This window comes from Ailuropoda melanoleuca, chromosome 14 (genome assembly GCF_002007445.2).
Source record: "Ailuropoda melanoleuca isolate Jingjing chromosome 14, ASM200744v2, whole genome shotgun sequence".
In the NCBI taxonomy this organism is placed as follows: domain Eukaryota; kingdom Metazoa; phylum Chordata; class Mammalia; order Carnivora; family Ursidae; genus Ailuropoda; species Ailuropoda melanoleuca.
The window spans coordinates 15622700-15738216 of record NC_048231.1 but is presented as its reverse complement, the minus strand read 5'-3'; the positions used below and the strand labels follow the sequence as shown (position 1 = coordinate 15738216).

General features: G+C 50.5%; 4 protein-coding genes across 16 annotated transcripts; 2 read left to right on the top strand and 2 right to left on the bottom strand.

Moving 5' to 3' along the window:
• Positions 1 to 5398: 5398 nt before the first annotated feature.
• Positions 5399 to 11784, bottom strand: EIF2B2 (eukaryotic translation initiation factor 2B subunit beta). The gene is made up of 8 exons (XM_002914700.4): positions 11622 to 11784; positions 11386 to 11506; positions 11110 to 11258; positions 10040 to 10203; positions 9299 to 9394; positions 8190 to 8327; positions 7346 to 7412; positions 5399 to 6086 (listed from the first exon to the last, which is right to left on the bottom strand). Exons 1-8 carry the CDS (start codon positions 11782 to 11784, stop codon positions 5929 to 5931), a joined length of 1056 nt encoding a protein of 351 aa, XP_002914746.1. The 3' UTR covers positions 5399 to 5928.
• Positions 11785 to 11970: 186 nt separating this feature from the next.
• On the top strand, positions 11971 to 59877 carry PGF (placental growth factor). Of its 8 annotated transcripts, none has more exons than XM_034642511.1 (12): positions 11971 to 12051; positions 13636 to 13658; positions 24575 to 24641; positions 41549 to 41700; positions 44245 to 44375; positions 44659 to 44772; positions 48926 to 48968; positions 53345 to 53541; positions 54284 to 54360; positions 56465 to 56494; positions 56602 to 56664; positions 59081 to 59877. In XM_034642511.1, the coding sequence occupies exons 6-12, from the start codon at positions 44770 to 44772 to the stop codon at positions 59106 to 59108; spliced, it is 441 nt and encodes a 146-aa protein (XP_034498402.1). In that variant the 5' UTR covers positions 11971 to 12051; positions 13636 to 13658; positions 24575 to 24641; positions 41549 to 41700; positions 44245 to 44375; positions 44659 to 44769; the 3' UTR covers positions 59109 to 59877. The 8 variants fall into 8 exon arrangements, 6 of the variants coding, with proteins under 6 accessions (XP_034498402.1, XP_034498403.1, XP_034498405.1 ...); XM_034642512.1 differs by having other exon boundaries at positions 11994 to 12592; XM_034642514.1 differs by lacking the exon at positions 13636 to 13658 and having other exon boundaries at positions 11994 to 12592.
• Positions 59878 to 75506: 15629 nt separating this feature from the next.
• On the top strand, positions 75507 to 91850 carry RPS6KL1 (ribosomal protein S6 kinase like 1). Of its 6 annotated transcripts, none has more exons than XM_034642163.1 (14): positions 77070 to 77195; positions 78166 to 78340; positions 78438 to 78562; positions 79394 to 79486; positions 84955 to 85002; positions 85391 to 85523; positions 86205 to 86813; positions 87227 to 87316; positions 87473 to 87555; positions 88595 to 88690; positions 88964 to 90069; positions 90210 to 90300; positions 90444 to 90524; positions 91728 to 91850. In XM_034642163.1, exons 1-11 carry the CDS (start codon positions 77085 to 77087, stop codon positions 89072 to 89074), a joined length of 1674 nt encoding a protein of 557 aa, XP_034498054.1. In that variant the 5' UTR covers positions 77070 to 77084; the 3' UTR covers positions 89075 to 90069; positions 90210 to 90300; positions 90444 to 90524; positions 91728 to 91850. The 6 variants fall into 6 exon arrangements, with proteins under 6 accessions (XP_034498055.1, XP_019650195.1, XP_034498054.1 ...); XM_034642162.1 differs by having other exon boundaries at positions 90439 to 90524; XM_034642164.1 differs by lacking the exon at positions 78166 to 78340 and adding an exon at positions 75507 to 75642 and having other exon boundaries at positions 76921 to 77195; positions 88964 to 90300; positions 90439 to 90524.
• On the bottom strand, positions 91670 to 110993 carry DLST (dihydrolipoamide S-succinyltransferase). The gene is made up of 15 exons (XM_002914699.4): positions 110931 to 110993; positions 110331 to 110364; positions 107653 to 107701; positions 104942 to 104997; positions 104740 to 104814; positions 104462 to 104517; positions 103832 to 103943; positions 101767 to 101919; positions 101217 to 101293; positions 100275 to 100372; positions 96676 to 96806; positions 95273 to 95346; positions 94909 to 94992; positions 94354 to 94521; positions 91670 to 93180 (listed from the first exon to the last, which is right to left on the bottom strand). Exons 1-15 carry the CDS (start codon positions 110991 to 110993, stop codon positions 93046 to 93048), a joined length of 1365 nt encoding a protein of 454 aa, XP_002914745.1. The 3' UTR covers positions 91670 to 93045.
• Positions 110994 to 115517: the final 4524 nt, after the last annotated feature.

Below are 115517 nucleotides of genomic sequence, written 5' to 3'. Positions count from 1 at the left end.
CTGGACCTCTGCCTCCACTCTCCAGAGCTGTACGGAGGCCAGCTGTCCTGGGAGTTTCAAATTTTTTTTAGGTTAGACCAATTTGTGGGATTAAAAAAAGTGTTATGATACCTCTTATATTAGGATGATGGGATGCAGTTTCAAAACGTTTTGCTATAATCCCAAAGCCCCATGGTTTTTTTTTTTAGAATAGCAGAGGATTAGAAAAATTTCTGCATAAATTATGTAACCAGTCTTCCTGGCTAGCCTGACTCAAGTAATGGAAGAGATAATTATCCTATTTTAATAATTTATAAATTCAGTTGCATACATCAGCATAAAACCAACCTATTAGCCAAAAATATATAACATTACTTTTGTTGCCTATTAGGATTTTGTTTTATTCTGTTTTGTTTTTAACTTACCTGCTATAGAGCAAAGATAGATTTAATTTTCTAACACATGATAGTAATCATTAACACCTTTATGGTGCTTTAGGGTTCATAAAATAATTTTTTGCATGTGTTATTTCAATTTTTTATCAACCTGTGAGATAAGATGGTGTTATGCTCCCCATTTTGCGAAGGCTGAAATACATTAAGTGATTTGTCTAAGATCACACAGGTACTAAGTGGTAAAGCCAAGAATGGTAAATAAGTTTTCTGGCTTCAATAGCAAGAATAAATGTTACCATTTATTAAGGCCTACTATATACCCAGTGCTTTGTGTACATTATTTCTAGTCCTTTGGACAGTTCTGATAGCAAGCTAGTGTCTGTAAAAACAGTGAGACTGCTGAGCCTCAGAGAAGAAAAGTTTCCCCTTTTGTTAAGAGAGCCAGAATTCAGACCCCAGTCTATGTGGCTTCATGGCACACTCCTTCCATTGTTAACCCATGCTGCCCATATATTTCTAATTTGTGAGGGACTTACCAGTTTGTCAACTTAGTTCAACTTTATTAGAGTCTGGCTGGTGGAGACTTCATTAACTCCAGAGTAAAACTTGACAGATGCGATGTGCAATGAAGCCACCCTCCAGGGTTCCTTTTTTGGGAACATTCATCACAATTTCATTGAGCAATAAGGGTGCATGCCTCCAAGAGGCTTAACTTTAGTCAGGGAGAGGACAAGGAAACTGATGATCGAATGCGGTAACTTCCTCTGGGTTTAGGGGTCACTGAGTTCCAGCTGTGTTGCTTTTACTGGGATAAAAGGAGATAACTTTTCGGTCAGAAATTAAGGCTATAGATGGTAATAGGAGCTAGTATCAGGAAAGCTTAAGGCAAAGCTTAAAGTGTAGGCTAGAAGGGAGGGGAGAGACTGGGGACAGGGCTAGGGAAAGATCCAGAACCTAGCTGGGGATCTGGAACTCCATGAGCAGTTGAGAATGGAGAGGTTCTAGCAATTACACATAAGAGCCAGGCAAAGAAAAGGTCAGACACAAATGACAACAGATGGGATCTGAACCTAACAATGGAAAAAAACAAGGCAGCCAAAACAGGGGCAGAGCAGGAGGGGGCCCAAGACCAAGTTCTAGAGATGTGAGGGGACTGAGGAAGCCATGCCCGGTGAGAAGAACAGATGCAGCCCAGCCCACCAGTTCCTAGAGAGCACCGACAACTGTGCTCGGCTGAAGCCTCAAGCGGGAGCCCGCAGCAGCGTATCCGTCAGCGTATCCGAACGAAGCAGGAAGAGCAGTTTCTGGCACAAGGAGCCAGACTCTTCCTTTTTTTTCTACCTGAAGTGCCACCCTGTTCCAGGAAAACCTTTACACAAGCAGGCTAGCGAAGTGACCGCTACGTTAGCACTATCTATCATGCCCTTCTTCCATCCTTTCTCAGCCGAAGCTGCTTATCAACAGGAAGGTAGCAACGAGGTGGACTCAAGAGAAGAAGCAAGTCTGGGAAACCGAAAATCTAGATCGTCTGTACCTTCTCTTCTCCACTTATTCATCATTCAGTAACTAAATGTATGAGTCCCTTCTGAATGTATCCAAATTTGTGGGGATGTAAAGAAAAAAAGAGGTTCTCCCCTGGCTTAGGATTTTTCAGACCCCTGGATCGTTTTCACCCCATCTCCGTTTGTCATAGAGCATTCTGTGCTCAGAAACATCTGATAAAGTGCAGGCAACCTGATCCCGGTCTGGGGGATCTGAGTGTCTGTGGAGCCCGAAAGCTAGCGTGACCCCAGCAGCAGTGTGAAGAAGCTAGATTTGGCTGACTTTACCCTTACAACTTGCCCGACTAAACAACTTAATCTTATTTACTGTAAAAGCAAGAAGTATGCAGTGGTGGTCGCCTACCCACCCCCGCAAAAGAAAAAAAAAAGGTGGTTTGGAGTCAGAGTTCGCTACTGCTGTTAGTGTATCATTTATTCAAGGTATTCTGTCGTGCCTCTTTTATAGTAATCTGCAGAATTTTACATATAAATTACGAATTTCAGGAATCTCGTCAAGTTTTCAAGTAGCTTCCTTCTTCTCAAGGCAGGTCTTAATTCTAAACGTAACATGCCTAAAAAAAACACTCCTGAAAGGCTGCTTCTCTTCAGCTCAGTATTTAATATAAATATCAGGCAATCATAGTTGTAAGTGTGGTTAGGCTCAAAGGCAGCCCTCCATTGTGTGAGTGTCATGCAGAAGACTGAAAGCTTAGACTATAAGCTCTTTATTAATAATAATTGCTTAGCCATTGCACAATAACCTGGAACAGCTGTTTGGTGAATGAAAGAATAATTCAAAGCAAAGTAGGCCAGATATAAAACACTTCCAAACCACATATCAGAACAGCTCCTTTGTGTCAACGAGGTGCATGTCTGTGGAAAGAGTTTTGCAAGGACAGGTGGATAGTATGGGGCCTTTACAATAATTACATCACCATCTGGTACTATCTTTATGGTGAAAGAGTTCTCATGTACCGAGTTCTACATATGTGGTGTTACAGAGTCACGTAGCTCAGTGATGGAACCGTGGGACTGGCAGCCTTCATTACCCCAAGGACTGATTCGACGGATTGCTTTGAGAAATGAACTTCGAAGCACATCTGTGAAACGTATGATCCTAAGGGTACCGGCATGTATTTCTTTGAGGTATCACTTTACACTGAAGTTTTCCTTGGTGGAGTATTTTTCAGAGCCTTCTCTTCTGAGGCTAAATTAGGAATTTCTGTTCCTTATTTGAGTTCCAAGAATTGTGCCTTTCCTGCCCTCCGCCCAAATTGGAAGATATAAACCGTGGGAAAAGTGTCTTTACAAACTATTGAGTAATTCTCTAACTTGGTTTATTTAGCATATTCAGGAGGCCTTTCACATTCATGGAATCCTCTTTCTATTAATTCTCTTCAAGTTAAAGCTACAAGTTTCTGTCCTTAGTTTCCGGTTTCTGCCTGCGAAAGCAGGGGCGGGAGGCAGGCACAAAGGCCAATAGGTAAGAAGTTAGCACAGTACCCCTGTCTCTCCCTATTCAGATCAGGGTCTCTGGTTCCAATATTTACTCTTCCTCAAACAGGAAAAGGGAGAGAGGGAAATAGAAAAATGAGGCCTATAAATAGCTTTGTGGGATTTGTTTAATTGAGGTCCTAAAGAGCCTACAGAATACGCATGGGTGCAGTTCTGTCCCAGGAACTTCAAGAGTTGACTACAACAGAGCCTCTACCCTTGTAACCTTCATCTGTGTCATTCCTGGGAAGAATGTGGGTGCTAATTTTAGACCCAGAGACTAAGATGCACAAAGGACAAGTATCATAAAGCATTTTTGGAGCCAGAAACAGATTTAAGTTCCTTGACTCACTGCTGCTTTTACTCCAGACCACACGGCTGTACCCAAGTGAATTGCTGTCAGAATTGGTGCCTTCAGAGGAGACAATTGCTCATAATTGGTAGCTCCAAGCCACTTCACTGAGAAAGCGTGGGGTCTTGGATGCTTTAGGAAATAATTGACAGACTGAGGCCTGAGTGAGTCAGGCTCTTCTGAGTCATAGAGCTTTTAGGTCGTCTTTCAGACTAACCCTCTTCAATCTTGTTTTTACCCTCTTCCAGGGAAGACCAGGGCCCTAAGGCAAAGATATACCTCAGGTTAATGTCAAAGAGTAGAGGCCTTTCCCCATAGCCTACCTCTGGCCATTGTTTATCAAAGTGTAGGTATCAAATCACCTGTTAAATCCCTTGGGGTGCTTGTTAACCATGCAGACTCCTGGTGCCCCCTCCCTCCACCCCACAGACAATGCCACAGGAGACAGGAAGCTGGCCTGTGACCAGCATCCCAGGGTTTCCCCAGCACACTCAAGTCAGCCTTGGGCTTCTGCTCTGGGCCGGCGGTTCCCAAGCATGGCAAATCATCTGGATTACCTGGGGAGACTTTTTTTTTTTTAAAGATTTTATTTTTTTACTTGAGAGAGAGGGAGAAGAGCGATGGGGAGGGACAGAGGGAGACAGCAGCAGACTCCCTGCCGAGCAGGACCCCCGCTGCTAGGCTCACCCTGGGCTCGATCCCAGGACCCAGAGATCACCACCTGAGCCTAAACCAAGAGTTGGACGCTCAACCGACTGAGCCACCCATGTGCCCCTTCTTCCAAACTTTTATCCTGTTGCATGTACATACTGTTTTGTTTTAATGAATAAAGGTCATATTATGCATACTGCTCTGCAGCTTGACTTTTTCCTAGCTTGTTTTTCATTAACAGTATTAAATGGACTTCCTTACAAATCCATCCCATTCTTTTTAACACAAGGCTCACAAAGCAAACCCCTATAGGGGTTAGGCGGGTAACCTTAATGAATTAAATGGGAGGGACTGCGGAAAAGGTTTTTCCATTTAATGGAGTCAGAAGCCGCCCAGCTACAGCCAGCTGCTGCCATTTGGGAAACTGGGCCCAGAATCGCCAAAGCTGCTGTTTTCAAGAGAAGCAAGAAATCTGAATTTGTTTAATGTGCAATCTCCACATTTTTCTTTTTTCTTTTTCTTGCATTTTTAAATATTGGCAACTAATTCAAATTAAATACTGAGTGAACCAGCCAAAACGTCTTTAATCCAAACACTGCACCTAAGCCACCCTTTTGAAACCTCTACTGCGGTGTATACAGAATGTTCCACAGGACGTCTTACGTGCTTTAAGCAGATCCCCAGGTTCCATCCTAAAGCTCAGATGAAGTAGGTCTGGGATAGAACCCAAGATGGTCCATTTTTTTAAGTTCCCAGATGATTCTGCTGATCAGAGAGGTTTTGGAACCACTGTCTTAGATTACGAACAAGTTGTTTGGGACCACTGCCAGTGAATTAGGAAGGAAACTGTAAATACTTTCATTTGCATTTCGGTTTTAGCCGGTTCCCTCTAATTACAGCCCTCTATGAAAGCACAAAATGGGCTCTGCCGCTGCTGTTTCAGGCAGTTCAATCAGAGCAGAACAATAAATAAACCAACTCAGGAATCTTCAAGAAGCTTTTATTGGCACAGCCCAGGAAAAGGTGTGGTGGCCATTTCTGAGCTAAAACCTGTATCCCAACAAGGTGTTCAGTGTTAAGTTTAACACCCCACTGAACCAGAAAGTTTAAGTTTCTGAAACTTAAGTTCCAGACTCCCCAGGTCATTAAGAGGTTAAGAGGTTCCCCCGCCAAAAAAAAGTTTTAAATAAACTCTATGCCTAACGTGCGACTCAAACTCATGATCCCAAGATCAAGAGTCACGTGCTCTTACCAACTGAGGCAGCCAGGCGCCCCAAGAGACTCCAAAATTTATAGGTCAAGCCCCACTGCTCCTGTTAAGATCAGAAAGGCAAGAGACCGTCCTGAATGTGCATCCTTGTTATGGGATGACTAAAAGGGCAGGAAACAGTATTAAGTTTTTTCAGATTGACTCCAGGTCACTCCCCATTACAAGGACGATGTTTTCAGCAGTCACACTGAAGTCCCTCTCCATTCTGTATTTGGCTAAGCAGCTTCTGCTTAGGACGGGTGGTGGTCATAGGACATGATCGTCAGGATGGTAGAGTTCACTCATCAGGCGGTAGATGTAGGAAGGTGCATTCCCACCAATGTTGGAGATAAAGAGTGTAATGAGCTCCGGGGGCACGTAGTCAAATACAGGGCAGTGAACGCTGACCTTCTCCAGAACGTCCCCTGAAAGGCAATCACATGAGCTAAAGATTAAACAGAGGATCCTGCTCTGATAACTAAGCACAGAGATTCTAGGCTCAATCGTGCAGACATGCTCGCCACCCCCAAGAAAGGGAAGCTGCAGTGAGGTACAAACCAGAAGAGAAGACTTCTATCATGACCCCCCTGCTCCAAGCTCTCCAATGCCTTTCCACAGCCCTCAGAATCGAATTCCATCTTGGGGTAGTAGCCCTCAAGAGCTGGCCCCTCCCCACTGCACTACACTAATTATAATTCATCCCACTCTCCCTTGTGCTCTTACTCTCCAGCCATATGGCCATCTTGTTCCAAGTGGCTAAGCATGGACCTAACTCAGGCCTTTTGCACCGACACCTGGGAGAGTCTCCCTGATCTTTACACGGTGGGCTCTATTCATTCTGGACTCAGCTGAAATGTCCTCTCATTTAGACCCTTCCCCCCCTAATGTAGGCTACCACTTTCCATCACATCATCCTTATTTGTTTTCTTCCCCAAACACCCCGTGACCTGACATATTCTTGTCTGTCTTCTGCAACAGAACGTAAGCTCTGTGGGAGCAGGGCCTAGCTGTGCTGTTCACTGTTACATCCTTAGTACCTAGGATAGTGCTGGATACATAGTGGGTACTCAAAAGATACAAATAATCCTTGAAAAAAAATGAATGTGTGAATAAATGGATGAAGTTATTCAACTTCTAAGAAGAATTAGCACCCCAAGTATGGTGCTTTGCTCCCAGAGGGCGTTTAAGGCCATCTTACGTTGACAAGGTGGCAGGCTCACTGAGCACAGCTGCTGCCTTCAGAAGTCAGAGAAAAGGACCCCAATGCACGAAGGTATCCAGGTGACAGGCAAGTTTTATAGTAGGAACATTTTAGAGCATGCTTCCTTTGGCAGCCATGTCACCAAAATGACTCTCTACAGCAAATGGGAATGAGTACATTTCCCAGTGGGTTGCTGCGCATGTGTCAAGCAATGTGCAAAGCCAAACCCCATCCACGCTGGACGATCCAACCCAGCACGGCCCCAGTACTCAATCAAATATATTAGCCTCAGAACAAAATGAAATGGACTAGATGAGGTCCCCACACACTCTTCAGATGCTAAAGAGAAGTTTCCATGAGAATTATGATAAAAAGCACAACCTGGCAGCATTCAATCCCCACTGACTACCAAAACAAAAGCAAAAAGACAAAAACACATACATGTGCACATGCATGCACACGCACACATACACCCTTCTGTACCTTCTGTGAAAGGCAGGACTTCTTCAGGAGCCACAAACTTGTGAAATGAATCTTCTTCATTGGGGAACTAGACAAGGAAAAATTCCACTTTTAAGTATACACCCAAGGGAAATAAAAAAGCATGTCCACACAGAAACTTGTACACCAATGCTTACAGCAGCATTATTCACAAAAGCCCAAAGGCTGAACAGCCCAACTGCCAACCAACAGGTGAATGGATAGATTGTGTAAGGTCCCTGCAACAGGGTATTATTCAGCCACAGAAACCAAGTGCTGTGCTACAGCTAGAAACCTTGAAACCATCATGCTAAGTTAAAGAAGCTGAAACAAAAGGCACGTATTGTATGATTTCTTTTATATGAAATATGTTTTGTGAATTTCACCTCAATTTAAAAAAGACCTGCAAATAGGTTGGTATTTCAAAGCAAACAGCCTCTCTCGCTAATGAAATGGCTCTTCACTTTGTAATACTGCTTGTATTCAGGCTGCAGAGGACAGTCCCTCCAACGATGACAAGTAAACCCGATTCGTGTTCCGAGTTTCAACTTGTTTGGCATTTTCAGAAATGATCAGTGCGATGGGCCATGAATGTCAACAAAGGGCCTTCCCCAACTATGTACTATCCTGACCTTACAATTTCCATTTCTCAAAGCTGACAAGTTATAACTATCAATTTTTTTTCCTGGTTCAAGACTTCCGTGGCTTTTTCCAGCCTCTGTAGAGTCTAATCCATTTAGCAAACGCAGACAAAGAGAAGCCCCAGAGTGAGTAGGCTGAAGGCCCAGAGTTCAAGCCTACACTCTGGCTTCCTTCTCTCTGTCTGGCCACAGACGGACAGACATACCTGTGGGGAAAGCTTGAACATGGGAGCGCAAACGATGAGCGGGGTGGAATGGTGTTTTGCTGCCAGCGCTAGAGTGTGCGTTCCTGTCACAGCTCTCAGGGCACCGTTGGCCAGGATGGTCTTTGTGCCAATGATCACCTTTGGAACAGGAAGCAAAATGTGAGTCATCCTAGGGATGGAGCCTTAAATGGGCCATTGGGCACAACAGGCTAAATGCTCAGGCCTCAGTTTCGACACCGTGAGGGTCCTTTCCTAGTAAAAGGAAAAGGGATTCTACGGTAAGGACCACGAGTTCTAGGTCAAGAGTGGCTTCCCAAAGAAAGAATGAATATTGTACGTGACAGAAAGCTGCACTATCGGGGCGCCTGGATGGCACAGCGGTTAAGCATCTGCCTTCCGCTCAGGGCGTGATCCCAGCGTTCTGGGATCGAGCCCCACATCAGGCTCCTCCGCTAGGAGCCTGTTTCTTCCTCTCCCACTCCCCCTGCTTGTGTTCCCTCTCTCGCTCTGTCTCTATCTCTGTCAAATAAATAAATAAAATCTTAAAAAAAAAAAAAAAAAAGAAAAAGAAAGCTGCACTATCTCCTGCTCTTAGCCCTGTCTTTTTCTGGAATCTGTATGTCACACCTCCTGAGAAGCTAAGAGCCTTTCTATTCGCCATCCACCGCTGTCAGGCTCTCTGAGCAGAAGGCAAGGACCCTCTACCCAATCCCTAGTAGCTGCCGCACTTAGCTTAGCCCTATTTCATTCTCATCAATGCTTTCACCAAAAAGAAGCTACTTGGGGGCACCTGGCGGCTCAGTCAGTACAGCACGCAACTCTTGATCTCAGGGTTGTGAGTCCAAGACCCATGCTGGGTGTAGAGATTGCTTAAAAAAATAAAATCTTTAAAACAAAAACAAAAAAAGAAGCTACACTAAGTGAGGAACAATGATACAGATAAAGAGAAAAGAAATTCAGTTAATATATTAAAAAGGGCCAAGTATGTACTTTCAAAAGGCACTAGAAGCTTTCTTCTCTTCTCATGGATATTACAGGAGAGAGAAAAAAAAATCAGTATTTTAGAAGTATAATCTTCATGAATTCAATATAACTCCAAATACACCCACCTTGTTGACTCTTGACATAACAGCAAAAATGGCAGCATCAGTCATGACAGTTGTCTCAATACCTGCTTTGGACAAATTGACTGCCATTTCATGACCCTGCAATAGGAGAGAAAGGCCTGACGTTAGGAGAGAGGGTGGGAGAGAGTGGAAAGACTCTCCAACGGAACTGGATCTGGAGAATTCTGTGATACTGGACACAGCAAACACGCAACTGCCAACAGGTAATTCCTTTTTCTACTCATGGTGGGTATTCTCTGGTATGCTTCAGAGAAGCCCAGGAGAAGCCAATAAATGTTGAATTTTCCACAGGAGCACTGGAACAGCCACGAAACTGGAAATACTGCTTGCTTGTGTAATTAGGGAGCACTGACAGGACAGCTCCTGGCTCATTATTTTACGGCCTCCTGCATCCTTACATATTTCCTTTCTAGAGACCTATTATTTATGTAGGGATTGAGTGAGGTCAGACCAAGAATCAGTCATCCCCAAGGTAATTTACCCTATTTTGATTCCTAAAAGAACCAATATATTTCTTTTCTTGGACCCAGCATTTCTCCTAATTTTCCTAAACCAATATTTAAGAATGTTGACAGGATGAACAATTTGAAAATTCCCTTCATGTTTTACTTTGTCTTCTCAATGTCTTACTTATCAATTCAAAGTTGGCATGGAGCCCATCTATCACTTCTTTATTCCCTCCTCATTTTTCATTTTTCTTGGCAGCTCCAGCAGTTTCCCTACCTGACAGAAAGGAGCACACTCTGCCACAATGACATGGAATTTCCTCTTTCGGGCAGCCTCTTTGAGGAAGGCCTCTACTGTTCGGGAGAAGCCAATGGTCATGATGACCTCATTGGAGTGGATGTGCTCCAGAGCCTGGGCCGCAATGTTCTCTGTAGTCCCTTCTGCAAGAACAGTCAGTTTGGCAAGGGAAATGTGAAACTGCCATGCCACAACATAAGACAAACATGATAGAACGTGGAAAGAGACAGGTGCCCTTCACACAGATGGCCCACCTAGTAGACCCTTGTAACACAGGGTGAAGGGACTTAATGTGAAGGTCACTTTTCCTTAAAAGCCCCACTCCCCTGGATCTTCTACGTCCCAAGTTCTCAGCCTAACTTCTTTCCTAGCAGAACCCCTACTCATCCACTTACCCCCCCAACCCTGCCCCCATGACACTAGTTCCTTATAATTCATTTTGAAGACAATGAATTCAGGCAAAAAACGGTCCAACTTGAGAAACTGTAAAGTACTGAGAGTGGGGTAGAGGTTCCCCCTAAAAGAACTCCTCTAAAAGGTGGCCGCAACACCCCCACCTGAAAAGGAGGCCACAGAAGAAAAACAGGGGAGGAATTTGGAAGCAGCAGCTCCAAACACACAGACCCAGCTTCTTCCTCCCTTGGGGAACTCTGATTGTAATGCATACATGCTGGTCTCCTGGGTCACAAAGACAAGGGGAATGGAGGTGGTACATCTGTGTGTATAAAAATTCAAGGGGAAGTTAGGGAAGAAGAGTCAATCATCCGTGGTTTTAGGGAGTTCATCTTTAAAATGAAAATAAAGCTCTGTCTCTGCAGCAATGGACCTGCAATCTATAAAGGGCTGGTCTGTAAGGAAAGGTAGAGAGGGCTCGCTTAGTCCTGCCACCTGTTCCAACCCTTTCTCTCAATCAGGATGGAGGACAAAGCTCGGAGAACCACAAGACCGATTATCTCCTATCTTTGCTGATGAACAACCTCCAGGGTCGTCTCTTCCCTTATCTGCCTGTCCTGTAACCTATCCTGTCCATCGGGGATCAGGACTCTTACCCAGTTCCACAAGCAGCTCATTAATTGCCTCAATGATGTTGGACTGGAGCTGGGCATATGGGGAGGTGAAATCCTCGCTCAGGCCTTCTGAAGTCAAGAGTTTGTGCAAGGACTCCTGCTGATCGCTCTCATCGCTGCGTCCGTGGAGTCTAGGGAGGCAACAAGACCCAAACGGAGGTGGGCGGAGGTGTAGTCATTTAAGTAAACAGGAGCTGCTCGGCTCTTCTAAAGGCTCCAAGCAGGGAGAGGCTTACGCAAAAAGGCTCACATCCTGACCTGCCATACTCTTCCCGGATGATTCTGAGCACTCTCCGCACCATGTTGCCCACCGTGGTCTCTGAGGGTTGCGCAGCCGTCATCCTCTGGCCCTCTCGGCGGATCAGTTTCATCAGCTCCCCTGCAGTCCGAGGGAGAGAGAGAGGGCACGAGCGCGATGAGGCCTGGGCGACTCTCCGCCTGAGGACCGGGGTCGGACAGCGGTGAGGGACGCGACAGAACTAGACCTGCCTTACCTGCGTTGATCCAGTGGTGGTCCGTGATGATCCGGCGCAGCAGCCCCAAGGTCTCCCGAGCCATGTCCTCAGAGCTGCGCCGCCCGCCGTCTCGCTTCAGGGCCTCCACGAAACTCTCGATGCTCTCGTACAACTCCGAACGCTTGGCCGCGGCTCCCGGCATCTCGAAAACAGGCGCCTCGCCGGCGGAGTCCACACCTGTACGACCTCGGTCCTTGCACTTCCGGGGCGGGTGAAGCCGGCTTCCGCTCCGCGAGGAAACTCCAGTTTGAGGGTCCGCAGGCCACGCCCCTCGGTGCTACATCCCGCCTCCTCCGTCTTCCTGAGCCAATCAGAGGCTAGGATCCGGAGTTACCCTAGAGCGACCGCGAGTCTCGGAGGCGGGAGGACCGGAAGTGGGCTTTCGTGGCTCTTCAGACGCTGAACAGAGGTGAGCTGTGAGGCCCAGTGAGGGTGGCTAGTCTCGTTGCTATGGAAACAGCCAGTCTCGGCGCCCACCTACCCCCCAAGACCCGACGCTGCGCTGCGCAAGTTGCCTCCCTGGTCCTGGTCCCCGAGCGAACACCCGCTCTCCTGACAGAGACGCTCAGAGTGCGGGTCTAGGACCCCCTGCACCTTGGGCAGACGCGCCGTTATAATGCTCTTACACTGCGTGGGACTGGTTCGTTTGCGCCTGTGTGTTTCTAATAGATTTCAGCTCCCTGAGGGCGAGGACCGTACCATTTTTGCCTTTGCATTCCTAACGCCTCTCACACCTAACCTAAGACAGGAATCAGGGATGAGGAGACCGAATACTCCCCAATAAGGAGATTGAAAGGGAGAGTTTACATGGAAGCAAAGATATGTTCTTCCATTTGGACAGACTACAGAGGCTGGGAAGCATAACATAATACCAAGAGCTACTATTTACTTAAAGTTCAGTAGGTGTTGAGCACTGTGTGTGAATTATTTCATCTACTGCAATTTGTGAGGTAAGTCCTCTTACCCTCATTTTACAGGTTAGAAAACAGCCACAAAATTTAAGCAGTTGGTAAGGGGATGCATGCGTATTTAAATCTCCGTCTGTCTGAATCCAAAGTCTGTTTGTAACGAGAATCCCATTTCTTTAAGTTCTTAATATCTTTGGACGCACACATTTTTAAGCCATTTGTTACAATTGACAAATTGCCCTCCAAAAAGATACATCAATACCAAAATCAGACAAAGCTAGTACAAGAAAAAACTGCAGATCAGTATTCCTCATGAACACAGACGCAAAATCTGTAACAAATTAGCAAATCAAATCCAGCAATATATAAAAAAGATTAAGACACCATTACCAAATAGAATTCAAACCCAGAATGCAAAGCTCTTTTAATATTGGAAAATTAATTTAACAAGCCATATTAACAATGTAAAAAGTGAAACCACATGGTCATATCAATTGATGCAAGAAGCATTTGACAAAATTCAACAGCCATTGGATTAAAAAAAAAACCTCAGAGAACTAGGAATAGAAGGGAACTTTTTTAACTTAAAGAGCATCTACAAGAGCATGCAGTTACATAATACTTTATGGTGAAAGACTGCCTTCTTTCTAAGATCAGGAACAAGACAAGGATGTCCACTCTCACCAGTCCTATTTAACATTATACTCAAAGTCCTAGCCAGTGCAGTAAGAAAAGGAAACTTTAAAAACGTAACAGACTAGGAAGAGAGAAAACTCCCTATTCACAGAAGACATTGTCCATACAGAAAATCTGAAGAATTGACAACAATGACAAAAAGCCTCCTAGAACTAATAAGTGAACATAACAAGGATACAAGGTCAACATACACAAATCAATCATATTTCTATATACTAGTAATGAATAATTGGAAACCAAAATTGAAAACACCATACCTCCCAAAAGCTATAATGTATTTGTCAATTTTATTTGTGTTAAGTTTAAATTGTCCTAAAAATTGTACCAATTTACATGCCTGCTAACACCATGTTCTGGCCAATTTTGGATATTGTTCTTTATTTTTCCAGGCATCAAGCCATTACAAAATAAGGTATGTACTGTTTTATGCGTACAAAAGAATACATGTTGTGGTTTATATAATATTTATGTGCAAGTTATGAAACATGACAACAAAATGAACATACATGAACCCATCTCTCTACTTAAAAACCAAGATTCTTAAATACATAGACATAGAAAGTAGAATGGTGGTTTTCAGGGACTGGAGGGAGGCATAAGTTATTTAATGGGTACAGAATTTTGGTTTCACAAAATAAAAAGAATTCTAGAGATGGATGGTGGGTGGTGGACATACATTAATGCCACTGAACTGCACACTTAAGGGTTAAAATGGTAAATTTTATGTCTTGTGTATTTTACCACAATTTTTAAAAATATGTGCTATATACAAAAAAAAAAAAAACCACAACCCTGAAATACTTCCAAAACCATCTCATTGATGTGTGTGTCTACCCCATTTCCTTGTCTTCTCGAATACCCAAGGATAACCACTGAATTTTGGTTGATTTTGCTTTGTTTTATAAAAAAAATGTATTATATATTTATAATCCCTAAACAACATATTGTTTAGTTCAAACTGGTTTTGAGGGTTTTTTTACAAATGGCATTATAACGTAATTTTCTACAACTTGCTTTTTTCACTTGATATGACGTTCATAAAATTCATTCATGTTGTTACATGTATCTGTGGTTCTCTCATTAGCACTGCTGCATAATATTCCATCATGTGACCCTACCACAGTTTATGTATTCATTTTCCTTCAACAGATATTTGGGTTGTTTCCATTCTTTCTGGGGGGTGGGAGAATATAAACTATAAATATTCTTATGTATATTTTGGCATACCTAAGTAGAATAGCTAGGGCATAGTCTATACGAATATTCAGCATTACAAATAGTGCTTGCCTTCCAAAGTGGTTAAATTAATTAATGCTCACTCCAGTAGGACATAGAGTTCCAACTGATGTACCTCATTACCAACATTTGGTATTATCAGTTTTTTTATTTGGAGGAAATCAAATAGATATAAAAGGATGTATCATTATGATCTTAATTTGTTTTCCTGATTACTAATGAGGCTGTTAATTTTTTTGTATGTTTATTGGCCATGGGTTTTTTTTCCTCGTTTGTGAAATAGCTGTGTTGTGTCTTGCCTACTTTCTTAAAAATCCTTTTTAAAATAGACTTGTAGGAATTCCTTATATATTCTGAACACTAATCTATTTCAGTTATTTGTTCTATAAATATCTTCTCTCAGTTGGTGGCTTGTGGTTTTACTCACTTTGAGATGTCTTTGACATCTCAACCTTGTCTTGTATAGTTAATGCTTTTCATGTTTTGTTTAAAAGATCCTTCCCTGATATAAAGGCTTAAAGATAATCTCTTATCTTTTTCATCTAAATAATTAAAAAACTTAAATTTACAAGTAATTTTGAGTTACTTTCTGTGTAGGGTGAAAGGTGGGAATCCGATTTTCTATTCTTTTTCCATTCTTTTTCCATTGATTTTCTTTTTTCTTTTTTCTTTTTTTTTAAGATTTTATTTATTTGAGAGAGAGAGTGAACGAGAGAGCTGGGGGAGGGGTAGAGGGGGAGGAAGGAGCAGACTCCCTGCTGAGCAGGGAGCCTGATATGGGATTTGATCCCAGGACCCTGGGATCATGACCTGAGCTGAAGCAGGCATTTAACTGACTGAGCCACCCAGGTACCCTTCATTGATTTTTAATGCTACCACTGTAATATGTCAAGTGTCTATAATGTGTGAGTCTGTTTGGGGACTATTTTGTTCCATTGCTAAATTTGCCTATCCCTTACCCAGTATCACATTATCTGTTTTACTGTTGTCTTATTTTATAAAAAGTCTTGCTATCTGGTGAAAACTACCTTGCCATATTTTTTTCCTAAAGAGGGTCTTAACTAGTTTTGGGCCTTTGCTCTTTCATATATATTTTAGAAATAATTTGTCTTTTCCTCAAAAAAAAAAAACAACCTAAAGATTTTGCTTGGAATTACTTTAAATCCCTAAATTAATTTAAGGAGAATTGACATCTTTAGGATACTGAGTCTTCCTATCCATGGAGATGGTATATATCTCCACTTATTTAGGTCTTCTTTAAGGTTGTTTGGTAAAATTTTATAATTTTCTCCACATAGGTCTTGCATGTCTTGTGTAAGATTTATTCCTAGGCACCCTGTATATTTATTGCTGTTGTAAATGATTATCATTCTTTTTCATCATTGCCAAATTGATAGGGAAAATACAAAAATTCCTTTTAGTTTGCATTTCTTTGCTTATTAATCAAGGTGAACATTTTTTTCATGTTTATTTGCCTTTGCATTTCTTCTCTTATGAATTGCTGGTTCACATGGTTTGCCCATTTTTTCTAATACGATACATGACAGACATTCTGGTTTTCTACCCGATATCCACTTCTTTCTTCTTGCCTGCTAAAAGAACTGATTTTGTTTGGTTTCTACCCGGAGGGAAAGTGGTTTTAGCTTATGGGTAAATCCTGATGGGTCTAAGCCAATCGTGGCAATTCCTTTCTCCTTAAAAATTTTTTTTAACATGTTGGTGTTGGGTAACCTATTTTCTAGCCAGTAGGATGTGAGGGAGATCTGTTTGGAAAAGTTTCTTTGTTCTTAAGTAACAGAGAATACTACTTTGTCTCTTCTATCTCTGATTGCCTGAGATATGATGCCTAGAATTACTGCAGCTATCTTGTGACCATGAGGTCTCAAGATTGAGGATAAAGTTAACATGCCAAGGATGGCAGAACAGAAAAATAGAATCTAGACTCTTGATGATATCAACACTTAATGGATATTTTACTTATATAAACTCTTTTCATTCTTACAGCAGTCCTATGAAATAGATACTACTAATATAACCGTTTTCAAAATAGGAACCTGAGGCATAAGTAGGATAAGTAATTTGCTTAATGATACACACCCAGTAAGTGAAAGAGTTGAGATGTTAATCTCAGTATAGCTTCAGTGCCTGCTCTGTTAGTCTGTGTACTGTGGTGCCTTTTATAAAAATTGTGTGAAATCAGCAAATCCAGAAATTGCCCTACTTAGACTTCTTAATATATAAAGTGATAGATTTCTCTATTGATAAAATTTTGGATTTTGAGTTTTCTGTCACTTGCAGCCCAAAGCATCTTGATATTGGGTATTTCATCTTCTTCTGGTTGATCTGTAAGGTCTATTTATATATTAAAGATACCAATCATTTGCAATTTGTGTTGCGATATTAGTAGTTTTAGAAACTTTGCCCAATTTTCATATATTGCTGTGGGATTTTAAATTGAAACACCTTTCAGTAGGACAATTTTAAAAAAATGCAGCGAAAGACTTTAAAATGTTCATTCATACTCTTTAAACCAGTTTGTCTGTCTAGAAATTTATCCTAAGGAAATAATCAGAAATAGGTACAAAGATTTATCCACAATCTCATTTTTCACTTTATTATTTATAACATAAAAATCAGAAGTATTTCTGTGTATTCAAAACTAGGAAATTGGTTTGGAAATTATGTACCACCATCCATGTTTTAGAAGAATATTTAATGACATAGGAAATAATGATAAAAATTGTTGACAACATATTGTTAAGTTTAAAAAGTAGGTTGCTTGCAGTCACTCTGGAGAAGAGTTTGGCAATCCTTTCAAAACTGAAAATGGATTTATAATACAATCCAGCAGTTGCACTCCTGGTCGTTCATCCCAGAGAAATGAGCGCTTGTGTCCAAACAGCATGAATGTACATAGCAGCTTTATTCATAATAGGCAGAAACTGGAAACTTTCCAAATATCCTTCAGTTGGTAGATGTTTAACAAACCGTGGCACGTCCATAGCATGGGATATGGCTCAGCAATAAAAAGGAACAAACTGTTGATATATACAACAACTTAAATGAACTTCAAGGAACTTATGCTGCATGAGACAAGCCGATCTCCAACATGTATTTTCACATAATTCCATTTATGTATCATTCATGGAGTAACATATATAGAGAGATAAAGAATGAATTAGTAATTGCCAGGGGTTAGGGATGGGTGGGGAGCATGAGACGGGTGTAGCTACGAAGGAGTGACACAAAGGATAGTGCAGTTGAGTCTCTGGATGTTGTGGGGGTGGTTATGCAAGGCTACACATAATAAAATGTCGTAGAGCTACACACACGAGTGCACGTGTAACTGGTGAAATCTAAAACTATGAATTATATTGATGTCAATATTTTGGTTTTGACATAGTACCATAGTTGTATAAGTTGTTACTATTAGAGGAGGCGGGGAAAGGGCGTGTGGGACTTCGGTGTACGTTCCTTTCAACCTCCTGTGAATCTATAATTATTTTGAAATAAATAGTTAAACAAAAACTTCATAAACCAGGATTTATAAAATAAAAGCATCTATTTAAAAGAAAATTATAGGGACGCCTGGCTGGCTTGGTTGGTGGAGCGTGCGACTCATGATCTCGGGGTTTTGAGTTTGAGCCCTATGTTGGGTGTAGAGATTGCTTAAAAATAAAATCTTTAAAAGAAAATGATAATGGATTACATTACATTACTCTAATTGTTAAATGACCTAGTGCTAAAATAGATAACAAAAGAGACTGTTTAGGGGCACCTGGGTGGCTCAGTCATTAAACGTCTGCCTTCAGCTCAGGTCATGATCCCAGAGTCTTGGGATCGAGTCCTGCGTCAGGCTCCCTGCTCAGCAGGAAGCCTGCTTCTCCCTCTCTCTCTCTGCTTATGTTCCCTCTCTTGCTTTGTCTCTCTCTGTCAAATAAATAAAATCTTTAAAAAAAAGAGAGAGATTGTTTAAAGTGCAATTTTCCAAGAAAGCAAGATGCAAAAATAGTATATTTGGTACGATCTCAATTTCACTTAAAAATAATTATACATTATTCATATGTATTATATATAAATATATATTTACACATATACACACCCACACCTATATATATGTTTGTGTATGTACATACACACATATACACATCATATGTGTGTATATATTATATATATATATATATATAAAATATATACACACATATATATATGGGTGTGTGTGGATACCTGTGTATATAAATGACATACCAAGATGTTAACAGTGGCTCTCTCTGGATAGTATGATTACAGGTTTATCAGAGACCCCTAATTGCCTCATAAGCCATTCTTCTATAGTAATAGAGTTTTGGCTTGGCTAATAGGCATCCAAAATAAAGACTACATTTCTTAGTCTCCCCAGCAGGTAGGTGTGGCCCCATGACTACGTTCTTACTATTGGGATAGTGTGGAAGTATTGTGTTGCCGCTTCTGAGAAACTTCCCTGGAAGATAACTGGCATGTGTCCTCTGGCCTCTTTATCCCTCTTTCTGGCTGCCTTTCTGCTCTGCCAGCCTGGATGATGAAAATTCAGGCCACACTGCAGGGATGGCAGAGTAGTGAGCTAGAAGGACCCTGGGCACCCTATGGCCTCTGTGGAGCAAAACTATCATATCAGCCTGGACTTTTCAACTTCATTTAGCTGCAAGCAAAATAAACCAGTCTTATTTGAGCCACTGTTACCTTGAGGTTTCCATCATCTGCAGTCACACCCAGTCCTACCAAATACAAGAGTGATATTTATGTTCATTTGTGTTCTGTGTTTCCCCAAATTTCAACAATAAACACATCCCATTTATAACCAGAAAAAAGTTATTTGTAAGAAAAATAAATTCTTCTGTCAGGCCCATTCTCTCACCAGGAATATGATTATGTTGACCAGATCTTCCAGATTTTCCCAGTGTCGCGATTTCAGACATTCTGGCTAATTGCCTGCAAAGTTATCAGATCACAGTTTCTGAACTTAATTTGGAAATAGGGTGATTACGATGATAATTCTCAACTGTGAGGAGGGAGGCTGACCAAATGTTTGCATCTTTCTCCTTCTGTTACAAAGAATCTCCTTTATGCCATCAGATCACTTCCTTTTCCTGAAAGGCTTTGACTCAACACTGCGGCATGTGAATGCACTACTGTTTTTATCCTTCTCTGATTGTTTTGGTGGGTAAGTCATGTCTCTATGCAACCTGAGAACAAGTGCTATTGTCACGGACACCTGTTGTTTTTGTCTGCCCTGCACCCCCTTTCCTCTGGGAATTGTCCCTCCTCGTGTCATTCAGGTGGAACTATCAATCTCAGGGCCTCCTAGCCACAGGGATGGCACACCACCCAGGTCTGGGCAGTGACCCCAATTCCACACTGTATAGTCATCAGTCCTTCCCTGTGATTTGCTATACAGACCCCAGAAGAAAGCAGGTTTCTTGCCTTTAGATCATCTGCTATAAGGAGGTTGGCTTGGGACTCTTGGTGGCTAGTTTTCCTGTTTCATGGAGGAAGCTTATCTGTAGGAGAAAGTCAGGCAACCACTCCAGAAGAAGTAGAAGTGAACAGAGGCAAGTCCTGGAGTGAGAGAGAAAAGGCAAATGAGCTGATGACTTGAAAGGAACTGATGTTGCTTTGTAGAACTAGCCAGGCTTGAAGGTAGAGCCATCCTTGGACTTCTCAACAAATCTCCCTTCAGCTTAACTTTTTGAGTTGCTAGAGGCTTCACTAAGCTTCTCTTTTGTGCTCCAGGGATCCCAACCCTCTTCTCAGCCATTATTTGATTGATTCTGCTAGACTAGAAGCTGATCTTGGTCTAAATGTAGATTTATATTTTAGTGACATCTGGCTCTGTTCTTGAGATTCCCTGCCACTTGACCTAGTCAGTTGCTAGGAATTTGGAGGAAAATTCTAATGACAAACACAGGTAATGGTACCAGGGCATGTGATTAGAAAAAAAAAATCCCACCCTATTGTTATTGGGACTGCCTGTTAACAGTTTGTCTTCATAGATCAACATATACGGTATATAACAAATATTCGTTGAGCATCTTTTCATACCACGCACCATATTGTATATTGGAAAAGAGCCCCTGTACTAGGGGAAACTCAATAATAAAACAGCATCATCATTTTAACTTAGAGGATTTTGCCTTTTAGTTAAAGATTTTCATACTCCTTATCTCTTTCAGTCTCTAAAGAGCACTAAGCAGTGAGCTGGTTCTGATCAAGAGATCAATTATACCACAATTGATAGGTCGTCCTAAGTGAGAGTAGTACCAAGTACGTAGGTAGACAAAAAAATAGTCTGTTATTCTGAAAAAAGAAAAATGTGGAGACTAAGGCCCACTAGCCAGTTATCCTTGCATGCTATGTTATACTGTTTAAATTTTGGGTTTGGAAGACAGATGAATCTCATTTCAGATCATAGGTCTGCCCCTCCCAAGCTGGGTGATCTTGTCTGTCAGTGGAAGTGATAGTGACATTTGATAAATGGTAGTGACCTCAGAGATTTGGAGACATTGTACTACTACTGATCCTAATTTTTTAAAAGATTTTATTTATTTGTTTGTCAGAAAGAGAGAGAGTACAAGTAGGAGGAATGGCAGGCAGAGGGAGAAAGCAGGCTCCCCCTGAGCATGGAGCCCGATGTAAGGCTCCATCCCAGAACTCTGGGATCATGATCTGAGCTGAAGGCAGACGCTTAACCAACTAAGCCACCCAGGTGTCCCTACTACTTCTGATCTTTGGAGTAGTGGGTCTGGGTACCCATTACCTAATCTGGAGAATTTTTGAAAAATCTCCATAGAAGGTGATTGTAATGTACTTAATAAAGGTCTGATTATATTTTTAGAAAAAAATTTTTTAAATTTAAATTCAATTTAGTTAACATATAGTGTATTATTAGTTTCAGGGGTAGAATTTAGTGATTCATCATTTGTATATAACACTTAGTGCTCATTACATCAAGTGCCCTCCTTAATGCCTGTCATCCAGTTACCTCATCCCTTCACTCATCTCCCCTCCAGCAACCCTTAGTTTCCTAGAGTTAAGAGTCTCTTATGGTTTGCTTCCCTCTCTGTTTTCATCTTATTTTATTTTTCCTTTCCTTCCCCTGTGTTTCTCTATTTTGTTTCTTAAATCCCACATATGAGTGAAATCATATGGTATTTGCCTTTCTTTGACTGACTTATTTCACTTAGCATAATACCCTCTAGTTCTATCCATGTTGTTGCAAATGGCAAGATTTCATTCTTTTTGATGGCTGAGTAATATTCCATTGTATACATACACCACATCTTCTTTATCCATTCATCTGTCAATGGACATCTGAGCTCTTTCCGTAGTTTGGCTATTATGGACACTGCTGCTATGAACTTTGGGGTGCAGGTGCCCTTTCGAATAAGCATTTTTGTATCCTTTGGATAAATACCTAGTAGTGCAATTGCTGGGTTATAGAATCATTCTATTTTTAGCTTTTTGAGGAACCTCCATACTGTTTTCCAGAGTGGCTACTCCAGTTTGGGAAGTTTGCATTCCCACCAGCAATGTAAGAGGGTTCCCCTTTTTCTGCATCCTCGCCAACCTCTGTTGTTTCCTCAGTTGTACATTTTAGCCATTCTGATTGGTGTGAGGTGATACCTCATTGTGGTTTTGATTTGTATTTCAGTCTGGTTGTATTTTAAAGACCAGATACACCAGCTTTTATTTCTAGAGCTCCCCTCTTTCAAGAATGAATGAGTTATTGCAACTACCTGAGAGCATTTTAGAACAGCAACAGACCTTGAATGAGGCTACGTCCCAGCCAAGAAGCCTGGGCTCTCCATCCGAGTAGCTTCCTGTCACCCTTTGTACATAGTGACACTCAGTGATTAACCTGCAGACAGAGGCTTCTGGTAGCTGCCAGAGGCCAGAGGCTGACCCTCTTCCGTCTGGCTCCCCTCCTTCCCTGAAATAGTTTCTATCCCTGGTTTGATGTCTGTGGCCCACAACATCTTTAAAAACACACAGTCATTGTCTAGCTTCAGAGGGTAGTTTGATTAACTGGTTCCTAACTGGAGTAGAAAAAGAAAAGGCACACTTCTCAAGTGTGCTGTCTACATTGTGCAGAATGCCATGGGTCGGAAGAACTTAGTTGACCACTGAGATCAGAAAGTGCTTTCCAATCTCAGCTAATTTCATTTCTTGGGGCTTGTGTATTAAGAATTACAGTGTCTTGGGGCGCCTGGGTGGCACAGCGGTTAAGCGTCTGCCTTCGGCTCAGGGCGTGATCCCGGCGTTATGGGATCGAGCCCCACATCAGGCTCCTCTGCTATGAGCCTGCTTCTTCCTCTCCCACTCCCCCTGCTTGTGTTCCCTCTCTCGCTGGCTGTCTCTATCTCTGTCAAATAAATAAATAAAATCTTTAAAAAAAAAAAAAGAATTACAGTGTCTTCTCCTTATTAAGCATTCACGTGTGCCAGAGACTATATACACTACATCTAAATCTTCCAGGATTCTCCAGTGGAGGAAGCCAAGGCTTGGAGGGGTTACGGACATTCCCAGTCATACTGCTAGTAGGGCAGACCCTAGGTTCTAGCCCAGGTTTGTCTGTCTCCAGAGACCTCCCTGTGCCTCCTAATGCCACACCATCCACACCCTTCCTGTTAGAATGGCAGGAGTGGCCTTTAGGGGTCAAACAGGGGCCAGGCTTCCAATAGTCCCTGAGGCCTCTGGGTTCTTAGGGAAATAAGCTCTGTGTCCCTACTCTGTCACGTGAGTGAGGAGCCGGTGGATGAATTGGAGTCGGTCCTGAGAAAGCTGAGTAGCAGGCCTCTGAGAGCTGTACCCCAGCTTTGCCGGGAGGCCCAGCACACACCTGCAGGTGCTGGGGGCTGGAGAGGGAAGAGCCCTGCTGGGTTCTGGATCTGCCTGCCAGCCCCTATGGCCTGACGGGAAGACTGCATGGAAAACTCCCAGGGTTTGCAGGCCCTAGCCTGGGGTGGATGACTCCGTAGAGCCCAGTGGCCAGTTGCACCCCGTGGGAAAGACTTGGCCCTGGCCTGCCTGGGAGCCACGGTGGTGCCGCCTCCTGCCCACGGCTTGGCTCAGCTTGGTTCAGCGGGTTCCCAAGTGGCTTGACTTCCTCCCCTATACCTCCCCCCACCCTGCAGTCTCCAGGGAGCTAGGGAGGCCACTGTCAGAGTTGGCTGTCAGTCCCCCAGTCCCCAGGCCTCTCCAAGCCCCTTCCCCACACACCTGGGAGCCAGGTTTCTCCGGGGAGCAGGAGGGGACCCTCCAAACTCCTGAGAGTACCCCTGCCCCTAGGTCTGTTTAGGGCTGGTAGGCCCCATCCCCACTCCTTCCGCTGCACTCTGAGGCTCCACTCTAGGCTGCAATAACAGGGCTTGGGGTATGGACTGTTGTTTTTGCAGCTGGGCTGGGGCGGAGCGGCAGCGGGAAGGCGGCATGGGTACTGACTGTCTGAGAAAGCCCCGAGCCCGCATTCCCACTAGAGCAGGGACAGCCCAGACAGCCCCTTCAGGCTAGTGACTGCTGTGCCTGCAGAGAGGCCTCTAGGCACGGCTGGAGCGTGGGGGGAAGGCAGAGAGAGAGGCCAGCCAGGAGGGGAACAACAACTTGGGGGACCCCAAGCCTTCTCTGAGCCATCCCTGCCCAGCAGGCTGTGTTTCTCCCCTCATTTCCAGCTGCAGCTGGACCGAACCTCTCCCCCACCCCACCCCTGCACATCTGGGAGTTGCTGAAGCAAGCTTCCTTAAAACAAACAACAAACAAAACAGAATATGTCATTTACCGGGGCACATGTTGGAAACTAAAAAGAATAAAGGTCATGCATAATCCCTTCACTCAAATATACCCATGAAGAACACTTGATGTATTTCCCTGTGACCTCTTTTTTTATTGTGATAAAGTGTACATAACATAAAATTTACCATGTTAATCATTTTTAAGTGTACAGTTCAGTGGCGTTAAGTACATTCACTTTCTTGGACAACCATCACCATCTCCAGAACTTTTTATCTTCCCAAACTGAAACTTTGTGCCCATTAAAAAGTAACTGTCCGTTCTCCCCAGGCGCTGTCCAGCAAGCACCCGTCTACCTCTTGTCTCTGTGACTTTGACTCTTTTCTAGGTACCTCAGGTAAGTGGAACCATACAATCTTTGTATTTTTCTGTCTGTTATATTTCACTTAGCATAATGTCTTCAGAATTCATCCGCATTGTAGCATGTGTCAGAATCAGAATTCATTTCTTTTTAAGGCAGACTGATATGCCATTATATATATATATATATGTATATATATATATACATATATACACACATATATCTATCACATTTTATTCATGTACTCGTAACGTTTTTTCACATGATTAAGATTACACTTTGTCAGCAGTTAGATATCCTGATTTTTTTTTACTCAGAAGTTGCTATGTCATTAAAAATTTTCCCTAAACCTAATCTTTAGTGCTTACTCTTTAATTCCTTATGTGCACAGATATAGCCTAATAGACTTAAGCAGTCTCTGCCATTGGCTACTGAAGTATCTTCTTTGTTTGTTTTATTATTTGTTTGTTCTTATAAACAAAACTGAGAAGAACATCTCTGCAGACATTTTTATGGGCCCTCCTTGCAGCCCTGTCTGCCTTCTGGCATTTCAGATTGGTTCCCAAGGGAAAGTACCAGAAATGGAATTGCCCATCAAGGTAATAAACACTCCTCAGTCTTCTTGATAACTGTCACCCCAAACTTGCCAGGAAAATTATGCCTATTGCTCTTTCCACAAACAATGCAGGAAATCCAGAGCCTTCTCCTTCCTTCACCACACATTTGGCAAATTTCTGAGCACTCATGCACCTGGCACTGAGGAGCCAGATGGCTTTGGGAAAGGTGAAGCCCTCTACAAACAGGGCTTCACCCACCTGGGGAAAGGTGAAGCCCTCTACAAACAGGGCTTCAAGGTACCCAGCCATCTTCAGATGCCTTCTGAGACTGCTCTGCCCTGGCAGGTTGGCCTGTCCAGTTGAGGTGGCAAGTTCTTGATGGCCATGAAGCAGAGTGGCCCAGAAGAGAGCCATGCTGGGCCTCTAGCCTCCTCAGGGAGATGGCAGTGCAGAACCCGCCTGGGAGCAAAGAAGCACGTAGTAGGCTAGGGCTGCAGAGTCTCTCTCCTAGGTGTGGCTTAGGCTTGGCCCAGGACAACTCTGCAGATTCTAGTGACTGCTCAGCCAACCCCGTGCAGATAGATGGCTATCTAAATGGTAGCCATTTATGGAGGGCTTACTATCAGATAGGCCCAAAGGCTCTAGTAAGGTTCTAGTAAGGCTAGGTTCCTCTCACAAACCCTGTGCTACTGGTTCCTCTGTTGTCACCATTTTACTGACAAGGCAGCTGTGTTCCACAGCCGTTTGGTACCTTGTTCAAGGCACACAGCTGTGTGTAGTCGAGCTGGGATTTGTACTCAGGCATCTCTAAGTCTAGGCTATTTGATTTCCTGTTTCTCCTCATAGGGACTATGCTGGCACCCCAAGGGTGGGGAGGAGAGAGGAAAGAGCTGTAGATCAGTGATGGATGGTCTATGGGGTGGGGTTTGGCTCTGCTGTCTCTGCTGGGCCTTGCCAAATCCTAGGCCAGAGACCCCTGGCCACTGGGAATTAGGAGTGCTTCATGCCCCAAGGGGACCTGGCTGGGGTGGGGATGGGGGCAACCGGGGAGGGGGTGGCTGGGGACTGCACAGCACACAAAGAGCCTGATTGTGTTACAGACTCTGCTCTTTGGGAAAATAAGTATCACGAAGTCATCTTGTTTTGGACAATCTGGTGTCCCAGAGATCCAAGCCAAAGAAAACATGGACTGAGGAACAGGAGCCAGCAATGCTGATCCTGCAGGTGAAGCCTACGCTTCCGGGGTTGAGGATGGGAGCTCCCGTGGGTTCCCAAGCTGGAACCAGGGTGCCGATGTCCAGAGCAACCTTCTTGCTCAAGGCTCCCTGGGGTCCGGGCGAAGGACAGGCCTTGGGCTGGGGAAATTTTTCCACAGACAGATGGAAAGAGGAGATCAGGGGAGACCAGAGCCCCCTGTGGAACCCCGGCCTTGGGGGCCTGCCTGCAGAGCGCCCTCACCACATCCAGGAAGCACTGGGAGGCTCAGAGATCTACAAATTCTGTGGGCTCCATGCCCAAGCTGGAGGAACACGCATTGAGATGAGCCAGGTTGGGGGCTGGCCAGGCCTCTGGTGTCAGAGCACCCTACAAGGCAAGGGAAGGCAGCTCAGTGGGAACCCAGGCCAGGAGGGGTGATCTTTTTTTCCGGAACAGGATTCCCTGTGGGGCACAGAACAGAAGTCTGTGGGCTGCAGAGTCTGGGACGTGCCTGTTGGACTGGGCTGGGGTCAAGAGGGCGGCCCACTGGCCTGGCCTCATCGGCCAAAGCCAACACAGGAAATGCCAAGCAGACCTCAACGTCCGGGCACCTAATTTGCTCTGGCTGGCAAAGAGCGCCGCCTCCCCAGCTCGGCCCGTGGGCAGCACTGGCGGTGGGGAGGGAACAGTGGCCTCCGTGCTCAGGGGATGCTCATTCCCCCGGGCCGTCCTTGCAGGCCCTCGGCGGCGGCCGCGCGTCTGGAGGAGCCGGGCAAACACTCAGGAGGCCAGCAGGCAGCGCGAGGAGCCAGGCGTTACCCTGGACGGCAGCCACCGGGTTGTTGCTGGGATCCAGTTTCCCGCTCACGCTCCTCAGAGAGGAGAGCTGCAAGGGGTCAGCCCCTCCGCCAAGCCCCAGGAAGGAGCCTGGTGGGCAGACAGTTGTTAACACTGCTGCCGCTGCGGGCCACCAGGGGTGATTAGGCTGCTGTGAACGGGCCTCGCAGGCGGGCGGGGTCGGGCGGGGTTGGTTGGCCAGCCGGGCGGGGTGCCCGGCGGGCCACCGGGCGTTGGAGGAGCCGGAACGGAACAGCTTGTGCTGCAGCAGCTCGCGCTGATCCAATTAGTTGGTGAATTGACACTCCTTAATGATTTCCTTTCTGTGGCTGGCCAGGGCCAGAACTGTGGGGGTGGCGTGGGTGGTGGGCAGAGAGGAGACTTCGGCCTTCCGGGGGTCTCCTTTTCAGCAGGACACTAGCTAGGGTGGGGGCAGAGGGTCTTCATTCTGGGTGCCACTTGAGCTCCGCTCAGAACCAGTCTGCAGCCCCTCAGTGACTGATCAGCCACCCCTGTGTGAAGGGATGGGCTCCTGTCTTGCCAGTTAGGGACCCTCTTTCCCATTTGACCCGTGGAGCCTTGCAGGTGCCGTCTGTTCTCCCAGGCTCAGCTGGGGCCTGGCATAGAGTGGGTTTGCCAAGGATACTGGCAACATGAGTGGATCAGCAAGTAGATCCGTTTTCCCCAATTGGCCTGACTGCCTTGTGAGAGAATCTCTGTGATCCCCTCCAAGGTCTGGGTGGTCCTTGTGGGAACATCTTTCCAGACAGTCTTGGGAATGAAGAGCTCTCCCAAGGCCATCTGGTCCATTCCCCTGCCTCTAAGGGCAGCATCCCTTAAACCACCTCTGATGGACAGCTATGCCACATTTTGGCCAAGTTCCCCCTTCCGGCATGAGTGTGTGCACACGCACATGAGGGTCCATGCGTGTGCCTGGGTGTGAGTACCTGTGTCTGCCCAGAAGGAACACTGGATGTTTTCTTCCTTGCCCATCTTCTCTCAGCTTCCCGGGTTCCCTCCTTTGGAGGTCCCAGGCAGGAAGGAGGAAGGCTAGGGGTCTGATGGGGAGGCTTTCTGGGTCATGACCTTTTCAGAGCTGATCTTGTTTATATTTCAGGCTGAGGGACAGGCTGGGCTGGCCTCCCACCTGCCTGTCCCCTCAGTCACCTTCCGAGGGGGTGCCCTAAGCCCTCTGTGAGTAGGGGATGGTCCTAGCTACTCAGGGTCAGGGCTGGGGTAAGGGGTGCCTCCCTCCCCTCACTGGTGGGCATGCTGGAGGCCAGGTGGCTGGTGGCCACAGGAGAATATAGGATGGTAGTCCTGGTGGGAGAACGGGCCCACCTAGTCAGCATTAGCAGCGTGGGCAGTGGCCTGCACCCACCAACAGTGTTAGGCAGGAAGTGCCCCTTGAGGCCAGGGGAGGAATGTATGCATCTGCGGTACATTAGGGGTGGAAATCCAGTCCTTCCTTCCCTCTTGATAGGTTTGGTTTGAAAACCCCTCCACTACAGCTAACCGGCCCTGCCCAGCCCAGGCCTCTAGGGCCCTAGAGCCACAGAGGACACTAACCCGTGTGACACTGGAGGAGGGGTGCCACTGCATCCAAGCAGACCCAGCCCCCACTCCTAGTGCACTGCTTCCTTCTCACTTGCAGTCCCTTCTCCCATCCCAGCCTCCCTCCAGGGGCTTCCAGCCTCTCTCCTCTGTCATTTCCTTCCTCTGCAGAGAAGAGGCTGGGAGCTCTGGCAGAGTGAGAACAAGGCCAGGCTGTGCAGTCTGGGGCCGCCACTAAACCTTTCTGAACCTCACTTTTCCTCATCTTTAAAATGGGAGTGAGGAATATCCACACTCTACTTACGGCCTTGGAAGGATATTAATGACACGTTGTTGAATCAAAACGGCAGGATATAGTCCAGAATGCACTGAAGATGGTCTGGAAGGAGATCCAGTAAACTGTAGACAGAAGGTGCTCCTGGAGTCTGGGAGTAGTGAGGGAAGGACCAAGTAGTGGTGTAGGGGTGGAGGATTTTCACTTTTACTTAATATACCTTGATACCACTTGAATCTTATTTTGGCAAGTGTGTGCCTCTTTTGCAATTAAAAAAAAATGTAAGGGCTATATCTTAAAGGGTTGTTGCCAGTTTTAAATGTTAATGTAGTTTTGTGGAGTGGATGAATGAATGAATGAATGAACGAACGAACGAAGGCCTAGTACTTACCTAGCTTAGAACATGCTTCTCTTTTCCCCTCTGAGCTGGGACTCAGGTTCTCCCTCTCCGCTTATCCATTTTCTTACCCTGAAGGAGTTAAAAGAGCAGCACTTCCAAAGCAGTGTAAAGGGAATCCAGAAGCCCCAGTGAGGCCACAGTGGGATGTGTGGAGTGGCATGGAGGCAGCATTCACTTGCCTCTCCTCAGTCCCCAGCCCCGCAGGCCACTAGAGCCAGCCCACTCTGCCCAGCTCAGGACCTGCTTCCAATTACCCATGAAATCTGAGCTGGAAGAGACCTATTAAAGCCCCATTTAGTTTGATCCCTCTAGGGGCCAGGGATCTTTTCCGGCGACATTCCCCTCCTTGTCTGACTGGGACTGCAAGCCCTTTGGATGTTATCTCCTCCTGGGTCAATATGTTGACAACTCCAGCTGTGACCCAGGCCACCCTGGAGCCAGAGCTGATCTAGGCCTGTTGTGGTTCAGGGGGCCCCAAACTCAGCTCCCTTCCTACCTTAGGGCTCCCTGAGATACCAGGGCAGCACAGCAGGGCTGACTTACCTCCAGCCAAAGCCTGGTCCAGCCTGCACCCCTCCTTCCAGACTGGTCTGCAGGTGGCCTTGTGGTTCCTGAGCCTACCTGGTCATCCCACAGGAAGCTCTTACTAGTAGGGGCCATCTTTCACATATTCCCGGTTGTGCCTGGTACAAGGTCCCGTTTCATAACACCAGTTACATAAGAAATAATAAATAATGGTGATTAATGACCTTCTCCCCTCATCCCTGGGCTCGCCTGGGTCAGACCTCCCAGGGAAGGCATAGGAGCTGCAGAAGAAGGAGGAGGAGGGGAGCCCAGGGTGTGTGGGGCATTCACCCTCCCTCCCCATCCTCCCCAAGCACCTCTGAATGTCCTCTCCCATGACCACTCCTTGGGGAGCCAGAGGAAGCCACCAGGAAAGGCAAGGTGGGGAACCCAAAGCCCCTCAAGAAGAGGGACTTCCAGCACCAAAGTCTTCTCTGACCCCACGCCAGGGTGCACTCTCCCATCCAGTTGGCCTTAGTTCCCTGACGACCACCCAGGTGAGGGATCTTGCCCACTAGGCCTGCTGTCTCCCTGCCCCCACCCCAGCGCTGGGTCTGCTGGGAGAATTCTGGAGCAGCAGGGAGGGAGTGAGGAAGCCACTTTGGGGCCAGGCTGGGGCAGCCACTTGGAGGTGAGAGGAGAGAAGCAGGAAATGAGGGATAAGAAGGTTCCGGAGGAGGGAAGGATCTTGGGAGCAGTGCACGGAAGTGCGTCTGACTAGTTCTCTCCCCAGACGCCCCTCTGGGCCTCCTCAGAGCTGCAGAGGACAGAGCAGTACAGTGGGAGGGGGCACTTCTAAAGGTTACCCAGGCCAGTCTCCTGTCTCTGACCCCCTCCACCAGCCCTGTGGGTGGATATGGATCTCGTTGTTGGGATCTTTGAAGGCATAGATTTTGTGGCCTTTGTCAATGAAGGACACTCCTTCCTTAGGTCTAGCCTAAGCTTCCTTGCTGCCCTTTAAACCATATATCCTTGTTCCATCTAAAATGAGTTCACATAATAATGGACTCTCCCTCAGCATTAACTGGGTGCTTTTTTTTTTTCCCTGAAGTTCAGTCCCTAGAGTAAGGAGGACCAGAGACCAGGCATTTTCTGGGTACTCTGGCCCTGTCACTGTCCCCACTGCCATGGCCCAGCATAGGCAGCTCCTCACAGGCTTAGGGTGGGGTCTTGTTGCCTGAGGACCAGGACAGAGCCAGTACGTCTTGCTGGACCCCTCCTGAGCCCTCCTAGTCTTGGTTACCAGCTCAGTGGGGGACAAGGGATACTGAGGGCTGGAGGCCAGGGGCCAGGTCCCCACCAGGCCAGAACCCTGACACTCACAGCTGCTCATCACCACAGCCCAGCAGCCTCACAGGAATTCTGCATTGATCTCTGTCGAAAGTTAGGATGCAATGTACAGCCCCTCCTCATGCCCCTGGAGGTTGGGAGGTTTGCGGAAGGCAGACTGACTGGACTTGGCCTTCCCCAGGACCCTGGGCTGGGCAGAAGAAGGTGTAGCAGGCCACATACACCCACGCGCACATATGGATTTGCTTGCATATGCAAGCATACGCCTTCAGCATACACAAGCACCCATGTAGGTTTCCACGTGCACATCCATGTTCACGAAGGCATGACACACCTGCTGTCGCTCACGGAGAGAGGCACATTCATTCCTACACATTTCTGAACACACCCTGTGTGCCTGCTTGCTCATATCTTCCCATGAACATATGTGTGTTCATTCACACACCCTCATTTGCACTTACACGGGACATTAATGGGAGGTGGTCAGCTGCAACTTGGTTCAAATTATGGAATACATGATGCAGGTTGATCAAAAGCCATTGGCTCTAGAGATCAGGGAGGGGGTGGAAGAAGAACCTTGGGCCCCCCAGGGCAGTTTTTCTTATGTACTTTCGAGAGCCACCAGCCTCCCAAGGCCTCAAAATGCAAGAGTAGGTAGGATTTCAGTAGGGGAGTACGATGGTGCATGTTGTAGGAGAGGGGATGGCCTGAGCAGGGGAGTTGAGAGGGGAAGGTTCAGACCAAGTTTGAGGAAGGCTAAGGGACCACCTGACTGGAATGGAGGGTTCTCTGGCACAGGCTAGGGGATTGAGGAAGCCCAAAAGGGCAAAAGGCTTTTTCACAGTGGGGAGCCATGGAAAGTGTTTGAGCAGGAGACTGTCAAGACCAGAAGCTTTACTTCTCTTTGGGAAGCTTCATTCACTCAGCGCTCTGTGCTAATGAAGCCCAGGGCAGGAAATGAGTGATTCTGCCTGAACAGACGGGGAGGAGTGCAAGCTTCCCGTCCGACATGGACCTCAAAGGATGGACAGGAATTGTCTAGACAAGGAAGGACAGAAAAAAGGACCAAAGCTGAACCTGGCAGCTAGGGACTGGGGGAAGGACTATGTTATTATTCACGTATGCCCTGTAGACCCAAACAGAGGTCCTCTTGAGGAGCTGAACACAGTGTCTACACCAGAATCAGGAGTGCAGGCAGCTGTGACCAGGTCTACCAGGATGTTCAAAAAGAGGCAAGTGAACAGTGTCAGATGTTACCCTGGGGCAGGCTGACCTAACCCCAGGGAGGCGGGAAACTATTTTGAAAAAGTGAGAGCCGTGGGGTGAGGACAGAGAGGGGAGTTTCAGAGCCAGCTGGCTGGCCCTCCAGAGGGACCCACTCAGGTCCCAGAGGCACCCAGATAAAGAAGGGGTGGAGGTATGGGGACCACCTGGTCCTAATCCTTTGACATACCCCCGTGCTGGGAAACCTCACTAAGGACAGTCCATCCAGCCTCCACCCACCCATGACCCCACCATCCTACTGAGATCCGTTGCTGAGGGGCCCAGCACTCCAGACTCCAGCCCCACCACGGCCCCATCTCCAGCCTCTGTCTCTTCAGAGCGGGAAACACCACATCCCAGCTGTCTGTCCCAAATCCACCTGGAGGCCAGCCAGCTTGGCTGAAGCCCAACTTAGTTAGGCCAGACCCTGGAGACACTGCCGGGAAGAGGCCAGGACTAGAAGGAAGCGGCTGGGCCAAAGTCAGACCCCTTTCTGGGCCCAACCCTATAGGGGTCCCCCTGGCACACCCACAGGCTTGCCCATTGCCACGTAATAATGAGCCTCTGGTCCCCTGGACTGCAGACTCTAGGCCTTTCTGTGCAGTTCTAGAGATATAGGTTACCATGACAGCTGGTGGTTGGATTCCACCCTGATTGCCAAAGGCCCAGAGGCCTGGCTTTGAGCCCCACTCAGGATAGAAGTGAATCTGTTAAGAACCCAGAATCCCATCTTGCAGACTTGAAAGCTTGTCAACAGGCTTACGAAGAGACCCTAACTCTGAGAACAACTCCCTTCTTCTTCCTGCCCTCCCATCCTTGGCAGCCCAAGGCTTGCAACAGCAACAGCAGCCCTCAGTGAGGCCTGGGGCTGCTGCCACCACTGCCAGAGGCAAAAGGCGCGGGGGGGCCCAGGGCTGCTGCCCTCTCCCCAGTTCACCCCTCATCCTGGAGTTACCAGCTCCACTGTCCTCCAGCCCCTGAACTGGCTCCTCTCTCCCTTCCCCTCTGCTTTATTCTCTACCCATTCATCTCCCAGCCAGGAGACACTCTTCTGCTGCCCATGGCAACTGGGTGCCACAATTTGTTTGCCACATTCCATGCGAATTCCCTCTTTGTCCCCTTTGCCGACCAGAGAGAAGAGCCAGAGAAACCCAGAGTCAGGGCAAGATAGAGACAGCCAGAGGACACAGCATCTGAGAGCCTGTCTCCAAGGACACCTGGGGCAAGGCAGGGGCGGGGGGATGGAGACACAGAAGGGGATGGTGAGATAGAGACCTAGGGGCGGGGGACTCCTCTGAGCAGTGCCACATGAGGAATAGCTTGGGCACTCCTGTGGGGACTGGTTGTCAGCTGTGTGTGGGGGGGTTAAGGGTGTGATTCTGCAGTCAGACATGGAGGTCTGCCACACAGTCTGTGTGGTCTAGAGCAGGTGCCTTCACCTCGCTGAGTTTGGATTTCAGCAGGGCAAATGGGCCTATTGTTATACCCACTATTCTTGTGAGACATCAATAAGTTAAAACATCGGCAACGTGTGCGGCACATCTCCTGGCACATAGTAAGCAAACGCTAGGTTAGGCTATTATGACTCTTATTTTCTGAGCTTTGATTTCCTTTTCTGTCAGAGGAAGATAATAGTTCATACACCCCAGTGTCGGTGGGGACTGTGTGGTGCATTCAGTAGATGTCAGCTCAGGGTCCCATTCCTGGCCTGCCCCAGGCCAGGACCCACCCCGGGTCCCAGCCCCACGCCTTGCTCTGCTGCCGAGCCTCCCGGGCAGGCCCCATGCCCAGCCAGGCAGCAGGTGGCAGGGCCAGGGGAGCACAGGTGCAGCCTTGCAGGGGATGTGGGGGGTGGTCCTGCCTGTTTCCTCCACGCACTGCTTCCCCCAGCTGCTGGCGGGGCAGACTATGCCTGGGAGGAAGGCTGGGTGGAGGGAGGTAGCAAACACAGCCACGTGCAGCCCTGCAGCCAGGGGTGAGTAAGCTCGGCTTCCTGCAGCCACCGTCAGCAGCTTTAGCGACCATGGCCAGTGGGCGGCTCACAATGCCTGCTGGGGCAGGAGCTCTGCTCCCGGGCAGGGTCACTTCCCTGAATTGTCCTCACCACCGGCTCTCTCCAGCACATCTGGCCGGCCAGCCTGCCTGGGGAACCGTGGAGTGCCCGGCTGGAACCTGACTCCACCATCCTGGGTGGCAGCCAGCACCCAGGCCTCACCAGGCCAGGAGGCGGGGACTTGGCTGGCACTTGCTCTGGGGTCTGGATGCAACACGAGGCTGGGGCACGCAAGAGAGCCAGGCTGGGTCTGAATTGGGCCCAAACTGACCGTATTCTCAGGCAGGCAACAGCATGTTGTGTCTACTCTGTGCAGGGCTCTACACCAGGACGGGGCTTAGGCCACCCTCTCTGCAGTCCTCAGTGGCAACATCTCTCCCTGTCCCAGTGGGGGTAACCTGCTGGATGACCTTATGTAGGCCCTGCGACCTCTCCCTGAGCTTTCTCAGCCCAGCAGACACACAGCCAGCAGAAGTGCAGATGGCCAATGCTCATATGGAAAAATGTTCAACTTGACAGCCCAGTAACAGGGAAACCTATCCAGAGTCAACCGTCAAATGCTACTTTCACAGAACTGATGGCAAAGATGTCAAAGAATGGTAATATCCATGTTGCCAGGGTGTAGGGACCTCACCGCGCTTGGACATTGCAGGGTGGAGTGTAAGCTGGAACTTGATGGTAATCATCAAAAGTCCTTGACCCAGAAATTCTACTCCTAGGAATTTAAAGGACATGAGCAGCAAATAGGTATAAAGATGCTTATTATAATGTTAATATAATGTTAATATATTGTTAATATAATGTTAATAACAGAGCTATAACCTAAATACCCAGTGATAGATTTGAAAAGAAAAATTTAGCCACATAGTTGCAAGTATCCCTTGGGAGTATGATCATTAAAATGACACCGGGGCACATGGGTGGCTCAGTTGGTTAAGCTGCCGACTCTCGGTTTCGGTTCAGGGTCTTGGGATCCTGCTGTGCATGGGGCTTCACACTCAGCAGTGTGTCTGCTTGAGATTCTCTCTCTCCCTCTGCCCCTCCCCCCACTCAACGTGTTCTCTCTCTCTCTCTCTAAAATAAATAAATCTTAAAAAAAAAAACCTCACCAACTAGCACTCATTACCTGGGTGTCTTGTTAAAATGAAGTTTTTGATTTAACAAGTCTAATATCATACCTAAAATCCTGCATTTCTAGCAAGCTCCCAGGCAATGCTAGTGTTGCTGGTCCTGTAGAATTTTCACTACTGATATTACCAAAATATGATAAAAATGGAGAAGGGCATGCTATAAAACAACAAGATGCCATTTTTATAAGAAAAAAAGATATGTGTGCATAGAAAAAGCTTAAAAGGATACACAGCAAAATATTAATAGGGGTTTTCTCTGGCTGATGAGATTGGGTGATTTTTATTTTATTCTTTATGCTGCTAATTCATATTTTCTACAATGGATTTATATTGTTTAATTAAAGCAAAGTGTGTATATACTGCTAGGTCACACCCCAAATATGAGAAGTGGGTCTCACTGGAAGGGGAAGCATCGGTGAGATCAATTATGAAGAGTGTGTCCCTTGGTGCAAGAACCAGCCCTGAACTGGAAAGGCCTGGCCAGGCAGCCTGGGAGTGGGGTTCTTTGGACCTGGACCATGAAGAGGGGACAAAATTAGGGGTACCCCAGGTGGTGGGCTGGCAGATGAGCTATCCATGTGGAGGCAGGCGCAGGCTGGGAACAGAAGCCACCAGGACTTTGACACTGGGACACAGACATCTCGGGCTCTCACAGTGACCCATTCCTATTCCCTGTGTGTGTGTATCCCCTTTGTCCTTCCTTTGTCTGAGTACCCACTGGACCCGACAGGGTGGGAGCAGTGGGAGTCAGGAAGAGAGACACCCCTAAGGGAAGGTGCACCCCGTTTCAAGGGTTGCAATCAGACTCCCAAGATGGCTCCTGCAGAAGCTCTTCTTTTTTTTTTTTTTTTTTTTAAAGATTTTATTTATTTATTTGACAGAGACAGCCAGCGAGAGAGGGAACACAAGCAGGGGGAGTGGGGGAGGAAGAAGCAGGCTCATAGCGGAGGAGCCTGATGTGGGGCTCGATCCCATAATGCTGGGATCACGCCCTGAGCCGAAGGCAGATGCTTAACCGCTGTGCCACCCAGGCGCCCCTGCAGAAGCTCTTCTGCCAGGACCAACCTCCAAGGGCCTGGGTTTTCTTCAGTGGGGAACAGGTTTTCTGCACAAAGTGGATGCTGCATTCACCTACTTTAGAATGGGGGTGCTCTAGAGAGGACCATTAAGGATTTGCTCAGTATTTTGTGGAGTCACCTGCTGGATGACCTTGGGTAGGCCCAGTGACCTCTACCAGAGCTTTCTCAGCCACAATAGAGAGGAAAGTTATGTGGAGGGGTCTTTTGGGCCTCCCAAGTCTGTGAGCTTCAAATACCTAAAAAAAAAAAAATTCTTTTTGCAAGTTGTAAGATATACCTTCGCTGAGAAGCCCAGCTATCCTTTTGTTCTTTTTGTGAGAAGGTACATGACCCTTCCATATTGCCCTGCGAGGTGCACTCTGCAGACATCAGACCAGCCCTGACCACGGGCACTAGAATGTTTGTTTTCCTATACCACTGGTTCTTAACGTATGGACATATGAGATGATTTGGGGCGTGTTTGGGATAATTTTGGCTAGTCTTTAATAACATTGAAATTTGTCCCCCTTCCAATCCTCTTTCCATCCTTCTAATGAGTCTAGAAGAAAGCCCCAGTTAGGGGCCAGTGTGTCTCTAATACCTCATAAACACTTGCTGTGTTTCCTTTTAACAAAAAGATTGCAGGCCTCAGGCTCAAAGTCTTCACCAGCAACATCCACCTAAAATTTAGTTGATTTTTACAGTTACCTTTCTAAGGTAGGGGCATGAAGTTTCCTTTAGAACTAGTTTTTTTAAAGTTAAAATGAATCCATATACACAACTAAATATAGCGTAGGTGACATTTGGACACGGCAAGCGTCATGGATGTGGCATAATGTTATAGAAGATTTGTGGTTCCTGGATAGAGGTGGGAAGTGGTCCCTCTGATGGACTCTTCTGAGGACTCCCCCCCTCCCCCACTGCTACTTACATCAGCTCTGGGTCTTAGGGGTGATGCCTTAGCTTTTCTTCCTAGTACTGCTGGTTTTGAGTGTCTCAGTGGCCAAGAGTGGGTCTTAGGCCCCTGTACCCAGCACAAGGCCTGGGACAGTGTAGGTGTCATTCAAAAAGTGCCGAAGGGGCTGAGGTGAGAGGTCAGGGCCGGGAAACTGAGTTTGGTCTAGGTCCCTCACCAGCTGTGTGTCCGCAGACAACTCACTTCCATCTCCTCACTGGACTGCCTCACAGGGGTGTTTTCATCACACTAAGTATATATAAGGGGTTTGGAATCATCAGATCTCTATAGAGGATTATTAATATTGGTCAAATTACAAATCCAGTGTCACTGAAAACCCGAGTGAAGAAGACGCGGCAAGAGGAAAAGAGCAGGTGGTGAGATGGGGTGGGATGCAGGAGAGCTGGGAAGATCCGGATGCCCAGGACCGTGCCCCTCCTTCAATCTAGGTTTGGGACAACCAGGGCAGTTTCCAGGTTGTGACTTCAGGCAGAAGCAGCCCCCCTCCCTACCCCACCCCACGCCAGCACCCGGGACTCTCCAGCAACGTCCAGCACAGAAAGCTGGTCTTTGGAGTCACGTGACTAGTGTTCACGGTCCAGCTCAGCCACTCATGGCTGGGTGACCTGAGACAAGTTACTTAATCTGTTTGTGGCTTATCATTCTCATCTGCTAAAATGGGGCCAATGCCAGCTCCCAGGGCTGTTGGGAGGATGGGATGAGGTCAGACTTGTGCACGTGAGACCTGCCACATAATAAGTGCTCAGTAAGTGTGGGTTCCCGGGAACTCCCGCAGGTTCCTGGCAGAAAGAGAGGGAAGTGATTCAAGGTATTTGAGGTCATCTGGAGCATTTGATTAGTACTTGGGGAGAAATCAACTCCCCAGAGCTTTCCTGATCTAAAGCTAGAGCTGGAAAGTCGGAGAGTGCAGCTGCAGATGTCCCTTGCAGCCCAACTGCCCCCCTGCTCCCACTCCTTCCATTTTACCCAAGGCAGGAGCCAGTGCTGCCCTGTAGGGCCTCCAGGGCTATAGACTCAAGGTCCCCGTTCTTCTCCAAGATGAGGGGAGCTGGAGGCAGAGGAGGATCTTTGGAGATGCAGCCAAGTGTTCTTTGACTCAGAGAAGAGCCTGGGGCCTGGAGGGCCAGCCGGAGGTCCACTGTCTGTCTGCTGAAGACTCCGCTAGACATTCTGTCTCCTCCACCCCTGGGAATCCAACCATAAGAGGAACTAATCTGGCTCCCCTCTGCACCCCTTGCCCCCAACACAGTTTCCTTCCTGTGCTCTCTGGGGGAAGATGAGCGCTGGGAAGGGAGGGATGTGGCTGCGGAGGCAGGACCAGCTCAGCTGGGCCACAACATCTGTATCCTTAACAGTGGCCTCCCCGTTCCTGCTTTGAACTGTGAGGGAATGGGACAGCCCCGATTCTCCCCAGGAAGCAGTGATAGGATTCATTCCCCTCGATAAGCCACGGAAGAATGCAGACTTTTTTCTATAAAACCCATGTAGAACTGTGGAACTCATTTTTTCACCTTTATAAGGCAAAATGGGAATAGCACATATGTTAACAGAAAACTCTGAAATAACTGTGACTTGAGTGATAGAGAAGTTTATTTACCTTTCATGTAAAATCATTCTGAATATAAGCAAGCCAGGGCTTGTATGGTGACCCTGAACATTTCTAGGGATCCAGTGTCCTTCCAACTCATCTTCCAAGATGACTGCGCAAGCTCCTACCATCATATTTGAGTTCCAGGCAAAAACTTGGCAGGTAGAAATCTGCTCTCTTTAAAAAGACTTCCCAGATATCAAACCCAATATTTCCATTTATACCCAGTGCTCTAAGAAGCCCTTAGGGGCAAAACTTGGCCAGAACTTAGTCATCAGGCCATAGCCAGCCCTAAAGAAGGCTGGAAAATGAACTTCTATCTGGGGCATTGCCTCCCACAGCCACTGCCTGATTCAGGCCACTCTCCGTTCTGTGATAATGACAGATCTGGTCTTCTTGCCTCCAGGCTGAACCCTCCACCTGCCCTGAGTTCTTCTACAAAATACACATCTGGCCGTTTCTCTTTCCTGCTCAAGAACTTGCAGTGGCTCCCTGGAGCCCTTGGAATAAACTATGAACTCTCAACACTGCCTTCAAAGCGCTTCACAATCTGACCTCAGCCTTCCCTTCCACATCTTGCTCAGCTCCAGACACAGTCCCTCCCCTCCCTGCACACAGTCAAGCCCCACCAGATTCCTTGATGTCCCTCAAATAATCCATACTTCACCAAGCTACTCCCCTTGACTGCAATGATCCTTTGGCCCTTTGATTCCTGATAAACTTCCATTCATCCTGTAAGACATGGCATAAGCATTACCTTTTCTATGCAAAGCCTTTCTTGCCCCTCTGTAGACCTGGGAATTCTCTGGAACGTTCTCTTTCACATGCCTGAAAGTCCTCAAGAGGAAAGGCCATCTGAGATTTAGAGCTGCTCACTTGCCTATGACCATAAGTCTGTGGCAGAAGACTTGTAGGGTTTTGTTTGCACAAATTTGGTATTAAGACAACATTAAGCCTTTCCTGCTGGACCAGATGCTCCTCAAAAGGCCACCATCTTGGTGTCCCCAGCGCTGAGCCCAGGGGCTGACACTGCCTAGGGCTGAGTCCACAAAGAGCCCACAGAAGGTGCAGCCCCTCCTCTCCACCATCATTAGCTCGAGTCCTGCTGATTCACTGGCCGGGCCCCCTCCCTCTGAAGTACAGAAATAGAATGACAACTTGACCAGTGGCTAACACTCCCAGAGATGACATTAAAATGGAACAGATATAAGCCCTCATAGGGATCCTCACCCACATCCACGCTGTTCCAATTATGAGATGTTTAGTCTGTACTGTCTGCCCTGGCCTTTCGACCCACAACAGAGACAGCATCATTCCTGACAGAAACAGAAACCCCCTCTCCACCCCCCAGGTTTCTCTGCTTTGGGGTGAGCACCAAGCAAAGACTCCAAGCCCTTTGCCCCTCTGCCAGTTCTGGGATGCTGAGCGACTGGTTGCCTCCCTAAACTGTGCGGTCTCTGGACACAGTGTCGTGAGGTCAAGGGGTGGGGACAGGTCTTTTGGTTGCTGTTTTCCTCGACCTCCCCACAAGTGCTCAGAGAAATCCTTCAGTGACTACCTGGAAAGCAGGTGTTATGTTTTTGTTGTTTTCTTCCCTTTGGGGGAGTCCCTGCAGAAGATTTTTGTCACATTGCCACCTTGAAGACATGGCTGGGGCATGAAGACCTTCTTCCCCAACAAGCCCCAGGCCCTGTTTCTAGGGCCCGTCTCCCTTCCCCTTTCACAGAATCTTCCAGTTTCTGGGCTGAGTGCCTTTCCTGGGGAAAAGGATGACCAGGATTCCCAGGCCAGGGAGATCCAATATTGATTTTGGTACTCCACCCCCATCCATACATGCCAGCATCATGCCCCACTCTTTATGCTCCCAGAGCGCTTTGCACCTTGATTCTGTTTTTTCAGATGAGAATTCATAATTATCTGTGCTTATCTATGAATGACGAGCATCTCTGTCTTCTTACATGAGGGACACAGAGAAGGAGACCCATGGTTGTAGAGGCCCTCTTCTCTCCCACCCTCTCCCTGGATTCCCACTCTGTGGAGAAGGAGATCCCTGAGGTTAGTTCCACCCCTTGGAGGGCAGAAGAATAATCTAGAAGCCTTGCCTCCTCCGGGATGGCTTTCCTGCTATCCGTGGTGATCCTCGTGAGATCTGCTTGCAATTTGGTGGGGGTAACCTGGCCCATCTCTTACCCCTTTCTGCAGGGAGTGAACATAGTAGCTGCAGTCACGAAGCGCATACGGTGTACCGGGCACTGTGCTACATGACCGACTTCCACTTTCTCATTGAAACCACACAATCAGCCTCTGAGTCGGGGTTGGAAAGCTGAAAAGACTTGCCTAAGGTCACGTAGCTGGTAAGAAGCGGACTTCAGCCCTGCACAACAATGTCTCCTTGGACGGCCTCAGCTGGTCCCTCTCCCTCCTGCTGCTCGCTCCCTGAGGGAATTCACCTCTCTGAGCCTGTGCTTCCTCATCTGAAACATGGGAAAAACAACACTTCCCTCAAAGGTGGTTGCGAGATTCCATGGCCTCAGTGGGTCACACGCAGGGCCTGTTGCGCAGGCGGTGTTCCCACTCACCGTCATCCCTCAGGCCTCCCCGGCTGGGTGGGGGAGGAGAAGGGTGACCTGCCATCCCCAACCACCCAGCTGTCGCAGAGGCGGGACAGCCCCGAGCTGTCGGCTCCCTGAGCTCCGTTCCACATCACAGCCGATTAGTTACAAATAGCTTCCTCTCCTCGTGTATCACTTACACAACAGAGAGAAAGGGGCGATTGTTCCCGAGGAGGAAGGTCTCCCAGGCCCCCTCACCAGGGCAGCTGAGAGACGCAATGGGGAAAAGAGGAGGGGCAGGAGGAGAAGCAGGGCATAAGTCACAGGAGATAAGGATGCAGAGGCGTCCCCGCAGTTGGGAAGGGACCAGCCAAGCGCCCATCCCGGTGGGCAGCGTGCTGGCAGGGGACCAAGGCTTAGCAGGGCTCCTGAGCTGGGAGGGCAGGCAAGGGAGGCAGCTCTGGCACCCGCTAGAGAGCCTGATTCCTCGACATCAGCTCGCCAAGTGGCCCCAGCTGGGGAGGGACTCCCCCCCCCTTGGGTAGCTGGAGCACAGCAGGTGCCTGGCCTCCGGATTTCTCGAGAGCTTTGGACACCACCAGGATCTGAACAGATGCCCTCCCTCAGAGCAGCCGTGGCTGGCCAGCCCTCAGCCCCTCTGGTTCCAATAAAGCCCAGTCTGGGACCAGGAAGGAGGCTCAGCGTCAGACAGGCTGCTGAACACGAGGTGCTGGCTGTGGCCCCAGAGCCTCCCTTTGCCCTTGGTGGTCCTTGACTTTACTGTCACCACTAAGCGAGGTCCCTTCATTAAAGTGGAGGGCCAAGCACGCACAGAGGACCCCTTTGTCATCCTCTTAGCACAGCTGAGACCAGCTGGCATTTTCACAAAGGGCTTTACTAAATACTAAGGGAGAACAAAAGGGAAATAATTACAGAAAACACGAAAAACCCAGCCCCGGCTGCCAAGTTCCCAAAGTACGGGTTTCCAATCCTTTGGTGACGATGCGTCGCCCCAAAGGCCTGGGACAAGGCGGTGGGCACCTTGCCTGGCTTCCCTTGTTCACAGCCCTCGTGGCAGGTGCCATCTTGTTTCCCGCCCCTGGGAACCACTTGGTCACCCGTGGGCTCTACTTTTGTCTCCTTTCCAACCTGACCCCACCTCAGGCCCCCCACTGGGTTCTGGTCTCTGGCCAGAAGCATGAACCTTGTCCCCTGGGGGCTGGCGGGGCTGTGGTGACCAACCCAGGGTGTGATTACATAGTAATGGGAGGTTGTCCTCCCACACTTACCCCTACCAGAGAGGCCCACCCAAGTTGTCTTGAGCATGGGGTCTAGGAGGGCTACCTCTGAAGACTAAAGGACAATTGGGTAAGGAATGGGCAGACCTGGGGCATTTTCCCTGTGGGGAGAGGAGAGAGTGCTTGGAGGATTGATCCAACTCAACAAACATTAAGCCCTTACTGTGTGCCAGACACTGGACAAGGTGCTGGCAATCCAATGGTGAACACGTGTCTGCCTTCTCAGACCTACAGTCTCAGGGAAGACAGATTAGTAGCTGGGCAGTGATGAGACTGACAGCCAGGTGCTATGATGGAGAAGCAATTCAAGGTGCTGGGGAACCCTGGATGAGGGGCGTCTCACCCAGTGGCAGTGGCCAGCAAGGCTATCGCAGCCTGCCTGGAAGAAGTGCATGGAGAGAAGGAAAGGGGCTCGGTGTTAAGGCTGGGGTGGGCCCTCCCTGGGGGGAGGAGGAGAAGGCAGAGAAGGCCAACCAAGCAGCTTCTTGCTGGTGACCTTGGCTAGCTGGCAGCTGCAGCTCATGCAGCCTATAAAGTAGAAAGGCCCTCGGCCCCAGCTGCCCACTGCTGCTGTCCCTGCCAGCCAGGAAAGGAGAGATTCTAGTCCTTGGATACTCTACTTCTCACCCACGTCTGGCCATACCCAGGTCTGGGGCTCAGGGACAGGGCGTGGGCCACCCGAGACACTGCTCCAGAGGCAGATGCTGAATTGTCATCAAGGGAATAGGAAAAGGTCACAGTTGGGAAACAGTTCAGAGGGTCAAGACAATGAAGAGGCTAGGCCAAAATGGAAAAATGAGTCAGGAAGCTGAAAGGCAAGAAATTGGGATGGGTTGAGGCAGGTGTTTCAGGCTAAAACCATGACTAATGCAAGGTGTGGGAAGCTGGGTGTTTTGGGGCAGCCTTGGGAGGAAGGGGCTGGCCTGGCATCTTGGAATGCAGGACTAGACCCCACAGCTGCTCGGGGTGACTATTGTCATGGCCCGAAGAGTGTTTCCATGGCGTAGACCCTTCTGTTTACCTATATTTGCCCGACTCCCTGTGACAGGGTCAGCTCCAGGCCTGGGATGACGGCTTCTCCCTCTCACACATCAACCTGTCAGAGTCTGTCAAGCACCCACTCTGCTCCAGCAAGGGGAAGACTCAGAAAAGGTTCAGGACATGGACCCTACCTTCAAGGTATTTGCAGTCTCGTTGGCAGAGTGAGCTTATGCTCACTGGAAAGAGCTTGGAGAAAGACCTGGGTTGACCCTCATCTCGTCGCTTCCTTAATAGTTAAATGACTATGGGCAAATTACTTAAACTCCCTGCACCTCCATCTTCCTATCTTCAAAATGAGAATAACTAAAACTACCTCCCAGGGTTGTGGTGCAATTTAGCCAATTGAAGTGACTCAAGCGCCTGGCACAGTGCTTGGCCCATAAGTGCTCACTAAACGTCATTTCTCTCCTTGCAACACCAGCGGAAGATCGTGAAGATAAATGGTTCAATGTGGAGTTTCGAGCGTTGACCCTGCTAGTGGATCTACTCAGAAGGCCTTGATGACAGCTGGGGCCTGGTCGCCTGGAGGGTGATGGTGAGAATACGGGGGCATGGAAGGGGAGGAGGGTGTGTGCACACGCAAACCCCTCCATCGTTTTGCTCCTTGCAATTAGCAGAAGCATAAAGTTCTTTATTTTCTATCTGTCTCATGTCCACGATGGCAAGGACTGTGCTCTGTAACTGGAACAAAGTTTTTGTACCTCTAGTAAGAATCGAAAGTTGAATCAGAAGGCCGGCTATCAGGGAGAGGAGTGTTATCATCCCCACTTTGGATGGAGGAAGTGGGGGCTCTGAGAAGTAGAGGAATTCCTTTGGGTTATACGGAGGGTAAGGATTGGGGTCGCAGCTCAGGAGAACAGAGCCACCAGCACGCCTTCCCTGGACTGGATGTGAGCAAAAGTAGGCTTCTATCTAACCCATGGAAATGTCGGGTCTCACTGGTTTCGGCCCCCAGCCTACCCTAGCTAATTCATCTCATGACCCAAGAAGCCAGGTTTAGAAGCATATGGTCCCCAGGTTAGTGACAGAACAGGCCCAGTTGTGGGAACCACAGACATCGTCCGGGTATTGAGCTCGCTCAAGAGTGTAGAAAGAGAGGAGACGCCTCAGCGGTCTATACCAGCCCCCCACGAGGGGAAACTGAGGGAACCTCTGCACCCCATGTCCAGCCCCCCACCCCCGCAGCAGTGCCTCAAGCACAGTAGGGCTGAAGCAGTTTGTGTCAAATGAAAGAACGAATGAATACAAACACACGCATGTAAACAATATATGCACGCCTCTGCATACACAGTCACAAGCAGATGTGCCCAGTGCGTAAGTGCACCAAACCTTCAGTCCGGGACAAGCAGATACAATACAGATATTTAAATACACATACTCATGAACAACGCACACCTGGGCCCACATACACAAGTCCAAATCCAAAATACAGACACACATCAACACATGTACTACGCATACACAGATGTTACGGGCAAACATACGTGATCCAGGTATGCACAAACACACATCCACTCACCCCCATACACATACACAGCAATGCTCAGACAACCCTCCACCATGACCCTGGGCCCAGGAAGGAGTCTGTCTGTTCCACGAGCCCTAGCGTGTTAGAGCTCATCGGAAGGTTCTTTGCAGCCCCCACTTAGCTGGCCGATGACCGACCCCTGGCTCTTGGACCTCCGGGCTTGGCCAGGCGGGGAGGCAGCATCTCTGGCAGGCCCGCGTGGGTGGGCAGGCAGGCAATGGACACAGAGGTCACTGGGGTGAGAGCTGGGGCTGCCCTGGCCTCTCTACTCTTGGCTGGAATGTGAGCGGTAGGGGCTGCCTCCCAGGCCTCTCCCTCTCCCACAGTGCCCACCAGCCCCAGGCCCAGGCTGATCCGAGACTCCTGCCAGGTTCTTGTAGCCAGGGGGCTGTGCATGGAGGGCAGTCGGGGTGACGAATGCTCCAGGACTGTGGGAGGGCACACACAAATGCCCTGAGGTGCACAGTCTTACACGGAAGCCAGTCCAGATATTCACCCACACAAAGACACAGGCAGGCATACAAATTCACAATCCCACTCAAACGCACATTCAGACACACTTGCAAACATACCTAGCGACACAGTGGACTTATATGCACACATAATCACACAAGCCTACAGAGATACTGAGAGGCCAGACCCACACACAAGCCAAGCTTCAACATACAGCAGACACATGCAGACAGACAGACCACATAGACTCATGGCACACGTGGACCTCCACAGTCACACACGAATGCCCATACACATGCACACACGCACACACACACACAGACCCCCTGAGGCAGACCCGTGCTGACTTAAGAGTATTTCCTCCCTCTCCTGGGACGGGGAGGAAATGCTGCACTAGGCTACTCTCCAAACCACATGTGGCAGCCTGAGAAAACTGCTTTCCACAGGAGGAAATAGTGCGGGACCCTCAGCCAGGTGCCCACAGCTGGGTGCTCTACTGTCTGAGTACTTAGCCAGAAGTATAGTGCCTGGGGTGGAGAGGCAGCTCTGGAGTCCCACGCTTGTGTGTTGTCTCGTCAGTTCCTCAAAAACACGTGCACACTTTTCAAGAGTGCATATGTACGTACAACATATACAGGCAGGGGCACTCTGGGAACCTCGGTTTCTTCATCTATCAAACGGGCTTAATAATCCTTTCACCCCTGAGGATTGTGGGGATGGCATAGGTGGCATCGTAAAGGGCCAGACCACACTGCTGCTCTCCTAGGGATCTGGAGCTGCAGTTTCTGCAGGGGCTGCTAAAGTCAGGAGCCGTGTGCCAAACACTGGGCTCCACCACCTGGCTGCCCGCACCCACGCCGGCCTAGAGGAGCGGGAGCGCAGGCGCCCGCCCCTCTGCGGGTCAGCACTGGGTGCCGCCTAGGTCCCGGGCGTCCCGCGGGGCACCAGGCTCCGAGCGGCCCCGGGGGCAACGGCGCGCTGGGCGGCGGAGGCGCTCGGCCGCTCCCAGGCCTCGTCGACGGTGGGCGGGGCGGGCCTGCAGCCCCGCCCCACTCACGGCCCTTGAAACCCAGTCGCCAACAGGCTGCGGTCCCAGAAGGGAGCTGCAGTCTGAAGAGAAGGCTGCGTCTCCACTGGCCAGCCAAGAGAGGCCCTGGGGTCGCGCTGGGCGCCCGACGGGCCCTCCCCGGGGACACGCCTGCCCCACAGCGCCCCGCCCCGCTGGGCGCTCCGCATCAGGTGCCCCGACCCCAGCCCTACCTGCGGTGTCCAGGCTCCTGGGGCTTCCAGAGGATGCTCGGGCCACCTGCGGGGACCTCGGGGCAGCAGTGAGGTCCTCTCCTCCTGTGCCAGGGGCTCCCCCAGGGGGCCGAGCATGGTGGTTTTCCCTTGGAACCTCCTGGCTTGGGACGTCTGAGAAGATGCCTGCCATGAGGCTGTTCACTTGCTTCCTGCAGCTCCTGGCTGGGCTGGCACTGCCCGCTGTGCCCCCCCAGGTAAGACCTATCCCAACCCCAGGCTGGACCCCCTAATCTTCCCAGCCCCCAGCACTCGAGGCAGGGGTTCTGAAATCATAGACCCACTCAGGGGAGCGGCACCTCCACGGATGTCCACACACTTCCCAGGAGCCAGCCTGGACCATGTCTTCTGGGAGGAGACCTCAGGCGGGGCTGTCCCAGACTCAAGCTCCGGGGTCTGTCTTGGCGGGGGCAGGGAAGCCACAGGGAAGGGAGGGAGGTTTCCTGTCCGGCCCCTGGAGCCCTGGTGGCTTTGCTAAAAGCATGTCTCCACTAATCCCAGGCGGGTCCCTGGCCTTGTGGTCAGGGTCGAGGCCCCATGACCAGGCAGGCGCCCCCAGGACCTCTGACCTGGCCTGGTGGAGGGGAAGCCAGCTGAAGAGGCCATTGGTGGGGAGGCTGGGCCCGCCCCCACTGGGGCTCTGGGTGATCCCAGGGCTCCTGGGTGGGCTGGGGGTGAGACAAGAGGTCCTGCTATGCCCTCTTTCCTGGGTGGGCAGTCAGGAGTTCCTGCATGCAGGGCCTGGGGAAGTGAGCAGGGCCCTTTTCCCAGCAGCCGAGTGAGTCTGGCTGGGAGCCAGCTTGGGCAGTGAAATCCTGACAAAGCCAATGAGATCCCTTCCCACTGCACTGTCCTGCTGCCCCAGGAGTCTCCAGCTCCAACCGAGGAGCGGGTGGGCTGGGCAGCCCTGCGGGATGGAAGAGCCCCACTACCTGTCACTGTGTGTCCGCTGCGGGGCTGGCCAGAGGTGTGACCTTACCGGCAGCACCAGCTCATGGCGCCACCCACTCCAGCCCCTCAGCTCCCACCAGCTGATCACCTCCCCCGGGCTCTGGCGCCCAGCCAAGGCATGCTGCACAGGGCCCAGCAGGGCTGGCCTGGGGCTGGGGAGAAGGGAGACCCCTAAGGATTGCAAGATCTTTGAGACACAGAAGGCGAAGGGTCTCCCAAATCCTCTAGCCTCCCGCCCTTTCCAAATGAGGAAACTGAGGCCAGAGAGAGGGGTGGGATCCATCCAGGGTCTAGTGAGGTTTTAGTTGCACTCGGGAAGAGGCAGCTCTGAGACAGGGCAGAGTGTGTGCAGCGGGTGACAAGGAGCTCGGAGGGGCCTCTACGTTCTTGCCAAGCTGGCCACAGAGTGCAGAGGCCCGAGGTGGACCCCCTCATCTCTGCCCCTTTCTGTCCGCAGCGGTGGGCCTTGTCTGCTGGGAATGGCTCATCAGAGATGGAAGGTAAGCGCACTGGGCTGGGGATGCACATGCTTACCAAACCCGCTCCTCCCTGTCCTCTGCAGAGGATAAGAAGGGATTGGCATCGAGGATGGGCACAGGCTGATAGGAAGTTCAGGAGAGTCGGCAAGCTGGCTGACATCCTGGCTGACAAAGTTGGCAGGACCTGAGAAATCCTTCTATTAGCAGCTAGAGGCCTAGTGAGGTGTATTCCTGGGCCAGGGTCACCCAGCACACAGTGAGGCTGGGGCCAGTATACCCAGGGTTCGTCCAGTTGGCTCAGAGCCCCTTCCCAATATGATGTAAGGAGGCAGATGGGGTCTCGGAGGGCAATGCAGGCAGTGAGAGACAGGGGCCGCACTAGGGGTCCGGGAGCTGGTTGTAGTAGGCAAGCAGTCAAGAGGATTAGGGAGGGGTGAGGGGACCTTCCCAGAAGCCCAGCCCTGGCGGAGCTGCGGGGATCTGACCAGGCCTTTCCATTGATTACAAACAGACAGAACGTGAGTCTTGCCCTCCCAGGCCCCTCCACTCCCCACCCTGGGTTGCATCAAGAGGGAATCTTCAAAGGGTGTGTCGTTTGCCAAAGAGACATACGTGCAGAAGGCAGGAGTCCCATGCCAGGCCCCCTGCCTCGCTCCTCCCTCCCTGACTCTCTGGGACGTGCAGGGAAGCCACACACCGCTACTGAGGCTTCCTATCATGCCGTGGGATAGGGAGCGTGTAGGGGCGTGCACACGCACACTTGTGATAGCCTCTGAAAGCCGGGAACACCTTCCCTCTGCTGCCCTGCCCACCTGGTGGCCAGCCTCTCCTGGGCCTGGCTATGCTTCTGGGCCCCTTGGGCACTGAGTCCCGGGCCCCTCGGGCACTGAGAAGGTGAGGGAGGTAGCAGCCCTTAACTTTACTGACTCCCTCCCCCTCTCCCTGCTGTGCTATCTGGGACTGGCACAATATTATGCTGTTGGGATTTGGGGAGGGGCCCATCAGCCATCTCCACCCCGTGGCCTCTTTGATGCTTTTAGTGTATTTCAGGCAACAGCTACCAAAGAAGTCTGAGCCTCCATTTCCTCATCTGTAAAATGGGAACATTAGATTACATGCTATTCAAGGTTCTTTTTCTAAGATTGTGGGCTTCTCTGACTCCGTGGAGGAGACACAGGCATATATATCTCCCAGAGACAGGGGTGAGGAGGCTTAGACATGTCAGTTCGTTAGGACAGCTCACCTGTTATCCCAGGCAGTCAGGGAGCTGTATTGTGGCCAGGGGAAGTACCATGAGTTTTGGACCCCAGCCACTACAATCTGAAAATGCCATCCTCTCTTGCTAACACCAGACAAGAGACAGCATGCTCTGTACTTTGTAACCACGGACATTGATTTTTACTATTACTGTTCATGGTGCTAGTATTGGGCATTTACTGTAATTCTGTGCTGACCACAGGCTATGAACTGGGAAGGCATTCGTATTCTCCACATTTTATAGAAGGAGAACCTGAGGCTCAGAAAGGCCCCTGGGGTCTCCTAAAGCCTCAGATGCACCTCAGTATATGTGGCAAAGTCACTCTGCATAGCACCAGGCCTTCCCGTAGCTCAGGACTGAGCAGGCATGAGCAGGATGCCCCTTTCGGCAAGCTGGCTGTGTGCCCTGCCAGGGCCGTGGAAGGGACAACTGCCGAAGCCAGGCTGGTGGCCAGTGGCTCTGCCCAGCTCTGTGGCCCCTCCCTAGGAGTTTTGCTCTCAGGATGAAACACTTCCCTTCCTGGGGCTCCTCTGTCCTTGGTGGTAGGCAGCTGGAGCAAGATGGGAGGCTTGCCCCTGGAGCTGGCAAGAGATTGCTGAGAGCCCATTTGAAGCCCCAGCAGCAGCCCCGTGGGACTGTCCAGCCCCGGCCATGTGCCTGATGGAGCCACGGCCTCCAGTTCCTCTTACCCCCACCCTCCTCTGGAGCAGGTCTGGGGCCAGTGGAAGTGCTCTCGGGAGCAGCTGAGCAGGGTTCTCTGCTGAGGGGCTCAGCCCCAATCTGGGAGCAGTCCCCACACTCCTGGAGCCAGCCCCTCACACAGCCCCCTCACCCAGCCCCTCACACGGCCCTCCTCTCTTTCTCCCACATGACTAGACAATGGCCTCCAGGGCTGAATTGCCCTCTTTCCTAGTGGCTGCCAGGTAAACCGGGCCAGCCTGCCTTCTTCTTAGCCCTCTCCCCCTCCACCTCCCCACATGGTTAGGCCATGTGGCTCAGAAAGTGGCAGATTTCAGGGCCCTGGAGCATGGCGGGGTGTGGGGCGAGGAAAGGAGATCCCTTCAGCCGCCAAACCCAGGCAGCTCTGCTTAACCTCGCCGTGGCCCTGCGACCCAGCTGGGTGGGGGTCTGTGTGGAGAGTGGGAGGGCGTTGAGGTGCCCCTTCTCTGCTGCTGTCCCCCCCCCCCCCAACGGCTGGTCCCAGAGCAGGAGCCTGAGCTTTCTATGGCTCTTTGGCAGAGGGCTGTTCCTCTGCTGTTATGTGTGTCGTCTATGGCAGAGATGAACAACTCAGAGTTACGCAGTGCCCGTGGATTTCAGACTAAACACACGCTCGTGGGGTTACAATACGGAGGTGCTCCTCTGGCCTCACGCCGCCCAGGTCCGCTTCCCCAGGGCGCTGTGGCTGCTTACGGGGAGAGGGGCTTGTTTCCCACTTGCGTCCAGGAAAAGTATCCCCGTGGCCTGGGGAGGTGGGATCAGGGGAGGCATCTGGTCCCCCGCCTATCCCGAGGCCCAGCCCCTAGTGTCCCCTAAGCAGACAGGGTGGAATAGAGCAGCAGACACCCAGATAAGCACAGTTTGTTGCCTCTGTGGCCGCCTTGGTCAGCTCCACGGGGACACACCGACTCTTGGGTATTTTCCACCAGCTCGCAACCCTTTCCAGAGGGCCTCTGCTAGGGCTGAAGTTTATTTTTCCTCGGAGATTACCCTGAGACTAGGCCTTGCAGGCTCAGTGGAGTGGACTTCGGCCCCTTCTGCCTCCTAGAAAGGCCATGGGAAGAAGTGAGGGGCTGTCGGAAGAGGCCACGGCTCTAGGGCAGAGGCTGTGGGGTCGCCAGGTGATCCAGCCGCCCTATCCTCCCCCATCAGCTGAGGACAGCCGTCAGGTATAGGGCAGGATGACCCAGAGTGGGAGAGGTCTCTCTGTCCACGGTCTCAAGGCTGGGCTGGTTGCACGCACAGAACCCCAAACCTCTGTCAGAGCCAAGAGGGACCTTAGCAACCATCTAGTCCCAACCTTTTTGTTTTCTCCTAGCTGAGGAAACTGATATACCCAGAAAGGTTAAGTGACCTCTCCAAGGTCACATGGCCCAGATAGGGCCAGGACTAGAAGCCAGATCTCCTAGCTCTAGCTACTCACTTCTTATGAGCCTCTGTTTGGGACCAGGCCCCAGGCCTTCCCCTGAAGGGGCATCTTTTGAGAGATACCACATCAACCCACACCAGATCCTGGTCATGACCACACCAGGACCTAGAAGAGGTCAGAGATGTCCCTGATAATTCTTAGTGAACTATCGTCTAACCAATCAGTAATTACTTAGCCTATGTTTCCCAGGTTCTTGGGCTCCTGTCCTCGTGGAGCCTCGACTTGGTGGTAAAGGAGATAAGCTCTACTGGTGGCCCAGACAAGGCAAAACCCTAGGGGCCAAATTCTGCTCCAAGGAGAAACACCTGTTCAGGCTGGAGAAGCTGGAGAAGGCTTCAGAGAGGAGGGGGGGTGGTGGGCTTTATTTGGTTAGAAACGGGAAGGGGACGCGGAGCATATCTCAAAGGTGGGAGTTACAGTGATGCAGCCAGATGTGGTGTGAGGGCATGTCTGATGGCTACAGAGAGTGGGTTCGGGGCACATTGCTGGCTGTGGCCTTGGCTGCCAGGTAGAGGAGCTGGGTCAGAGCGGGGCAGAAAATAAGGACTAAGGGGGAAGGCTAACCCTCCCTGTGGGACTCTACAAGCCAGTCATGCAGAACTGACTGCTTTCTGCAAATTCCCCACCATCGAGAAAGCACTCTATCAGGCCTGAGAAAGACCCAGAGGGCCTGAGGAGCTGCCAAGACACGCTCCTCCAAACTCCAAGGGCACCCAAGCCGATGTGGGTGCCTGTGCTGAGAACAGAGCAGAGAAACTCTGTCGCACTGGGATTTCTGGCCACAGATGAGCTGCGGCCAGGTCCAGCAGTCACCCCAGAGGCCTTGTGTCAGGAGTTCAGAGCACAGGGAGCTCACGGAGGCTCGGGGCTTCCTGGAGGAGGGAGCATGGGCTGAACCTGGAAGGCCCTGCAGGGCCTGGGGAGCAGGGACTGGGGCTTGGAGGAGCAGGCGCCTCCCGGCCTGACCCGGCCGTGTGTGCCTCCCCGCAGTGGTGCCCTTCCAGGAAGTGTGGGGCCACAGCTACTGCCGGGCCCTGGAGAAGCTGGTGGACATTGTGGCGGAGTACCCCAGCAAGATGCGGCACATGTTCAGCCCGTCATGCGTCTCCCTGCTGCGCTGCACGGGCTGCTGCGGCGACGAAAACCTGCACTGTGTGCCGGTGGAGACCGCCAACGTCACCATGCAGGTAGGCGCCCGGGGGTGGGGGGGGGGGAGGCGAGCAGGCCGCGGCCACGGCCACGGGGACTGCAACAGACACCCAGGCCCGAGCTCTCTCCGCTCCGGCGGTGCAGTGCTCCCCCTTCACTGGCCCCCATGCCACCTTGGAGCCCACTCGCTTCCTCGGTTACCAGCTTTCTCGGGCTCTCACTGGGTCCTACCCCAGGACTCAGGGATATCTGGCTGAGCTTGGAAAAGAAGTCTGTTCAGATTCAGGAAGTCCCCGTGCACACTGGGGGCATTTGGCACCCTGAGCTTTGCGCTCACGTGCACACACACTGGTTTATCGAGCACTTGCTCATGAGGCCAAGCCCTGTGCAAGGCACCTCTTAAGTGTGACTTCTGTTACCTCAGCATTCAGTCTCTCAAGGCACGTGTCCTGTGCACAGAGGAAGAACTCGCCGTTCAGAGCTGCTCTCTGCTGGCTCAGCAGATGGAAGAGCCGAGATCGCGCACAGGTCTCCCTGACTCTAGAGCAGGGCCCTGCTTCCTGCGCTAGTGCTGTGCTGGTGGCTCTGGGTAAGGAGGGACAGGGGCCTCCCCCAGACCCACACACAGGCGCGAGGGCTGTTTGCCCCCCACTCAGAGCACAATCCAAAGGCTGGTGGGAAACAAGGAGTCTGGCCCCCCTCTCGAGGAGAGGGTGGAGAGAATATTGGAAACCCAGGGCCGTCCCCCAATCCAGGCATCCAACCCTTCTCTCCCTGAAGCTCCTGAAGATCCGCTCCCAGGACCCGCCCTCCTACGTGGAGCTGACGTTCTCTCAGCACATCCGCTGCGAGTGCAGGTAGGCCCTCAGGGGGTGGCAGGGACAGGCCCTTTGTACTCAGCCACCTCAGCCAAGTGGCTGCCCAGCCCTCCTGCACTTCCTTCCTGGCTGAGGGAGACCAAGGAAGTCAGGGACCAGTGGCAGCTGCCGTGTATCCCCCACGTCGGCTGGGTTGGCCTGGGGAAGGGGTCCCATCAGCTGGAGCACAGCTGCCCGAGAAGCCGTAGGGGTAGAGGAAGCCTGGGCCCTTCCTAGCTGTGCAGGGGTGGAGGGCACGCTGTCCCTCTCCCTAGGATGGGGGGAGCTGCCACAGCTCTGGAAGACGAGTGTGGGCCAAAGGCATTGCCAGCCTGGACTTCATTCTGGGCCCGGCTGGTGCCCCCGGGGAAAGGGACACTGGACTGAGGGGCACAGAGAGGGATGAGCTTGGCGGGAGAAAAGTGGCAGAAAGAAGGAGCCAGTGGGCTTTCTTTAAAGTCATGCCTCTACCTGGTAGAGACTCTGCCCAGCACCAGTCTTGCCGCCTTTGCCCAAGGCACCCTGAACATTCATGACCAGCAGCAGCAGGCCTGGCACTTTAACCAGCCTCAGGGAGGAGAGAGATGGGCTGGAACCTGGTACTCTCCGGGTGCCCCGAGCCATGGATAGAGACACCGGACTAGAGGTCCTGGGACCAGAAGACAGGGGGGTGACTGCCATTTATCGTGTGCACCTCTTCCTGTGCCTAGCCTGCACTAGGCCCTTCTGTGTTTTCTCCGTTATTCAGTAAACATTTACTGACTGCCTACTGTATGCCAGGCACTGTCCTAGATGCTTGGGATGCAGTAGTGCGCAAGACAGACAAGGTCCCTCCTCTCATAACAACTCTAGGAGGTAGTAGGTACTATTGTTGTCCTCATTTGACAGATGAGGAAACTGAGGCTTGGAACAGTTAATTGTTGGCCACAGTGAGTGAGTGAGCCCCACCCTATCTAACGCCGGAGCCTGCCCTTTCTTGTGATGCATCTCCTGGCCATAACCGCATTCTTCAGGAGCCCCAGCACTGCCCTGGGCTTGCCCGGCCTACTGTCCAGGGCTCTGGCCACCCCTTTTGGACCTGAGCCCAGGCTCTAGGCCCTCTTCACTGTCCCTCTGCCGGAGGCCCTGCTTCAATCCATTTCCTCCCTTCCGTCCTGGCCAGGCCTTAGCCATGTAACAATGGTTCAGTAGCGAGCCCTCCGGGCACAGTGCTGCTCAGTGACCTTTCATCGTCTATGTCGCCTTTGCCTTCGCAGCCACTCTTTTGGGGCAGGCAGACTGGGGAGACTGAGGCTCCAAGAGTGTCTTTTAAGGGTCCAAGATGGCAGAGACATGACCGGGCAGTCCAAGAGGCCCGTACCGGCCCGGGCAGTGCCTGGTGCTGGCTCCCGGGGGAGATAGCTGGCCTAGGGCAGCATTCCCTGGCGCCAAAGCGGACTGTTACCACACTGCCCACGTCCCCATCCCTGTTCCCAGGGGAGACTGAGGTCCTGTCCCCTTCCAATGGGCTGGGCAACAGGGACACCTTTCTTCTCACTTCTGGGCCACCAGCCACAGCCCCGCAGGCTGAGCCAGGACTTGCCTGGTGACTGTGGAGCTGGCGCTCACCTCCCTTCATTCCACCCCCTGCAGTGGCATACATCCCCAGGGTGGCGGTGGCAGTTGTGCCCTGACAGGCAGAGCCTCAGCTGGTGGCAACCACCCTCCAGGGCCTTGCCCCTTATTCACTGTCCTTGCAGAATCTCCCACAATGCACTCTGGGAGGAAGGTCAGGTACAAGGGAAGGAAGTGAACAGAGAAAGTCAGCAGAGAACAAACTCAGAAGTCCACACACTTGATGCCAAGAGGCTGAGGAGTGCAGAAGGGTGTGGAAAGGGGCCCCAAGAGGAGATTCCTATCTCTTTTGGTGGGGTCACAAGAGCCTAGAGCGGAAGCTGAAGCCCAGAAGCCTCTGGCCATCCCTCCCTCGCCGGCTCCATCCTGCCCCCTAGTGGTGCCAGCCCAAACTGCAGGACCAAGGCTCGGGAGGCCTGAGAGATGTCTGGGTGGCAGGGAGCCCCACTTACTGGTTTCCTGACTCTCCCTCGTCTCTCTGTTTTCCCAGGCGTCTGTGGAAGAAGATTAAGCCAGAAAGGTAAGTGGCCTGGCTGGGGCTCCAGGCTATTCTTGGGCCTGCCAGCCCCTGTCCTAGCATGGGGGCCCCCCCAGCCACTTTGTCTTGACGCTTTTGGCTTATTGCAGGAGGAGACACAAGGGCAGGAGGAAGAGGAAGAGAGAGAAGCAGAGACCCACAGACTGCCACCTGTAAGTGTGCGGAGGCGGGGACAAGGGATGGCAAGGAGGCCAGTCTAGAAGTGAGCCCCAGCCCTGCCATAGGGATCAGTGGTCGGGAAGGGGAAAAGCAAGGCCCAGGGCAGTCTTGGGGCAGAACAGGGAGCAAGGACCTCTCAGAGAATCTAGGGCCCAGGAAGCATCAGGGGACCCTGGTTCTTGATCAGGCTTAGCCTCGAGTCTCTTCATGGCCCTGAGCAAGTCATGTCACCTCTCTGAGCCCTATGTGTAGAAGGAGGGGAGCACTCAGTCATTCTACAGACACCTGCGAAGCACTTACTGTGCGCCAGGCACCTCAGTGAACAAACCAACACCATACTTGCTCTTACAGTGCTTACATTCGAGTGATGAAAAGTCCGACAGCTACAGACGTACCCAGGGCTACGTCCTAGTGGCCCCACGAAGGGGCAAACACCCCCCCCATTGGCTCCCAGGCCTGTATTTTTGCCACCCCTCTGTTTCCCACCCATGCAGGGGACCTTGGGGGTCCACTAACTTTCTCTTTCCCTCTCAATGTTCCCTGCCCATCTTGGCTTCACACCTGGAGGCCCAGGCTGGAGCCCAGGCCTGCGTGTGGCTGGGAGAGGTTTCAAGAAGGGGAAAACCCACATCTGTGAGAGTAAATAGTAACAGGCACAGTAATTCAGTCACACGGTGGTTCTCCTTAGAGCCTGCCTCTTCCCGATGCCAGACCCCGGAAATCATTTCATACCATGTGACTGGAGCGGACCCATGTCCTACCCCATGAGCCCTCCCCTCCACAAATGGAGACTTCCACCCCATTCCATGAAGACAGGGATTCTGGGGATGTTGGTCCCCTGAATGTGTGTGGCCCTCATCTCTCCCTTGGGCCCAGGCATGGACTGGAAGGAGAAGCTGGCAGTGTGGTCATTGCGGGGCTCCCCCAGCCTGAGCCACCCAGGCGCCCCACCGTCATTCACTTTAAAAAAGAAATGTGAACACTCTGCTTTAGTTGTCGCGTGTTCACATTGCTTCTTTTTCCCTTGACCTCGTGTTTCCCTTCCACTCCTCCCCTAGTAGCCTAACTTAATATGTTTTAATGTTCAGAAGTCCCTGACGTGTCACCTTGTCGTATTTATCTGCCCTGACAATGGTATATATACATTTGAATGATTTTCATTTTCCTGTGAACAGAAAACTCTAAATTCAGTTCTCCCCTGGAATAAATCATCACCGTGATTTTTAGTAGTACCGATCGATCAAAACAGTGCAAATACATCCTATTTTAATACATGGGAAACACGAAACTCTAATCAATCTTACCGGGAGTGTGTCTCAGTGAGATGGGGTGCCTACCTCTTTTTAATTAGTTAATGAATCCATTAATGAATGTTACCTCTTGCCAGACTGAGACAGGATTCAGCATTAATTCCATTCTCATTTTTTAATAGATGGAAAGGTTGAGAAATCATGCTCACATAAATAAATAAATGGGACTAGATGTCACACAGTCCTTTGAACTCCTTCCAAGTTATTTGCCAAAAGCCTCAAGGTGATCTGCTAACAAAAATCGCTTCTCTTGACATATTAGCTGACAATTTGGTTAAATTGTTCTTCAATTTTGTTGAAAGCGGAAGACTTGGAAGCCACTTCACTTGCAAAAGCCTGTGGGCCTTATCTCCTTTCCTAACACCTCAGTATCTCAAGTTGTCCTTTCATTGTCCTTTAGTTCACTGTCCCCACCCCAGTATTTTTACCCTGGGGCAAAGCACTGACCCAGTTTAGGAAGGGACAAGATGCTTCTTACCTTCCCAGGGGGAGCAGGGCAGTTGTGGGGGGGCTGTGGGAAAGCAGACCTCAGGCACTCTCACACAGATGGTCCTCAGGCAGGGGATTCTGTGCAGGCTGAAGACCCGTTCTCTGAACAACATCAGTACTCACAGGCCCTTCGGACAATCTCCATCCTCATTTGGGTTGCTTATACCCCCCCTTTAGGAGACTGCTGTCCTAGACTAACCAGAGACATTATTGCATGGAGACAGACTGGGTTTAAAGTTGGCTCTGTCACTGACTAGCTGTGTGACCTCAGACAAATTTCTTAACCTCTCTGAGCCTTAAGTCGGTTTTAGGGTGTTTTTGTTTTGTTTTGTGTTTTGTTTTGTCTTAGAAAGGGAAGTGATAACAGGGCCTTTCTCATAGGAAGTTGTTAAAGGGTAATGAAACTGTGCTTAGCACAGGGCTGGGCACCGGGGTAAGGGCTTGGTGAAGGGTAATTTCTACCTTCTTGGCCTTGGTGTAAGCAGGAATGCTGCAATCTCCCTGTGCTCCCTGTCCAAGCTTTCCCTCCAGGTTTGCCTCTCCTCCCATAGGAGGGACCCCCATCTTCACAGGGTGCTGATACCCCCTTTCTGTGTTTGGTCTCTGGCAGGTGCGGCCATACTGTTCCCCGGAGGTAACCGGCCCCTCAGAGGAGAGACGCCTCACCCCCGGCTCCTGTATTTATTACGGCCACACTCAGTTACCTCCCTGCTGACACCTGCCCTCTATTTATTAGCCAATTGTATCCCTGCTGAATGACTTGCTCCCTCCAAAATGAGGGGCAGGGAGGGACAGGACCCTCAGGAATTCAGTGCCTTAAACAGAACGTGAGAGAAAGAAGGCAGCCCCAGACCCATGTGTGCTTCGGCTGGAGAAGAAGCAAGACCTGTGGCTTCGTGAGGGACAGCCAGGCCCCAGTGGGCTCCCCTGGAGTGGGAAAGAGCGGGACGGCCGCCTGGGCCCAGGCCTGGGGCTCCGCGTGGACAAGTGACCCTGGCCTGGGGACGTAGGGGTGGAGGGGCCTGCTGTGGAGCCCTGGCCCAGGCTGCGCGGGAAGGCAGGCAGCGGATGGACCAGTCCTGCTGCTGCTTTGTCCGGCCAGTTCGTCCACCTGGCAGCCACTCGGCACCCTGCAGACCCGACAGCTCAGCTCTGGAAGCCGGGGGTAGCCTGGGGGGGCCTCTGCCACGGCTTGTCCCGTAGGTCCCTCCTCACATCTTGTCACTGCTCGTGCTGGGACATTGTTCTTTATGGTCAAGACATCACCCCCTGCCCCTCTCAGGGACACAGGAAAGGAGGGGGCCCCAGGCTGGACATGGAGCCAGCAGCCCCTGAGTGGCTGTCTGACTGCCAAGCCAGATTCTCTTGAATAAAGTATCCTAGTCTGGAAACAGCTTTTCGGGAGTGTGTCTGCGGAGCGGCAGCCCACAGCCGCAGAACGAGGAAATGGGACAGAAGAAGGGCCCAGGCGCTCAGGGCCACCCCCACAGCACCCTGTGGTACCTTCCCTGCCACTTCAGGCAAAAGCCCGGGGTCCACTCCTCCTGTCCTGAGGGGTTCCCAAGATGTAATCTTGGCCTCAAAGTGGGGGCCCCTGGCCCCAGCCACCCCTGAACAGGCTCAAATTCAAGAGCACACGCCTCTTCCCTTCCCCCAAGCCCCGCCCCCCACTCCACTCCATGGCCTGGCCCCCTGGCCCCTGAGTGAAGGGGGCTCCCGGGCTCCTCCCAGCCCTCCCTCGGAGGAGACGCCCCAGCTGCAACACCCCCGCCCGCTCGCGCTGCTGAGCACAGGGGTCTGCAGATGCCCGGTTTCTTCTGTTTACCTCCCATCTTCCTCTGCCTTCCTCCTGAACACCGTGGCATGGAATGAGAAAAAGTTCTCTTTTTTTCTTTTTTCAGTCCAAACCACATACTGTCAGGTTCCCACCTGCCTGTGACCTGCCAGGCGTGCATATGTTTGTGTTGTATGTGTTGCGGGGGGGAGGGGACCCCATTTCTGTCATCCGAGGCTGCTCAGGACAAACCCGCAGGGACCTGGGGGGCAGGGGCTGGCCTCAGGCTCTGGAAGGAAGCCAGAGCTCTGGTTGGGTGCGTGGGGTGGGGTGGGGTAGGGTTAGGGTGCGGTGGGGTGCGTGGGGTGGGGTGGGGTGGAGCAGCGCTGCTGAGGCAGCTGCCCTTGGCAGTGTCTTCACTGAGGCCGGGACCCTCGTGGAGGATGCTCTGGTCAGAATGTGCTTCTGGCATGGTCACACAGGAGGTGTGGGCCAGCCTCGGGGGACACGCTGTGCAGGAGACATGCCCTTCTCTCCCGCTGGGCCGCCGCCATCCCGAGCCACTGCCTTTGACAGACTGAAAGCTGAGAAGAGTGCCCCTCCCCCTTGGTCAGGCCTCTGGTTCAGCTCCGGGGACCCCAGCCCAGCCCCTGTAGTGTGTCCAAGGGCCTCAGCCTCACAGGGTTGCTCACTTGGAGGTCAGCCTCCCCTCCCAGGCCAACGACCCTGTAGAGAGCGGAGCAGAGACCAGAGAAGCTCCTGGAGGCCAGAAGGGAAAATCCGCATCAGTGGCTGGGAGGCTCCCGGCAGGAAGGAGCAGGAAGGGAACCCACTGGTCCATCTGACCATACTGGGTGCCCTTTCCGTCTCAGAGGGCGCTCTTCATTTGCTCACGATATGTTCGTGGAGCGCTGGCTGTGTACCCAGACACTGTCCTGGCACCTAGGACTCAGCGGGGAGTCCTTGCTCGCAGGGGTCTGAGATTGGAGTTGAGAGACAGACAGACCGTGACCATGTGTTACCGGATATTGGGTGGACTTTTCCGTTGCTCGGATGGATGACTGGACTCAGGGCTGAGGAAAAGGGTCTTGAGTGTCTCACACTCTAAAACAGAGGGAAATAATTTGGGGCTGGACACATCTGCTTAACAGGACTTATCATGAGATGGCTGGTGTTTGCCAGCCCCAGACGCCACCCAGCACCTCCTTCCCCGTCTTCATAAGCAGAGGCTGGGGAAGAGGAGTGGGGAGGCGAGGTCAGCGGAGACCTGGGTTGCTGGCCCCCTCCCCTCCTCTCCCTGGACCTGGATTCACTGTGCAGGTTGTTAGCCCATGTGCTAGCTGGAGAGCGGCTGGGGGGAGTGAAGAACTGAAGCACGAGTCGGGACAGAGAGGAAGGCAGCCAGCAGGGGTTTCCCACGGGTCAGGGGGACAGGGTGGAAGGCAAACGGCCCTAGGCTGCCCTCCATCCTTCGGAGAAGAAAACCCGCAGGTGAGGAGGCTGTGGGCTGTGGGTGGAGGGTTGGGGCGATCGCTGAGTGGGGGCTGTCAGATATAGAGCTGGAAGGGGAGCACATCAGGGAACAGTGCTGTGGGGTGCCCGGCGATGTGCCCCACAAGAAAGTTGGCCTCCAGATGCCCAACCTGCCAGCTACCTTCACAGCCAGAGAAGCCATGGCCGCAGCTAAGTAGTCCTTTCCCCCAGTCACTCCTTCCTGACCCGGTATGAAAGAGCAGAAGGGAGCCGTAGAGAGGGCAAGGCAGGGGACAAGGGCAGGGCTTTCCAAGACAGGGTGAGGAGCTGGAATTCGGTTATAATGTGGAGGGAAACCATTGGAGGGTTGCAAGCTGGGGAGTGAAGTGATATTAGGTACATTTTTGAAAGATCTAGGGACTCTAGGGACACCAGACTAGAGGCACAATAACCACGTTGAAGACTGTAGCAAATCTAGGCAACCGATTACAGTGGCTTGGTCTAGGAAATACTGGGAAGCAGAGAAGTAGCATCTGGTCTTAATTCTGCATGTGAGCTGGTTATCCTGATCAGCCATTCACTCATGAGCATTCTTTGAGGCTCCCAGGAGCAGGCACGTTGTAGTAGATACACGTGTGAGGGGCAAACTATATTACCACGTGAAAGTCTTCCCTGTTTCCCACTTAACAAAGAAAATCCAATTCTGCGAGACAGAAGGAGGGGAAGGAGAGAGGTCTTAGCTGGAGAGCCTAAGTTGATCTACCTAAGAACTAAGAGAGAGAACTAAGGGAAGCTGGAGAAGGAAATAAAAGATCTCAGGGCTTTATCTAGAGAAAAAGCTTAGGGTTTTGTGGTAGAGCCAATTGATGGCTTCAGGTCACTTGGGAAGTGAAGGAAGGGTTTGCGGGAATGTTCCTCATGGTGAAGACCCTAATGTTCTTTGAGAGACGCTCACTCAGAGAGACACCAGGCAGAGACCGAGCCCCGTGCAATACCGGATCCACTAGGGTTACGCAGAGAGAGGTAAGACCTTGTTTCTGATCTTAAAAAGTTGGTCAAAGGAATCAGATATGTGCAGGTGGTTTTCATAGAAGGAAAGAAGGGCACGTAGCTTAAGCAAACACAGGTGAAGTGCTACTAAAGAAAGCTGAGATATCAGGGATGATTAGTACACGGGAAAAACAAGGGCCAGCTTTGCAAAGCCCGTGGCGCTCGAGCTGTGACTTGAGGAAAGGCTGACTGAGTGTGGGGAGATGACCGGGCAAGGCGTCTACTGGGAGGCGGCGTGTTAACAAAGAACCCAGAGGTGGGGAACCCATCGTGCTTTGGGATTTTTGAGTGGTGCGGTTTGGCTGATGTTTAAGGTACGTGGAACCGAAGAGTGGTGGATAAGGCCAGAAGGTAGCCCGGGCCTCGGATGCTATCCTAGGGAATTACAGTTTTGCTAGGCAGTGGGAAGCACTGAGATTTTTTAAGCAGGAGAGTGACACAATTTTGGAATTCAAGGCTGAAAGAAAATTTACAAATAATCTATTTCCACCCCCTCTTTTTGCACATGAAGAACCTGAGGCCCAGGCTTGTCTGAAAGTTAAGTGAGCCAGAATTCAAACATTTATCAGTGAGTGAGATGAAGGAGAGGAAAAGGGGAGGAGGACTGTGTCTACTCCAAGCCTGAGAAGTGGGCCAGACATCTGTGAGGTGGGTCGGGTGGGTCGACAGAAGAGGCCCCTCCACAAACTCTGGAGGGAAATCAAGGCTCCAGACCGGGCAGTGACAGGACAGAGCCTTGGTGGGGAAAGATGGCTGCCTGTCAGCACCAGAGCCCAGCAGCTGTTTTCCCAGAGAAGGCCGACCCTTCCCTTTCCTGAGGGAAGCCTGGAGCGCTCCCCCTCCCCCTGACATTGGCTGCGACTGAGGCAGATGAGGGCCTGGCCCCCGCTAGCCGTCTGTGGGCCCCACCTCAGAGGCCATGGGGCTCCAGGCCAAAAAGATGGTGTGTTTCAAGTCCCTGAGGTAACTTCGTTACCACGGAGACCACCAGGCAGGAAGGCTAGCGCAGGGAGGAGGTTGAGGGCTTCCTCACAGCATTGGGCCCCCTCCCTGTTTCTCCCACTGACAGGGGGTTACCTGGGTGATGGAGACGGGGTCCTGCCACCCTACTGACCTCTCTCGGAGGCACTCTGGAGAGTCAGCCCTGGTCTCGCCGGGACTCCCCGACCCCATGCTGCAAGTCCGTCCCCTCTCCTGTCTCCTCTACGGCCCCCCGCCCCATCACCCCACCGTCAGCCGGGCCACCCATGCAGGCAACACGGTAACGGGAGCCTCTGTGCTCACACAGCGCGGGCTGTTTACAGACATGTGACCGCCGGCCGCCCAGCTGGGGTCTGAGGTTTCAGCTGTAATGGTGATACCCTCCCCTCGTTGAGCTCTTCATCCCTTTCAAAGCAGTCCCCGCCACAGTCCTCTTCTGAAGCCTGTGAAGTCTTCTCACTTGCCAGACAAGCTGGAAGGAAGTACTGAGAGGGTGAGAAATCTGCCCCAAGAATTTCAACCCTGGTGTCTCTGGAAGGTCAGGGGAGCTGACAGCTGGCCATGGCTCCCTCGTGGCCAGGCTGGAAAGGCAGAAGCTGAGGCCTTGCAGGCTCTGATTCACTTGTGGACCCGGGGCGTGGACCCAGGGCCAGCCGTGTGGGGTCATGGAAGCCCTCACCCAGAGGGAGGGTCCAGTCAGAACCTGGGGGTGCATTCTGGAGCTGTCCCCAGATCCACTGGAAATACAACTGCTCAGCAGCCGTGGGGAGGCTGCGGGGCCGGGGGGACTGTTCTCCCACAGCCAAGTTCCAAGCCCAAATCCAGGAGACTCCGGGTGCCTTTGGGACCCTTTAGAAACCAGTCCGAGCCAATCAGTTTAGTTCCAGCAACAAAGGCTCTACGTGGGCTGTTTCACTGAGATCCTGCATCTTTGTGTATGTGTGGACTTCCCTGCCACCCCCGCCCCCTTCCCCCGAGAATAAAATGTTCCCATCATCTTGGGGAAAAGACTAATTGTTCTGCGGCTATAACTAGCAACTCTTAGAACCAGTGATAAACCCGGGTTATTCGACCCCTTGTTCCAGTAACCATGTTCCTAAACCTGTGTGCTTAACCAGTAACAGCACACCGTGAAAATAGCCAGTCAGCAACAGCTGCATCCCGTGGACTGCGCTTCTGGGGGCCAAAGGTCAACCAATTCCTGACCACTCTGAAAGCTGACCCACCCCTGAACCCCGTGCTGCCCGAAGCCTATCTGAGGCTAGCCCCGTGTGCTCCGAGTACGGCTCTCCCTGGCTGCAGCAAGAGGTAAACTCAGCCTCTCGTGTCAGCCCCTGAGTGGTTACATCTTCCTTCCACACTCACCCCGGCCAAAGCCTTTCTTCTGATCTAGCACAGATTGAAATGAAGAATTTTGTAATGAAGAATGTCAATGACATGAAATTCTTCCAAATCCAGAGAATGAGCAATACATTTTTTTTTTCAACTTTGATAGAAAGTTGGACTAACTTGGGGCCAGAAGCCCCTTCCTTCTTATCCCTCTGCCCTCCTCCAACAACCCAGCTCCATCCTGGGCCCACGCGGAGCACCCACAAGACAAATAAACCTCTCTTGTGACAAAGGGGATCACTTCCTTTGGCACAATTTGTATTATGCTGCATGAAGCCGAAAGACCCCCTTTTTTTCTTTTTTTTAAAGACTTTATTTATTTACTTGACACACACAGAGGGAGCACAAGCAGGGGAACAGCAGGGAGAGGGAGAAACAGACTCCCCGCTGAGCAAGAAGTCTGATGCAGGGCTCGATCCCAATACCCTGGGATCATGACCTGAGCCGAAGGCAGCGGCTTAACTGAGCCACCCAGGCGTCCCAAGACCCCTTTTTCTACCATCAGACATGAAGGCAGGGAGAAAGGAAGTGATAAAGGAATCATCCTGCTACATATACTCAATTTTTGATATCAAAATGAGATTGTGGGACACCTGGGTGGCTCAGTCGGTTAAGCGCCTGCCTTCAGCTCAGGTCATGATCCCGGAGTCCCAGGATCCAGCACCAAGTCAGGCTCCACGTTCAACGGGGAATCTGTTCCTCCTCCTCCGTTTGCTCTCCCTCTGTTCCTTCTCTCTCTCTCTCAAATAAATAAATGAGATTGTAATATACTCATTATTTTATAACTTTTTAAACCTAACATAGCATAGACATTTCCCATGACATTAGATACTCTTCAACGATTAGATTTTTTAGGGGCTGAATTGTACTGCATCATTTGGATATCTCATAATTTGATTAATAGATCTATTACTGGATTTTCAGGTTCTCACATTTGTTGTCATAAGAAACAGGACTACGGTGAACATCCTTGTGGGTTTGTCTTTGTGTGTAGAAGTCGTTCTCATCATAAAAATAAAAACAGCAAAAATCAAACCCACATTCTCCTTGCAGGTGCCTCCCTATGCCCGTCTTATGCTTCAGAGCCACATGCTTCGATAGTGGTCTACACTTTCGGTTTCTGTCTTGGCATTTCCACTCACTTCCACAGCTCAGCCCTGAGAAAGGGACTCCAGGGATTTCCAGGGTGTCCATCAGCATTTCCGGTTTGTATTTTACTCAACAGCATACGCTGTTCTTAGAATTAAGCTCCCAGTCCTCTCCCTCAGCCTGGAAGCCTCCATGAGATCTGAGCTCTGCCCACCTCTAGCTTCATCCCATGTTAGACCTGTCTCTAAGGTGCAACTCACTTGCCTTTTACTAGTTCCTGGAATCTGTGGTGCCCCTCAGGGCCTTTGCTCATGCTATTTCCTCTGCCAGGAAATCCCTGCCCCCCTCCCACACCCAACGTTGCTGACTAATAAACATGTCAGCCATAGCTCAGCTCAAAGGCACTTCCTCAGGAAAGTCTCCCAAACACGCAGGCCCATCAAACTGGGTCCTACTCCACCATTAGAGGTTATGGACATGGTCTACTTCCATGTAGCACTGATCACTATATTCTGAAAAATAATTCTATAATTTCATGTTATATATTTAATATATAATTTTTTAAATCTTAATCTTAATGTCACAAATAATACACCAATTACCTTTGTTCCTTAAAAGCAGAACATTAAGGGGCGCCTGGGTGGCACAGCGGTTAAGCGTCTGCCTTCGGCTCAGGGCGTGATCCCGGCGTTATGGGATCGAGCCCCACATCAGGCTCCTCTGCTATGAGCCTGCTTCTTCCTCTCCCACTCCCCCTGCTTGTGTTCCCTCTCTCGCTGGCTGTCTCTATCTCTGTCAAATAAATAAATAAAATCTTTAAAAAAAAAAAAAAAAAAGCAGAACATTAAAGGTATTGTAACGCCCCCCTGCTCCCTCGCCCAGTCAGTGCCTTGCCTCCACTCCCTGCTGACAGCGCCAAGGGGAGCCAAGCTGCCAAGGTTTGCTTCCTAGGGCTCCTACTTCCTGCCTGTGTAAGCTTCAGCAAAGTACTTAACCGCTTATGGAACTATTGAATTACTTAACTAAAACGGCCTCAGTCTTATCATCTGTAAAGTAAGCATTAATAAAAGTCACTAATAATTTTTTTTTTTTAGTAGTGTTGTTTTAAGATTCATGTAAGACGTTCTATGTTAGGTGATTAGGATGAGTGCCAGGCTCATGGTAAATGCCGAATAGATGTTAGCTATTAATATGTGTAATCGTTAATTTTATGTGTCAGCTTCACTGGGTCATGGGGTGCCCAGATATTTGGTTAAACATTATTTCTGGAGAATCATGTCGGGGCACTTGGGTGGTGCAATTGGTTGGGCATCCGACTCTTGGTTTCAGCCCGGGTCATGATCTCAGGGTCGTGGGATGGAGCCCATCGGGCTCTGCGCTCAGCAGAGAGTCTGCTTGAGACTCTTTCTCCCTCTGTCCCTCCTCTCTGCGCTCTCTATCTGAAATAAATAAATAGATAAATCTTTAAAAAGGAGAGAAAGAAAGAAAGGGAGAAAGAAAGAGGGTCTTTCCCGATGAGATTAGCACCTGAACTGGCCGACTGAGTAAAGCAGATGGCCTTCCCCAGTGTGAGTGGGCATCATCCAACCCACCGGACGCCTGAATAGAACAAATGGGTGGAGGAAGGGAGAATTCACTCTCTGCCTGATTGAGCTGGGACACTGATCTTCTGCCCCTGGCCTGGGACTTAAACCATTGGTGTTCCTGGTTCTCAAGGTTTGGACTTGGACTGGAACTTATCCTATCAGATTCCCTCATTCTCAGGCCTTTAGATTCAGACTAGAACTATGCCCCAGACTTTTCTAGGTCTCTAGCTTGCAGATGGCAGCTTGTGGGTCTTCTCAGCTTCCATAATTGCATGAATCAATTTCTTATAATAAGAAATCTATCTGCCTACCTATCTATCTATCCTATTGGTTTTGTTTCTCTGGAGAATCCTAATACACTATAATATAGTGATGATGCGTGGTATTGTTTTGTGTGTGTATTTAACAAATGTAAAAGACATCACACTGTAGGTAGCATTTAGGAACTGTTTTTACTCAACAATATGTTTTGAGATCTTGCATGTTCATACACATAGACTTAATTCTGGTTCATTCTTCTAAAATGCTGAATAATAGGGACACCTTGGGGGGCTCAGTCAGTTAAGCATCCAGCTCTCGGTTTCAGCTCAGGTCATGGTTTCAGGGTTTCGAGGTCGAGCCCTGTGTTGGGTTCCACGCTCAGCAGGGAGTCTGAGATTCTGTTCTTCTCCCTCTGCTCCTCCCCCAACTCGTGCACGCTCTCTCTCTCTCTCTGAAATGAATAAATAGGGGAGCCTGGGGGTCTCAGCCGTTAAGCGTCTGTCTGCCTTTGGCTCAGGTCATGATCCCAGGGTCCTGGGATCGTGAGCCCCACATGGGGCTCCCTGCTCATCAGGAAGCCTGCTTCTCCCTCTCCCACTCCCCCTGCTTGTGTTCCCTTTCTCGTTGTCTCTCTGTCAAATAAATAAAATATTTTTATTTTAAAAAAAAGTATCTAGAAGTAGAACTTGATAGGTCATAGATTATGTGTATTTCTACTTCAAATGGTCAAAACCAAACTCCAAAATGTATAATTACATATCCCTCCCCACCAGGAATATTTAAAAGGCACTTTCTACCCAAAGATCGTGCTGACATTCTTTGATGCTTTCTTCTAAGAACGTGAGGTGGTTCTGGTTCTTTTTCATCCGGAATTTTAAGCTGGGATTTATTTTTTATTTGAGTAAGAATTAATTTTTTCCCACAGGCTAATTTAATTGTGTCAATAACTCTCATGAAGAATCCATCCTCTCGCACTGGTTTGAAATGGCTTCTTTATCCTAAGTCGAATCCCTCTAGATGCATGAGTTTGGTTTTGGGCTCTATTCTATTCTTATCATCTATTGACGTGTACCCATCACCTGTTTTTAAAATTGCAGCTTTATGTGTATCTTTTGGTCTGGTAAGGCGAGCTCCTAACCCTCACCATTTGTTCTTTTTCAAGCAGCTACTGTTGCACATTTATAGACACGGTGTATAATCACCATGAGATCTTACGTAGCTGTATGTCCATGTTTTATTATTGGTTTTCTCCCTTAGGAATGAGAGCTCCAAGGAGGGTTTTTTTGTTTGTTTTGTTCACCACTGTCTCCTCAGTACATAGAATAGAGTCTAACCCTCCATAAGTTTTTGTGAAGTGAATGAATAAACATAGAAATTTTAGAAGCATCCTCTCAAGTTCTATGAAGAGACCTTTTGGGATTTTGACTGGGATGACATTGGAGTTTTAAATTAATTGTGGGGGGGGATCGGTGTCTTTACAATGGTACCCATTCTATTACAAAACACAACACATCTCTCCGTTTATTTGGTCTTTTTTGTGTCTTTCAACATAATTTTATTGTTTTCTCCGTGAAAGTCTTATAGATTTCTGATTAGTTTATTCATAAGCATTTCATAGTTTTTGTTACTATGGTGAATGGGATTTAAAAAATTATTATTACATTTTCAAACTGTTATTGCTGATCAACGGGAAAGCTCCTGACTTATAAATATCGATCCGGTGTCCAGCCACTTTGCTGAACTCCTCAATTGTTGCTTTGGGTTTTCCAGGTAGATAGTCACATTATCACAAACAATGGCAACTTGGCCTCTTTCCCCATCTTTAAACCTCTTGTTTTTGATTTCTTATTGCATCAGTTGTAATGTCCAGTATATTTTGGAAGAGCAGAGGCACTGGTTCACTTCTGACTGCTTGGGGTGTATCATTCCAGATGGGTCAGGGTAGGCTGCAATAATAACAAAAAATTCCAAATCTTTGGCTTTACGCAATAATTTTGTTTCTTGTTTAAATTCTCATTTACACCTCTCGTCCAACACAAGTCATGGGGCAGGGAGGAGTTCCTTGTTGTTTCTCAGAGACTCAGGCTGATGGAGGCCTTGTGCCTCCGTGGACACTGCTTTCATGATTGCTGTGGTAGGAGGGAAGGGCCAGCGTGAATTAAGCACTGGCTTTTGAAGCTTCCATCCTGACAGTCACTCTTGTTCTGTCCATTAGCCTTTCAGAGCAAGTCCCCCGGCCAAACCCCTTCCAAAGGTGCAGAGAAGGTGATCCTACCATATGCCAAAAGGACATCTGGACCGCGGGAAACCTTCTACGGAGCTGCCATTACATGTGCTGTTTGCCCTTTGCTTCTGGCAGAGAACCCTTTCTCAAGTGAAGAAGTAGGTTCGGAAGTTTGTGTAGATTGTTAAGCAAAGAGTCTGTTCTTATGAATGAGAATTAAATTTTATCAAATGGTTTTATGCCATGCCATTTGTTTGATGTGCAAATGTTGTTTTTCTCCCTTAATTTGTTGAGGCATTTGTGCACACCATTTCTCCACCCAGAACATTCTCCTGCACTTTTCCTGATTAATTTTTTCTCATCCTTTGGAGCTCATTCGTTCATTCCGCAAATGTTTATGGAGCAATATTATGTACCAGATGCAGGTCGAGCCGCTTGGGGTCAGTCAGTGAACACAGCAGATAAATGTTCTTGCCCATGTGGTTCTTCCCTGGAGGCAAGGAAAGAAAATAAACATAGAGAAATAAGTAAGTAAATGATACTGCATGCCACTGGGGTTGAGTACAACGGAAAAGAAGCAGGGCAGGGTAAGGGAGATGGGGTGTTGGGAGGGTGTAGTCAGAGTGGGTGTCTCAAGAAAGTGACAGCAGGGCAATGACTTGAAGCAAGGCTGGGGTTTACCAGGCAGAGGGCCAAAGGCAGACTATTCCAGGCAGAGGGTAGCCACAAGGCAAAGCCTCTGGTAGTGGGAGCTGCAAGATTTGTTCTAGAAGTAGCGAGAAAGCTCGAGTGCTTGGTGTTGAGTGAATGAGGTTGGAAGGAGATGAAGCTGCAGAAATAATGGAGAAGGGTGACCATGAGAGCCTTGGAGGTCATAGTAGAGGCTTTGAGTTTTTCTCAGTGGAAGGATGGGAGCCCTTGCAGACTTTGGAGCAGAAGAGGGACAGGACCTGACTTGTGCGTTGGAAGGATCAGCAGGAAGCCAGGAGGACTCTCCTACAGTAAATCAGGGATGTGATGGAGACGCCCCTACAAAAGTCATACCAGCGGAGGTGGAGGTGAGAAGTGGCGGGGGTGAGAAGTGCTCAGAGTTTGGATATATTTTGTGGGAAATATGACATTCTAATTGATTGGATAAAGAGTGTGAGAAAATAGGAGAAGCCAGGATGGTTCCAGAGTTTTTGGCCTGAGCAACTGGAAGGATGGAGTTGGAAGAGGCTTTAGATAGGGGCTTCAGGTCAGGGAAGATCAAGAATTTAGTGTTTTTCTTTTTCATTATGATAATTTTTAAATTGAGATATAATTCACATAGCATTCACTTCTTTAAAATGTGAATTTGGGGGATGCCTGCATGGCTCAGTTGGTTAAGTGTCTGCCTTTGGCTTGAGTCCTGATCCTAGGGTCCTGGGCTCAAGCCCCACAGGGGGCTCCTTGTTCAGTGGGGAGCTTGCTTCTCCCTCTGCCTCTGCTCCCCCTGCTTGAGCACTTGTGTTCTGTCTCTCTCTGACAAATAAAATTTTTTTAAAAATGTGAATTTGGTTCTTAGTATACTTACAAGTGTTGCAACCATCTCACTATTTCCAGAACATTTGTTGAACCAGAAAAGGAATCCATATTCTTTAGCCACTCCCCCATTCCCCTCTCCTGAAATCTATTTTCTGTCCCTATGGACTTGCCTGTTCTAGAAATTTTATATAAATGGACTCATACAATATGGGGTCTTTTGTGTCTGCTTTCTTTTACTCAGCATATGTTTTCAAGGTTTCCCCCACCCATCGTGCTTCATTATTTTTATGGCCAGATAATATTCCGTTACATGGATATGCCATATTTTATTTATCTATTCATCGGTTGATGGATGTTTGGATTATTTCCACTTTTTGATGATTAAGAATGACGCCACTATAAACATTCATGTGTAAGTTTTCATGTGAACATATGTATTTAGTTTTCTTGAGTATAGGGAGACCCATGAGTGGATTGCTCAGCCATATGGTAACTCTTTCTGAAGAACTTTCAAATTGCTTTCCAAAGCAGCCGCACCATTTTACCCTCTGACCAGCAATGTGTCATAGTTCCAACTTCCCCAGATCCTTGTCAACACTTGCTATTGTCTATCTTTTTTATCACAGCCATCTTAGTGGATGGGAAGTGGCATCTCACTGTGATTTTAATTTGTATTCCCCTAATAACTAAGTGCATAATGGCCATTTGTATATCTTCTCTGAAGAACTGTTTACTCAAATCCTTTGCCTATTTTATTTTTTTTTTAAGATTTTATTTATTTATTCGACAGAGATAGAGACAGCCAGCGAGAGAGGGAACACAAGCAGGGGGAGTGGGAGAGGAAGAAGCAGGCTCACAGCAGAGGAGCCTGATGTGGGGCTCGATCCCATAATGCTGGGATCATGCCCTGAGCCGAAGGCAGACGCTTAACCGCTGTGCCACCCAGGCGCCCCTCCTTTGCCTATTTTAAATTGGATTGTCATTTTATTGTTGAATAGTATGAGTTTGTTATATTCTGGACACTAGGCCCTTATCAGATTAATGATTTACAGATGTTTTCTCCAATTCTGTAGTCTGTTTTAAGACCTTACTTCTGGACTTGTTGAATTTGAGATGTTTTATTAGACTATTAAATACTTAAGTCTGGTAGAGAGGCGAAGGCTAAGAGATACAGAAGATAGAAGATATCTGTAAATAGACAAATAGATATACAGAACCAACGGCATATAGAAGAATACTGTTTAAAATGATAAGACTACGTGCAATCCTCATCAAGACAGTAAGGAGGGGGGCGCCTGGGTGGCTCAGTCGGTTGAGTGTCTGCCTTTGGCTCAGCTCATGATTCCAGGGTCCTGGAATCGAGCCCCCGTGTTGGGGTCCCTGCTTAGTGGGGAGCCTGCTTCTCCCTCTTCCTCTGCCCCTCTCCCTGCTCATGCTCTCTTGTTCTGTCAAATAAACAAAACCTTAAAAAAAAAAAAAAGTAAGGATGGAGAGAAAGGAAAACATCAAGGACTGAACCCCAGGCCACTGTAACATTCAGAAGCTGAAGAGGAGGAGAAGAGCCATCAAAGGAGACTGAGAAGGGGCTGCCAGTGAGTCAGGAGGCAACCAGGAGGGTGTGGTTCCAGAAGCCTAGAGAGAAAGGCATGATCACCTGGGTTGGATGCTTCTGAGAGGTCAAGGAACGTGAGGACCAAGAAATGACCATTGGGTTTAGCAACCAGAGAGTCACTGGTAACTTGACCAAGAGCAATTTCATTGTTGTAAAGATTTTATTTATTTATTAGAGAGCAGGGGGAGGGGCAGAGGGAGAGGGAGAGAATCTCGAGTCACCTCCCCAGTGAGCGTGGAGCCTGATGTGGGGCTTGATCCCACAACCCATGAGATCATGACCTGATCTGAAACCAAGAGTCTGATGCTCAACCGATGAACCGNTGCCCCCCCCTTTTTTTTTTTTTTTTTTTGTGAGAGAGAGTGAGTGAGCGGTGGGAGGAGGGGCAGAGGGAAAGAATCTTAAGCAGACTCCATGCCCAGCATGGAGCCCCACTTGGGGCCACGCAGAGCTCAATCTCATGACCCTGAGATCATGGCCTGAGCCCAAATCAAGAGTCAGTCACTTAACCAACTGAGCCACCCCAGTTCCCTGACCAAGAGCAATTTCAGAGGAATGTTGAAGAAGAAAGCCTCATCAGGACAGGTTCAAGAAAGAGTAGGAGAAGAGAAACTGGAGACTGAGCATAGACTTCTCTTTCAAGGAACTTTGCTACAAACCGAGGGTGGTAGATAGAGGGTAGGTAGAGGGAGAAGTGAGGCCAAGAGTGGTCTTTGTTTTCTTGTTTTGCTTTAAAAACGGGAGAATCAGCATTATGATTGTATCAGATGAGAATGGTCCAGTGGGAGCCAAAAATTAATGATGCAGGACAGAGAGGGAAGAATAGGTGATGGGATGGGGCTGATCCCAAGTGCAAGGCTGACCTTTGAGGGGCACAGACAGGTCGTCTGTGAAGAGGTGGGGAGGCAGTATGTGGGTGCAGAGCTGGCCGGTGGGCAGATGGCAAACAGAAGAGAGCCCCTGTGTTTTCAAGAGAAGGAGGGGGGCGCCTAGGTGGCACAGTCGTTGGGCGTCTGCCTTTGGCTCAGGGCGTGATCCTGGCGTTATGGGATTGAGCCCCATATCAGGCTCCTCCGCTATGAGCCTGCTTCTTCCTCTCCCACTCCCCCTGCTTGTGTTCCCTCTCTCGCTGGCTGGCTATCTCTGTCAAATAAATAAAATCTTAAAAAAAAAGAAAAGAGAGAAGGAGGAAGCATGTCTCTGGCCGGGAGTGAGTGAGGACAGAGGAGGAGGCGTTGGGATTCAGGAAAGGGGACCTGTATGATGAGGTATCTAGGGGAGAGACAGTGCATTAAGGACAGTATGAATGCAGCATTGGGCTGCGGGTGAGGTCTGTATGCCCAGTTCAGCTATCACTTCCTTCAGAAAGCCTTCTGACCGCCAGACCAGGTCATTCCCTTGTTATAAGTCTCATAGGCCCTGTGGTGCTTCTCTGATACAGCCCTGATGACAACTGGAATGAAATACCAACTGTATTCTTTAGTTCTTTAACCCCAGGCTCCCTCCCTAGACTGTAAACCCCTAAAGACGTGAGCGGAGGCTGTCTGCTCCATCGCTGTGTCTCAGCATCTCGTTCCTCCTGCATGGTAGTGTCTCAGTACAAAAGTATTAAATAGTTGAATGAACTAATGAAATAATGAATGAGAAAAGTCCCAGAAGTGGCATGCATGTTTTCTAGTCGGCCTAGATGTTTTTTTTTTTAAATTTATTTCGAGAGAGAGAGAGCGCCCCAATGCGAGCAGAGAGAGGGGCAGAGGGAGAGCGAGAGAGAATCTCAAGCCGACTCCTTGCTGAGCCTGGAGCCTTCCCAGAGCTCCATAGAACCCTGAGAGCATGACTGGAGCTGAAACCAAGAGTCCCAGCTCAACCGACTGAGCCACCCCTGCGCCCCTAGTTGGCTTAGATTTCTTAAGCCGGCTGTCCGGCAACCCGGGGTGTTTATGGACCCCCGCCCCGCCCCCTTCACTGCCTCTCCCGGGGCACGGCTTTGCGGGTGCTGGGGCTTTAAGAGCCGGCAGAAACGGAGCCGGGTGCTGATTGGCGGTTTATTCTAACGCCGGAGGATGAGCTCATCCGCAGCCAATGGCCAGGCGGCAGCCGGCCGGACCCCGCACCTGGCTGGAGGGCGCAAGGCGGCACCGGCGGTGCACGGTCTCCCGCACGAGTGAAGGGACGGTGGCGGCCGGAGTAGGTCAGGCCGCGCGGACAGAGCTCCCGGCTCGGGCAGGTACGGGGTTTGCCCGGCTCCTCCTCCGGGCCCCGGTCCTCCAGGCGAGGGCGTCCCCTCGTCTCACCCGCAGCACGCTGCCCTCGGTCCCGCCGCGCGGGGTGGCCCACCTTGCGTGCCCGGACTCGCGGGGTAGCCCGGGGCCTGACTCGAGCAGCCCAGCCCCTCGGCCTTGGCACCCCCTCCTCCCGCCCCCAACACAGGCCTCAGAGCTGCCGGTACCGGGTGGCTGGGCGGAGCAAGGAGGGTGCGGCTTGCCTCCCCTCTTCCCTCCACCCTCGCCGCTTGCTGGCCGGGGTTCAGCTCCCGGCTGGCTTGGGGACGTGGGTTTCCCTCCCCGCCCCACTCCCCATCCTGTTCTGTCTATTCCCTCTCTCCACAGAGGCAGAGGTGGCCTAGTCTTGGAAGTTCAGGCCCTGCCCTTTTCAATGGGGCCTGAGAGAACACAGGTGCCACTGAGCCGGGGCGGAGGCAGCTCTGCTGGCCTCCCTCAGAGCCCTTTCCTTTCCTGAAGCCACTGCTCTTATCCCCTCGGCCACTTGTGTCACACACTGCTCAGGGAGCAGCTCCTATCAGGTTCCTGGAGGCCATGTGGCCTCCTGGCCTACTCAGGGCCAGGGTAGTGCCGCTCCCTCCCTGGGGCCGCGAGGCCCTCCTTGCTTTACCTCTACCTAGAATCCGTCACTCGGGAATTTCACTTGCCCACAGGTTTAAGGCCAGGCCTTGTGCCTAACTCTCTGCCAGGCTCTCCAGGCGGTCCTCACGTGCTGACCTCGAGCTCCAAAGGAAATGAAATAAAGCAGGGGCAATCTCCCGTTCAGGGAGGTGCCATCGAGCTGAACCCTGAAGGATAAATGAAATTCCTGTAGGAGGAGTAGGACCAGGAGAACAGGCAGGATGGAGGGAACAGTGTGAGGAACAGCCTTGGCTTGTGGCCAACATATGTTTACCATGTGCTAGATACCCGTTTGTCTGTGAGACCTCAGGAAGGCAGTTCTGGATCACAGATATCCCCAGCTCTCTCCAGTGCTCAAGACATACCTGTTGATCTGAATTTGGACTGAAAGGAAGAGCCCCGAGCATGTTATTATCCTGTTATCACCATTTAGAAAAGGTCTGGCCTGGTAGAGGGATGTTACCCACACTAGCTCTCATCCCTCCAGCCGTTGGAGGTATTAGTCTCCCAGTTTTCAGGGGAGGAAACCAGGGTACGGATGGGGTGTTGTTCCCAGCCGGGGCCTCCCTAGGGCATCTGTTTATTTCAGGTCACCTCCACAGGGCAGCAGCCATGAGCCTGGTGGCCTGCGAGTGCCCTCCGGGCCCCGGCCTGGAGCCTGAGCCTTGCTCCCGAGCACGGTCCCAGGCCCGTGTGTACCTGGAGCAGATTCGCAATCTGGTGGCCCCCGGGGCCCCCGACATGACCAAGCGTGACTACCTGGTGGATGCAGCCACGCAGATCCGGCTGGCCCTGGAGCGTGATGTCAGTGAGGACTATGAGGCAGCCTTCAACCACTACCAGAATGGTGTGGACGTGCTGCTGCGCGGCGTGCACGGTGAGCATCGGCTAGCCGGGGGCGGGGGGAGCTGCTGGGGAAGGGCCAGCTTGGGGCTCGCCCAGTCCTCTGTCCATCTGCGCCGGGTGAGCAGGGCTCCAGGCTGGCCCCGCAGGGCCTCTGGGACAGTCATAATAGGGGGCCTGTGTGAGCGGTTCCTATATGCCAGACACTGGTCTCAGGGTCTGCTTCACAGTAATGGAGATGACCATGTGCGTTGTTGATGTCGTATGTAGGAACCATTTTTATGCCCATTTTCCAGATACAAAACTGAGGTGCCAGGCAATTAAATTACTTAAGGTTCCGTAGCTCTCAGCGGCAGAGCTGAGAGGTTTGAACAGTTGGGGCTCGACAGGCTGGGCACTGACCCCCGTACACTTGCCTGTCCGTGGAGCGGAGCGGGGCTCCTGCCCACTGGGGGCTTGCATTACAAGGGGGGAGACTGATGAGATTAATGGTGGATAATTACCTCTCAGGTGGGAAGAGCAATGAGGAGGAAATGAGGGGAGAGAAGAGAGAAAGGGAAGCCAGGCTGGGCCGGCATAGGGTGTTTTCTAGAAGTCAGAAGTTTAATCTGAGCGCTGAAGGACAGTGTGTTGTCCAGCCAAAGGGCCAAGTGGTGGGGGGGGGGGCAGAGGGAGAGGGGGAGAGATAGAGAGAGAGAGAGCGCATCCCGTTCAGGGCAGAGTGGGGCATTGCCTCTCCAGGGGAGAGGCCAGCCCTGAGGCCAGGTGGAGATTCCTGAGGCGGTGGGGGATAGGAGTCGGGCCCTGCTTCCTACCCCGCTGCCAAAGAGCCCCCCAAGGCCGGGGCTTCCGACTGCCCAGTGAATTCGTTCCTTTTCCCATCCCGGTCCCCCCTCCGGCCTTTTCATGCTGGGCATCCGAGAGGGCACAGAGGCATTCTCTGGGAGCTTCTGTCTCCTCCTCCGAAAACAGACCAGGAAATCCCCACTCTGTTCCTTCCCGAGGTGCGAAGCAGCCCGCGGGCCGGTGGGTGCAGCTGTGAAGAGCAGGAGGCTGGGGGCGACCACGGTTCCCAGCCTGTCCCTCCATCTTCTTCCTTCGTCCCCACCTGCCGGTCTCCCCCCCAGAGGAGGGCTGGGGAACCGGTGTGGGGGCCCCGTCTGCAGACCAGCCTCAGAAGTAGGCTCTCTCTCTCCTGTGGAGGGCAGAGGGTGGGGAGCCGGAACCCCAGCCCTCCGGGGCCAGGCTGGGTCCTGGTAACCCTCTTACCCCACAGTCGACCCCAACAAGGAGCGATGCGAGGCTGTGAAGCTGAAAATTACCAAGTACCTGCGGCGGGCTGAGGAGATCTTCACCTGTCACCTGCAGAGGACCCTGGGCGGTGGCACGAGCCCCGGCACGGTGAGGAGACCGTGCCCCAAAGGCCTGAGGGCTCTGGGGGGAGAGAGCTGAGGCCCCCACCCCACGGGTCGGAGGGCTGTCACCTCCTGTCCTGGGCTGTGGGGCAGGGCAGGTGGGGGTGTGTGCCAGGGACAGGGCTGTCCCCCCACCGTTCTGCTGGCTCCCAACGTCTCCCGCACCCAGCTAGTGCCTTGTCTTCACACACTTAGTGAGTCATCTCCAGGCCAGTCTCACCCCTGCGCAGGGTAAACGCACACACCTCCAGCCTCACGCGCGGCTCCTGCACAAGCTTCACGTGCAAACACTCGAAGTTTCCCACATCTGCGGAAGGTTGAATGGGTCTCAGCGAGCACAGCTGACCCTTGGACGAGACGGGTTTGAACCGCGTGGGTCCACTTCTAGTCGGATTTTTTCGATAAATACGCCACAGTGTTGGAAATGTATTTTCTCTCCTGCATCTTGTGAGGCTGCTTTTCCCCAAAGCAGGTGCCTGGGCCACATGCCTGGGGCTTCCAGGCATGTTCCCTGAGACCTCCATGTGCCCAGGTTAGCTCCCCACCTCTGGGAGCACCTGCCTCATGTGGGTTGGGCTTTCAAGACTGGGGAAGGGGGTCTGACTCCCTGCGCCTGGGAGGAGGGTGGACGGGGCGGGGGGGGGCGGAGTGTAGAGGGTGGTGTGGTGACCCGGGTGCCAGTCAGGGCCAGCTTCTCTGCTCCCTGTGAGGTGCGGGCCCCGTGGACCCCAGTTCTGCCCCTGGTGCCCCCTGCTGTCCTGGCAGCTGGAGGACCGCCGGGCCCTGAGTCTGTGGGGTCTGTCTCCCACCTCTGCAGGGCTGCAGCAGCCTGAGGCTCCGGCCTGTCCGCACGCTGAGCTCTGCCCTGGAGCAGCTGAGGGGCTGCAGGGTGGTTGGGGTCATCGAGAAGGTGAGTGAGCTGACGGCCACGGTTTTCCTGCCAAAGGAGATGGTGCAGGCAGATGGGGGTGGTGGGTGGGGAGAAGGGGCTGGAAAGGGGTCAGCGGGTCCCAGGGGAGGAGAGCAGCTGTGTCCGGTGGCTCCCCACCCTTCTCTCACCCCAGCACACATCAGTCAGCTCCTGGAGAGGAAAAGGGGAACAGAAGAGGCAAATAGTCCCTTTTCCACAGCCCGCAGCTCAGGCAGACAGCCCCTCCCTCCGAGATTCAAGACAGAAGCCGGAGAAGCAGTGCCCAGGGCACCGGGCCAGCACACAGCCCTGCTCTCTCCCCCTTCCGCTTCCCACAGGCCCCAATCCACACTCCCTCTGCGCCCCAGGGCTGCGGCCAGAGTCTCCCCACCGAGTATTGCCGAGGAGTCCCTGTGGTGGAAATGTGCACTGCTCTCCAGAAGCCTGTCCTGCAGAGGGTCCCAGCCCCCAGAGGGGGCCTTGGCATCCTGACCCCGTCTGAGCCCCTTTCCCTTCATGTGGGGCAGGCGGGGAGCTAGGAGCAGCCATGGCAACCTGCACGTGAGACGCTCATCAGAGTGGGGGAGATGGAAGGACAGACAGTTGGGTCAAATGAGATGTGAGCCAGCATTCGGCTGCCCTCTGCCCCAACCCAGGCCCCACCTGAGTAGTTCCCAACGCGGTTCTTTCTCAAACTGGCTGTTCATCGGAATCACCTGGGGAGCTTCCTAAAAAGAGAGGCCTGGGCCCCACCCCAGGCCTGTTGAGTCAGAGTTTCCAGGGTTGAGCCCAGGCATCTGTAATTTAAACACTCCTGGGGGGATTTTGCCGGTCCTGGGAGCCCGCAGAGGACGCATGCTGCAGGCACCGTGCGGCCACAGCAAACCCCTTTACCTCCCCGTCGGTTTCCTCATCTGTAAGCGGGGTAAGAATCCTCCCCCACAAGGGGGCATGTGGGAACTAAAATGAAATTTTTGGGAAAGGCCTGGCACATGCTGAAACATTTGATACGTGTTTGATGGCTCTAAATGCTGCTGACAAGGGCGGGCGGGAGGCGTGCAGGCTTCCCGTCCCCCAGCCGTGCTCCAGCTGCTTCCCCAGGTCCCTGGAACAGGCCCCAGTCTGTCAGCCAAGGCCCGGCCGGCTTCCATCTGCCTTCCCTCCAACTGCACTCGTCTGTGTGGCCCCAGCCAAGCACAGCGGCTCCCACAGACCGGCCGGGCGGTGACTGCCACCACCTTTTCCTCGAGTGGGATCCCGCTGAAGGATAGGTGGTGTGGAGAGAGGGGTTCCAGGTCCAACAGTGTGGGTTACAGGGAGTTAAAGTGATGCGACTTTGTTTTTTTGATTATAGGCATTTGCAGAGCTTTGGGGATGCAATGTATACCCTGAATTTCCGAGAAGGAGGTCTGGGATAGAATTTCCCGAATTTGTTTGACCCCAGGACACGCGTATGCAAAGCATTTTCTGCATCCAGTATTCTAAGGCCTGTGCATGTGGAAAGCACAAATTAAGGCCAAGCCCAACCCTTCTGTTTTGAGATTGTCTCTCTTTCCTTTTTTTACCCTTTCTTGGGCACCCAGCTTACCTACTCCACCTTCCTCCTGAGATCCTGCTTCCCTTTCCTATGTAATTTCCAAGTCGGGAACACCATCTTCCCCAAATTAGGAGAGATGTTAGGGCCCCTGGGCCCAGGTCCCTGCAGCCAGGCCTGAATATGCTGTCCAGGAGCCCCATTCCACAGCCCTGCCCAGGCAGATCCTGGCGGGAGGGTAGCTCGGGCCAGCAGCCCTCAGGGCTGGGCCAGGGCCAAGGGCCTGCTCTGGAAGCCTGGAGTGCCCCAGGAGATGCCCAGCTGGGAGGTGAACTAGGCTGGGAGAGGGATGCCTAGGGGTTAAGGAGGTGCTGGCGGGGGTGGGGGGGTTGCCGGGAGCTGCGAGGTAGGGGGCTCAGGGACTAGATGGGTCTCTGGCTAGAATACCCAGGGCTTTGTTCTCAGGGAGCATGGGGGGCCTGAGAGCTATCACCACATGTTTGCTGAGTGGCATGTAGGAGCCAGGGATGGGGAAGAAAAAGGTCATCCAAGTCACTTCTTGTTTTTTTGGCCCAGACACAGGGGTGTTTTTTAAAATTATCATTACTTACCAACATTTGAAAATTGGCAGGTTTGATACAGAAGTCCAGATTTCCTGCTTCTGCAAAATTAGAAGATGTGGGAATGCTGGCTCCCATTCTCGCGTGGCAGCAAGGAGTCGGGGCGGGGGGGGGGCGTTGCCGGTTTTAATGGGACACCAGTCCTCTGGTTTGCTCCTGTCCCTGCCCTGCCCCTTTGGTTCCCATCCCAGGCCCCTGTGGGCCTTGGAGTTGGAGAATCTGTTCAGAAATTTTGGACTTGTTTGCTCCATGAGAGAGTCCTCCTGGAATTTTGATACTTCGGGCATTTTTAAAGAAAGGGTTAATGTGTTTCACTGAAGCTTTCACTGTTCTGTATCCCAGGATCTCGGGGTATCTTTAAAAAAAAATCCCTTTATAAAAAGGCAAAAAAGGGGGCACCCAGAACTGCCTCCCACCTTCCAAATGGCAACACTCACCTGACATAAGGCACATTCTCATTTGCAAAACTGTTGCATTAAACCCTCTCAGTTGCCCTGGGGGAAAAAAAGCACTAGACTGGGCAGCCCGTCCGCTGGTCATTAGCCACCTAAGACTACTGGAGTTACAATTAGTTAAATATTCTGCTTCTCGTTCACACCAACCACGTTTCAAGGGCTTGATAGCTTTTCATATAGTCAATGGCTTCTGTGTTGGACAGTGCGGACATATTTTTCATGTTCTATTGGACGGCGCTGCATTTTATTAAGGTATTTATTTGAGAGCGAGCGAGCGAGCGTGCATGCAGGGGTGGGGCGAGGGACCCAAGCAGACTCCAAGCTGAGCACAGAGCCTGATGCAGGGCTCCATCTCCCGACCCTGAGCTCATGACCTGAGCTGAAATCAAGAGTCAGACGGTCAAGCGACTGACCCACCCTGGCGCCCTGGACGGTGCTGCATTTTAATAATGGTCTTACAGAAAATGAAACGGAGGTTCCTGAGGTCCAATGACTAGCTAGTGCTCTGTCCCCCGTAGCACTGAGCAAAAGAGGAAGGGGATTGTTTTGCTTGCTTACTTTGAGGAGAAAATGCCCCCCTTTGTGCTTGAGATATAAAAGAGAAAGGAATTTGAAACTATATATACATTCCCCACCATCCTACCTAGTTCCAAGATAATTGCTGTTAATGTTTTGGTCTCATTCTTTCTCGATAGATAGGGGTGTGTGTGCGCATGTGCGTGCATTAAATATGTATGTCGTGTGTGTATATATATTTAAACACACTTGTTCCAGTGTACTGATCAAGTTTTGTATCTGGCTTCCCCAGCCTTCCCTGCTGGTTTTTTGAACTGTCTCTGAGAGGACCTTAGCCAGGACAAGGTGGTAGGGAATCCCACTTGGCAAGGGACAGTGGGGAATTATCCAGGGCGTCAGTATTTGTGGGAAACTCGATTCTCCTAAATGACCCCAGAGTTTTCTTTCTTGCTTTTTCAAGCATTGCACAAATTTGGTCAAGTTGCTGGGGCCGGGCTGGGTTCCGTCTCTGGCTTTCGGAGGAGAGCCCTCTGGCGGTCAGAAGGCATGCGTCACTGCTGCCTCGGGAAGGGCACTGACGGGGGAGGTGAGGCTCAGAGGGGAGGGCAGGTGCCATGGTCACCTGGCTGTGCCCCCCTTGCATGTCTCCAGGACTCTGGGATCAGCCCTGCCTGGATTCAAATCCTGCCTCTACCGCTTTTTAGCAGTGACTATAGGTAACCTACCTCTCTGAATCTCAAGTTCTTCATCAATAAAATGGGTCACTAATCATACTCACCTGGTAGGGCTCTGGGGCTAAAATTAAATAATCTATATAAAGCATGTAGCGCAGGGTAAGTGCTCTGTAGCCAGCATGGGGCTTCCCTACGACAGTGTTAGGAACAGTCACTACAGATTATCGAGGGAGGGCATGTGATGTAGCAGGTGCAGGCCACCGTTAGACTTGTCTGCTGGAAGAGAGTCCTGCTGACCTAAAGGCAGTACTGCTGTGACCCCATTTTGCAGCTGAGCAAGGTTCAGAGAGGCAGTGCGATGTGGCAAATGGGGTAACTGGCGTTCTCCTGGCCTTTATAGAAATAAAGGGCCTTTTTTTTTTTTTTAAAGATTTTACTTATTTCTTTGACACAGAGCACAAACCGGGGGGGGGGGGCAGGCAGAGGGAGAGGGAGAAGCCGGCTCCCTGCTGAGCCAGGAGCCCGATGTGGGGCTCGATCCCAGGACCCTGAGATCACAACCTGAGCCACCGAGGTGCCCACAAAGGGCCTATTTATGGCGTCAACAAACCAGTGATGAGGGAAGGTGGGCATTTGTAATTCCTGTTTGGTAGATGAGAAAATCTATTCACTTGGCCAAGATTTAAACCCAGTGCCCCTTTCTCACCCCAATCTTAGGATGCAGCCTTTGTGACTGCCCAGTGGCCTGGCCTCAGCGGGAGGTGCCCACCTACCACCAAGGGGAGTGTCTGCAGGGTGGGCAGACAGCCGAGTCACCTCAGGGTGCTGGTCTTGCCCACATAGGCCCCTCACTTGGCCAAATCTTCTGCCTTCCCGCCCCAACACGCTCTGCTCTTGCCTGTGGCTGGGGTCCACCCCTGCCCGCCACAGAGATGAGTCAAGGGCCCAACTCCAAACAAGGCCCGGACCCAGCCAGCGATTGGCATGTTGCTGCCTCAAACCAAAAGCAACGGGAGAAGGGGGCTGCTCTCCACAGACGCCTCCCGAAAGAAAAACTATTTAAAAGGGGGAGGGGCAGGCAAGGGAAGGGACCCAAAGGAGCATGCCAATCCTGTGTGTTCCTGGGCACGGTCGGCCCACGGCTGACCTTGGGCCACACTCCCAGACCCTCAGCCACTTCACCTGTAAAATAAGAGATCAGAGAGGCGACTGGCTCTGAGGTCCCGCCCAGCCACGATGCCCTCAAACCCTGCGGCCGGACCACGCACGTATGAAGGGACTCCGTCATCCCTGCTCTGTGTGGGACTCTGGGATTACGGAGCTGGCAGGGTGGTCACTCCCTCCCATTGCTCACAGCCCGGTGGGGAGACAGGAAACTAGATGCTGTGATAGGGCCCCCTCAGGGTGAGCCCAGAGAGCACAGGAGACAGAGCAGGGGTCCCAGGCTGACCTGAGGGCTGGCATCTGAGCTAATCCTTCAGGTCACACGGAAGTGGGTGAGCAGGACAGGACTGATGTCAGCTCGGTGCGGGCCCAGCGACACACTCTGCACCACTCCAGCCTGCCCTCCTCCTTGACCTGGAGTGAGGGAACTGGGGGCCTGGGGCTTGGGCTGTGGAGCCCCAGAAACTAGCCTGTGCCTTGACTGGTGTCTCTTGGTCCTTGGCAGGTGCAGCTGGTCCAGGACCCGGCGACCGGAAGGACCTTCGTGGTAAAGGCAGGTGCCACTTAGTTCCCTGCTATTCGGCATTCCCCCTGGGCCTTTCTCACCGCTCTTGGAAACCCCTGCCCTTTGGGACCCTCCCACCCAGAGCCCATATCTGAAGCCAGGCTCCCTCCAAATCCAAAGGCTGCTTGTTCTGTCCCCGAGCACGTCCCCCGCCTCCCAGACACACATACTGCCTTATCCTTGTTTGCAGGGTGGAGGGCCTGGGTTCCACGGCGGGAGTAGGGGTGAGGGCCAGGTCAGGAACTGGGGGGAGGCAGTTGTTCCTCGGGGTGGCTTCTGTCCCCTAGCATCTGTTTCCCCTAACGCCAGGCTAGGCCGTCCCCCCGCAGGGCACCGTCTGCTCTGAGCCCCGCTGACCTGCCTGCCCTCTCCCCAGAGCCTGTCCAGGTGTCACACAGCGAACCGGGAGCGGCTGACCATCATCCCACGTGGTGTCCCCTACATGACCAAGCTTCTTCGCTACTTTGTGAGCGAGGACTCCATCTTCCTGCAGCTGGAGCACGTGCAAGGTGGGGACCTCGGGGACCCCGTCAGCTCCTCAGGTCCTTGGGATGTCCTCTTATGCCAAGCACGAGGAGGGGGTAACTTGCATTAGACGTGCAGCGCTGAGCGGGGGACCTAGGTTTTCTGGTGTGGGGGAGAAATGGCAGGATCAGGCTGGGGTGGGCCTCTGGGTGGTGCTCGGGGTGGGGGGGCAGGGGACGTCTTGAGAAGAAGGTTCGCGTCTTGGGCCGTGAGAGGGCATTGAGGCACATGTCCCCTTTGTCACCATTTCCTCCAGCTTGGGCTCTTTTCATTTTTCTAGTCTGTGGCCACATAGGATGGTGGCACCTGAGGCTGTGAGGACAGCAGTGGGGCGGTGGAGCAGATATTTATCGATCACCCTATTATAGTGATTTTTTTTTTAATGAGGGACGCATCCTTGGGTAATGACATTGAGTCACTGCAGGTCCAGGTCCGGCTGCCTTTTATTTTACTTGCTTAAATTTCATAATACTGTTCTCCCTAAAGAGTAAAAAAATTACAATATATTGAGCAGGGGAGAACCTACCGCCCAGAGGGCATTCCGGGCTGAGGAGGGAGGGGCACGGGGAACATGTGGAAGACAGGGGCTGTGCTGCGGGGAGGGGAGGCAGGAGTAGGGGACCTGGTGTCCACGCTCTTCTCCCCTGCCCCTCTGCACGGCCCAGGAGGCACGCTCTGGTCCCACCTGCTCTCCCAGGAGCAGCCCCAACAGTGTGGGATCAGGTCCGGCTCCAGCCCAGAGAGGATGAAGGCTCCGCTCAACTCGCCCCTCGGCCTCCAGACCCCAGCACTCTTCTCTCTGGGACCCACCCGCCTGCAGGACAGAATCGTTCAGGAGCCTCCACGGACTTCCCGGAGACTTCCCCCAGCCGGGGAGGCCCCACCCATCACTTCCCAGAGAGAGGCTGAAGGTGACCCCTCTGCCAGGACCCATACTTCCCCCACCTCGGACCGACCGAAGGCCCCGGGTGGCCGCCTGCACCTCCAAGCCAGGCGGCGGCCTGGCCAGAGCTCAGATGGGAGGCCGTCTTGGGGGCTCCCTTGGGTTCATCAGGGGGCGGTCCGGGTGTTGGGGGCCTGTGGCCGAGGCAAGAGTCCCAGCCTCCCCTTAGCCGAGAGGGTGCGCCCGAGCTCTGGCCGCGGCGCCTGGACGGTGGAGGAAGAGCAGGTGAAGCAGTGGGCAGCCGAGACCCTGCTGGCCCTGGAGGCGCTGCACCAGCAGGGGGTGCTGTGCCGAGACCTCAATCCCCGGAACCTGCTCTTGGACCAGGCAGGTAGGCGCCCAGGCTGGGGCGGGGAGGGGATTAGGCTGCCCTCACTTCACCTCACCTCTCACATGGGGCCCCCAAAGCCTCCAGACAGAGAAGGAGAGGTCCCCAACGTCCAGGGGCCCTCTGAGGTCATCTGCTTCCCCTGCCTCCCCCTGGCCTCTTCACACGGGGCTCTGCCGAGTCTGGTTGGCCGAAGTTGAGCCTGAGTCCAGGGCGGCAGCTCCTAGAATGCCTGGTTGTCTCTGGGCCTTCGGGGACCAGGCCCCAGGGAGGCTCTGCCCACTGTGGCCACTGGCTCCTGCTTCGTGCCTGCTGGGGGATGCCCCGGAGTCCCCTCTCCCGAGCCACCTGCTCTATGACCACTAACCACAATTTTTGTCCACCCTTTTTCCTCCCTACACCCACTGGCTGAGAAGGTCACGTCCGGCTCACGTATTTTGGCCAGTGGTCCGAGGTGGAGCCCCACTACTGCAGGGAGGCCTTGGACAATCTCTACAGTGCCCCAGGCAAGAAGGGGGGGGGCTGAGATCTTGGGTGCCTCTGTGGGTTGAGCCGCGGGGCTGCGGATGACGGAGGGAGGGGGCGGTGTCCGGGAGGAGGGGCAGAGTGGAGACCAGCCCTCTTGGGTGAGTCCCGGGACGTGTATGTTCTTATTCCTACAGAGGTGGGGGGCATTTCTGAGCTGACGGAAGCCTGTGACTGGTGGAGCTTTGGGTCGCTGCTGTACGAATTGCTGACTGGCACGGTGAGTAGCTGTGCAGGGCGTGGAGCCCTGGTGGGGAGCGCAGGATGAGCGCGGCATAGTAGTCCAACCAGCCAGGGTCGGCGCTGATGCTACCTCGCTCGTTAAGGACACACTGAGCACCCCGTCCCGCCCCACAAGCGGCTATCACCAGTGAGATTGTCGTCAACTTCGGTAAATGAGTCGAGCTGGGATAGTTAAGAAAGGTTTCCAGAGGAGGATACCTGGGTGGTCTGGAGGGAGGGTGGAATTTGACACAACCCTTCTTCCCTGGAAGGCCACTGAATCATCCCCCCAGCTTCTCCCCACTGCTTATTCCCCCTACCCATGCCCATCTGGGCTGTAAGCTCCAGATTTTGGCTGAAGGACAGCAGCTTCTGCCCTCTGGGCTCCTCCACGAGCTCAGCGTCACACCGGCTGGTTAGGCCAGGTAGCAAGGAAAATCCCAGACTACGGTTGAGCAGAAAGGACAGGAGCAGATGAAGCGTCTTCTGACGTCTGTCCTGGCACCCTCTTGCTAGACAAGCCCTAAGAGTGGGGTTCTCTCCTCTTAGCCTCCCCCCGCTTCTCCAGCCCAGGGCTCCTGGCCTTCCTCCTGGTTGCACCTTGCGGCCCTGCCTGGTCCCTGGAAGTCCTCTCCCTGCTCCAGTGCCGCAGGGCTCTGGAGCGCAGAGTGCACCTGGCCTTGGCCCTGCCAGTGGCCGACCACGGCCTGCCCTGAACGAAACCCAAGATCGATGCTTCTGGCAGGCTTGGAGCCAGAGGGACCTGGGTTCAAACCCTGAACTCAGCCTACATCCCTTTACCGCCCTGAGCCTGCTTTTTGACTTTAAAATGAAGATACTAGTACTTAGTTTGAGGGTTGTTGTGGAAATTATGGATAAGGGAGGTGAGGCATCTTCCACCACCTGGCGTTTAGTAGCTCCAAAGCAAACGACAACCGTTGTCACCATCCCCCCGGATGTGACACGGGGAAGTAAATCCTGGCTTCCACGAGAGCGTGCAGACATCGCTGGGGTTGCCCCTGTCCCTGTCTTCCCAGGCACTGTCGCAGAGCCACCCCTCAGGAATCCAGCCCCACACTCAGCTCCAGCTACCGGAGTGGCTCAGTCGCCCAGCGGCCTCCCTGCTGACCGAGGTGAGTACGGCTGGCCTAGAGGCGGCAGCTGCTGGGCCCCAGGGTGGGTGCTGAGGGCACAGCCCCGGCGTGAACGACAGCCCCCCAGGCTGGACGTCTGATGTGGGTGCAGGAGGGCCAGGAGGACAACAAATCTGTAGACACTGGGGGCCAAACACGTGTACCCCATGTACCACTGGGGGTTCCATGGGACCCCCGCCCCCCAGGTCAGCCCAAGCCTCGGCAAAGGGTCTGGGAAGGCTTGCCAAGCCCACTGGGCTTTTTTCCCCACAGCTGCTGCAGTTCGATCCCGCCCGGCGCCTGGGTGCTGGCGGCGGTGGCGTCAGCAAGCTCAAGGCCCACCCCTTTTTCAGTACCACCCAGTGGAGCAAACTGGTGGGGTAAGAGGGGACAGAGTGGGACATGGAAGCAGCTGGACTAGTCTGGATCTTCTCTCCCCTCTGCCTGCCCGTCTATGCAGTGAGCTCGGGCAAAGGCAGCAGGGCAGCTGGCCTTCCTGCTCTGTTCCTGCCCTGTGCTACCCTGGGCACCATCGTAACCATCGCCGCTGCCCTGAAGGGCCTGGGCGTCCCCCTTTTCTGGTCACTGCTGAGGGGAAGGTACAGGGCAGCTCGGACCCCTCCACCCCTCCACCCATCCACCCTCCAGCCATCCGTCAGCAGATCCGTGTACGGATCACACTGCGGGGTGCCTTCCGCGGCACCAGCTCTCAGCTCCTGACCGCCTGTGGAGCGGAAGGCAAGGTTTCGTGACTCACTGGTGCCACGTGCCCCACTTGGGACACCTCCGGAGACTCCTCTCAGGATACGGGTCCATTGGCTCAGCGGACCCAAACAAGGGCTGCCCTGCCTGCTCATCTAAGCTGAGCAACTAGTGGGCCTCTTCCCTCCCAGGCTGTTCCTGCACGGGGTGGGAGGCTGGGGCGGCGGGGAGAAGTCTGTAATGGGCAGGAGGCAAGGGGAGGGACGGGATGACCCACTCCCCACCCTGACCATGCCCCCTATCTTGTGATTTCAGATTGGAGAACAAAAGGCAGGCACAAGAGGGAAATAAGCATAAGAAAAGGGGAGAGAGAGGAATGCACAGTCTGCCACTTAGAGTCATTTTGAAAATAATAGAATGAAGAGCTCCCTCTCCCCTCGCACTAGTATGGAAAGGGGAGCCTACCCCCCTGGGCCTCAAGGCTGGAGCCACTATCTATCCCACTTTGTACCCATTAGGATTCCCTTCTCAGGCATTTGTCCTATTTACTATTTTACATTTTCATCTTGAGGGTCCATTCAATTCACTGCCACTGTGACTTCACAAAACACATGGAATGATTGATTACCTAAGCTTTTAGCCAGAAGCAAAATGTTTCTGGTCCCTCAAGAGCTGGGGTAAGTAGTTACCCCAAAGAAAAACCCCCTCCCCAGGTTTGGGGGGCCCTCTGATTCCCCTCAGGGCTCACCCTGTCTTGGGTGTGGTGCCTAAGAAGGAAATTTCCACCCGACCTCTGTCCCCAACACCTTCCTTCCAGTGTATCTATCTCCAACACCACCAGGGGGCGCCTCTGACACCTCTCCAGTCTGGCTGTGAAGCGCCCACTGTAGGGACCACTCCTGCAGAGGGTATGCGGTGTGGGGGGGTGGGGGTGGGAAACACGGCCTATGTGTGCTTTCCCTGGGGCTTGCCCATACCCCCCATCCCACGCCCCCCAATAAAGCCTGCCATTGCCTATGGTGTCCTTGCCTCCTGAATGTAACCAGAACAGCCCTGCCAGAAGGGAGAGATTGGAAGGCTCCGCCGGATATGCTCCATGATCGTCAACAGTGAGCTTGGAGTCCACTAGAAGGTAGGAAGCAGGGCTGGTGGTGAAGGGCATGCCAACCTGTGCCCCGCAGAGCAGCTTTAAGCTGAGGAAGGGATGGCAGGTAGGGAGCCCTGGAATCCGTGGGAAGAGGGTCGGGGTGTGGGGAGGGGGGGGGAGACAAGACACAGTGACCCCGGAGATGGATGGTGGCTCCCATTAAACACAATTATGCTAAGGCCTGGTCAGAGCCTGGTGGAGCCTGTCCACAAGTCTGTTCTGCTGCTACACTAAGTCAGGCTGGACTGCTTCCAACCACTGCCACAGAAATGTGAGCTGCTTCTGGAACTTCTGGGCCTCATTCGTGCAACAAACACTTGCACACCTGATACTTGGCTGGGCCCTGAGTTCTGAACACTGGTGTCCCAGCCCTTATAGGGCTTATAGTCTACCTTGTTTAGACAAAACGGGGCTAATACCACCTCCTTTGTCAGTTTACTAGAAAGCTTCTAGCACCAAGCCCAGGGCAGATTAATTCTAAAGTTCTGCCTTTCGTTGAACCCCTATTTTCCCCCACCTATTAACTCTAGTTCTGCCTCTGGAGGCACTTTGTTCCCGTGCCAGACCTTCACCTAGACATGGCATCACTGCAGGCCCAGCAGGTGGGGACGGTATTTAAGCTCAGATGCCATATGCCTGTCACCCGCAGTCAACCTAGGTTAGCTCCCAGCCCTATCTGCTTGCCCTCCCAGACCACTGCTCCCAGGGGCTACCTACCCTCCTCTGTGCTTGCTGACCTCAAGCACCCTGTATACATGCAGCAGTCAAGGCCAAAATGCAGCATTGTCTAAGTTGCGCCCACCTCGTCAACCCATCCCAGAAATGCTGCAAGCCCCCACAAAAATGCTCACGTCTGTTAGCGTTTGGTTCCCACCTTTGCGAAGCCACTGCGAAGTCTCAAGAGCGTGACCTGTCCGGCTGGAGGGGCTCACCGGAAGGAAGCTAGGCACGCTCCCGGCACGCGGAGGGCTAGGGTTCCACCTGCTGTCAAATTAGCACAGTGGTAACTTCAGAAGTCTGGCATCTCACAGGCTAACCCCCGGGACATGCTGTGGCTTCCAAGGCTCGGGACGGTCACAGTGCTGGGGCCGTGCACCGTGGGAACGAAAAGGAACGTAGAAGCAGGAACCTCTTGAGAACATTTGCCCTTTAATTTGCATTTAAAATCAGTTTCTTTAAATATTTTAGGTACAAGTTCTGAATAGTGAAGACAGAGTAGATGCTGCAGGCACTCAGTATCGGCCCCCAACCCTTCCCCCCACCCCACCCTCCAGGCCTTGCTTCTCCACTCGAGATCCAAATGGGCACGCGCACTACATCAGTGGCTCCTGGGGTCAAGTGTCAGCAGCCTCAGGCCTGGATGCAGCTGGATACAAAGTGATGAAGCCCAGCAGCTTTCATGACAAGATGTGTGTATTTAAACTCACTCCAAGCAATTCCAATGATTGTGCCCAGACCCAAAGGGCAACACCACCTCAGGTGACACAGCCCATTCTCCCCGCGGTGGAGTACCAGCTTGGGGCTGGTTTCCACCACAGTCCATCCTCCCCAAGACCCTGCTCCCCCAAAGGCCATGATGCACAGAGAAACAGAGCTGCCCCTTCGGTCCGAGTGCTTACACCAATGGCATGTGAAAGCTCAAGTCAATCTGAGCCAGTGCACAGGAAGCCCCCTCCCCCATCTCACCAGGCTCCAGCCCTTGTGACCATGCCCTGCCCCACTGCCAGGATGTGCTAGAATGGCTCCAAGCAGCCCAGAAAGGTCGGCACAACCACGGCTGTGTGTTACTGTGCCAAAATGGAGCTGTGACGGAGTGGGCTCTGCTCCTGACTTGTCTACAACATACCACCTTGGTGGGGGCGGGGGGACGGACTCTGACCCCCCAACAATGCCTACCCCCCTCCTCCCCAGATCCCCTGGCCTGTGCTTCCCGGACGAGGTAGAAGAGGCGTCCTGAAGTCCATATGGCAGCGGAGCACGAACGTGTCATCTAAGCAGCACGCAGCACCTCTTGGCCTGTGGTCAACACCTCCACGCAGGTGGAATCAAGTGAGAATGTGCACAGCCAGACCAGAGGCTGCTGGAAGCCCAGGAGACACCACACCCTCCTAGGCGGCTCTGGAGCATAGACTTTCAAAGATACAAACTTGATCACATGGTCCCCAGTGGTTTCCCTATAGAATACTGGCCCAGGGGAGAAGCAAAGTCATCTCTGCAAAAGACGAATGGGAGAAAGGCAGTAATATTAACGAGCATCCACTAAGGCTCGCTCTCCCTCAAGCCTCAAGAAGGTATTCGAGTGTTAAGAGGAGGGTGCAGAGAGGGGAGAGCCTGGCAGAATACCAAGAAAAGACCTGTGGCTGCTGGTTACGTAGTGCCCTGGTTTCCTTGCTGGAGGCCAACAACATGTGCCTGGCACCAGGGTAGCCTGGGACCCAGGAGGGGACAGGGAGAAGACTGGTGGTCAGTTCCTGCATGGTTGGTGTGAAGGGTAGGTGGCTTCCTCCTAAAGGTCCAGGAGGAGGACTCTGGGATCCTCTACCGCTGCCTTGATCTTGCGGAGGAAAGTGACCGCCTCTCTGCCATCGATCAGCCGGTGATCGTAGGTCAGTGCCACGTACATCATGGGCCGCACCTCCACCTGCAGAGAAGAGAGGGTGACAGGTCTGTCGGCAGCAGAGGAAGGCCCACTGGAGGTGGGGAGATGAGAAAGCAGAGCCCACAGAAAAGTTTCCGGTTCCAAAGCTTTTCCTACTGATGTGCTTCTGAAGACTTATATTCTCAAAGACTCAGGCTTAGCCTTAATGCAAAGCTCTCCCACTCAAGAAAGCTTAACCAAGAAAATAAGTCTCTTCACAAGTGCTTTTTAAAAACATTCTTGGGCGCCTGGGTGCTCAGCTGGTTAAGTGTCCAACTCTTGATTTCGGCTCAGGTCCTGATCACAGGTCCTAAGATCCAGCTCTCCACAGCATCAGGCTCCCCGCTTAGTGGACCCCTGCTCCCCGCCCCCTCCCAACCCCGCCGCTTTGACACACGCTCACGTACATGCGCTCTCAAATAAATCTTAAGAAAGAGCAAGAAAAACACTCTCTGCCCTTTCATTCATCTGTTGTCTAAAGGAAAAGTTTTCCCTTCAATTCTGGCAGCCTGAAGCTTCTTCTTCAGGGTTAGAATTTTAAAAAGTAACCAGAGATCCTCAAATTCTCTGAAACTGTATGCAAAGCTAGGTGTGTGAGCATTTTCAAGTGAGAAGACCCAAGGTTTTGGATTCACAAGACCTAGTGACCCAAAAAGGTTCTAAACACAGGAGACCCAGAAAATATTTTCCTACCAACATATCTTCTAGGGCCAGCTCAAGACCCTTTAACTTCATTCCCTGAACTCCCAGGGAACTGCTAAACCTTCATACGACCTGGGAGCTCATAGATCCTCATTGCTGTCCTGTTTCCCAGGGGGGAGGACCATGTTTCCAACTGTGTCCCCACTCCCGACAGCACCTAGAGAATGGAGCTTGATGACCCCTCCTGAAGGAGCAAGCACCTCAACTCCATGGTCCTCACACTTAGTTTGTATCAGAATCACCTGCAGCTTCTTCATCAGGTCTGGGAAGGGGTCCAAGAATTTGCATTTCTAAGAAGTTCCCAAATGATGCCGAACCACACACCACAATTTGAGGATCAGTGCCTTAGCTGTTAATTAGAAACTAGGAAATGGAACTTAGGCCTGAAATTACAGTGAATCTGTCATAATTAACAGTTAGCTTTCCCTCTCCTCATCTTCTTGCTGCTAGGACATTAGCAGAGATGGTTCCTACCTTGCCTCCCACAGCCACTGGCCTATCAAAGATGGCGTGCATGCCCAGGATGGCCGACTGAGGGGGGTTGATGATGGGCGTTCCAAAGAGCGAGCCGAAAACACCTCCGTTGCTAATGGTGAAAGTACCACCGTCCATATCTTCAATGGCAAGTTCATTCTTTCGGGCCTAAGAATGGAGATTTAAATCACTGAAATACAAGTACAACCCAGCTTTCTTCACCTACAGGGAGCCCAGAAGGCTCCTGTTTCAGATCAACAGTCCAACTTCGAGCTACTGTCCACTGCCAGAGGACAGGCACGATGCCTTGAGGACCTCTGCTTTCCCCGGCCGGCCTCCTGTGACGAGGTCTTCCGTGACAAGAGCATGCTGAGCGCTGCCAGATAGCTAGACTTTGGCTCCTGGGGGTGACTGCCAGCCTCGGGCTCTGCACCCCTTACCCAGCACAGCGAGGCTCCAGTTCCCCGAGCACTGCCCACTGGTGAGTCCGGCCTTCCCCAGCCCCTCCTCTCTGACCTGCCCGGCAGCTGACACACATGCTACTTTCCACTTTACCTTCTCTCCCAGTTCGCTGATGGTTCGCTCGATATCTGCGTAATTCATAGCTTCGACGTTCCTGATGACAGGAACCACCAGACCCTGATGAGAGTGAAAAGCTGTTTTCAGTAGCAGGTTAATAGTACCCTTTATAATTATACTCCCTGATTCAAGTGGATGGTCTCCCCGCCCCACTGAGTATCTTAGGGACTCAATGTGATTAACAGAGTCTAAAATATTGAGGCTTGACAAAAGCAAGTTACTCTTTTACTAACTCCCTTCTGAAAAGACAGGATTACAGAAATGCTCTCCCCAGGGGTCTGCTTTGTCATACAAAGTGAGAGGCTAAGACCAGAGCTCCCCACCTCCTTCCCCAACATACCCGTGGGGTGGCCACCGCAACACTGATGTCAATATAATCCCTGTACACCACCTCTTTGGTTGCGTCATCAATCACTGAGAGAGAAAACACGTATTACGCACAACTCCTCAAGCCTAGGCTAGTGCGGAAATACTTGCGTCAGCAGAGCGGAAATCCACACCGCCTGTTACGGCGTGGGCTGACCAGTCAGCATGGAAACCCCGCACCGCACGTGGCGGAGCCCTTACTCCCATGCTGACCAAATCGTGACGTCGCCCAAGTGCCCTCACGCACCCGTTTTCTACAGAAGGCTCAGTACACTGGCTCACACGGGACAGGTATGCACGAAGTTCTCTTTAACCGGCTCTGCCCAAACCCTCCCTTAACAGAGAATGGCTAGGTTTAAAAAGTGCTCCCAAAAAGGGAGATTAGCAAAGGGAGGGGTGGTAGTGCCACCCATTCTGCTGCCTACTCTCCACAAGCGGTGAGGGAAGCCTCGTTCTCAGAGACTCCGGAGGAAGCAGGGTGCTGGTAAGCTGGCAAACCCGCAGCTGGAAGTCCAGGTCTGGTGGTCATGAGAAAATACAGGCTCGGCACTCTTTTCCACAGAAAGTCTATCTTGTGTTGTTAGATAAGCCACCGAGGGAAAGCATGTGAAGTGAGAAAGAGGCCAAAACAACTCTGAGAAATGCCTATATATATAGGAGGCAGAAGAAAGGGATGGAGAGTCAACCAGGACGCATGAGAAGAATGGAAGGAACAAAGAGGTACACATTTGGGCAAAGCAAAGGCAGCCGTGTACCTACCTAGAGCACACTACTCAGTGAAAAGGATTTCTAGATCTTTAGGGACCCCGACACTGCTGAGGATTGCAAAAGCGTCACTGTCCCCTCTCTAACCTTCCAGGGAGCAGAGAAGTGTCTCAATAGGAAAGAGACTACTTGTTAGGTCATTTCAATGACGCAGGCGAGCAAAAAGTAAGGAAAGCGAGCACCATGTCCATGAAAGAGGGGCCAAGCCCAAGGCCTCGCGCTGAGGTCCATCGACCAGAAATCAAAGGTCACCCTGGAGCCTATGCCAAATGGGGAAGTCAGGCCCCAAGATCCCGGGGCCCATGGGAAGGCAGGTGCTAGACAGAACATGAGCTTCCCCGCAACATGAGAAGCCCTGGGAGCTGGGCTGGCTTGGAAGCGCATGCTGGCACAGCAGCTGCCACGCTACGAACTGGGAAGAGAAACCACTCCGTCCCGCTAGTGGGGAGAAAATAATCACGATAGCATCTCAGGAAGGTGGATCAACATGTGGACAAAGACACTCGTGTTCTCACAGGTATGAAATAACGCCTTGGTCTATGTGTGGGAGCAGGTCTGTGTTCCTGCACACACCTCCCAGGACCTCTTCGAGTCCGGCCACCGCAAACTCACCTGCATTGACCACAGGCTGCTCCTGCAAGGCGAAGGCTGAGGCCTTCACGAATGCCGACATGAAGCCTAGTTTGAGGTTATGTTTCTTCAGAAAAGCATCTTTGTGCCGAGCCCTCATCTCCTGGATGTTACTGAGAAACACATTACAAAACAAAGTGACCACAAAGCCTTTAATTTACCTTTCATTCCAGTTTCTAACTCCACGTCCACAATTGGGTAAGCATTTTTCCCTTACTCTGGACCATCTACCTAAGTCCAAGTTTTGAAATAGTCCAGCAGAGGTCAATACAATAACCTCGTTTCTTTACAAAACCTGGAATCAAAGGAATTGGGTCCAATCAGTCTTTAGGGTAGGCTGAGCCCCTTACAGGGGGCTCTAGTTTAGAAGTTACAGAATTCAGTGACGGATATTATGAACAAGAGATCACACAGCATACTAACATCCTTGCCTGGAGGAAAAAGTGATTTCTAGCTACCCTAAAATCATGAGCTTTCTACTCTGAAGAAAAATTATTTTAAGCATAACAAAGTCTACAAGATAATTCTAACAAAAAATATAAAGAGTGTTGTTTATGTCCAAAAAACCCACCAAAGTTGATTAGGACTTCCTTGTGACATTATTCCTATCTTCTAATTAATGAAAACAAAAACTTGAGTGTTTGGGCTCCATGTGAGCAAAAGCATCCATGACTATATATGGTCAGGTATAGATCAGCTTTCTTTTAGGCTCATGGGAAAGTCAACAGACTCCCCATCTCCGCAGGGGTAGCAATTCCAGATACTTGCTCCTTCAAACAGGTGCTAACACCCACCACACGTAAGGGCCAAGGCTGGGCATCAATATAATAAAGACACAGTCCTTGTCCTTAATATCAGCTTACTGGACATGGTTTCCTTGAGTATTTAGAAAGGTGGACATGTGTGGACCTAAGCTTTTGAAGTACAAGCAGCTGGGCCTTCTGGGAAGTCTGCGACGTGAACAGCCTTTGTTCATTTAGGACTGGTTTTCCACAGAGATGCCACACGCTGCAGTTAGCGGGAAATGGCTTTCCCATCATTTTGCTGCAGAAACCTCAGTATTTATCGGAATACAGTTCCGTGATGGAAATTGAATTTAACTTTATCTCAGGCCCAAATGCTGTTTTTCCTTTCTCCCCATAATGGCCTAATTTGACATTAACATGAAAGAGAAGATGGTACAAGTTTAACTCCCCCTTCAGACCGTTTGTCTTTGAAAAAGGAAGTTTTCCTGGGGGGGGGGGACACTGATGAGGTTTAAATGTTTGTTTTCCTGAGTCTAACCTTATTTAGTGCTAGGATTACCACCCTAAAGACATTACTGGTTCCCAAGACACAAGAGCCGCAGAAGAGGGAAAGAGATGTGATAAACATTTCTGCTCTCAAACCCGCCCAAATGCTATTGTCTGGTCATTACGTAGTTTCTATTTCAGAGCTCTGCCCTTGGAGGCAGGGCCTGGGACAATAGGGCAGAGGAGAAGGTCTCAGGAAGGCCCCTGATGGGTAGCTGATCACCACAAGACCCAAGGGCACTCGATCCAAACCGCATTAGTGACTGCAGTGAGACCCCAGGCCATCGTTAAGTGACACCTCGATTAGCTGCTGAAATGAGATCCAGCTACTGCACTTACCTTCCAATCAAAGCTGTTGGGCCAACTGCATCTTCCAAGGCCACAAATATTTACATGTTTTGTCTTAAGGAATTAGGTAGAATTTCAAAGTCCAATTCAATTTGTGTACAATTTGGCCCTAATGCACTGAAACATAAGCTGCAGCTTTGTGATTCATTAGTCAAGGTCCTTCCCTATGTCCTACAGATGGGAAGGAGAGAAATCTTTGGCTTGAATGACATCCAGTATTTTTAGGAAGCTTCACAATGCATGGATGACATCTAGTGAACAGGCCAGAGCCCTACTCTGGGAGCAACGCCACAGCACACGGTCCAGAAACCACTCCCTTCTCTATGCTTCTCAGGTCCCTTCCAAAAGAAAACAAACTTCCCTAATGAAGTAGGTTAGCAGACTAAACACTAAGAAAAAAAAGCAAAGAGATGACCTGAAGACTTTATGATTTACCTCCCAAATTAGATATAAACTCTTATCCCTGGCATTCAAACCATTCTGAAGGATGGATCCAACTTTCTTCTCGTTCTTTCCCACATATTCCTCACAGCAGATAGTTCTCAGATGTGTCCTGTACTTTCCAGTCTGTGTCAGCTCCAGGTTATTTACATCGTCTGGAATGCCAATTCCCCACAATGCTACCTGTCAAAATGCTAGTCGATCTTAAGGCCTATTAAAAAATCTCTTTCCGGGGCTCCTGGGTGGCACAGCAGTTGAGCGTCTGCCTTCGGCTCAGGGCGTGATCCCAGCGTCATGGGATCGAGCCCCACATCAGGCTCCTCCGCTGGGAGCTTGCTTCTTCCTCTCCCACCCCCCTGCTTGTGTTCCCTCTCTCACTGGCTGTCTCTATCAAATAAATAAATAAAATCTAAAAAAAAAAAAAAATCTTTAAAAACTAAAAATAAAAAATCTCTTTCCTCCAGGAAATACTGCAGGACCTTGCCCTCCCCACCTCTGTTGTCTCAAAAAAAAAAAAAAAAAAAATCATTCTCTCCATTTCATATTTTGTACCCTTATGATACTTCTTTTTCTAGATTTTACTTTGTGTGTTTTTTAAGATTTATTTTAGAGAGAAAGAGAGCGTGCATGGGGGGGGGATGGGAGGCAGTGTGGGAGAGAAAGAATCCCAAGCTGACTCCCCGCTGAGCCCAACACAGGCAGATCCCTGAGATCCTGAGCCAAAATCAAGAGTCACTCAACCGAGCCACCCAAATGCCCCTTCCTTTGTGTTTATCCAATCAGAGGGTGAGCTCTAGAAAGGTGGTGCTCTTTTCACTTCTCTCTGTATGCCCCTCAAATAGAGTAAAGCATCCTGCACACAGTAAGTGCTCAAACACTGCAAAACTTAACTACATTCTCTCCCCCACGGTGCTGACACTTGTACACGTCAAACCCTAAAGAAAATGGGTGAGCCAACAGTCAGCTCACCCTAGAAATGCATGTACTAAATTTGCCCCTTTGGTTATACGTCCTGAGGTTTTTACTGAAAAACAACTTGCTTTCCATTTCATTATCACAGCTGAAAAAGGTGAAAGCTAGGACAAGCCGGTGCTTTTCCACCACCCAAATCTGCTTAGGAACACAACTCAGGAGCAGTCGCTGTGAAAAAGCAGCAGGGTACTGGGCTCTGTGCGGTCAAGTGGTTCTCCATTCCAAGGGTAGGCCCGGCTGCCCTGTCTCTACTTGGCGACTCGACACTACTCATCAGAGTTTAACATCATTACCGGCCTCATGTATCAGACATCACAAGATTCAGGTACAAGGCTACGTTTTTTTAAGTCACAGAGGCAGCAATTAGAGAATGACTCCCACGGGTCGCTCCATTTCAGTCAACAAGCAGTGCAAAGAGGTACCTCCTCTTGCTGTGAGTTTTGGAATCAGCACCAGGAAGGGGCTGGGGCAAGTTCAAGTGTTCTCCAAGAAAAAGGGCGCAGGGAGTAAGAGGCCCAGAGCTCTCACCTCATGTCGATCTCATTGAAAGTAGTGAGCATCGCACATGTGTTCTGCGCCTCCTTCAGACGCTGGGCGATGCGCTGCCGCATCCTGTTCATTTTCTCCTGAAAGGAGGACAAGGGTTGACGGCCCGGGCTCTCCGGATCAAGCCCTCCCCACTCAGTCCAGGGGGCACTCTGCTTGCAAGGACCAGTGTGTCAAGGACTAGGACAGCTAAGTCAACAAGAGCCCCAGGCTCTCTCCCGCGGTGGCCTTGCTCCCTGGGCAAGGACGAGGAGAGCCAAAGACTACTCACTCGGATGTGCCTGAGTTTGACCAAGGATGGAAGTATAGGAAATGGTTTGATTTCAAAATCAGAATCAATTTATGAAAAGGAAGAGTGTGGCGTAGGGCTAGTCGGGCCAAGAAGCACTACAGATTTCTGATGATACAGACTCGCAGGAGAATACCTACTTGTGGAATGGAAACTCATCAGCAACAAACTTTCGAGGCTACAGTATTTTTAGGAGGTCTTCTCAGGCAGAGGAGCCCGCACTCCTGACCATACACTTCCTTGAGGTTTTACATCAGCCCCTGCCAGCTACTGCGACTACGAAGCCCTCACGAAGTGTCCCGGAAGGACAGGAACAGGGCTCAGTAAAACCACTTCTCTGCAGTGTTCTACCGTGGGAGGGAGGGGTCCGCTATTAAGCTCCCACCCCTTGCCTATCTCACTCAGCCAGGGCAAGCCAGTGGTAGCACGGCACAGTGGGAAAAGCCACTGAACACAGTGGACTTCAGGTTCTAGTCTCCTCACACGACAAGTATGTGACTATCAACAAGCCACTTCCTAAATTCGGTTTCCATGAACTGCCAGCAATTCAAAGGTAGGCACCACAATGCCCACAGTCCAGTAATCTCAACACTGTCCCCTCGGTCTCTTCCTGGAAGTGGTCTCCAGAGGCTTACCCGATGTTCTGAGCGCAGGCCCTTGCCAGCTCCTGGCTCGGCTACTGGAGGAGCAGCAGCGGGTTTCACTGCAGACACTGCAAATGAAGAGAAGGTACAGCTGCATCAGAAAATCAGAGACACAGCAGCTCTTCTGGCCCATGGGTCCTGTCCCCGTGCTCTCATAAAACCACCTTTTCACGCCAAAAAAAAAAAAAGAAAGAAAAAGAAAAAAAAGAAAATCAGAGGAACATTTACTAAGTGCCACTGCTTTCATACTGTACTGTCGCTTAATTCTTAAGACATTCTGAGGTGTACTAGTACCATTCCCAGTTCACAAATGAACGATCTGCTCAGAGAAGTTAAGTAACTAAAGTCACAGAGCTGTAAACAGAAAGCTGGGCTCCAAACCCAAGCCTTCTGATCCAACGTCTAGAGTTCCTTCTACAAAGCAGCCAGTGGAGCCCGTTCAGAGCCACGATGAGTCTCAGGTTCTGCCCTGTGAGGGAACACGACATTGGATGAGATGTTCTTCTCCTGCACAGAGACACGCGGGGGGGCGGAGGCGTACCCGGTTTGCTAGCAAGAGGTTGGGAGGGCGAGGGCATTGGTGGCATCTGAGTGGGTATGGGTGCTGCCGGGGGAGGAGGAACTGCCGACACTGGAGGCTCTGCTGTCGGGGCTGCGGCAGGAGCTTCGGCTGGCCTGGCCTTCGCAGGAGCAGCTGGAAAACAAGAAAAACAGAGGCCACTGGCACTGTCTGGAATGAGAAACAACCAAATTACAGATACTAAGCAAGACTTACCAGCAAAAGCTCTATCTCCAATCACCAGACAAATGCTAACTGGCTATATACAAGGCACTATGAAATGCACACAATGACAGAAGGCGCTATCCTTCCATTCCATGGGGCTCCTAGATGTCCTACATTACGTAACTGACTTCATTCAGCTGCGTTCCTGATATCACAAATACCGAATGATGATCAAATTTAGCAAGTACTTTCAAAGCACCTACTAAGCCCATGGCAACGTAAACTTCCAAGCAAAAGAAACCCAGGCAATTGAAGATGTTGATACACACACATGAACGTAACACATTTCTAGTGATGCAAGCATGGACAGTCTTGTCTTCTATTTTAACATCACATGTGGAAGAATACTCTTTAGTAAAAAACAAAAGTTTAATCAAAGGCTCAGACTTAAAGAGTTCAAAGCATTTCATCTAGCATAATGCTCATAAACCACAGCTTTAAATTAGATGTTTATTTTATCTACCTGTACATACCTGGTTTCCTATTTAAACTAGAAGAACATTCTTTTTAAGGAATGATCAGAAGATGAAAGAACTGATGTTCTCTAGCCTGATGTTCTCTAGCCTTCTACTGCCACACACTATTTCCTGATCAATCTCAAGGATGCAATCTACTCACTCTTTCCTTAACTATTTTGATGAGGAGAAACAAACAGACTGTTACAGCATTTAAGAATCAGAAAAAGTTCTTTTCTTTTCTAATCTCTCATACTGACTGTAAGGTGCCATACAAATTCATTTCCTTATTTCTCACTTCTTCCCAAGAGAAAGGCAACCTTCCTTAGAAATGTTAGGAGAACAGACGTGGGGGGGGGGGGACAACACACTGAATTCTCCAGAAGAGACACACCATGAAATATTGCTTCTTCTCACTTTAGAACAGTAGCTCTCAGGGAGCCTGAGTGGCTCAGTCAGTTGAGCAACTGCCTTCAACTCAGATCATGATCTCCAGGTCTTGGGATCAAGCCCCATGTCGGGCTCCCTGCTCAGTGGGGAGTCTGCTTCTACCTTTCCCTCTGCTCCTCCCCCTCCCCCAGCTTGAAATCGCTCTCAAATGAATAAATAAAATCTTTAAAAACAAAAACAAAACAAAGAATAATGGCTCTCAGCCCTGGTTGTCTATCAGAATCACTTGGAGAGCATTTAAAAAAACAAAAAAAAAACAAAAAAACAAAAAAACAAAAACAGACTATGATAACCAGGATCTGATAACCCCAGATTTAATGTATCAGAATCCCTGGGCCATGGGATCTAGGCATTTGTGATTTTTTATTTTATTTATTTTTTTATTTAGAGAGAGAGAGAGAGAGAGAGAGAGATGTGCAAGGGCCGGGGGGGATGGGGAGAGAGAGAATCTTAAACAGTCTCCATGCCCAAGGCAGGGCCCAATCTCAGGACCCTGGAATCATGACTTGAGCAGAAATCAAAGAGTTGGTCTAGTAACCAACAGAGACATCCAGGTGCCCCGCATTTGTTATTTTTAAAGCCCTCATCGGATTCTGATGCCAGGGCTGAGGAGGGGAAGAAAACAAAACACTATCTTTAAAATCTTCTTCATTCTATCATTAAGAAAAGGTCCAACATAAGAAATATACGTGGAAAGAATAGAGTTATTATGAGGTTTTATGTTTTAAATACCATTTTCTTTTAGAACTTGGCATTTAAAGTACCCACTACATAAATATCACCTGTCTTAGTCTCTCAACTAACAGCAGCTGGAATGCCAAACATTCTTTCAGGTATCAAGGAATTAGTACATTATGCTCAGCCCCAATTCCAAGGGGGAACACTGGAGACCTTGACAACCAGGAGAACTTCTTTACCGCCAGTTTTCCTGAGTGTGAAAAGAGGAGTGCCTCCTTCTACTTTTCCCCCATCAGGTACCAAAAGAGCTTCAATCACGCCATTTGCTGGTGACGGAACCTGTACAGATGTCTGGAAAACAAGGACAGATGGAGAAAGAGTCCAAAGTTTTACTCAGCATTAGAAAATTGTCTAGAATCTCAAATATAAGTCACAACAGTCACAACACAGATACACTAGACTCTGCTTATAGAAACACCAAGGCCACACTCTCGGAGTAATGAAGAGTCGATGCTATTGTGAAGATTCACCCTTTGTCCTTTCTCAGAAACATTAAAGTGATGTTCAGTTAATGTGTTTCCAAGTGATACACAAAAAACAAACAGACAGTTCATGCACACGCACACACGCACACAGGCACACGCTACAAAACCAATGCTGCTGAAGTACCTAACACATATACTGAGCACAGTCCAAAATTAAAATTTTAAAGCTTTTTCTTTTTAATGAGCTATCCCAACACTTTTACAACTGAGGTTAGAGCAAGCTAAAAATTATGTTTAAACAGTTAAGTCCCTGTTTTTTTGAATTAGGTTAAAAATAACCAAGGGGAGACCATGAAAAATTACACTAATATAGGACAAGCCTACCTTGTCAGTTTCAATCTCACAAACCACTTCGTCTTCTGCAACGGTGTCTCCAACAGCTGAAAAGACAAAGTCTACCTGTTAAGGAGGGGGAGGACCCCAGTAGCCACAAGATCCCTTTTGACAGGTGTGTTACAAGACCCCTTTCCTACAGGGCCAGGAAAAAATTACACTGTGTGTAAAGAGAAGGGAGGAACCTGATTATTGGGGCGGGAGAGGGGGGTCGGTGATGACAACTTTATGAAGTATTTAAACTTAAGAAGCAGGGCCTGAAATCTTACCTTTCTCCCACCTGACATCTCCCTCTGTGACAGATTCTGCGAACGCTGGGGTTTTGACTGTAATCACATCATCCTCTAGGAAAAAAAACAAAGAAAATCACATGTAGTCCATATTTTTCCTTTTTAATTAAACTGTCAGTTGCTGCTCTTCCCATTAAAACGCTATTCCCAAGAAGGCAGGGAACTGAAGGCAGGTACTTACTGCATACAGCTGTAGTTCTGAAGAAGCGAACATTGAAGACACTACTGTTGTTAATACTACAGAAAAAAAACATAAAAAAAGTAAACTCCTTTAGCAGGTGAACCACTCGCATTGTAGTCTAGACAAGGGACCATGGACCACTCTCCCTTTAAATCAGTGATTCTCAGCCAGGGGTGCCCATGAGTGTCACCTGGGGGAACTTTTTCAGAGCATCCATATGCAGGCCCCATCCTCAGAGATTCTGACTCAGCAGGTCTGCAGCAGAGCCTGCCACGCGGGTACCCTAAGTAGTAAACTCCCTGGGTGAGTCCAGAACCCTGTGCTCAGTGAAATGCCAGCTTCCACAAAAGAGACTTTCATTTGGTTCAGTGAAGAAAAAGATGAGCATCTTGGTCCTGTGCACACCCACCAAAAGGAATTCGCTTCCCGAATAGGTGTTTTCTAGACAAAATCCAAGGACAATAAACTAGGTACCCTCGCAGTTCCTGCCATTGTGCCACAATGAAGTTTCTGTCTGCAGATTATAGACTGAGATCAGGGAAGGCAGCAAGAGGAGACAGTTAACTCGGAATTAAAACAAGATGTTATGGGCTAGGGGGTTGAGAGGGGGGCAGAACCATCAAAAAAACCTCCCGTATCTCCTAGTTGGTTCTCTTGCTAGGAAGCAGCACATTGGTCCATTCTCGACTCATTCAAGAGGAACTTCAAAAGACCAAGGTATTTTCTGATAGGACACTAATTTAAAATAATGTAAACTAGAGAATGATACCACTTTGTATGCACAAATCCATTAACAGTGGTTAACTCTGGAGAGTGGGAGACGTAGAGATACACAGTATCTACGGTTATCTGTTATATACATACACATTTTGGGAGAGTGATCTGGACCAATGGGGACTTTCACTTTCTACACTTCAGGATTCTTAATATTCTACAACAAGCACCTTTATAATACAGAAGTAAAACAGATTTAAGTTGCCATTTGGTATGTTTACTTTTGTAATGTCAAAGTAATGTCAAAGTGACTATAAGATCTATGTAAAAATCAAGGGGAAAAATGTACATTTTTTTTTTTAAAAGCACAGAATATAAAGTGATCTGTATCAAGTTTATAACCATGTGTTAAGTGTTCCTGGACAAGAACCTGTGGGTAATTTGCAATTGCAGAGACCACTCTGTGAGGACACTCAGGAACCTGGTGCACTCAACCTGGCTGTCCCTAGGAAGAGGAACCTGGGGTCACTGCAGGACAAGTGTAAAGTCTCTTTTTACTTCTGAATCATGAAAAACCAAAATGTTTTATAATAAAAGGTTTTTTAAAATAAAGTGGGTACTTTATTAGATTAGGGTGATCTCACCCCACGGTTTAGGGTATTTTTTTTAAACAAATAATTTACTGGGGCACCTGGGTGGCTCAGTAAGTTAAGGGTCTGACTTTGACTCAGGTCTTGATCTCAGGGTCCTGGGATCAAGCCCTGTCTCAGGCTCTGTGCTCAGTGGGGAGTCTGCTTGTCCCTCTCCTTCTCCTTCTGCCCCTCCCTCCCGTTCATGCTCGAGTTGACAAAAATCCGTAAAAAAATAATTTACTTTTAAATACTTATTTGTTGTATTTACTGCATCAAAATTTGCGGTTGTTCCAATTTTCATTTAAGCTGCAGATGAGCAGCACATTCTGAATCGCTCTAAGTAATTGACAAAAGAATTAGACGTTCACTTGTAGGATATTTGGAAACAGCAAAAAAACATGATTATACTGTACAGTAAAAAACAATAATTTTATAACCTGTGTTTCCCCACTTATCATAGTGTGAACATGTTAACACGACATAGCTTAATCAATCCCCTGTTGTTTGGCCATTTTGAGAGAAATCTGGGCATACCACGAGTTGCTCCATATAGATTCTTAGAAATGGAATTGCTACATCAAAAAATACACATGGTTCGAGACTCATGAATGCTAACTGCCCTCCAGAAACTAAGTCAGAAATTCATACTTCTAGTATTAAGCGCATCCTTTTCTCAGTTGAAAAGACAATCCCATTGTGATGCACAGTGAAAGAACTAATCTGGTGACCCTTCATTTTGAAGACTCTCCCTTTGCAGAACACAGCTTGACAGCTGTTGGACAGGTAACAACAGAGCATCCTCTTACCACCACCCTGAAAATACTTGGAATGCAAAGTAGCATGAAGCAACACTCATGAGCAGAAGTTAATCTGAAACACACGTGGGCGGCCTTTCTCCAAACTCCATTACGCAATAACATTCCCTCTGAAGTAGTCAAAGTCCCAGGACTCAACTGACTTGTCTTTTGCTTTTACTGTTTCTAAAATGACTAACTATGCTACCAAGAGGATGCTCTAAATCTCCACAAAGTTAACCTCCGGCCCTTCGGCTGCACTTGTATCCAACCAGAATACTCGTGAGTAACCTTCTATATCTATTCCCATAAAGAGAGGGTTCCAACGTCACTTTCATTACAATCTAAACACCTGAGGACAAGCACACTCCAGGGCCAGTACCTGACATGGGGCTGAAGCTCAAGGTACATCACATGTCATAAATCAACATCAAGGTTAGGTCTAGAGACTCAACATAAGCACCTTGATTATCTAGGCCTGGAAGCCAGTGAAGAAATCAGATGGTCAAATTTAGAACTGGTGTCTTAAATACCCCATGGCCACACATCTGTGCTCCCCAGTGATACTTACACAATCTTCCTGCTGTCAGGGTAACCTGGTCCCTGACATAAGGAGATCCCTGCAAGAAACAAAACAACTCTTAACCAACAACTCTTATACAGGATACCTGCTGGGAATGGAAAAGGCTAACTCTGACATAGAGCAAGATCACATGTAGGCAACGATATAACCCTATTACAGAGCCCTGCTTCTCAACGGCAGAGAACAGGTATGTCGGGTTGAGAATGGGTAGGTGTTTGAAAAAAGGGGAGAATTCTAAGGGCAAAGCCTGAGGTAGTTTCATCACCTTATTTACCTTAAAATTCGCAAACTGTCATTATCTCTATGTTTTCATAATAAAACCTCCCTACTCCCCCAAGTGTTCAAATATAATTGAAGCTTGAGAAAGACCCACCATGGCTTATCCTGTGACCACACATAGCCTAATCTGAGAAGCAGTGGGCATGTTTGGTCTGGGTTTCTGTTTCCCTGGTTACTTAAAAATGCACTGAACTGAAAGTCTTACTGAATAAACCCTAGTAGCAAAGACTGGGCCACTTTAAGCTCAGGGTCTCCAGTTTGCCCCGGTACTAAGCAAACCATTGTCCCTCCTCTCAGTTTACTGCCCTCCCATAAGCTCTCTGAGGTCTTCCCCTCTGGTCAATCTCAACAAGGTGGGAGCGCCTTTCTGCCCCACCAAATGTCCTTATCACAGATAACTGCATTTCCCCCAACTGACAACTAATTACAACTAACAACAGCTGCCACCTCACCTGGACATATTCTTTCAGGGGTCTTTTTTTCAGATCTTATTATCAGCTCTTTCTAAATAAACCATGGGCTCAGGAAACACCAGAGGAGAAACAGCTCTCCCTTGTGCCTCCGCCTCCTCCTCCCAAAAGTCTCCAGGGATTCAGAGTCAAGTAAATCCCTTCCATGTCCAGCAGTCAAAGCCTCTGCAGTACAAAACCCAAGTATAGCGTACCTTTGAGCTACAACAGCCAGCAGCCCACACTGAGTTTTCGAACCCTGAGTCCAATTGAGAGTTCATCCTACAGCAATTCTCATTTGTACAGTGCTTTAGCGTTTATAAAAAGCTTTCACATAATGACCTCATTTTGATTTTCACATCTCACAACTCCCTAAAGTAGAACGACCATCTGCTATTATTCCCACTTTTTTACATAAGTGGGGCCTCTGGAGGTTTAGGGGACTAGCCCAAGGTGAAGCCCTGAGCCACAATGCAAACCCCAAGTACAAGGTTCTTTCCATTGTCCTGCCAATCTATAAGTGGAAAAAATGTTTACATTTAGGATTCCTAGTTTAAAAGAATGTTTGTTATTGAGAGTCCACTACGAGCTTACACTCTACTAGGTGCCTATGTTCTCATGACTCTTAGAATAAAGTCCAAAGACTTTACACATTCTTGTACTGTCCAGCCCTCCCTATCTTTCCAGCCAGACAGGCTTCCTTTCTATTTCTATGACCGGTCAAGTCCCTTCCTGACTTGACAACCTTTGCACAAGCAATTCCCTTTGCCTGGAATATTGTTCTCTTGGCCAACTGCTATGTATTCTTAAAGACTTGGCTTAATGTCACTTTTTCAGAGAAGCCTTTACTGACATTCTCACCACACTCTCCACCCTCCCAAGATGGGCTACATCCCACCGTTTTATTATACCCTGCACTTCTCGTTCAGTCATCACAATGTGACTGTGGCCTTACGTGTGCATAAATGTGTATCGGCTGTCTCTCCAGCTAGCCCATAAGATCCTGGAGGGTAGCGACCATCTGTATCCCGGTCACCTAGCACAGTGCCAGGAACGCAGGAATAACTTAAACGATCTGTTGAGGACATGAGTAAATGACAACATGGTGGGTTCAGAGCTTAGGTTGAGAAGTCTGGGAGACCTGACTTGACTAAGAGTTGACTGTGTGACCTTGGTCAAGGCACTCACCCTTTCTTGCCTTTGGGTTATGCATTTGTAAAAGAGAGAATACCTCTCATTGTTTCTTGATGATTAACTGCAAAATGCATGAGAAAGCACTCCGAACCATGCTTGGCCCACAGAAAGCTCACGACAGGATCCCTCATTCAACAAATATTTACGCCAGGCATAGAAAAATTGGGATAAAACCTAAATTCCTTCCAATAGTCTCTACACCATCTTCTATCTCATGTCATTGCTTCCTTTACCCAAAATTCTCTGGCTAAATCACCTTTTTTTCTAGTTTCAAACCACTGTCAAGCTCTTCCCTTCCTCAGGGACTCTGTACATGCTATTCTCTTTCCTTTACCTGCTCTTCACTGAACTCGCCTCTGTCACATCCTCTGGGTTGCAGCTTTACGACTGTCCTACTAAAAAGAGCCCTTCTGTCCACCTTCATTTGTCTCTTTCTCGACATTTAACCAAAATTCACAATCCCTCATTTGCTTAGCAATTTACACTTTGTCCTTCCCGCTAGACCGTAAGCTCCAGGAGGGTAAGAACTATTAACGGCTGCATCCCTACCGAGCGCCTAGGACTGTGCCGGACAGACAACAGAAACTCGGTAACTATGTGCAAGTGAATAAACGACAGTTGTTATTAAATAGCATTTTGTTTCGCTCCACAACACGTGGAGAAACACAGGCACTCCGGTTTCCTCACATACTGCTCTCTGCCCAGAAGGAGAGCATGTTAGGTGACGGCAAGGGCACAACTTACCAGGCAGGGAACGTCTCCCTAGCGGGCAGTTCCCCTGTTGAAAAAGAAGACATTATCGACGTCACCCATGATGAAAGGAGGGAAGAAACAGCTTTTTAAGTACAGACGCAAAGCTGTCCAGGTGCTAGTGACAGGTGAATCTCCTGACTCCGAAAGGCAAATGCAACAGCCAGGGCTCTCAGTCCCGGTCGGCACCCTGCGCCTGCCAAACTACCTCAACTTCCCATTGGGGCTGACACCCAGTAACGGGAGAGTGGCGGCGGGCCCCGATCCCGGCGGGGGACTCCACGGCGCCTCCTCCCCAACTCGGAGTCTTGTGTCCGGACGGGCGCGGCTCTGGGCGGCTCCTCAGCCCAGGCGCGGAGGGTGGGGCCCAGCAAGGACGGGGCGCCGGCTACCTCCGGGAGGCGGGGAGCTGCTGGGCTCTGCAAGACGACCCCGAAAGCAACGGCGGCCCCGGACCGCCCAGCCCGCGGCCTCCGCGTCCCGGTGCCCTTGGTGCCCGGCTTGACCGGAGCGCCGCGCCCCAGCTCCCCAGGCTGCCCCTCTGCCCGCCGGCGGGTTTCTCATCCGCCGGGCCCCGGCCCGGCCGGACTGTACCTTCTGGAAGGCGGAGAGCGAGCGGCTGAACGCCCGAGACACGCAGCGAGACCGGGACAGCATCGCGGCGGCGGCGGAGCCGAGGGCGGGCGGACACCGGATATAGGGCCCGGCAACAACCGGAAGCGGCGCGGGCCGCGGCACCCGCCGCGCGGGGAGGGGTGTTCGGAGCGAACCACTGGCGGGGGTGGAGGAAGAGAACTGACAGGAGGCGCGAACCCGCCCCGCCTCAGCACAGCGGTCTGCGCCGGGGTGCGCACGGCGGTGGGGCGCTCTCGGAGCCCGCTGCACTGCCTGCCGGCCTGGGCCGGGACTCCCGGGGGTGCCTACGACCGTCCAGAGACCAGGCCGCCCTAGGGGTCCCACCCCCGCACCTTTCCGCAGAGCTGGCCCTGAGATTGGCGCCGGTCTCTTTCTGGGACCCCGAGACACCGCGCCTTCCCACCTCCGCACTACCGGAAAAGAGCGGGAGGCTGGCACAGGCTTTGAACTCGGACCTTGGCGGACATGCCTGCCTGATCTTACACGTGGGTGGCCTTGGGCAGGTGACATTGCTTCCCTGAGCCAACCGTTCCTCAAATACATAAAAAAAGCAAGAGTCACTTCCCTGCCTCTCTAACTCCAGAACAAAGAAACAGCCCAAAGGAACCTCTGAAGGGTTCCCATTGTCCTTTTACCAGACGAAGATCACCAAGTAGCCTTACTTTTGAAAGGACACCTCCTTATCTCCCGTAGTCCTACTCACACTCTCTACAGCCAAGCTAATTGTTCCCCATGCCTCCTGTGTATTTTGGAGGTGGTTTATTAGTCTATACCTAGAATATAAACGACTAAATTAGGGACCTTGTCTGTCTTGTTCATTGCTGTATTCACAGCACTTAGAACAGTGATTGGCAGAAGTAGGTAAGTGTGTAATAACCATTCCACCTGATACCTTCGAAGTGAAAGCACAAAGGTTCCCCTCCCCCCTTTAAGTTTTCCCTCCTCTTGAATGCCCACGCCCCTGAACATTCCCCTTTATAGCTCCCCTTCCTTTTTTTTTTTTTTTTTAAGATTTTATTTTTAAGTAATCTCCATGCCCAAGGTGGGGCTGGAATTTACGACCCCAAGATCAAGAGTTACATGCTTTACCAACTGAGCCTGCCAGGTACCCCTAAAGCTCACCATCCTAATAAAAAAGGTTTTCTATAAGCTTTGGTAGAATTAAGACTGATAATGAATGAATGAATGAATGGGGGTGCCTGGGTGGCTTAGATGGTTAAGCATCTGCTTTCCGCTTGGGTCATGATCTCGGGGTCTTAGGATTGAGCCCCACGGTGGGCTCCCAGCTCACGGGGGAGTCTGCTTCTCCCTCTCTCTCTGCCTCTCCTGCTTGTGCGCTCTCTCTCTCAAATGAATAAATAAAATCTAAAAAAAAAAAAAAATTAAAAAAGAATGAATGAAAGGGCCACTGCTGCCTGCTCATGTTGGTTTCTTAAGCTGAGTCATCTTACCTCGTCCTCAGACACCTTTATGGTGCCTTCGCTCATCCAAATTCTGGAAATATTTCCACTGGAATTCTGCAGGGATGGGCAGAAGCCCTAACTAGAAGCAGAGAAAACCTTCTTGCCCAGCTGCTGCCCCTGATCACATCCTTAGCATCCTTCACCTGGACTATTTTTAAAGCTTTCTAAAGGGACCTGGGCCTCCATAATCACTTTCTCTAACCCATCCTCCATATCCATGTCAAAGATCCTTTGAAACACAAATCTAATCCCGTCACTCTCATGCTTGAAGTCTCTCAATTGCTTCTCCGTATTAGTAGGATGAAGTCCAAACTCCTCAATTTGACCCCGCACCTGATAACCTGGCCTTGGGCTATGTTGTGATCTACCCCCTGATTTTCACAGCTGCTGAGTTTTAGTCCTATCACACTCCCGGCAATCGCCCGCACGTGCTATTTCACTCCTTCCCATGTTTGCGTGGGCCGATCCCACCTCCTATTTGCCTAGGGACTCCTAATCATCCTCTAAGTCTCTCTTGAATCCCTTCCTAATGCCCTCTGTTAGAGTTCACAGTACCTTCTCTGAGCTTCCAAAGCATTATGCATGCATCCCTTCTTTGCACTATAATGTGCTTTTTGCCTGTCTTTTCTCCTGGGCAGAGCAGAAGGAGGAAAGAGATGATGTCTCCATTTTCCTGAATTCCCTGCGCAGAACACAGTGCCTAATACTCCATAGGAACTCAAGAAATACGAGGGGAATGACTAAAGACTTCGTGCTTACAAGACTGCTAGAGGCAGCTGAAGAGTCCCCAGAACAGGAATCCCTAAACAGGGTTTGCGGTTAATATTTCTTAGACCGCTACTTAATTTTTTCCGCTTTAAGTAATTGATTTTAGAGATTCTTATCTACAGTTTAGAAGTTCAGGCCTGGATGATGTGGCAAAGCATTTCTCCTGGAATTTCAGTGATCACCCAAGTTAATTTCAGATGTTACGATTTTAGACATACACACACTTGCACAGTAGCACGGGAAGTCTCTGTCAGAGGATAAAGGTTGAAACTGATCTCATATATGAGACTCATATTTGAGCTTCCGTGGAGTCCAAGGTGCAACCCAATGAGCTCTCACCCTCTTCTGTATTTAGAGCCTCCAGGACACAGCATCATCTATTGCAACAGGAATTATGTATATAAATTCATAAACCTGTGTTTATGGCTCAAAAGAAAATTTATTTCACATTTTTAAAATATTTTAATTCCTATATAGTGAACATACAGTGTCATATTAGTTTCAGGTACAATATAGTGATTCAACAATTCCACATATTACTCAGTGCTCATCAAGATAAATGCACTCCTGGGGCGCCTGGGTGGCACAGCGGTTAAGCGTCTGCCTTCACGCTCAGGGCGTGATCCCAGCGTTCTGGGATCGAGCCCCACATCAGGCTCCTCTGCTGTGAGCCTGCTTCTTCCTCTCCCACTCCCCCTGCTTGTGTTCCCTCTCTCGCTGGCTGTCTCTATCTCTATCGCATAAATAAATAAAAAATCTTTAAAAAAAAAAAAGATAAATGCACTCCTTAATCCCCCTCACCTATTTCACCCATCCTCCCACGTCCCCTCGGGTAACCATCCCTGTGCTCTCTATAGCTGAGTCTGTTTTTTGATTTGTCGCTTTCCCTTCCTTTGTTTTGTTTTGTTTCTTCAATTCCGTATATGAGTGAAATAATATAGTATTTATCTTTCTCTGACTGGCTTATTTTACTTAGCATTATACTCTCTAGCTCCACCCAAGTTGTTGCACATGGCAAGATTTCATTCTTTTTTATGGCTGAGTAATATTCCAGTGTATATGTATGTCTATACCTATATCTCTCTGTCTATACCATGTCTTCTTTATCCATTCATCTACCATTGACACTCAGGCTGCTCCCATTATTTGGTTATTGTAAATAATGCTGCAATAAACATAGGGGTGCATATATCCTTTTGAATTTGTGTTTTGGCATTCTTTGGGTAAATACCCAGTGTGTAATTACTGGATCATATGTTTTATTTTTAATTTCAAAAGGGAATTTTATTTTATTTTTTGAAAGATTTTATTTATTTGAGAGTGAGCGAGTGCATGTGCACAGCAGCGGGGGGGGAGGGGCAGAGGGAGAAGCAGACTCCCCGCTGAGCAGGGAGCGGACATGGGGCTCCCCGGAGGACCATGACCCCAGCTGAAGGCAGACTCTTAACCAACTGAGCCATCCAGGCTCCGCATCAAAAGGGAATTTTTAAAAAACATTTTATAAAATATATATTCATGGGTGCCTGGGTGGCTCAGTTCGTTGAGTGTCTGCCTTCGGCTCAGGTTTTGATCTCAGGGTCCTGGGATACAGCCGATGTTGGGATCCCTGCTTGGCAGAGAGTCTGCTTCCTCCTCTCTCTCTGTGCTCTCTCTCTCTTGCTCTCTCTCAAGTAAATAAATAAAATCTTATATATATATATTCAAAAGGGTATATAAATATATGTGTATGATTTAAAGAAAAATAGTAAAAGGAATACTCACACTCACCATCCAACTTAAAATGGAAAAGCCCTATGTGGTCCTCCTAGAGTTAACCACTGCTGGACTCAACTATATATTAACCATTCCCTCCCTTTCAGTGTAGCTTCTATACACGTGTGTCCTAAACTACAGACTTGTTGGGGCGCCTGGGTGGCACAGCGGTTAAGCATCTGCCTTCGGCTCAGGGTGTGATCCTGGCGTTATGGGATTGAGCCCCACATCAGGCTTCTCCGCTATGAGCCTGCTTCTTCCTCTCCCACTCCCCCTGCTTGTGTTCCCTCTCTCGCTGGCTGTCTCTATCTCTATCGAATAAATAAATAAAATCTTTAAAAAAAAAAACAAAAAAAACCACTATAGACTTCTTTTACCTATTTAAAAAAATTTTTTTTAAGATTTTTTATTCATTTATTTGACAGAGAGAGATATAGCCAGCGAGAGAGGGAACACAAGCAGGGGGAGTGGGAGAGGAAGAAGCAGGCTCCCAGTGGAGCAGGGAGCCCGATGTGGGGCTTGATCCTAGGACCCTGGGATCACGCCCTGAGCCGAAGGCAGA

Excerpts from the sequence above, each read along its gene's own strand:
- EIF2B2 (XM_002914700.4), bottom strand. The coding sequence starts at position 11,784 with ATGCCGGGAGCCGCGGCCAAGCGTTCGGAGTTGTACGAGAGCATCGAG. Across the intron at positions 8,328-9,298 it reads TTATGTCAAGAGTCAACAAG|GTGATCATTGGCACAAAGAC; the intron begins GTGGGTGTATTT and ends CCTGTTCCAAAG. Across the intron at positions 6,087-7,345 it reads AGTCCTGCCTTTCACAGAAG|GGGACGTTCTGGAGAAGGTC; the intron begins GTACAGAAGGGT and ends ATTGCCTTTCAG.
- PGF (XM_019794642.2), top strand. The coding sequence starts at position 47,640 with ATGCCTGCCATGAGGCTGTTCACTTGCTTCCTGCAGCTCCTGGCTGGG. Across the intron at positions 53,542-54,283 it reads CCGCCAACGTCACCATGCAG|CTCCTGAAGATCCGCTCCCA; the intron begins GTAGGCGCCCGG and ends CTCTCCCTGAAG. Across the intron at positions 56,665-59,080 it reads AGACCCACAGACTGCCACCT|GTGCGGCCATACTGTTCCCC; the intron begins GTAAGTGTGCGG and ends GGTCTCTGGCAG.
- RPS6KL1 (XM_034642163.1), top strand. The coding sequence starts at position 77,085 with ATGCAGCCACGCAGATCCGGCTGGCCCTGGAGCGTGATGTCAGTGAGG. Across the intron at positions 78,563-79,393 it reads GTGGCACGAGCCCCGGCACG|GGCTGCAGCAGCCTGAGGCT; the intron begins GTGAGGAGACCG and ends CCACCTCTGCAG. Across the intron at positions 79,487-84,954 it reads TGGTTGGGGTCATCGAGAAG|GTGCAGCTGGTCCAGGACCC; the intron begins GTGAGTGAGCTG and ends GGTCCTTGGCAG.
- DLST (XM_002914699.4), bottom strand. The coding sequence starts at position 110,993 with ATGCTGTCCCGGTCTCGCTGCGTGTCTCGGGCGTTCAGCCGCTCGCTC. Across the intron at positions 107,702-110,330 it reads AGGGAGACGTTCCCTGCCTG|GGATCTCCTTATGTCAGGGA; the intron begins GTAAGTTGTGCC and ends TGTTTCTTGCAG. Across the intron at positions 94,522-94,908 it reads TCAGCGAACTGGGAGAGAAG|GCCCGAAAGAATGAACTTGC; the intron begins GTAAAGTGGAAA and ends CTCCATTCTTAG.